Source organism: Podarcis melisellensis, assembly GCF_964234715.1.
Source record: "Podarcis melisellensis genome assembly, chromosome: 11".
Lineage (NCBI taxonomy): Eukaryota > Metazoa > Chordata > Lepidosauria > Squamata > Lacertidae > Podarcis > Podarcis melisellensis.
The window spans coordinates 62,870,386-63,003,254 of NC_138543.1; the positions used below are offsets into that span (position 1 = coordinate 62,870,386).

The 132,869-nt window shown below is 51.6% G+C and overlaps 7 protein-coding genes and 1 long non-coding RNA gene across 10 annotated transcripts in view; 3 read left to right on the forward strand and 5 right to left on the reverse strand.

Annotated features, from left to right (window-relative positions):
* Positions 1–3,606, reverse strand: part of LOC309380235 — a 3,687-nt gene extending 81 nt beyond the window's left edge. Inside the window, exons 1-3 of one of the 2 annotated variants that reach the window (XR_014172751.1) lie at positions 3,495–3,606; positions 3,001–3,185; positions 1–403 (exon numbers count right to left, since the gene is read on the reverse strand). The exon at positions 1–403 is cut by the window's left edge and continues 81 nt beyond it. This is a non-coding gene — a long non-coding RNA (uncharacterized lncRNA). Of the gene's footprint in view, positions 404–3,000; positions 3,259–3,494 lie in introns of those variants that run through there. The other variant, XR_014172752.1, reaches the window with a different exon arrangement.
* A 12,820-nt stretch (positions 3,607–16,426) lies between these two features.
* TESK1 (testis associated actin remodelling kinase 1) lies at positions 16,427–50,463 on the forward strand. The gene is made up of 10 exons (XM_081929745.1): positions 16,427–16,672; positions 33,209–33,330; positions 33,854–33,902; positions 34,082–34,228; positions 34,320–34,402; positions 34,522–34,612; positions 36,501–36,584; positions 46,173–46,262; positions 47,228–47,375; positions 48,520–50,463. The coding sequence occupies exons 1-10, from the start codon at positions 16,442–16,444 to the stop codon at positions 49,461–49,463; spliced, it is 1,989 nt and encodes a 662-aa protein (XP_081785871.1). The 5' UTR covers positions 16,427–16,441; the 3' UTR covers positions 49,464–50,463.
* A 2,703-nt stretch (positions 50,464–53,166) lies between these two features.
* Positions 53,167–65,808, reverse strand: LOC309380117 (B-cell differentiation antigen CD72-like). The gene is made up of 7 exons (XM_081929948.1): positions 65,399–65,808; positions 65,207–65,314; positions 60,643–60,732; positions 60,084–60,389; positions 57,820–58,001; positions 56,543–56,634; positions 53,167–55,141 (listed from the first exon to the last, which is right to left on the reverse strand). The coding sequence occupies exons 1-7, from the start codon at positions 65,598–65,600 to the stop codon at positions 55,018–55,020; spliced, it is 1,104 nt and encodes a 367-aa protein (XP_081786074.1). The 5' UTR covers positions 65,601–65,808; the 3' UTR covers positions 53,167–55,017.
* Positions 65,809–68,992: 3,184 nt separating this feature from the next.
* LOC309380112 (B-cell differentiation antigen CD72-like) lies at positions 68,993–81,358 on the reverse strand. 2 transcript variants are annotated; one of them, XM_081929941.1, is made up of 7 exons: positions 81,041–81,356; positions 80,861–80,950; positions 77,347–77,436; positions 76,108–76,515; positions 73,918–74,093; positions 72,989–73,068; positions 68,993–71,068 (listed from the first exon to the last, which is right to left on the reverse strand). In XM_081929941.1, exons 1-7 carry the CDS (start codon positions 81,108–81,110, stop codon positions 70,930–70,932), a joined length of 1,053 nt encoding a protein of 350 aa, XP_081786067.1. In that variant the 5' UTR covers positions 81,111–81,356; the 3' UTR covers positions 68,993–70,929. The 2 variants fall into 2 exon arrangements, with proteins under 2 accessions (XP_081786067.1, XP_081786066.1); XM_081929940.1 differs by having other exon boundaries at positions 80,861–81,358.
* Positions 81,359–86,325: 4,967 nt separating this feature from the next.
* On the reverse strand, positions 86,326–92,448 carry LOC309380100 (B-cell differentiation antigen CD72-like). Its single transcript, XM_081929914.1, has 6 exons — positions 91,987–92,448; positions 91,596–91,685; positions 90,602–90,904; positions 88,880–89,049; positions 87,378–87,463; positions 86,326–86,564 (listed from the first exon to the last, which is right to left on the reverse strand). Exons 1-6 carry the CDS (start codon positions 92,426–92,428, stop codon positions 86,441–86,443), a joined length of 1,215 nt encoding a protein of 404 aa, XP_081786040.1. The 5' UTR covers positions 92,429–92,448; the 3' UTR covers positions 86,326–86,440.
* Positions 92,449–102,431: 9,983 nt separating this feature from the next.
* LOC309379955 (uncharacterized protein) lies at positions 102,432–107,408 on the forward strand. Its single transcript, XM_081929479.1, has 5 exons — positions 102,432–102,501; positions 103,562–103,933; positions 105,147–105,458; positions 106,175–106,309; positions 106,880–107,408. The coding sequence occupies exons 2-5, from the start codon at positions 103,588–103,590 to the stop codon at positions 107,221–107,223; spliced, it is 1,137 nt and encodes a 378-aa protein (XP_081785605.1). The 5' UTR covers positions 102,432–102,501; positions 103,562–103,587; the 3' UTR covers positions 107,224–107,408.
* Positions 107,409–107,732: 324 nt separating this feature from the next.
* On the reverse strand, positions 107,733–110,559 carry LOC309380124 (beta-1,3-galactosyltransferase 5-like; the record flags this gene model as incomplete). Its single annotated transcript, XM_081929960.1, has 2 exons — positions 107,733–109,699; positions 110,197–110,559. 2 exons carry the CDS (start codon positions 110,557–110,559, stop codon positions 109,031–109,033), a joined length of 1,032 nt encoding a protein of 343 aa, XP_081786086.1. The 3' UTR covers positions 107,733–109,030.
* A 3,218-nt stretch (positions 110,560–113,777) lies between these two features.
* Positions 113,778–124,098, forward strand: LRPAP1 (LDL receptor related protein associated protein 1). Its single transcript, XM_081929959.1, has 8 exons — positions 113,778–113,954; positions 115,040–115,184; positions 116,893–117,017; positions 118,690–118,810; positions 119,805–119,969; positions 120,869–120,951; positions 122,132–122,308; positions 123,218–124,098. The coding sequence occupies exons 1-8, from the start codon at positions 113,802–113,804 to the stop codon at positions 123,281–123,283; spliced, it is 1,035 nt and encodes a 344-aa protein (XP_081786085.1). The 5' UTR covers positions 113,778–113,801; the 3' UTR covers positions 123,284–124,098.
* The last annotated feature ends 8,771 nt before the right edge of the window (positions 124,099–132,869 follow it).

Sequence of the window (132,869 nt, forward strand, 5' to 3'; positions counted from 1 at the left end):
ATAAGATATTTAATACACAGTGTTGGTTTTGACCTTATCAGAAGTAGTTTCTAGTAAACGACTCTGCAATTGTTATTATACAGCCTTGAGTCTCGCCTGCTGCTGCACCAACCCTGGCAGGACTACGGGTTCTACTTTGTTATTTTGGGCCACTGTTTGCATCTCTGGCCTCACCAGCACTGACAGGATATTGCCAGCAGGGGCCTCCTCTTCATCCTGCTCCACTGGATAAATTTTGTTCTTTTTTCCAAACTCTGGGAAGACTACCAGCGCTACCTTATTATTTCGGACCACTGTTCGCATCTCTGGCCTCACCAATGCTGGCAGCATACTGCCTGCAGGGGCCTCTTCCTCGTATGATGGGTAGATATATATATATATATATTTTAGAAAAAAAGCCATCCTGCAGGAAAGGACATCAGAAGAGCAACTCAGCAAAAAGAACTCACCAAGTAAGCTACATTTTAATATGTTATGTCCCTAGTGTTGGTTTTGACCTTATCAAAAGTAGTTTATAGTAAATGACTCTGTCTTGAGTCTTGCTTGCTGCTGTACCAACCCTGGCAGTACTACCGACTCTACTTTGTTATTTTGGGCCACTGTTTGCATCTCTGCCCTCACCAGCACTGGCAGGATTTGGCCAGCAGGGGCTGGGCAACACTAGACTGCTGGTCATCCCGCTGCCCCTTCTCCTCTGGATGAATTTTTCTTTTTCTTATCTTTTTAAGAAAGAAAGCCATCCTGCAAGAAAGGAAATGGCCCACATAAGCAACTCAGCAAAAAGAACTCACCAAATAAGCTTCATTTTAATATGTTACGTTCCTAGTGTTGGTTTTGACTTTATCAGAAGTAGTTTCTAGTAAATGACTCTGCAGTTGTTATTATACAGCCTATTAGGTTTGTGTGTTGTTTCAATTGGATCTAATGATCAGCTGTTACGGCAGTTTAAACCCAAATCTTCCTTCATTCCACCTAATTCCAACCCATCTATCACACTGTTCCACCAATTGGTGCTCCGTGATCTAGACAAACTTGAAAAGAGCCCCCCCCTTTGGTCTGTATCTCCATTAGAAGTAATTTCAATTAATATTTATAAAGATAATTATGAAAAAATCTGGAATGGAATAAAAAGGAATCCAGAAATATGGAGTAGGATGAATTTATCATTATTAGGAAGAATTGTGGCAATCAATATGAACATTATTTATGGCAGCATCAGGGGTGAAATGATGTCAGTAGAAAGGAGACCTCTTGCTCACCTGGCCTGGGACAATGGGCCAGGTGTGGCTTCCCAGTTTCCCTGTGGCCTCCATTGGGTTTTGCTGAATCCAAAAGCTGTGCGAAATTTTTCAGCCAAGCAGGTCAAGGCAATATTATATTTATTAAAGTAAAGTAAATTTATCAAATTTCTATGACACCCTTCATCTGAGGGTCACATGCTTATTTTGGAAATCTACAATTTAAAAGCAATTAAACACTGATAGAATTAAAACTGTGTGGTGTTGTTGTTGTTTAGTCATTTATTCATGTCTGACTCTTCATGACCCCATGGACCAGAGCATGCCAGGCACTCCTGTCTTCCACTGCATACAAATTAAAATATTTTACCATACAAATAATTGCAATAAAAACAGCACAGCACAGGCCCTTTCATTAAAAGCATTTTTATTTTATATTCATGTATACTTTGCTTACCATTGAATTGTCGAGTCAGAAGGGACTCTGAGGGTCATCCAGTCCAACCCCCTGCAATGCAAACCCATGACCCTGAGATTACGAGTCACATGTTCTATAAACTGAGCTGGAGTCTTGTTCAAAATTTTAGGCCTTTATAGTGCTATCCTATACACATTGACTCAGAAGTTCTTTAAAGTTCAATGAGTTTATTCCCAGGTAAATGGGTAGAGATCCCTGCAGCCTTACAGCAAAGGCTCCTCAGATTGTTGGAATTCTTTTTTAAAAAAAAAAATTGCAGAATATTTTGTACTTCTTTGTTGTTTCCACCTGAGGGATTGATTTAGGCAAAAAAGGCCTTGTGATCTTTGGATGGGCAACAGTTCTGTTGACCCTGTGTGAGTGGTGGAATCTAGACACATATAAAAATGCTGTGAAAATGATTTTTAAAGAATATATTGAATTTGCCATAAGCCCACCATTGCCATCTAGTGTTACATTTACATAAAGCACTTTCCTGCACAGACTGCCATAGCATACAGGGGACCGTGCAGTTAATTAAGGATAATATAAGAGTAATTATTCTTGTGACCCCCCCCCCCTAGGGGGGGAGAGAGGGCGAGCTTTGACTGGCAGATTGTCCGTTAACTGTCTCTCTGACCGAATGCAGGGGCCCTGAGTGCTTGGCACTGCATGAATCGGAAACTCCAATGTGGCCACCGTGAGCGGGAGTACTTACGTTTTTTAAGTTAAAAAATTTGGACTGGAATCCTCTGGGCCGATCTTTTTGGCCACGGGGAACTGCTGCTTTGTGTCAAGCCAGCTGGTGGTTGGCTGCTGGTGCTGGACCAGGGAAGGGAACCAGCTGCCCCTGAGTCTCTGTCCAGGCCGCTGCAGGCGATAGGGACGGCTTCACCAGTATTGGGAAGACCTTCAAGCTTATTCTCCCTGGCCTCCACAGTTGCTGGAAATACTTTTGATGAACTTTTCTTTCTTGTGTTTTTTTGAATTTTTTTTAAATTATTAATTTCAACATTACAATTTATTAAAAACACATCACCCTCCCTTCTCTCCCCCCCCATTTTTCCCTCCCCCCAAAAAGAAATACCCACCCTCCCCTCAGCTCCTCTCTCTGGTTTTTCAGTACATGTTATTCTCTGCATATTATAAAGTTGTAATGATCCTTAATTTATCTGTCTATTACCAATAAAAAGTTTGTGAATGTTTATTCAAAACCTGCCAAGGAGTCCGGTTCATTTTGTTGTTTATTTGGATCCCCTTTGGGCATAAGGCCACCCAAAGAGCAACTCAGCAAAAAGAACTCACCATGCGGTCTGGATAAGTAACCAGCCTGACTCTAGACCCAAGTCTTTTAATGTAACCAGGTCTGCCAGTGACTCGAGCATCACATCACAGTCGGACGTAGATGAACGATATTCCACTCCAGGTCCTTTACCCCAGAAACAGGGATTCGGAAACGATAAATGGGATTGTTGAGGGGACAGACATCCCTGGAAAGGAAGAGATACTAATAGTCAACAACTCATCCCGCACCTCAATACTGGAGGAAGAACAGGTCTTCCAGCTAGGGCCCAAGCCGCGTTATAAGGCCTTTCGCACCAGAGTATCAAGCTGCTGTTTAGTCGTGTCCGACTCTCTCTGACCCCCTGGAGCAGAGCACGCCAGGCCCTCCGGTCTTCCACTGCCTCCAGGGCCAGGCAAGATGCGTCTCTCCCCCCCCCCCCACCCAGGCCCTTCTTCCCCGGGACGGCAGACCCCAAAGTTCCCCGACTTCCACCAAAGGGAACCACAAGCAACACCTGAAATCAGCTGCGGCGGCTCCGGGTTGGCGGGGGAAGCGGGAAGCCCCGAGTTCGAGTCTCCGCTGCGCCCGGAATGGAGACTTGGAAGGGAAGCCGCCATGTCGAGGAGGGCGAGAGAGAGAGAGAGAGAGAGAGAGAGGCGGGCTGGCGGGGGGGTGCCTGGCTCCTGAGGCGGCTCTCTGCCCATGCGCAGGAACCCCGTCGCCTCCGCCCCGCCAGCCCCTCCTGAGGTAAAGAGACGCCCCTCCTCCCGCCGCCATCTTGAAGGAACCGCCAAGCCCAACGGCTCTCCGCCCAGCCACGCCCCGCGCCCGACTCTCGGCTCCCATTGGCTGACGGGGCTCGGCCTTGGCCCAGATACGGAGTCGGAGGAGCCGGCCAATGGGGAGGGCTCGGAACGGGCGGGGGAGGAGAAAGGGAGGAGGAGGAGGAGGAGGAGGAGGAGGAGGAGGAGCCGGCTCTCCCGTTGCCTTCTGGGAGTCGTAGTGCCTGATCTCCATTCCCCCTTCCTGTTGTTTAGTCGTGTCCGCCTCTTCATGACCCCCTGGACCAGAGCACACCAGGCCCTCCTGTCTTCCACTGCCTCCCTCATGCTGGTCCCTTCGAGAACACTGTCCCACCATCTCGTCCTCTGTCCTCCCCTTCTCCTTGCGCCCTCCATCTTTCCCAACATCCGAGTCTTTTCCAGGGAGTCTTCTCTTCTCATGAGGTGGCCAAAGTCTTGGAGCCTCAGCTTCAGGATCTGTCCTTCCAGTGAGCACTCAGGGCTGATTTACTTCCGAATGGAGAGGTTGGATCTTCTTGCAGTCCATGGGACTCTCCAGAGTCTCCTTCAGCACCAGAATTCAAAAGCATCAATTCTTCGGCAATCGGCCTTCTTTATGGTCCAGCTCTCACTTCCATACATCACTACTGGGAAAACCAGAGCTTTTACTATACAGACCTTTGTTGGCAAGGTGATGTCTCTGTTTTTTTAAGATGCTGTCTAGGTTTGTCATTGCTTTTCTCCCAAGGAGCCGGCGTTTTGTGACTGCATAGTGGAGGAGCCGGCCAATGGGGAGGACTCAGAAGAGGGGGGGAGAAAGGGAGGAGGAGGAGCCAGCTCTCCCACTGCCTTCTGGGAGTCGTAGTGCCTTCTCTCCATCCCCCCCCCCCTACAAACCAGCCACCGAAAGGAATTGTATGAAAGGGAGAACTGCGTTTCCCAAAAGCCACCACGGTGCGGATTCTGAGCTACAGGTTGCAAGAAGAGGCAAAAGATGTTCACCTGGTGCTGTTCCTCCCTTTGGCTGCTCTTACAGGTGTGCAGGCACAGGTGGTCAGGGGCTGATGCAGGAGGGAGGAGGAAGAGGATGGAGGAGGAGGAGGCCCTGCACAGCGTGGCAGCTCCAGCAGCACCAGGCCGCATCTGGAGAAGCTCACCCTGGGGAGGTGGAGGTGGCATCCCTGGTTGGCATGGAAACAACCAAGGGATGGAGCCACAAAGAGCCTTTCTTCCCTCTCCTGTTCATTGCATGGTGCTTCCCTCTCACAACAGCCCTGTGAGGGAGGCCAGGCTGAGAGGCAGAAACTGTCACCTACCTCCCTGATCTTTTCCTGTTTTCATCCTCACAACAGCCCTGTGAGGGAGGCCAGGTTGACTGACTGCCTCACCTAAGGACTCACCCAGTGAACTTCATGGCCAAGTGTGTTTTCTGATTGTTTGTTTGTTTTGTACCCTGCCCTATCCTGTGACGGGGAATCAGGAAATAAGAGGGGCTGAAGACAACAACTCTTATCTCACATTCTATAGATTTTTACTAATTTAGTTGGGGTCAGATACCATCTATACATCATTTCCATTACCATAATTTTTTTTTCACTGCCATGCATGCAGTAAACTTCATCCCCACATTCCATAACCTTGCCCATGCATCATATTGAATATTTTGTCCAATATGTATTGCCCATTTAGTCATAACTTCCTTAATTTCTGCATCTTTTGTATGCCATTCTAAACGTAAATCATACATTTTTTATAAGATTTTGGTGTTATTTTCTAACAAATTGCTTTCTAGCTTTGATTTAGAAATTTCAAAGCCATCATTTCTTAAAGGTAAAAGTAAAGGGTCCCCTGACCATTAGGTCCAGTCGTGGCCAACTCTGGGGTTGCGGCGCTCATCTCGCTTTACTGGCCGAGGGAGCCGGTGTACAGCTTCCGGGTCATGTGGCCAGCATGACTAAGTCGCTTCTGGCGAACCAGAACAGCGCACAGAAACGCTGTTTACCTTCCCGCCGGAGCGGTACCTATTTATCTACTTGCACTTTGGCGTGCTTTCAAACTGCTAGGTTGGCAGGAGCTGGGACAGAGCAACAGGAGCTCACCCCGTCGCGGGGATTTGTGAACAAGCCCAAGAGGCTCTGTGGTTTATGCCCAAATGGATAGAATTGCATTTCTTGAAGGGGAAGCTCTTGCTGCAAGGGAAGAAGACCCTGTTGCAACTCTCCAACCAACGAGAACGCCCTCCTGCAAGCTCTGGTGGCGCAGCAGCTGCAAGAACATAAGGAGAGTCTGCTGGGTCCGGCCAGTCGCCCATCTAGTCCAGCCTCCTGTTCCCACAGTGGCCAACCAGATGCCCCTTATGGGAAACCCACAAGTAGGAGTTGAGCCCAAGAGCAGCTTTCCAGCAACTGGGATTCAGAAGCTGGAGGCAGAGGAGAGCCATGCTGGCCAGGAGCCCTTGGGAGCTGTGGCAGAGCTCTCCTGCCTGGGCTGCCCTGAGGAAGGGAGAGGCAGAGACCAGGAGCGGAGTCAAAAGGAAGCTGGTGGGCAAACTCTGCAAAATAGCTTCCATTCCTTGAGGTCGAGGGAGGAGACCCTGCTTCAGGAACGTCAGCCTTGAAACATGTTGTTATAGGACAATATGCCCGACTCCTCCTCGGTGGTAGGAACAGGGAAGTGGCCAAAAATATCTGGGCTGAGAAGGAAGCAGATTGAAGAAGGAAGGAAATATTGCAACAGACGCAGCCCCAGATGCTCTGCAGGGAGATGGGGGCGCAAGTGGCTGGCTGGCTGCTTGGCAGCATCTTTGGCACACAGCCCTGCGGGAGTTGCACCAGGACCACCCAGGAGTTTCAGAAAAGGAAAGTTCTTTACCCCAGGCCTGCAACTGATGGCAGGGATGTCTGTGAAGGGATTAGTTGTGGGGCTGCGGGTGGTGCTGTGCTCTAAACCACTGAGCCTCTTGGGCTTGCCAATCAGAAGGTTGGTGGTTCAAATCCCCGCGATGGGGTGAACTCCGGTTGCTTGGTCCCTGCTCCTGCCAACCTAACAGTTCAAAAGCACACCAGTGCAAGTAGATAAATAGGTACTACTCCGGCGGGAAGGTAAACGGCATTTCAATGTGCTCTGGTTTCTGTCACAGTTCTCCATTGTGCCAGAAGAGGTTTAGTCCTGGTGGCCACATGACCTGGAAAGCTGTCTGTGGACAAACGCCGGTTTCTTCAGCCTGAAAAGCAAGATGAGCGTCACAACTCCATAGTTGCCTTTGACTGGACTTCACCGTCCAGGGGTCCTTTGTTTTGAACTGGAGGGCCTCAGAGGAGCCTGCTGGATGAAGCCAATGGCTCATTGAGTCCAGCATCCTGTTCTCACGGGGGCCAGGAGGCTGGACCAGATGGAGCATTGGCCGGATCCAGCAGGTGGTTCTTATCTTCTTACCCTCCAAGTTCAGAGGTTGTGGGTCCTGTCAGAGCTGTCAGTGCCATGACTGTGCACATTCTGCCCTTGGAAACATGCTGGGCACTGAGACTGGCATCCTTTGGACTGGGCCCAAGAGGCCTTTGTGGACATTGTCAGAGGAGGAGCCCAGAAGAGGAGCAGCTCCAGGCAAATTCAGGGCTCACATGTGTTCTGCGTGGTTTTAGGAAGAGAGAAAGCAAGACTACGGACAGTCTATTGCCTGCACTGACTGGCAGCAGCTCTCCAGGCAGAGCTCTCTCCCAGCTGTTACAAGAAAAAACTGCTCCCTTTCCCTTATGGGCATAGAAGAGCCCAGATAGAGACCTTAAGTTGGTTCCTTATCGGTAGGAGAAAAAAAACAGAGGCCAAGCAGAGAATATTGAGAAGCAAAGTGGCTAGTAAGCCTGATTTTTATTAAAGGAACTGTTGCAACAGGGTCCCCACTCACCACACGCTGGAGGGATGAGAACCCCGAAAAATGGTGCACAAGCCCTTATATAGATTTTTGAAATTGCCCACCCTGTAGCTCAAGACCACCCCAAAAACATCATACATACATCACAGAAAGAGGCGGCCTCCAGGAGAAATCCTGCCTGCCAGGATACCGGTCACTGATTGCTTCACCTTAGCAGGCTGGCCATTCTTTTGTGATGGTAAATACTTTAGTTCCTGAATCCAGGTCACAGGTTCACCCTATTCATACACAATTTCCACCCTCCCTTCCCTACAGGTGGGCGAGGTTTGCAGCACCGAGCGAAGGCTTACCTGGACAGGTGCTTCCCACCTGCTTGGGTTGTCCTTTGACCTGCCCTCAGGCAGGGAAGACAATGGACGGCCGGCCGGGGGTGGGGCTACGGCCACAGAAAAGCGACTGACCCTTTTGACCAAGCCTCACTTGGATCCAGGTCACAGGCTCACCCTATTCTTACACAAATACATCCTTAAGACAGGATTTGTAAGCAAAAACACAATGGGAATTTTTCCTCCCTTACTGCAGAGAAATATTTGAGGTCACTGAGAGAGTCAAAATGGCTTCAGGATTTCTCTTCTTTTCTATTTCAGACACGTGGTTTATATACTTATGTACGTGTTTGCCTTGTACATTTATGAACATTTAATTTATATATTTGAGACTTTAGAATTCTGATAACACAGCCGGACCTGGAGATGAACCTGGGACCTTCTGAGCTCGGGCCCTTTGACGTCATTTGTGTTCTGTACCCCATCCTGAGATCTATCCTGATGAAGAGCCGGTTATAAATGGTCCACGTTAATTAATAACAGGAGCCAGAGGCATTGCACAGTTCCCATTGCACGCTTCAGTCTTGCAGGGGCTCTGCAAAAGCAGCCTCAGTCGGGCTCTGGGTGCTGCTCTGCACCTGTCCTGGGACCAAGGCACCCAGGGATCATTCGTGGGGAGTCCAGCCCCCCCCCCCACTACTGACAGTTTCTGCTCTGCCTCCGTGGGTCCCCCTCCATCCCAATGCACCCGAGGGGGAGGGACCTCAAGCAGGCCTGGAGGGGTTTCACAAAAGCTTTAAGATACACACAGTCACCCTAATTAATCAATTTTATTAGAAGAATTTCATGGATAAAAAGATGGAGGAAGTGAAAGTGAAGTAGAGGAAGAAATCTAATACATTAATATACAGATGTGTCTAAGCTTATTATCCTAATACAGATATATTTATTGATATTCTGGTCTGGTCCAGGCAGGGCTCTTCTGGTGCTCATCCTTCCTGGTGCTGGGAAGGGGAGAGGACAGGCCCTGGCTGCTGCCCTGGGGCTGCTTGGAGTGGGAGTCGGTGGCAAGGACAATGGGAGCCAGGGAGCCACCAGCCTCCACAAACCGTGCCCTGGCAGGTCTTTCCCTACAATCCCTAACAAAAATGCTTCAGGTTTTTGACAAATGTTAGATGGAACATTTTCTTCAATTCGTTGTTGTTGCACATCATTTCCTAAATTTATTTAATTGCATTACAATCCCACCACATATGATAAAAAATTCCCCTCCTTTTCCTTACACTTCCAACATATATTTGAGCTAGTTTTGTACATTTTCCCTAGCTGCACTGGTGTCATATACCATCTGTACATCATCTTCATATAATTCTCCCTCATCAAAGAACAATCTGTAAATTTTAGGTCAATTTTCCATAACCTTTCCCAATCTTGCATAATAATGTTGTGACCTCAGGCAAATAATGCTCTTGACAGGCTTAACTAGGCTCATTTTAGATGGTTTTCACCCCAAAGGCAGGGGCTCCACTTTTCTAAGTTATTCCTTTATGGCCCCTGTCTCCCACCTTTTCTTCCAAGGAGCTCAAGGCGGGAGACACGGTCTCCCCCCCCCCCATCCATTTTATCCTCCACAACAAGGCTGTGAGGTGGGTGAGGCTGAGAGGCAGTGACTGCCACCTCAGGTCACCCCCAATGAGCTTCATGGCCGAGAGGGGGGATTTGAACCCTGGTCTCTCCCAGGCCCTAGTCCAAATACTCCAGCCACTACACTGCGCTGCCCAAGTGGGGCCAACGGGAAATGCCAGGCCCCTCCTGGCTAGCCAAAGTCATGACCCTCTGGAGAAGGAGGAGGGGGCAACCCCAGCCAGGTTGCTCTCCACTATATATAACCCTATATATCTATGGGTTATTTTTTGATGTGTGCACATAGAAGGCTTGGTCCTTATGTCAAGGGCTCCAAAGGGGCCCAAACAACAGCACAGCTGCATGGAGTGGGGGCCTCTGCTGCCCTATAGCCAGGGCCCTTTGACTGGCAAAGGGGGCTCGCTGCTCCTGTGTGTCTGAGAGAAACAGGCAAGGGGTGCCCAGAGGTATAATGGGCACCAGCCTGGGCTGTTGGGAGTGGGGCTTGAACCCAGGTCTGAGAAGAAGAAGAAGAAGAAGAAGAAGAAGAAGAAGAAGAAGAAGAAGAAGAAGAAGAAGAAGAATGCAAGAAGCAGCCGCTGCCTTGCATTCATTGCAAAGGGACAAACTGGCCCAATAACTGAAAATGCCCCTCATGATCCTGCAATTGTACAGTTGGAAAAGATGGGCCTCCTTCTATCTTCTGAGAAGAAGTGTGACCTGCAATTGTATGTCGTGAACCGCCCTGATACCTGCAAGTAGAGGGAGGTGTACAAATTTAATAAATCACCACCACCATCATCATTTCTCCTGCCTCTTCCTGGCGTCTGGGCTGAGCTCAAGATGATGCCGCCTGCTCGGTGCTGCAGAGCCCAGTGCCCCCCTTGCCCCCCTCCTTTGTCTGCTAAGGAGATGAAAATGTCAGGGGAGAGATTCTGTGCCCAGACCCTTCTTGGGTCTAAATGAACCTTTGCTGGAAGCAGCACTAACAGGGTGAAGATTAAACTGACCATCCATCCATTTACCTACCCCACCCCCAACCGCGCTGCAGCCAGGACCCCAGGCTTGCTGAGTCAGCGCATAGGCCCAGCTGCGCATGACGCCTCTGATATTTCCAGGCCCAGAAAGGTCATGGAGGCTGCCTTGGTGGAGAAGGAAGGCTGCGTGTGGAGAGCCTGGAGGAGTCTGTCTGCAATGGGCTGGTGCAGAGGGCGAGGAGAGGCAGCCCTTTGGGAAGTGGTGCTGAGGCGCAAGCGAAGCTGCCATGCGCATGCCCTCCAACATTTCTCATGGGGAAATAGGGATGTCCCATTCCATCCTGATAGTTCAACTATACCCCACCCATCTGACTGGGTTTCCCAGCCACTCTGGGCAGCTTCCAACATATATAAAAACATATTTATACATTTTTAAAGTCCCTGTACAGGATCACCTTCAGATGGCTTGGGGGTCAGAGAACTCCATCCCCTCCAACATTTCTCCAATAAAAATAAGGACATCCTAAGGGAAAGTCGGACATTATGGGATCAAATCAGAAACTGGGACAGCTTCTCTAAGTCAGGGACATCCCTGGAAAACAGGGACCCTTGGAGGGTCTGCATGGGTGGCGTAGAGATGGACCTCTCTGCCCTGGGAGTCCCAGATATGGCTCACATCATCCGCTGCTCACAATGGGAGTCTCATCACACCCTCCAGGGCCACTTGCTGGAACAGCCAGAACAGAGAATTGGTGCCAGGACTGATCCCAGAGTTGTTTCTTAAAAGCTTTTGTTGTGATTACGAAACACAAGATGATAAAATCAGCTCTTGAAATGGGCACTACAGAGCACAGGAGTCAATGTTCCCTTGTGAGATCAAGTGCCCAGGTACTCTTCTGGGCTAACAGGTGCAGAGCTCACCTTGCCAGAAGGATCACAGTGAGGAACTGGCACCTTGGGAAACAAAACTCAGCCTGGGGAGGGGGGGGACACACAGATGAGAAATGGGGAGCAAATGCTCCAAACCTCCATTGTGGGGAGTTTCTCTGCCCTATTTACCTTGGTGAGCAGTTGCTCCCCCCCACAAATGCAACTGCTGGACTCCAGAGTGCCCACTTTCCAGAGAGAATTTGACCACCCTTTTCCAAGTAGGCGGGATGTGGGTGGCGCTGTGGGTTAAACCACAGAGCCTAGGACTTGCTGATCAGAAGGTCAGCAGTTCGAATCCCCGCGACGGGGTGAGCTCCCATTGCTTGGTCCCTGCTCCTGCCAACCTAGCAGTTCAAAAGCACGTCGAAGTGCAAGTAGATAAATAGGTACTGCTCCAGCGAGAAGGTCAACGGCGTTTCCGTGCGCTGCTCTGGTTCGCCAGAAGCGGCTTAGTCCTTCTGGCCACATGACCTGGAAGCTGGACGCCGGCTCCCTCAGCCAGTAAAGCGAGATGAGCGCCGCAACCCCAGAGTTGTCTGCGACTGGACCTAATGGTCAGGGGTCCCCTGACCTTTACCCTTTCCAAGTAGGCAGCCTTGCCAATTGTGTGCAGTAGCTAAAAACTTTGCCATGTTGTCTTTGTACCACAGGATTGAGGTTAGAGTTAGAGCCAGGTGAAGGAGCCTCCTGAACCCTGTGTCTGACATTGTGTGTGGTTTGCACCCGAGAACGAGACGCAGGGCATGAGGCCTCTGACTGGGACGTGGGCAGAGCGCTCCTCACTGGGTGCAGAGCACCCACCCCCAAGCCCAGGCTGAAGCCATTTTACGGCGCCTGAGAAGACTTTTCTCTTGGGCCGTGAGGACAATTGCCTCTGTCAGGCGAAATGGCCGAGTGTCAGCAGCGGGTGAAGGGCAGCCGTAAATCTCCCACAGGCAGCCCTGTCCCAGCGCTTGCGGCTTAATGGGGTGGAACAGGCAGGCCTTGGCTTGGAAGGAGCCTCGGGGGGGGGGGGCTGGCATTGCCAAGGGAGAGGCTGCAGCAAAGGGGGCATGGGCCTCCACATGGCTCCTTTCTAGGAATGTATTGTCCAGGCCGGAAGAGAGACACCTATCTACATAAGGGAATGTGTATGTATCTTTATGTGCATAGGCACCACTTGTTCAAAATTGGGAAAGGAGTACGGCAAGGCTGTATATTGTCTCCCTGCTTATTTAACTTATATGCAGAATTCATCATGCGAAAGGCTGGTCTGGATGAATCCCAAGCCGGAATTAAGATTGCTGGAAGAAATATCAACAACCTCAGATATGCAGATGACACAACCTTGATGGCAGAAAGTGAGGAGGAATTAAAGAACCTTTTAATGAGGGTGAAAGAGAGAGCGCAAAATATGGTCTGAAGCTCAACATCAAAAAAACGAAGATCATGGCCACTGGGCCCATCACCTCCTGGCAAATAGAAGGGGAAGAAATGGAGGCAGTGAGAGATTTTACTTTCTTGGGCTCTGTGATCACTGCAGATGGTGACAGCAGTCAGGAAATTACTTTGGCCATCACATGAGAAGAGAAAACTCCCTGGAAAAGACCCTGATGTTGGGAAAGATGGAGGGCACAAGGAGAAGGGGACGACAGAGGACAAGATGGTTGGACAGTGTTCTCGAAGCTACCAGCATGAGGGAGGGAGTGGAAGACAGGAGTGCCTGGCATGCTCTGGTCCTGGGGGTCACGAAGAGGCGGACACCACTAAAGGACTTAACAACAACAAACAACAGGCACCAATTGAGAAATAATTGCTGTAATTTAAATAGAAATACAGTACAGCTCAACACAGTGGGGTCGACACCAGGCCACCTCTCTGCTCCCTGGGCTCCTCCGCTCTCCCCCTTTTATGGTTCCTTGTCTTTAAATTGGATTTAGATTAGAAAACCTGTGAGTTGCAGAAGTTTGGGGAAGGGCCATAGCTGAGAGGTAGAGCACCTGCTTTGGGTGCAGAATAATAATAATAATAATAATAATAATAATAATAATAATAATTTATTATTTGTACCCCGCCCATCTGGCTGGGTTTCCCCAGCCACTCTGGGCGGCTTCCAACAGAAATGAAAAATACACTAAAATGTCACATATTAAAAACTTCCCTGAACAGGGCTGCCTTCAGATGTCTTCTGAATGTCAGGTAGTTGTCCATCGCCTTGACATCCGGTGGGAGGGCATTCCACAGGGCGGGCGCCACCACCGAGAAGGCCCTCTGCCTGGTTCCCTGCAACTTGGCCTCTCGCAGGGAGGGAACCGCCAGAAGGCCCTCGGAGCTGGACCTCAGTGTCCGGGCAGAACGATGGGGGAGGAGACGCTCCTTCAGATATACTGGACCGAGGCCATTTAGGGCTTTAAAGGTCAGCACCAACACTTTGAATTGTGCTTGGAAATGTACTGGGAGCCAATGTAGGTCTTTCAAGACCGGTGTTATATGGTCTCGGCGGCCGCTCCCAGTCACCAGTCTAGCTGCCGCATTCTGGATTAGTTGTAGTTTCCGGGTCACCTTCAAAGGTAGCCCCACGTAGAGCGCATTGCAGTAGTCCAAGCGGGAGATAACCAGAGCATGTACCACTCTGGCAAGACAGTCCGCAGGCAGATAGGGTCTCAGCCTACGTACCAGATGGAGCTGGTAAACAGCTGCCCTGGATACAGATTTGACCTGTGCCTCCATGGACAGCTGTGAGTCCAAAATGACTCCCAGGCTGCGCACCTGGTCCTTCAGGGGCACAGTTACCCCATTCAGGACCAGGGAATCCTCCACACCTGCCCGCCTCCTGTCCCCCAAAAACAGTACTTCTGTCTTGTCAGGATTCAACCTCAATCTGTTAGCCGCCATCCATCCTCCAACCGCTTCCAGACACTCACACAGGACCTTTACCGCCTTCACTGGTTCTGATTTAAAAGAGAGGTAGAGCTGGGTATCATCTGCATACTGATGAACACCCAGCCCAAACCTCCTGATGATCCCTCCCAGCGGCTGCATGTAGATGTTGAAAAGCATGGGGGAGAGGACGGAACCCTGAGGTACCCCACAAGTGAGGGCCCAAGGGTCTGAACACTCATCCCCCACCACCACTTTCTGAACACGGCCCAGGAGGAAGGAGCGGAACCACTGTATGACAGTGCCCCCAGCTCCCAGCCCCTCTAGACGGTCCAGAAGGATGTTATGGTCGATGGTGTCAAAGGCCGCTGAGAGATCCAGCAGAACTAGGAAATAGCTCTCACCTTTGTCCCTAGCCCGCCGGAGATCATCAACCAGTGCGACCAAGGCAGTTTCAGTCCCATGATGAGGCCTGAATCCCGACTGGAAGGGATCCAAACTGAATCCCGACTGGAAGGGATCCACAGAATGTCCCACCTGCTTGGCAGCATCTCCATGTGGGGCTGTGAGAGGCTCCTGTCTCGAATCCCAGAGAGGCATTGCTGCCAGCCAGTGTAGACATCACTGCGCAAGTAGACCAATGGTCTGATTCTGCTAAGGCAGCTTCCCATCAGGGCCAGATTTAGGCTTCATGAGGCAGTAGCTCCTGAAGGGAATGGGGCCCTTTTACATGTCCAGCTGTCCTTTGTCAACAACACATTGTCACTGTTTTTTCTGCTGAATATATGCTATATGATCATTTATGGACCTAATAGGTATCTCAAGCCATTTGCACATCACAAAATAGGTATTTTATCAAAGTAATTGTTGAACTGAAATACAATTTTAGGGAGCAGGCTAGCAGGTGGGGCCCATGACTTACATATTGTGGAGGCTCAGGTAAGCCCCACCCTGCATAATCGATCACATGACATTGATGTGCGCACACACCATGTGAATGGGAATCCACATCCACTTCGTGGGGGCCCAGCCCCCTCAAGCATTTTATTGTGGGGGCCGAAGCCGCCACAGGCCCCGCTAGTTGGCCCCTATGCCTCACTGCATCTCAGGCAAAGGGATTCTTCAGAAGGTTCCTTCCTTCCCCTGCTCCAGCTCCAGCTCCACCCCACAGCACATTTATGGACTTAGAATCAGAGACATGTATAGTGGGGAGGGACCCTGAGGGTCATCTAGTCCAACCCCCTGCAATGCAGGAATTGTGCATTTATTCCTTAAAATATATGTGCATACCGCTGCATCATATCAAACTGGTATACAGCAATAAAACTATAAGGAGCTTGAAATGTTAAAAATGCCTGGGGGAGCAGGAGGAGCAGGAGAGGGGCTGGGGTGGTCCCTGACGCGGGGAGGCACAGGAGGCGCTGCTCTCGGTGGGAGCCAAGCGACCCTCGCGTGGCGCAGAGGAGCCTCCCTGTCGCTGCGCAGTCTACCCCAGAGAGAGAGGCGGGCGCGGCAGCCCAGCGGGGCATTTCCTTGGCGTCGGGGGGCGGCAGCTCCTTCTGGCCCCGTCTTTCTTTTTGCGGGATTGCGCTTCCTCTGCTGCCGGTGGGAAGCGGGGCGCAGGCGGGCTGGGGGGCCACTGCATCAGGCCCCCTCGGTCTTCGGGGGGTCAGACGGGGGGAAGGCGGCGGGGCAGCGCGCTGGCCTCGCCGGGCGACTCGCTCCTGCTGCCGGAGAGCGATGCGCCGCTGCGGGGCGCGTCCGTCCGGGGCGCTGCAGGGCGGCCGGTCCGTCGGGGCTGCGCGGCTCGTGCCCGCGCGGCGGCGGCGGCAGGCGAGGAGTTAAGGGTGGCCCCGCCCGCGCCGCCGCGGCTCCGCCTCCGCCGGTGCCTCCGCTCGCTCCGGGGCCGCCGCAGACCAGCCGCGATCGCCGCGCCGCGCCCGGAGCCCCGACGCCGCCGCCGCCCTCGCTGCCCGCCCGCCCGCCGCGCCCTCCGGCCCGCTGCTCCTCCCGTCCGGCCCGCCCCGCTCCCCCCGCCGCCGCCCCCGCCCGCCATGTGAAGGGGGCCGGGGGTGCTGCGGGCCGCCCCGGCGATGGAGCGCGAGAAGGCGGCGTCGGGGGCGCGCCGTCCGGCGCTCTCGCTGCGGCTGGACGAGGCGGGCGAGGGCGGCGAGGGGGCGGCGGCGGGCGGGGGCTGGGCGGGCGGGGGGCGGCTGCGGCCCTCCTCCTACCGGGCCCTGCGCAGCGCCGTCTCCACGCTGGCGCGCATCGACGACTTCTACTGCGAGAAGATCGGCGCCGGCTTCTTCTCCGAGGTCTTCAAGGTGAGCGGCGGAGGGCCGCGCGGGAGGCTGGCGGGGGCCGGGGAAATCTGACAGCCCCGCGCTGGGCGGGCGGGGGCGGGGTGTCCTCCTGGTTGGGCGGGCAGCTCCTTCAGAGCCAGCCCTGTCAAGCCCTTGGGGTCCCCAGGCTGGGGGGGGGGCGCTGTGCCACTTGTGTCTCCCCCCCCCCCTGCTCGGGCACTTGGCACGCATGCCCGTGGTCTGGGCCAGGCCCTGTCATGACAGCTGGGAGGCGTGTTGTTGTCATGGGCCTGGCATGGCGCCCTGGCACGGGGTGCTTTGTTCTTTGGGGTGGGGAGAGGGTGTCCCTTCTGGGTGCCCCCACCCCGTGCCTGTTCTCTTCTGTCAGTGTGCGAGTGGGAGGGTCCAGCTCTCTGTTGACAGCCTGGGTGAGGTGGGAGGGGACGGTGCCAGGGGGCAGGGCTGGCATTTTTCGGCCACTCTGGAGGGCGCAGCTGGGGCACACTTGGAGAAGCAGCACCCCATCTATGAGAGTGACCATGTGGGCACTGCCCTCTAGCCCCAGATGTGGAGGCTGGGGTGCCCTGGGGCAGAGAGGAGGCGGTGGCCATTCTCCTGGGGCAGCAAGCTTGTGGCCCGGGAGAGCTGGGCAAGGATTTTGAGGGGGCCAGAAGGTTGAGGCCCCCACGAGAGACAGGAAGGCAGGCTTGGAACGGGTGGCGTGTTGGTGCCCAATGGCTGGCAGCAGGAGGGCTGCCCCTCCGTAGGTCCTTTGGCTTGCAGAGAACTTCTCAGTCCTGAGGGTGGGCGAGGCTCCCGGGGTTCAACCTCACACTTGTGGGCCCCTGGCACGAAGTAGCTGGTGCAGTGCCACTGCTCGGGGGTCAAAATACCTTCCGTCCGCATCTCCCCTTCCTCGGGAACTCACTCTGCCACGCAGCTCAGAGCACATGCCTGGCGTGCAGAAGGGACAACTTCCGTCCCCAGGAGAAAAACATGGCGAGCTGATGCTGCCAGCCAGTGCTTGCAATACTCAGCCTTGTGGACTGTTGCTCTGACTCTGCGCCTGAGCCCTTCTCTCTCAGCTGCAGCGCTGGCCTACCTTGCAGGCTTCTTGGAACATCTCCTGAGGTCGTTTGCGTGTGAAATGCTGTTGTCCTCTGAGGGGGCAGCTGAAGGGGGCAGAGGGTGGGCCTGGGAGAGCCAGGGGGTCTGTCCTGCCCTGGCGGAGAAGGAGAGTGGGGCAGGGTGGGGAGGGGCCCGCTCCTTCGGCTGAGGTTTCCCCCTCCTTGTTTTCGCAATGTGCCAGGGTCAGGCTCCGTCCAGTGCTCCCTCTTCCAGAATAGCCAGAGTCTCTGCTGTGCCCGCTCTTCTCTGCACCCCTTTGGTGTGTGGGCCCCCAAGTGACTGGATAAACTCTGCCTGGTAGATCCATCCCTCTGGCCCTGGGGCTCCTCCAGAGTCACCCACGATGTTTCGGGCACAAAGAGGGTCCTGGCTGACAGCTGCTGCAGCCTGGGAGGCGTCAAAACCCTCTCCCCACACTTTCACCCCCTTGGCAGCTGCCTGCTTGGGGTTTGGTGCTCCTGCGCTAAAGGCAAGGCAAGCTGGGTGGGGGCTGAGGGACACATCCTGACTCGGGAGTGGTGGCCCCCTGTGTTCTGGACTGGCCACGTCCCTCGCAAGAGGCCTCAATGCAGGCTGAGACCTGACCCTGAGCGCCGTCCGGCCTCCTGCCAGTCAGCCCGCCCTCTGCCCATGTGCAGACTTCCAGGAGAGATTCAGGACAGGGAAAAGAAAGCCCTTCTTCACACAGGGCATCGCTGAACTTTGGAACTCCCTCCCACTGGAGGCCACCAACTTGGGTGGCTTTAAAAGAGGATTTCGATGAAGTCAGGGAGGGGGACCAAGCTCTCAGCGGTTGCCAGCCAGGATGGCTCTGCTGTGCCTCGACGGGGGCAGCCAGGCCTCTTCTGAATCCCAGTTTCTCGAAACCTGATGAGGGGCGAGGCCTGCTGGTTTTGGCCACGGTGAGCACAGGGGCTGGCCTGGGTGAGTCCCCTTTGGCCTGACCCAAGGTCTTAGGGAAGGCCTCCTTGCCCGCCTGCCAATGCCCCTCGCTTGCCCTGTGGCTGCTCGGGGAGGGGCATCTTTGCAGGGCCCCCGGAGAGGCCAAGGAGGGCGCTTGGCCAAGAGCCACCCTCCCTCCCTTCCCAGGCCTCTCCTGGCCGGGCTCTTTGCACTCAGCCCTGAAGGTGTTCCAGTTGTTGTTCTCCGGAGGGAGCAGTGCATGCTGGGATCCTGCCATGCCCGCTGCCGGCTGCCAGTTCTGGGCAGGACTTTGGGAAGGAGCAGAGGGAACGGCAGAGCGGCAAAGTCTCCCCTTCGGTGCCCGGGCAGGGGAGGAAGTGGGAGGGCTCACAATTAGTCCTGGCAGCTGGGCTGCGGGGAAGGGCCAAGGGGCAAGGTGCAGGCGCTCGGGAGATTGCATTCTGCATGTGTGTGTGGCATGCAGGATCCTAGGCAGGGCCAGTTGGGTCAGCCAGGGCTTTGCCCCGGCTCCTGAGTCATCTGGCCTGGCCTTTCCAGCTTCTCCACTGCCAGGCAGATGCCACCCGCTTTTGGGCCAAGGACAGAGTTGCCACACGTGCTGCGCATTCCTTGGAACAGCCTTGCTTTGCGGACGTAGGGCAGGCGGTTCCCCCTGTGTCGGTTCTTGCCAGGGGCAGCCAAAGGCCTTTTGACCCTTGAGCTCATCTCTGCCAAGAGGGCAAGCTAGGGTGCCACTCTGTGCAAATCCTGGCACCCTGAACTCCTGGGTGTGTTTGGGCTGCCCCAGAGATTCTTGCAGCTGGTCTCCCTCGGGGGATTTTGACCCAGAGTGAGCTGATCACCCCGTGGGGCTGGCAGCTTTGTGGGGTCCTGCCTTTGGCAGGGAACTGGCCCTCAGGCAGGGGAGGAGGGCAAGGGGGGCAGCCCAGGAGGGTCTCCAGTCACCAGGACAGATGCAGCAACAGCTGCTGCTGATCCTTTGGCCTTTTCCAGCCCCCAATCCCCCAGATTTGCCCCACTGTCTCCACAAAGGCAGCTGCGGCTGAGCAAAGGCCCTGTCTGCTTCTCCTCCTCAAAAAAGGACTTTATCCTCTGCAATTCCAGGAACAGCTAAAAGCATCACATGCAAATTAAAGCGGCAGATACAGGATTGTGTGTTGTGTATTTTGGGGGGCAGCTGAGATGAGGAAAAGTTCTTCAGGGCCGCAAAGGCCCCATAGAAAGCCCCCTAACCAGAGACGCTGAGCCCCCAGGCCTGTAAACTGAGAGCAGAGCAGGATTTGCAAGCCTGGTGCCCTCCAAGTGTCTGGGACTGCAGCCCCCCACCTGATGGGATTTGTAGTCCAAAACAGCGGCAGGGCGCCCGGTTGGCAGAGGCGCTGGGTGCAGGGCACACATTCCTCTCTTGGGCCTCTCTGAGCCAAGTCCATTTGCTCTTTGGCTGCATAATCCTGGCACTGAGGAGGGCATTCTGGGGCAGACCCCTAAGAGGAGGCTGGACTAGATGACCGCTGAGGTCCCCCTCATCCTGGGTCCCACAAGAGGCCGGCCTGCCCCTGCCTGCATTGCCCTTGCCAGCCCAAGGGGGCTCTTGGGTCCCCCCCCCCCGTGTCTCCTGGCACTGATCCTGAGCGCCTCCGCCTTGGCTCCTGCCGGCCAGCCAGCGCTTGTTTCCAGGAGTCGCCATTCCTTCCGTCCCTCGCTGGGTCTCTCCTTGGCCCCTTGCCCTTCCCCCATGGAGTGGGGGTGCTGGACCCCCCATGCCTGGGCTGCTCTGTGTCTCTGGGCCAGTCCCAGATTGCTCAAGTATTTTGTAAATATTGGAAGAGATGCTCAGGAGCCCTGACTTGTGTTTGGGGTCTGGTGGCTGCCTTGGCGAGTCAGGAAGGAGCTTTTCCGCCCCTGGAATTGGCCGAGCTCCAATCCTGGGCCTTTCCCCTCGCGGCTTGACTTGCTCGCTCGAGTCACCTGGAGGTCTCTGCCTCTGCTTGCTCTGGGTGGCTTGCTGAAGGTCCCCTGGATGCAGCGATGGGGGGGGGGGGCAGATCCTGCCTTTGGTCTCTCTCGCCCACCCCCAACTACATACAGTGGGGAGCCCACATTTCTGCCTGGAGGTTTTCTGCGCAAGCCGTGCGCAGGGTTTGCAATTGTGGATTTGCGTCTGTGTGTGTTGGCACATGTTGACAGCGGCATTTGCTGAAGGGACGCTGTGGGGCTTGGAGGCGCTGCCTTGCAGCCCTGCCTGCCTCACAAGGCTGGCGTTACCCCACAATGAACAGCAAGGGCTCAGCCCTCCTCCTCTGGATTGGGAAAACTGGCGCAGAAGCAGAAGCCTCCAAAATCCAAGAAAGACAGAAAAATCAAATTGTGATTCCTGTATTGTGGCGGGTTGGACTAGATGACCCTTGGGGTCCCTTCCAACAAGCCTATGATTCTGAGTAGTCAAAGGAGGCTCCCGACAGAGAAAGGCATTCACAAACACACATGGACTGCACAGCCTCTGACCCCCCCAGGCCCCCCTGCCCCCCTCGGTGCCTGGGCCAGAGTTCTGGGGCCCCGGGGCCCCCAATTTTGCTCGGTTGCTGCCTCCGACTGGGAGCAGTGCCCCAAGTTGCCCAGGCGTGGTCTGGAGTTTGGCCTGGAGGAGGGCAAGGCCTGGCACAGCCTGTGCCGCCTTGAAGGCTGCCCACCCATCTGCCGGCCGCAAGGAGTGGGCTGGGAAGCCACGGGGTGGGTGGGGAGGCCCAGCTGGGCCCCAGCTGCTGCCGGGAGGGAGGTGGGCGGCCGCAGCAGCAGCAGAGCGGCGGAGCTTGGCTCTGGGAATGTGCCCGGATTGCAGGCCCCGCGCCAGGAGTGGGTGGCATCGCTGCAGGAATCTCTGCCTGCTCCTCTCCGAGCTGGAGAACATCAACAGCCCGCCCCCCCGCCATGCACAGAGGAGGAGCAGGCCAGCCAGCCAGGGTGTCCCCAGACCGGGTGCCATTTCGGATCCCCCCCCCCTGTTTGGAGTGTCTTGGCAGGGGCCCTGCCCTCCTCTGTGCCAGGGGCCGCTTTGAGGAGTGAGCACTGGCCTCTGAGCCTCGTGTGCGAGGTGCCCCTGCCTCTGCCCTCTTGGGGGGGCACCCCTCCCCCACTCTCCCCTCCCCCAGGCAGACTCTCCCAGCCTGGCCTGCCGCCTCTCATCTCCTTCCGGCTTGTGCCGAGGGATTATTAGGGTCATTAGGTGCCACACCCAGCCCAGGGCTCATTAGAGGGGAATTAGAAGCCGGCTAATCTGGGTTTGCCCCTGCTTTGCCCTGGCGGGCAGCCGAAGCCACTCGGAGGGTGCCCACCCACTCAGAGGAACCCGGAGGGGGGACTTGGAGCAATAGCAGGAGGCATGGATTTTGGAGTGGGGTGTTTGTGTGTGTGTGTGTGTGTGTGTGTAGAAACAACCCCTTGTGATCTCTGGCCCGCTCTGCAGGGAGGTTGTGTGTGTGCTCTTTGCAGTTTGTGGGGCCTGCCTTGGGCTTTTCAGCTGAGATTCCTGCATTGCAGGGGGTTGGTCTGGATGACCCTGAGGGTCCCCTTCCAGCACTACCATTCTAGGATCTCTGCTGACAGCAGGACCAGACGGAAGAAAGCAAGGGGGGAGAGACATGGGTGGCTTTTGCAGGACCTGCCGGTTGCTCCCCTGATCTGGGGGTCCCTTTTTCTGGGGATCCCCCTGCCACCCCCAGCTCCTTCCATGCTGCCCCTCTGCCTCTGGGGCTGGCTAGCCCCACTAGGAAGGTGCCAAAGCCTGCAGGGGCACAGAAGGCCTGGCTGGGGGTGGGAATGGGGGGTGGGAAGCCCTTCCTGAGCCAGAGGACTTCGTTGTGGGGTTGGGGGGTGGCCGTGGGTCTTGGCCGAGGGCCAGCCAGAGTGGGGAGGGGCCTGAGGCTCCCAGGCAGGGCAGGGGCTTCCACACCGCTCTTCTGGAGCCCAGCCCTCCTCTGTTAGCTGCCGCAGCCTGGGTCCGGCCCCTGGGGGGTGCAGGAGCAGTGGTGGGTGGTGGGGAGGGCTGGAGCGTGTGGGGAAGCGAAGGGGTGGGGTGGCAGTCGTGTGAACATAGAACTGCAGAACTGGCAGGGACCACAAGGCAGGAATCTTGTAAGTGTGGCCGCCTGTGCCCTTTGGAACTCCCTGCCTCTTGACTTCAGGGAGGCGATTTCTCTGCACCCTCTTTTTCGGCGCCTGCTAGAAACAGGTTTTGTTTTGACAAGCCTACCCAGAGATTGAGAAGGTTGCTGCCAGTTTTAATCCATTTTTATTCCGTTGTTATTTTAGCTTTATGAAAGTCTTAAATTATAGCTGTCGGTTGTTATTGATATTTTTATTGCTTAATCTTTTTTTGTAAACGGAGGCTTTCTTGAACAAACAAGCAGTGTATAGATTTCATGAAATAAAGGCGGAATGACTTGACGCAGGAGGCTGCCTTGCCCTGCCCACCCCCTGCCCAGCAGCCCCCCCTCCGGCAGCCAGAGGCCAAAGAGCCGGGCATCTTTTCCTTCTGGTGGTGGTGAGGGTTGCACCCGGGCCCTTCTGCGGGCAAAGCAGAGACCCTCTTGCTGGCCCTTGAGCTGCCCTCCAAGGCAGTCTGGCTGCTGGCCCACTTAGCCCGGGCACCTCCTGCTCTGACTGGCAGCAGTGACTTTGCAGGACCCCCCGGGGAACGAGAGACACCCTTCTCCAGCTGGAGATGCTGCCAGGGCCCAAGCGATGTGCCAGCCGAGGGAGGCTCTGCCCTGTCCTTGCCACCCTCCGCGTCTATCAGCGGCTGGATCAAGCCAGCTGTTCATCAGGTTCTGCCACCAACTGGTTTCAGAAACAGGCTGGGCTGTGCGGTATTTGTCTGCTTGTTGCCAACGCCAGTGTGGCCGTCATCAGGTCAAGGCAGGCTGGAGCTTGGGCCAGCGGTGGCAGAGGTTTGCAAGGGTGGCGGAAAGTGGCAGAGGTTTTTAAGCAGATCTCGGAGGGCCGCCTGAGGGTGATTCTCCTGCTGTGATTTCTGCATTTCAGGGGTGGGCTGGATGACCCCTGGGGTCCCTTCCAGCTCTCTGGTTCTAGGCCTCTATGATGGGGGCTTTTTCCTCACTTTTGTTGTGGCCAGAGCTTCACATGGCAAGACCCGTTTCCCATAATCTTATGCAGGCTGCTAGCAAAACATTTCTCAGTCATGGCAAGTTGATGATCTCTTGGTTTTAATTTTCCTCTGCGGTTTTTATTGCATATAAATACCGTTGCTATAAGCTTCTTTGATTTTTTTTTTTAAAATGATGTAGAGTATATATATTTTTTTACACAAATAAATGAATACGCCGGTCTCTCCAGAGGCTACTGCCCCCAATGCCCATGTTTCAGCTCCCCGGTTGGAGGAAGTCAGTCTCTGCCAATTAGGCCATTCGCTGGGAATCACATGTCTGGGGAGAGCTGCTTCCGCTCAGATCCTGCTTGTGGGATCCCTTTGGAGGGATCTGGTTGGCTCCTGTGAGAACAGGGTGCTGGACAAGATGGGCCTCTTCTGGCCTGATCCAGACTCAGGCCTCTTCTGATGTCCTTATTTTGCCACCAGGGCTGGAGAAACACCAGGGACAGGTATCTGAAGCGTCTTTCAGACTGCTGCTTCTCATCAACAGTGGGGGTTTTTAGTGTCCTGCCATCTTTTCCTGGTTTGTCCTCAAACAGCAACCCAGTAAGGCAGGCCAGGCCTCTTTCTATTGTAGGAGCAGAAGAAAACAGTAACTTTATTTCCATAACTCTCGCTTTGTTTTGTATTTGTACTTAAACCTAGATTGGTTTCTTTCCCTTTTTTTGTGTAACGTTGAATTTATTCTTTGTTTTCTAAATCGTTGGTTTTTGAGTTTACTAACATGCTCTGTATTTTGTATATTTTTGTTTTGATGTTTTGAATGTCTGCTGTCAGCTGCTTTGAGCAGAGCTTGTTTTGGAAAAGCGGCGTAGAAGTAAAATCAACCCACCGGCCACCTGAGGCTCTTCCGGCTAAGAGTTGGCCGGCCTGAACAGTTTTCACTTCCTGCTTCCTGGATGCGAACCCGTCTCAATGCCGCTGTGCACTATGTTCTGGATATTCAACGTATTTGCACCCATGTTCAAAATCAGCCAGGTCCATTATTTTGCCCCTGACTATCAGCCGCTTGGGACCAAGAGAAGATGCCCATTTGCCCGGATGGCGCCTGACGTCTCCCCCATCTGGAGGCGCATGCCAGGGGATCCTTGGATCTGCCCTCTTACACTAGCAACGCATCCTATCAAATTCTATCAGTTATACATTATCTGCAGAATCAGAACGAATTCCAGGAACCAAAAGGATGTCTTGAAAATTACAACTTTCATGTCATCTGGCCCCGAAATGGCAACCGGGCATTCCGTTTTGGCAGCTGTCACCCTGGTTCAAGGAGCCACTTGGCACCCAGGTTCTATATCTGAGTTTCTATTTTTTTATAATAATTTTTATTAGTTTTACATATAATCACATTGCGGAACATCGTATCTTCTTATTAAATCTTTTTGGCTCAACTGAGCCTAACGGCTTCCCTCCCTCCTGCCTAATAGTTTACAAACTTAAATCTTGCATCTTTGCATTTCACTTCCTTCCTTATTCTTATTCTTATTCTTATTCTTATTCTTATTCTTATTCTTATTCTTATTCCCTAAGTTATTTCATTGCTCATCCTGAATAGGTAGCCATTTCATCTTACATATCTTCAGATAACCCTGCTAGTCATGTTAATTGCTTACAGTTGTCTTTCAAATATAATAGAAATTTATTCCAGTCTTTTTGGAATGCTTGATCTCGCTGGTTCCAGATTCTGCCCATCAGTTCTATATCTGAGTTCCTAACTCTGCTTTGCACTGAAATTCTCCCAGAAATGTAAGCGCTAACATGTAATTAGCACATCAGTAGGTTAAAAATTCTCCTATTTTGAAATCTCCCCCCAGCTGCGAGGGAAAGGGCATTGTGGCCCAGTCCTTTTGCAATCCTCCCAGGCCCCAGCCCAGAAGTGCTGACGCTCAGCTCCAGCTGGGCAGGACTTCCCTAAGTGAGCGTTCGGCAGCCACCACAACCTCATTAGGAGGCTTGGCTGGCTCCCAGGCTGGAACTTATCTGGGCCAGATCTGCCTCCCTGGTGCCTCCCTGGCATTACAGGAGGTACCTTCAAAGAGACCTTGCTGGGACAGAGGGGGCCACAAACTGGAGCAGGTTCCTTCTCGGCTGCCCGTGACGCCGCCTTGTTTAGACGTAAACAGAGGCCCCAATTGTTCCCTCTTGCATCACGTCCCTCCGTTCTGTCCTTTCCCTCGGATACTTTTGTGTTCCTTGGTGCTCACCTGGTCCCTGGGTGGCGCTGGCTTCAGACGACCTTGAAATGGGACCGAGGAGGGGAAAGGGTCAGGGAGGCAGGGAGGTCAGGAGCCGGCAGGTCTCTGTCTCTGTATCTGAACGATAATCCTGGTCATTTGATAGCCCTTTTTACCCATTGTTGTCTTTTTAATTGTATAAATTGCTTGTTTTAGGTTGCTATGGTCGTTGGCTAATGCAAAAAAAGTTTATCTGTCTCTCTGTCTGTCAAACGGGCCTTTCCTCCTGTGTCCGAATGCTGGAAGATTCAGGACAGAGAAACGACAGTCCTTTTGCACATAGCGCAGAGCTGAACTGCGGAACTCCCTCCCACAGGAGACAGGAATGGCTGCTGACTTGGGTGGCTTTAAAAAGGATTAGACCAACTGATAGGGGAGAGGGCTTTTGATAGCTCTGTCTCCATGGCTGGAGGCAGCAATCTTCTGAATATCTCTTGCTGGAAACCACAGGAAGGGGAGACTTGCTCTTGGGCTCGAATCCTGCTTGGCGGTTTCCCTTTGGGGCAACTGCTTTGCCACTGCAGGATTAGAGAGCAGGGCTAGGAGGGCTCCCTCTGGCCTGATCCTGCCTCTGGGCTCTTCTTCTGATGTTCTGCTACGGCTAGAGTTTGGGTCAGCTTGCATCCTTGACTTCCTTAGGCGAAGTTCTCCCGGAGCTGTTCTGAGCCCGCTCTGCCGCATTTATTGATTCTTTTTCTGCATTTATATTCCACCTTGAGCTCCTTGGAGAAAAGGTGGGGCCACAGAATTGTAGGAAGGGAGACGCACAAGGTCATCCGGAACAACCGCCTGCGTTTCAGAAAACGAACCCAAGCCAACCTGCTGGATCATCCCTGCCTGGGCTTTTATGGTTGGTGGGGCTTGACCTCTGGTCCTGCTGGCTAGCTTCTGGCCTGGCTTTGGCACAGCAAGGGGGGGCTGTGCGGGTTGGGAAGGATGACCCCTGGGGGTCCCTTCCAGCTCTACAATTCTATGATTGGAAGGACGAGCCAGATCAAAGTGTCTGCGATCAACGAACATTAACTCTGTTATCTGGAGCCCAATCAGTCAGGCTGGATTCTGGAACATGCTTGGTTTATCAGCCCTGCACTTTGGAGCAAATCCTGGAATGTGATTTACGGTTTTTCTATTCATTTCTGTAAGCCCGGAGGACGGGCCCTTCCTGCGAAGGGAGCTGGCAGAGGGGAGGTTCTGGAGAAGTCTCTGCTGCATAAATGTCAGGCTCCAAAATTGGACATCCTGCCTGAATAAACAGGCTGGGAAGGAGGCCTTGACTCTTGCAAGGCGCTTGCATTGGAGTTTAGGGGGAAAGCGCCAGACATGAGTTTGGGGTGGAGTTTCCTTCCATGCTGCTGAGGGAGGGGGAGGCGTGCGGGGAGGGGAGGGGAATTGAGTTCACGTGTCCCCCCCCCCACCCGCAGTCCCAGGAAGATCTGTGTCCTTTAGCAGAAAAAAGGGGGGGGGGAATCTGGCAGCATGTTAGAAGGTGGTTCTGCTCCATTACTGAGGACTAGAAGGCTGCTGCGTGGCTTTTCCTTGGGCCAGACCCAATGGCCATCTTGCAGGGAGTCCCTGCCCTGAGGTGCTTCCTCTCTGCTTGCGGGGGGCAGTGGCGGACTCTGATGGAAGGCGACACCTGTGACAGGTGACCTCTGGGCCACCATTTGGTGAGAGAGAGCTCAATAATTGAAGGACTTGGCGGAAGGGATGCATTAGTGAGGCTGGGCTAATGCCTTTCACACATCAGGCCTTGGCAGCAGTTGGTGAGACGCACACTCTGCCCCCTGCTCCTTGACTGGCACCCGAGAGCGTCTGCCCTGCTGAGCTCTGGTCCCTTGCAGGACAATGGTGGGAAGAGCTGGCATGGCCAAGGAGAGTCTTGGGGGTCAGTCTTTCCTGGGCACGGAAAATCATTGTGGAAGCACAGAATGGCTGACTTGGAAGGGACCCCAGGGGTCATCTAGACCTACCCCTCGCAGTGCAGGAATAAATGCAGGCAGCAAACTCTCCTTCCTTGGAGGTTCTTAAGCAGAGCTGGGAGGGATTCCTGGGGGTTGGACTAGAGCACCCTTGAAGGTCCCTCTGTGAAAGGCTGATGGCAGCCCCACGCCCAGCCCCACTCCACAGCATCCCCTGACCTGAGCTGGGGGGGTTTATGCCCTAGCCGATCATGCTGGGGTCGAGCCTTGGCCCACCTTGAGCTTCTCTCACCAGGCAGCCCTGCGCTGGTCAGACTCAGCCCCAGAACACTTCCAGGCTGATGTGAAGGCATCACAAAGCAGAGGGTCCCTGAGCATGTGAAGAGTGCACCTGGGATTTGGAGGCGCAGCGGCTGGAGGATGTGCTGTTCCACTTGGTACAGGACAGCTCAGTCAGTAAAGCATGAGACTTTCGTCTGTGGGTCGGGGGTTCAAGCCCCACATGGGGCAAAAGATTCCTGCATTTTGGGGGTTGGACTAGATGACCCTGCTGGTCCCTTGCAACTCTGCAGTTCTGTGATTCAGCTGGATGGTGCTCTTCTTTAGAGACGGAGCTGCTGCGAGGGGCCTCCCTCCCTCCTTCCCTCTGGGGTCCTGCAGCCACCAGCCCTGGGTCTCTCCTGCCCCCCACATCTGTTCTGCCCTTGCCCCCTTCCTCCTCGTCTTCCCTGGGGCTGCAGGGGGGGAGCAGCAGGAGGCGGCGCAGGAGGAGCAGGCAGCCTCGCCCGCCGGGCCTTGGAGCATTGACTAAAAAGGGCAAGAGCAGCAGCTGACGGCAGCAGCCAGGAATCTGGGAGGCAGCCCCTCGGAGGAGGACTCCCTGCAGGGGGGAGAAGCAGCTGCTGGGCCCGGCTGGGGGGGGCAGCTGTCTCAGAGGCCTGCAGGTGTGGGCTGGCGCAGACGCCTCTCTCCCTTCCCCATGCCAGGAAGCCCGGGGGGGGGGGGGGTTCTTCCTTGGGAGCAGCTTCTGGCTGGGCTGTCATGGAAAACCTCCCTCTTGCACAGCTCTTCTCCCCCACCAGCTGCTTCCGTGGCATATGGAGAGCTGCAGAGCAGGGATGGGGGCAGTGGGGAAGCTACCTGCTCTGGCACTGGGAGCGGTGTACATCCAGGGACATGGCTGGCACACGTCGCAGGAGGCATGGCGCACCACTTGCAGTGGGTGCAACAGGGGGTGCGCGGCAAGCGGCACATGTCCTGGGGCATGCACAGCGAGTGCCAAGCATCCCGGAAATGTGTGGCGAGCACCGAGCATCCCAGGGGGTGGGGGCAGGAGCAGCCACAATGGCACCCCCCCCCCCGATGGCACCCAGGGCGGACCGCCCCCCGCCCCACCTTTGTCCACCAGTGGGGGGAGGCACTAGGCCAGCATCATGTCCTCAAAGTGGTGTGATAGGAATTTTGAGGTCTTAAGGTAAAGGTCAAGGGACCCCTGACCATTAGGTCCAGCCGTGGTCAACTCTGGGGTTGCGGCGCTCATCTCGCTTTATTGGCCGAGGGAGCCGGCGTACAGCTTCCGGGTCATGTGGCCAGCAGGACTAAGCCACTTCTGGCGAAACAGAGCAGCAGCACATGGAAACGCCGTTTACCTCCCCACCAGAGCGGTACCTATTTATCTACTTGCACTTTGACATGCTTTCGAACTGCTAGGTTGGCAGGAGCAGGGACCAAGCAATGGGAGCTCACCCCGTCACGGGGATTTGAACCGCTGACCTTCTGATCGGCAAGTCCTAGCTCTGTGGTTTAACCCATAGCGCCACCCGCCTCCCATTTTGAGGTCTTAGATATATGTTAAATGTTCATAAGTATACCAGCCAAGCATGTACATAGATTGTATGTATGATGTATGGAAGGGTGGTCTTGAGCTCCAGGGCAGGGAATTTAAAATGTCTATATAAGGCCATTTTTCTGGGTTCCTCCTCCTTCTCCTGCGTGTGAGGGGAGCCCCCTGTTGCAACAGATCAATAAAGATCAGGCTTACTAGCTGCTTTGCTTCTCAATATTCTGTTATTTTCTCTGTTATTTTCTCCAAGTGATGGAGAACCTACATAAGGCTCTTGGGTACCCCATAAGGGAAAAGAGGCAGGTTTTTGTTTGCAACAGTGGCCAATGACCCCCCTCTTCTGAGAAGCCCACAAGCCTAGCATGAGCTGATCCTGGAGGAAGTTTTCCTCCCTCTAAGCTGGACCTTAGAAGGTATGTGGCAGAGAAAAGGAAGGACTTGTGCCCGGGGCTTAATGTCAGCCAGAGCTCACCGGAGCTCAGCTGTGGCACCTGTCAGGGGGGCGCCATGGCCATCCTAAGACAACAAGGGACAAGTTCACGGTGAGCTCTGCCACTCCTTTTCCTAGAAAAATCGCCCTGCCTGGGCTCTGCACCACTTCACAAACTTCTTACCTTTTCTCCAGACTAAAAAGTCCTTCCCTCCTTGGGGAGCTTCTCCCCCCCCCCCCCCCGTTTTGTGGCCCTTCCCTGAACCTTTCCCAACAATATCCCTTTTGGAGGGGGGGCACCAGAACAGTCCTCCAATGCAGTTGCACCACAGATAACGGCATTAGGATGTCGGCAGTCGCATTATCCGATTGTTATTGCTTTGTTTTATTTTTAAGTTTTCCAGTTACAACTTTTCCCCGTACTCATACAGCAATTCTATTTGACTTCCCACCCAACCTTCCACAACAGTTCTTTTTACATCTTGGTTCGCTGCAGAGACATTAATTCCTTCACCTTACTTTCCACACTCTCATATTTTCTCTTTCTTCCTTGATGATCCCAAGCACGAAATTTGCCTCTTTTGCAGCGGCTGCTGCTGCCTGGCTCTGCGTTGTCACTTGGACCAAAAGTCTCACTTGTGGGACGGGCCACGATGCCCCCACAAAGGGGTGCTGCCCTTGGGGAACACCTTCCCCAAATAAGTAAATCTGGACGTTTTGCTGTTTTTAGCTCCTGCTTACGAGGTTTTTATTTTCCTGGGTTTTCTAAATTTATTCTATTGTATATCAGCTGAGTTGAGGAATTGTGGGTTTATTATTTTATAGTTTGTTGCACTTTGGTTTTTATTTCTCTTAATCAGGCATGGAAGGGGGTTATTGGGTTCTTTATGTTTTTATTATGCATTTTGCCTTTTTATATTGTGATTTTATGTTGTGACCACCCTGAGACCTGGTATAGGGTATAGGGCAGTAAGGTAAAGGGACCCCTGACCATTAGGTCCAGTCACGGACCACTCTGGGATTGCGGCGCTTATCTCGCTTTATTGGCCAAAGGAGCCGGCGTACAGCTTCCAGGTCATGTGGCCAGCATGACTAAGCCGCTTCTGGCAAACCAGAGCAGTGCAAGGAAACGCCGTTTACCTTTACGCCGGAGCAGTATCTATTTATCTACTTGCACTTTATGTGCTTTTGAACTGCTAGGTGGGCAGGAGCAGGGACCGAACAATGAGAGCTCACCCCGTCGCAGGGATCCGAACCGCCGACTTTCTGATTGGCAAGTTAAACCACAGAGCCGCCCGCGTCCCTTATAGGGCAGTATGCGAATCCTATTATTATTATTATTATTAGTTGTATTTTCACGCCCATGACCTTGGATCCATATGTGGATAAGGTGTGGTTTAGAAATTTCAAGTGCAGCCTTTGCTGACCTCATGAGCTGCCTCTCTGCTATGTCTTCATGGCTGGTTTCTCGGCCGAAGAGCCTCTTCAAAGTGCTTTGTGGTGAACTGTTTTGCCGATCCAGGCGTCTCTCCCAGCCTAGACTCTGCACGGGGTGCGATGGGGAGGTGACTGGATTCCTGCAGAGACCCACCAGGAAGCCCCTGTGCCATGCAGAGGTGCCTTGGCGCATCATGGGAGCAGAAGGGGCCCTATCGTGCTCCGGGGCCTGCCCACCTGCTCCTGTGCTCCAGCTCTTGGGGCTCATAGAATCCTAGGGACCCCCCAGGGTCCTCTAGTCCACCCCCTGCAAGGCGGGAATCTTGTTCTCCGACATGGGGATTCGAACCCATGACCCCGGCACTGAAGAGCCTCATGCTGCGCCAACTGAGCTATCCCACAGGCATCATTGTCATGCTGTGAGGGGGCGGGGAGACACTGCTGCCTATGCGACATCATGGGCAGAAGGTTGGAGTGGGACCTGGTGGGAGCAGGGTTCGAATCCTCACTCAGCCATGAAGCTCCCCAAGTGTGACCTCTGGGCCAGCCTCTCAGGGTTGAGCTTTTGGGGATTAAACAAGGAGGTGGGAAGAACCTTGTAGGCCACATCAAACTCCTTGCAGGAAAAAGGAGGGATAGAAATGCAATCAGGGCCGGATTGAGGTTGGATGAGGCCCTCAGCTCCTGAAAGTAATGGGGCCCTTTCTATGTCCAGCTGTCCTTTGTCAACAACAAATGGTCGCTGTTTTGTGTGTTGAGTATATGCTGTATGGTAATTTATGGACCTAATAGGTATCTAAAGCCATTGGTGAATAACAAAATATGTATTTTATCAAAGTAATTGTTGAATTGAAATGTTGCTGTATGTAGATTTTTTTTTAATCTTATATTTTGGAATTGTCCATCCAGTTGTTTTTTCCTTTAAATTTTTTTGGGGCCCCCAAGAGAATGGGGCCCTAAGCTACAGCTTGTTTAGCCGGGGCGGCAAACCACTATGTACGGCGCATGTGTGGCTTCGCTACGTACGGTGCATGCGCTGCACATAGCGGTTTGCCAGTGGCACTGCTCGAGCGCCATACAGACGGTGCCAGGATCCTCCGTTTGCAGCTGTAGCGGCACCGGAGGGATCCCACTGCCGTCTGTACGGCACTCGAGCACCGCTGGCAGCAAACTGCTGTGTACAGCGCATGTGCGGCATCATTACGTACAGCGCATGCATGTGACACTGCACATGCACTGTACATAGTGGTTTGCTGCTGGCACCGGGATCCTCTGCTCATGGCTGCAGCTGCAAACAGAGGATTCTCCTCCACATGCGGCTCCGGTGGCCTTCTTGTCACCCCCCAGACATGGCACCCAGGGCACCCCGCTCCCCCCCCCCCGCTGCGACGCCACTGCTTATACGTAAATCTGGCACCGAATGCAATAAATGGCAAAAGCTCCCCCCTCAAGGAACGGCTCCGCTCTCCCTGCAGGTGAGGCATCGCCAGTCGGGGCAGATCATGGTGCTGAAGATGAACAAGCTGATGAGTAACCGTGGCAACATGCTGCGCGAGGTGCAGCTCATGAACCGCCTCTCCCACCCCAACATCCTCCGGTGAGGCTCCGTCGTGGGGGTGGGGAGGTTGGATTTGGGTGGGGGGCTCTGGCCAAAGGGGGTGCCCAGCCTTGCCTGAGGGGGTTCCGGGTGCAGCCCCAACCTCCGCCTGCCCTAGTCTTTCGCAGGGACTTCGAGGAACATCTCCTGGGGGACTCTGGCTTCAGTTCAAAAAAGCCAGCTCTTTGTTACGGCACAGGAGATGGAAAGGTCTGGGGAGCTGGGGCTTCTCTTGTGAAGTACATTGAGGGTGGGTCTCAATTTTAGAAAGTGGGGGTTTGAATGGACTGGGCTCCTCCTATCCCCCCCAAAAAAGTCTGGAGCTCTGTGTCCTCCTTCCTAGTTGCCAGAGGTGCTGTTCCCATTTTACAGACCGGGGACCTGAGGCTGACGGTCGCTTGCTCTTCTGCCCTGGGCAAGGGGTCGGAGGGGCGTGGGTGCCTCCTAATCCCAGAGCACAGTGTGTGAGGGGAGGGTCTCCCTGCATCCTGACAGGTCCTTCTGTCTCCCCCTCTCGTTCCAGGTTCATGGGCGTCTGCGTCCACCAAGGCCAGCTTCACGCGCTGACGGAGGTGAGGCTCACCTGCCTGCCCGCCTGGGCCCAGGAAAGGTGGATGGGCAGCCACTGCCATCCCTCGAGGGGAGGCTGGGGGCCGGAGAGAGAGGCCGGGTGGGTCTGCCTAGAACTGTAGAGTTGTCAGGGACCCCCAGAGCCCATCTAACCCACCCCTGTTGTTCCTCCTCCCCGCAGTACATCAACGGTGGCAACCTGGAGCAGCTGCTGGACAGCCCCACCCCGCTGCCCTGGCCCGTCCGCGTCAAGCTGGCCCTGGACATCGCCCGCGGCCTCCGCTACCTGCACAGCAAGGGAATCTTCCACCGCGACCTCACCTCCAAGGTAGGCATGGGGTGCCCCCCCGGCCCCCTCCCCGGCCTCCCCTCTCCTGCCTCGGACGCCTGTGACGCCTCTTCTTCCTCCCTCTGCCCAGAACTGCCTCGTGAGAAGTGAGGACAACGGCTACACGGCCGTCGTGGGAGACTTTGGCCTGGCGGAGAAGATCCCCACCTACAGGTGAGGCGGGTGGCCCTTCCTGGCCAGGGGGAACCATTTGGGGGCCAGGGGGGTGTCCTGCTGGGCTTTGGCTGACCTCTTTCTCTTGGTCCTCCCCCCCCTTTCTGCTTCCTCCCCAGTGACGGGGGTGAGAAGGAGCCTCTGGCCGTCGTCGGCTCTCCGTACTGGATGGCCCCGGAGGTCCTGCGTGGGGAGCTGTACAACGAGAAGGTAGGACCGTAAGTGGGGGCCCATCTAGCCCCACAGCCTCTCCTCACAGGGAGACCACAAGCAGCGCACGACGGCCACAGGGCTGCCCTCCCAGGCATAGTCAGAATTGCAGAATTGGAGAGTTGCAAGGGACCATCGGCGTCATCCAGTCCAACCCCCGGCAATGCAGGAATCTTTTGCCCAACACGGGATTCAAACCCACAACTCTTGAGATTAAGACCCTGAGACTCTACCATCTTCAGAGGATATGCAGCCTTTGTGGCTAGTTGGACTGGGCAATATATCATCCAAAACCGGTTTGAAGCTCATATCATGCTATCAGTTTCATAATTTTGGACCATATATTGTGAATCAGTGTGTGATTTTGCTATGCAAAAACCACAATGCCGGAGAAACCCTGAAGCCAGGTGACGCCTCTGCTTGGCTCCATCCTTATTCCAGACCTTGTGCTTTATCAGTGCATCATGATTAGGTAAATGGTGTTTTTGTGCGCTCTTGTTTCCGTCACGGTCTCCCGTGGCGTCAGAAGCAGTTCAGTCCTGCTGGACACATGAGCCAGAAAGCTGTCTCTGGACAAATGCCCGCTCCCTCGGCCTGAAAGCGAGATGAGCGCAGCAACCCCAGAGTCGCCTTTGAGTGGCCTCAGCCGTCCAGGGATCCTTTACCTTTTACCTTTTATATTGTGATGTCTAGCTGATGATATATAATACTATATTGACAACCAGATATTGCCCAGGCCTAGTGGCTGATGGTCAAGAATAGGCTCACCCTCCCTGAATAATAATAATAATTATTCTCTCCTGGTCTGCCCCGCGGAGGACCTTAAGGTCCACAAATGGCAACTTTTTGGAGGTCCCAATTCACAAGGTGGCTAGATTGGTCTCAACTAGGGCCCGAGCCTTTTCAGTACTGGCCCCGATTTGGTGGAACGCTCTGTCACAAGAGACTAGGGCCCTGCAGGATTAGACATCTTTCTGCAGGGCCTGTAAGACAGAGCTGTTCCACCTGGCATTTGGTTTGGACTCAGTCTGACTCTTATGTCTTCCCTCCCCTTTTGGTTTTAAAATGAGGCTGTATTTTAAATTGTTTTTTCTTTTTCTTTTTCTTTTTCTGTTTTTACTGAAATTTTATCAGCGTTAGCCGCCCTGAGCCCAACTCTGGCCGGGAAGGGCAGGGTATAAATTTATTATTATTATTATTATTATTATTATTATTATTATTATTATTATTATTATTATTTATTAATGCCCTGCCCATCTGGCTGGGTTTCCCCAGCCACCCTTGTAAAGCCTTCCAAGTTGGAGGCAGTCAGGACGTCTTTTGAGAGGGCAATCGCTTGTTCATGTGCTGCGTGGAGGAATGTCAGAACTTTAGAAGAGCCTGCAGGATCGGGCCCCAGACGGCCCCTTGAGTCCAGCCTCCTGCTCTCTCTCATAGCGCCCCACTAGATGCCTCAATGGGAAACCAGCCAGCCAGGCCTGAGGGCAACAGCAGCACTGTCTTCTCCTGGGGCTTCCAGCCTCTGGTCTTCAGAAGCATCTCTGCCTCTGACCGTGGAGACAGAGGAGAGCCGTCCTGGCTGGTAGCCCTCAAGAGCCCTCCTCCTCCTCCTCCTCCTCATGAGTTTCTCCGATCCCCTTTCCCAGCCAGAGAATTAAGGGGGGAAGTGGGGTGCACAGGGTCAGCCTGGTGCTGGGTGGGGAAGCTGACCAGGGGGGTGAGCGGGTGTACCAGGGCGTATGGGGGGGGGCTCTTCTTCTGTCCCTGGTTTCCCTCTGGGTCTGGGGGGGGGGGACTGGAGCCTCTTTTTGCAGCGGGGTGTCTCCCCCTCCCCTGAGGGCACAGGGGCCCTTCCTGCCTGACTGCCTCCCTTCTCCCATCCCGCCAGGCTGACGTCTTTGCCTATGGCATCATCCTCTGCGAGACCATTGCCCGCCTGCCGGCCGACCCGGACTACCTGCCCCGCACTGAGGTAAGACCCTCCCTCCCTGTGGGGGCTGCTTCCGCCCCTTGCAGTGCTAGGCTCCTTTGGGCAAACAGCTACGTTTCTTCTAGGTGTCTGAGGGGGTCTTCTGCAGGCCCTCCGAGACCCTCCTGGCCTCATGGGCACAAGACAGGCTGGTTTTGTTGTTGTTGTTTAGTCGTTTGGTGGTGTCCGCCTCTTCGTGACCCCCTGGACCAGAGCACGCCAGGCCCTCCTGTCTTCCACTGCCTCCCTCATGATGGTAGCCCTGATAACACCATCCCACCATCCCGTCCGCTGTCCTCCCCTTCTCCTTGTGCCCTCCATCTTTCCCAGCATCAGGGTCTTTTCCAGGGAGTCTTCTCTTCTCATGAGGTGGCCAAAGTCTTGGAGCCTCAGCTTCAGGATCTGTCCTTCCAGTGAGCACTCAGGGCTGATTTCCTTATGAATGGATCGGTTTGCTCTTCTTGCAGTCCATGGGACTCTCAAGGGTCTCCTCCAGCACCAGAATTCAAAAGCATCAATTCTTCGGCAATCAGCCTTCTTTGTGGTCCAGCTCTCACTTCCATACATCAGTACTGGGAAAACCAGAGCTTGAACTATACGGACCTTTGTTGGCAAGGTGATGTCTCTCCTTTTTAAGATGTTGTCTGGTACTTAGACTGAAAAGTCACCCTGCGCTGGGGACTGGAGAGGAGAGTCTTTCATACCAGCATAATGAAGTTCATGCTTAAATATTTGGGTAGTTGTTCTGAATTAGCATGACTCCAAAGCAACCCTGGAGGTCTTGGGGTGCGAAGGCCAAGATGCAGACTTGGGGGAGCCTCCAGGGGAAAGGGGCAAAGGGGGCTGATCTGCAATTGTAAAGTTGGGAAGGGGCAACAGCTGGAAATGCCTGTACCAGGACTGGCCGGAATGACATAGAATATTGAGGAGGGGCTTTCAGGTCTTCATGGAGGTGGGAGTTCCTCAGATGGGAGAGAGGAAGAGGGGCTGGGAAGGGAATGGATTGATTGGGTCCCAAGCTGGGGGTGGCAGACTTTGTGGGATTCCTCTCCTTCCCAGAACAAGGTGCTGGAGATATTGGGTTTTGTTGCTGCTGTTGTTTAGTCGTGTCTGGCTCTTGGTGACCCCCTGGACCAGAGCACGCCAGGCACTCCTGCCTTCCACTGCCTCCTGCAGTTTGGTCAAACTCATGCTGGTAGCTTCAAGAACACTGTCCCACCATCTCGTCCTCTGTCGTCCCCTTCGCCTTGTGCCCTCCATCTTTCCCAACATCAGGGTCTTTTCCAGGGAGTCTTCTCTTCTCATGAGGTGGCCAAAGTCTTGGAGCCTCAGCTTCAGGATCAGCACTCAGGGCTGATTTCCTTCAGAATGGATTTTGGTTACACTAAGGATTCTGGGCCAAGGAGGCAAGGCTGACCTCCCACCCCAGTTACCCAGATCCGTCCAGGGCTCTTTGCTCAGCGGAAAAAAGAGTGAAAAACGGTCATCTTTAGATTAGGGCATGAGACGGGCACTTTGGCTTTTATCTTTAGCTGCTCAGAATGTCTCTTAATCCACAAATGAAACCTCAGAGCTCTGTGTGGATTTTCTCCCCCACTCTGACATCTGTTCATGACTGTGCCCAACGCCGTGTGTGTTGCCTGCCATGTTCCTCTCTAGCTGAGCTGTTCAGTCATGAGGAGGAATCATTGTTTGGGGCAGACAGGGGGCGTATTTCACCCCCCCCACCCCACAGCTTCACTGGGGGTCTCTCAGCTCTTTTCTGCTGTCCCTAATATGTTCTGTCGAGACGCAGTTTGGTGTTCCTGGCCAGATCTGCCTGCTCTTTCAGAAACGCTCCGTTGCGTTTTTGCTGCCTTGGTTGCTCTGTTTAGGAAGGCTGGATTTGCACAGACATCACTGGCAAATAAATAAACATAATCATAGATGGGTTATCTAATTTAATGTTTGATCTTTTATTGTGTTTTTAATGTTTTGTTGGGAGCCGTCCAGAGTGGCTGGGGAAACCCAGCCAGATGGGCAGGGTATAAAAAAATATATTATTATTATTATTATTATTATTATTATTATTATTATTATTATGCAACCCCCTGCAATGCTGGAATCACAGCTAAGTAATCCCAGAGAGATGGCCACCTGACCTCTGTTTTAAAACCTCTGATAAGGAAAATTCTGGGTTGAGAGACTACTCAGCAACCCAGCTCATTGGGGTACAAGTCCCCCGTGGGTCCATGCGGTCAGTAAAAGAAGGAAATTCCAGCCAAGCAATTTGCAGCAAAACAGCAGTCAGTAGACTGAGATCCTTTATTGTAGTGCAACAGGTTCAAACAGCAGCGAGTGAACCCTGAACATGGGGTGACATTGACTTTTAAAACTTTCCCACCATATCCCAGAATACAGTTCGTACAGCATCATTGCTACATCACTAAAACCTCAGAAAGGGGAGGGTTACACAATATTAGCATAGACAGATATGTCAGGGCAAGACCCAAGTATGAGATTAGCATAAGGCAAATACTTCTTAATTACCCACCACCCAAAGTACAATAGAAAGTCCTTTGCAAGTCAGTGATGAGATTTGGTTTCCCTTGGCCAACAATCAGCTCAGCAGTTTCCACCCCTGGGCCCTTCCTGGGTGGGGTGTGAGGTGGAGGGGAAAGAGTCCTTTTCCAAGGGCAAAACAGCTTTGGAATGGAGGAAACGGGCAAAGAGGTCGATTTGATATGATTTTTAAAGCTGTCAAGTCGAAAGGATACATTCAGGCATAATATTTGTAACATCTAACAACTTTAATTATGTGCCCCCCCCCATAATTTCCATAACCAGACTTTTAGAATACATCTGTTTAGGGAATCTTTTGATGTTTGATGTATTACAGTATTTTAATATTTTTTGGGAAGCCGCCCAGAGTGGCTGGGGAGCCCAGCCAGATGGGTGGGGTATAAATAAATTATTATTATTATTATTATTATTATTATTATTATTATTATTATTAATGAGGGAGAGCTCACCGTCTTGCAAGGGAGCCCATTCCACTGTCAAACACCTCTGTCAGAAAAGTTCTTCCTAATGAATTAAATTCTGCCCCCCTAACCCCCCAGAGATGGGACGCAGGTGGTGCTGTGGGTTAAACCACAAAGCCTAGGACTTGCCAATCAGAAGGTCAGCAGTTCGAATCCCTGCGATGGGGTGAGCTTCTGTTGCTCGGTCCCTGCTCCTGCCAACCTAGCAGTTTGAAAGCACGTCAAAGTGCAAGTAGTTAAATAGGTACTGTTCTGGCGGGAAGGTAAACGGCGTTTCTGTGCGCTGCTCTGGTTCGCCAGAAGCGGCTTAGACATGCTGGCCATATGACCGGGAAGCTGTACGCTGGCTCCCTCGGCTAGTAAAGCGAGATGAGCGCTGCAACCCCAGAGTCGGCCACGACTGGACCTAATGGTCAGGGGTTCCTTTACCTTTAACCCCCCAGAAGAAGTTGCTCTGCAGGTATTCCCATCCCAGCCTCTGTAGCACAAATGCATCCCTTCCTGGCTCCCTCCCAGGAGACTTGGGGAGGCCCTTAATTACGCCTATTACCTGTGCAGGTGAGGAAGGAGGCGATAATTGGCCCTCCTCCTCCGCCCCCTGAGGAATGCTGGTCTCCCAGCTCACCTGGGCTGCTTTGGATAACCTGTTCATGCAAACCAAGAGAGCTTTTTCTCCAAGGAAAGGCGGAGCTCAGGTGCCCAGGCGGGACTTTCCCAGCACCTGGTGCCTTCCAGCCGCTTCTGACTACAACTCCCATCAGCCTCAGTGCTGTCATGTGACCATGCTGGCTGGGGCCGGTGGGAGGTGGAGTCCAAGGCCTCTTGTGGTTGGGGGGCATGGGGGGGGGTCATCTCTCCTGACTGCCTGTGGGATTCATAGTGCAGGAATTTTGCAGGAAAAGACTTCAAAGCATCTTTGGGGAGGTTTGGTCATCAGATGGTGAGGGGAGAGCAAAGGCTCCTTTGAGAAGCAGGACTTCATTTCGGAGACAGATGACGCCCAATATCAGTTTCCAGGGCCTGTATAATTTGGATATTTTTGGAACAACTGAGGGCCAAACTAGACATTATGTTCAACGTCATAGTTTGGCATCATGGGACATATTTATTTTTAAAAATGACTTTGAACAGTATATTGCTGGGGATGTGTCGGAAATGAAGACCATTCATAGCTGTCAACTTTTCCCTTTTCTTGCGAGGAATCCTATTTGGAACGAGGGAATTTCCATTTTAAAAAGGGAAACGTTGACAGCTATGGGAGCATTGCATGAGGACAGCTTCCCCCTGCAGTTGTCGAACTCTCTGCCTGATCTTGTGAACCCCCCCCCCCACTGCTCTTTGAACCCGGAGTGGAGTTTCCACTGTTCCCTCCCTTCCAGATGTAGCAGCTGCAGTGGGGGGGGGGCTTTTTTGCGCATCTCCAGCGATTCCCCAGGAGGAGAACTGTGCCACTCGCTGCATTGTCTCTTTCCAACAGAGAGGGGGGGGGTTTGCGGGGGGGGCACTCAGTTGCTGACTGCAGTTGAGCAGTTGACTTTAAGGAAGAAGGAGGAACGGTCGGGGGGGGGGATTCTGCCCCCCCAAGTCCCTCCCTCGTGCATTTCACGGAAAGAAAACCTGCTCCTAGGAGAGCAGCCTGTGCTTTGTCCCAGCGCCCCCACCCTTTGCCCTTGGTGCTTCTCCGCTCTGGTCTCGGTTGCCGTGGAGCCGCCTGCCTCAGAACTGGGCTGTGTCCTAATAATAGGTTGCCCCGGAAGGCAGCCTCTGGGTTGGGCGTTTCCGGAATGACTTTTCTGGAACCAAGAACCTCTCCTGGTGCCAAGATGGAGAGGAGCTTCTGCCTGGCTGTGCCGGGCAAGAGGAAGGGGCTTGGGGGGAGGAAGCCATTGCTGTGGTAGCCCCCGCCCCACCTCTAATTCCACAGCAGCCTTGACTTCAAGGTGAAGAAGGCAGGAGGGCACAGAGAGACCCTCTGGGTTTTCTGCAAGACTTTCCCTCCTTTTTGCTTCCTGAAATTCATTCTGATTGTGTAGATAAAATATCTGGGAGAGAATTCGGCAGGATGTGTTGCCATTGGGCGAGAATGGTCCAGATCCAAGGATCCCCGGGGGTGTGCCTTGTTGTAAACAAAATCTGCCCCTTTTCCCCCTTATGGGGTATCCAAGAGCCCATATAGAGTCCTTACGTAGGTTCCCTATTGGTAGGGGAAAATAACAGAGGCCAACCAGAGAATATTGAGAAGCAAAGCAGCTAGTAAGCCTGATCTTTATTAAAGTGTTGCAACAGGGTCCCCCACTCCCCCCACAACAGGGAGGAAGGAGAGGAACCCAGAACAATGGTGTGCAAGCCCTTATATAGACTTTTGAAATTGCCCCCCTGTAGATCAAGACCACCCCCAGAAACATCATACCTACATCACAGAAGGGGTGTAGCTCAAGACCCCCCCAGATACATCATACCTACATCACAGAAAGGGCGGTCTACAGCAGAAATCTGAGTGCTTTGTTTACCTCCTGTCTGCCAGGTTACCTGTTTAATGGTCACTTGATTAATTGCCTGGGGAGCCTGGCCAGTCTTTTGTAGTGATAAATAGTTCCTGGGCCAGGTCACAGGCTTACCCTCTTCAAACACAGACATACCCTTAAGACAGGATTTGTGAGGAAAGAGACAATGGGGAGGTTTCCCACTTTGACCTTGCAGAGAAATCATTTGCTCAGTTTGGGAATCAAAATAGTTCCAGGTCGGTCTTCCTGTGCTGATCTATGTACAGTACGGGCTTGGTTGGTACACTTAGGAACATTTAACATATACCTAAGACCTCAAAATTCCTAAGACGTCAAAATACCTAAGATGTCAGGCATCATCTGGGCATCTTCACTAGGTTGCAAGTGGCTGAGAGCCGGGTGCAAAAGGCGCCTGGTGGATTTTGAACGCTGGCCAGTGCCCACCTAGTCCAAGACTCTGTTTTCCCAGTAGGTGCCTCTTGGGGGAACCCCCGAGCAGGATCCAAGCACAGCAATCCTCTCCCCTCCTGGGATTCAGGAGCCTGACTGTCTCTTGACCCTGGAGGCTCAGCGCAGCCATGGCAGGAGGGACCCCACTTCCAGAGAACTTCAGCAGGAGAAGAGAAGGTTGCCAGATCTGGGGCTGACTTTCTACTCGCCCAGAAAGTCCTTTGCATCTGTTTATAGCAAATACATATTCCATCCTTCCCCTCCTCTGGAAGCAAGAGGGAGTTCAGCCGCTCAAGTCTCAGATGAGCAGGTCAGATTCTTGCCTGGAGAAGGAGGAAGCCTTGGCTCAGAGGCAGCAGGGATGGAAGGGGCCACAAAGAGAAACCTGAGCCCCCCATCTCACCCCAGTTCGGGACATGTTGAAGGGACTGGTTGGAGGAGATGGTCCCGTGAACAACCTGTTCTAGGCTGCTATTCATACCTTCCCCACCTGGTTGGTTTTCCTAGCCACCCTGGGCAACTCCCAAGAGAATATTAAAAACACTATAAAACATCAAGGAGTAAAAGCTTCCCGAAACAGGGCTGCCTTCAGATGTCTTCTAAAAGTCAGATACTTGTTGACATCTGATGGGAGGGTGTTCCACAGTGCGGGTGCCACTACCAAGAGGGTCCTCTGCTTGGTTCCCCGTAACCTCACTTCTCGCAGTGAGGGAACCGCCAGAAGGCCCTCGGGAGATGGACCCCGGTGTCCGGGCTGAATGATGGGGGTGGAGACGCTCCTTCAGGTATACTGGGCCTTTGAGGCCATTTAGGGCTTTCAGGGTCAGCACCAACACTTTGACTTGTGCTCGGAAACGTACTGGGAGCCAGTGTAGGTCTTTCAGGACCGCTGTTATGTGGTCTTGGCGGTCGCTCCCAGTCCCCAGTCTAGCTGCCACATTCTGGATTAATTGCAGCTTCCAGGTCACCTTCAAAGGTAGCCCCACATAGAGCGCATTGCAGTAGTCCAGGCGAGAGATAATTAGAGCATGCACCACTCCGGCAAGACAGTCTGTGGGCAGGGAGGGTCTCATCCTGCATACACAGAATTGACCTGCGCCTCCATGGACAGCTGTGAGTCCAGAATGACCCCCAGGCTGCGCACCTGGTCCTTCAGGGGCACAGTTGCCCCATTCAGGACCAGGGAGTCCCCCACCCCCGCCCACCCCCTGTCCCCCCAAAACAGTACTTCTGTCTTGTCATCTAATTTTAGAGTGTCAGCCCCCACGCTTGATGATTGTTTGAATGTTGCCTGTGGATGCCATTGTGCAGATAATACCCCGTCCCCAGAACTGCCCCATCATCCCAGAAAGATGCCTGCTCTGTGAGATAAAGGCTGCTGTCCTTCTGCCTCCGGAGAATGCCAGATGTGAGGGGGGGAGCCTCTGCCAGGCTGAGGGCTTCCCCTTTTGGAGGGGAGCATGGAGAGAGGGGCTGGTCCACCCTCTGGCCCTGCGGAGAAGGCCCTGCTTGCCACCTTGTGGCCGGGGGCTGCGTTGCACAGATCTCTCTCTCTCTCGGCGAGGGAGGGGTCTGCAGTAGCTGCTCTCGGCAGAATGAGCACATAGTCGGCTGGACGCTGAGCCCTGCACACATTTGGAATTCAAGTCGTTTCCTCCCCTCACCAAATCTTGTGGTCCTTCCATCATTTTTGGCTGGGTCTGCACTGACCCCTTAGCTTAGCGTCTCCAAATGCATTTCATGTTTGGGTCTAGCAGACAGGTGAAGGACGACAGAGGCTCATGAATTGATTTTAGAATGTATTTCAATTAATTGATTGTGATTTTATGTAAATTTTGTTATTTTACTGTTGTTAGCCGCTCTGAGCCCGGCTTTGGCTGGGGAGGGCGGGATATAAATAAAATATTATTATTATTATTATTATTATTGGTCTCCAGCAGGCTCTCGGGCAGTGGTGGCAAAATTTTTAGAGATCGAGTGCCCAAACTGCAACCCAAAACCCACTTATTTTTCGCAAAGAGCCAACACAGCAATTTACCGTATTATTTTGGGGTAAGGAAGGTCATAAGAACTTAAGGAGAAATGGCTGGATCAGGCCAAGGGACCCACCTAGTCCAAATGCCTGTGGGAAACCAGCAAGTAGGATTCGAACACAAGAGCCCTCTTTTCCCCTCCTGCGGTTTCCAGCAACTGGTGCACAAAAGCATTGCTGGCTCCAACCGCAGAGGCCGAGTCCAGCCCTCCTGGCTAGTAGCCATTGCTAGCTCTCTCCTTCTCCATAAATTTGTCTAGGCTGGTGGCCATCACTGCTTCCAGTGGCAGTGAGTTCCAGAGTTTAAGTATGTACTGGCTAAAGAAAGACTTTCTTTTCTCTGTCTTGAATCTCCCGACGTTCAGCTTCCTTGACTGTCCACAAGTTCTAGGGTGGAAGGAGAAACTCTTCATTTTCTCCATGTCATGGCTATTTTTTTTTAAAAAAAACTTCTATCATGTCACCTGTTGATCTTTTGTCTAAACTAAAAAAATCCCAAACGCTGCAACCTTCCCTTTAGGGGAGTCTCTGCACCCCTCTGGAAAATTCTGGTGGCCCTTTTCTGATCCCTCTGCAACCCAGAAATACCCTTTTTCGGACGAGGCATTCAGAACCAGACACGGCCTTCCAGATGTGGCTGCAGATTTGTATAACGGCATTATGACATCGACAGTCTTCTTCTTGGTTCTTTTCCTAGTGATGTTAACGGAGAAATCCGAGGGCTCCCTTGGACAAAAGCAAAGACACCAACCAGGATAACTTGGAGCAAAACAGCAGCCTGTGGGCTTGGCCCTTATTGAACTGTTGCAACAGGGTATTCCCCTCACTTGCAGGAGAGAGGAAGGACCCAGAAAAATGGCGCGCAAGGCCTTATAAAGGCTTTTGAAATTCCCATCCTGTAGATCAAGCCCACCCCCAGAAACATCATGCATACATCACAGAAAGGAGGGGTTGAGGGAGGAGTTGGTGGTAACCTGAGTGTCCTGTCACCTGGCTGGTTCCCCCTTTCCCCCTCCCCATGAGTACTTTCCAGGTGACAGAGGGGAGTTTGCAGTTTCCTGCCCCCAGAAGGAAGATCTGATCATTGTCCTTTGTTCCAGTCCATGCTGAATCCACTCCCATATGCAAGTTCTTTGTGATCTTGATGGTCTTCTGTCTGGGACCATCAGGGTTGGCATAGCAACTGGGCAGGGCTGCTGTGGATGTGCTGAGAGGTGAAGGGATTATGGCTGCCCTGCATCAAACCTTCCCCATTTTGTAGTCCTTCTTTCATGGAGTAAAATAAAAGTGGAACAGTGCAGATCTGATGTATGGTTGATTTTCTATGAATTTATAACAGAAGCGTAGCGTATGGTGTGTGAGTGTGAGTGTGTGTGAAGTTTGTACAAACTGAATGATGGGGGGGGGTGTCCTGCGACAGTGATCCCTAGCATGGGCCATTTTCTGCAATTTAATCTTTCTTGGTTTTAAATATTGAATCCATTCACCACAAAAAGAACTACAGTTTAATCTTTATTGATTTTAAATATTGGGAACTGGCCTTTCTCACGCCACTCACCTCCCTCTCCCTTCTTCCCTGCAGGACTTTGGGCTGGATGTGGCCGCATTCTGCAACCTGGTGGGAGCCGACTGCCCTGCAACATTCCTCCAGCTGGCCTTCCACTGCTGCAGCGTAAGACCCCCCCCCCCACACACCCCCAGACCTGAATGAGCCTTCAGGCTGCCAGACCCATCTGGCCCTATACGCCTGCGAGAGAATCAGCCCTGGCTGGGTGTGGTGGTTTTGCAGGGGCTGGGGGGGGGCAAATCCCGAGGAACACAGAGCCCCAGCCCCAGCCGTGATCACCGGCCTTGAGAGCAGCTTTTGGGTTCAATTTAAAGGAAGCTTTCCTGGCTGCTTCCCTCCCTTGAGAGTCCTCTGCTTCACAAATTTGTCTGATCTTCTTTTAAAGCCATCCAGCTTGGTGGCTATTCTAGCCTCCTGTGGCAGGGAGTTCCACCGTTTAGCTACATGTCGCCCAAAGAACTACTGTATTTGTTCTTGTATAAGATGATGCTTTTTGCTTAAAGGGGGGGGGGCAAATTTGGGTGTCCTCTTGTGAATGCGGGGGCGGGCGTGTGATTAATGGCAGCAGCAAGCAGGAGATTGGCAGTGGCGATGGGGCGGCTGTTTGGTGGCTGTGGCCAGGCGGGCAGGCAATTGGCATCTCCAGTGAGGTGTGCGATTGGCAGTGGCAGGCAGGCGGGTGAGCGATTGGCGGAAGTGACCTCCCCCACGTCCCCCAAAAGCTGCACAACTTAATTTCGGGTTAAAATAAATAAGGGTCGTCTTATACATGGAAAAATACAGTACTTCCCTTTAGGGGGGACTGAAGTCAGTGAGAACTGCGTACCATGCCCAGAAATCTGTCCTGCTCCCAGTCTCCGAGGGGAAGGCAGCCTGGACCCCCCACTTTCCGTCCCATAGACCCCCCTGGTTCCTGGCCAAGGCGACCTTTTTGTCTGCCGGGGAGGCAGCAGCCCACCAAGCCCCACCCCACCCACAAAGCCTTGGGGCTTTGTTTTGCAAGTGCCTCTCCCCACAGATGGGGTGTGTGTGTGTCTTCTGCTGAGCCAAGTACCTTCTCCCCTCCCTAGATGGAGCCCACCTCGAGGCCCTCCTTCCTGGAGATCACGCAGCGCCTGGAGGGCATCTTGAAGCAGCAGCTGGCAGCCAGAGATGCCCGAGACGCCCTGCAGAGCGACAGGACCAGCACCCCGGGGAGCCCGGCACTCTCCCTCCGTGGTAACTCTTCCCAATTTGGCTTTCGATTCCTGTGTCACAGCGGGCTGGACTAGATGACCTCTGGGTCCCTTCCAGCCCTGCAATTCTTTTTTTTATGATAATCTTTATTAATTTTTTAGTTACATACTGTACATTACATTTTACAGTGGTGCCCCGCAAGACAAACGCCTCGCAAGACAGAAAACCCGCAAGACGAAAGGGTTTTCCGTTTTGGAGGCGCTTCGCAAAACGAATTTCCCTATGGGGTTGCTTTGCAAGACGAAAATGTCTTGCGAGTTCCTGCGGGTTTTTTCCCCTTTCCCCCCTCTTTTTCTAAGTAGCTAAGCCACTTATCAGCTGATCCGCTAAGCTGATAAGCCGCTAAAAGCCGCTAAACCGCTAATAGCTCTAATCCGCTAAGCTGTCAATGGGCTTGCTTCGCAAGACGAAAAAACCGCTAGACGAAGAGCCTCACAGAACGGATTAATTTCGTCTTGCGAGGCACCACTGTACATTTGTACTTGCTCCTAAGAGCTGACTTTCCTCCCTCCTTCTTCTGGCTTTTTTATGTCGTCTCTAACTTTTCGCATTGTCTTCAGCTCTGCAGTGCTATGGTTCTAAGTGCACAGCCTCTCTGGGACAAAGGCATTGGACTCTAAACAACAGCTTAAAAAGTATTCCTTTTAACCAGCCTTCTGCCAACTGCCTTGCCTTGAAAGTGGCATATAATATATTTTTTTGCAAATTAGTATTCTATTTATTCATTACATTCATACATCACCTTTTCCTCCACTGAGCTCAAAGTGGCTTGCATGCTCCTCCTTTGCAACAAGCCTGAGATGTAAGTTGCGCTAAGCGCCAGGGCCTGCCTGCCAAGGTCAGCTTGCTAGCTGCGTGGGGATCTGAACCCTGAGCTCTCCCAGCTCCTAGTCCAGCACTCTAACCACTGGGCAACACTGTAATGTCGTGGCAACGCCACGCCTGCTCCAAAGGACTCCTGCCCTCCCGAGTGATGTGAGTCCAAGCGACAGCCTTCACTTGTTCATAGAATCATAGAACGGCAGAGCTGGAGGGGAACCCAAAGGTCATCTAGTCATCGTGCTTTGAGGTCTGCCTCTCGGTGACCCCCTGACTGCCCTCACCCCCCTTTCTCCCTCTGTTCCAGACAAAGCCGCCCAGGACCCCCTGCTGCCCGCCATGCCGTCCAGCCTGCTGGACCAGCCTCCCGTGCCCCCGGACCAGCGCCTCTCGCGCAGCCAGTCGGACATGGTGCCACCCAGGGCGCCCCAGGACACCCCACAGCGAGTCAACCCCTTCTCCCAGCGCCACGACCTCCAGGGTGGCCGCATCAAGCTCTTTGACACGCCCAGCAAGTCGCTGATCTCGCTGACCTTTGACCTGCCTCCCCCCTCGCCCTTCCCGCCGGGCACACCCGTCACCCCGGAGCCGGCCGTGGAGGCCCACTGCGACTTCTCCGAGCCGGCCGCCCTGGCCCGCAGGTGCCGCTCGCTGCCCGCCTCCCCGGAGATGCCCCGCCGGGGGGGTCCTCGGCCCCCCCAGCCCCTCCTGTCCCTGGACTGCAGCAGCCTGGAGCGCCCCCTCCGCTCCCCTCCCTCCGGCGAGCTCATGGACACCAGTCCCGACAGCCCCCCCAGAGCCCTCCCTGCAGAGCCGCCCGCCCCCCTGGCGCCCTCCGTGGCCAACGGCAGCTTCATCCGCACGGCCGTCTCTGGGATGCAGCCCTGGCCCGCCAACGGGCTGCTCTTGAACAACAACAGCAAGCCCCCCAGCTGGGGAGGGGGCTTCTCGGAGCTGAGCGTGCCCCCGCCCGGCTCGGGGCCCCCGCTGGAGCATGCGGGGTCGGCCCTGGCGCTGAGCGGAGGGGGCAGCGTGGGGGTGCTGGAGCAGGAGGAGGTGCTCAGCTGCCCCGCCTGCTGCCTGGGGCCCTTTGGCTTCAGCTTTGCCTCCGTCTGCCACCGGCCCCCCGCCAGCGCCCCCGCCTACCAGAACCTCAACTGCGAAGCGAAGAGCCTGCTGTGCCCGGAGAGGCACCACAAGGGCCCGGTTCTGACAGAGCCCAGCCTCAAGCTGCCCGAAGCACAGTCCTAAGGCGGGACACACAGAGGGGCCCCCCTGAGCCCGGCGGGGCGAAAGGGGAGCTGCGGACCCACAACGGACCCTTTGTGCGGCCTCAGGGCGCCGCAGCACATTGAAGGTGGCACAGCCAGTGCCAGTGCTTGGCCGGCGCTCAGGGCCTGGCGAAGCGGAGGAGCCTGTGGGGCCATGTTTTTATGGGGGGGGGGCGGGAGGTTAAGATTCCACCCTGTGGCCTTTTGTAGCAAAGGAGCTTCCCGGTGCCTGGAACCCCCCCTCCCCAGCCCTGGCAGGAGCTGTGGGAAGGAAGGGGGGGCCCTTCCCATGAGCCAGGCGGAAGTGCAATAAGGTGGCTGGGGAGGGGAGCCACACACCAGCATCCGAGAGACCCCCCCCTAAGGTTTCTTTCTGGGTGGGGGGCTTTGCCTACCCCAGTGCAGTGCCCCCTCTGCAAACCCAGGCCTGGTGAGACCTCCTGGTGTGGGCTGGAAATAGTGGCCTGGGGACCAGGGGGTCTTGCCCCCCCCAATAATACTTGCCCTGCTTGTTTGGGGGGGATGACAGAGGAGAAAGAGACTCTAAGGACCGGGGGGTGGGGTCAGGAGACAGAAATGGGGGGGTAGGAAAGTGTTAGGGTGCGTGCCACATTTGGGGCTAGGAAACTGGGAGACACAAGTTTGGACCTGCAATGTTGGTGGGGGGGGCTCAGCCTCCCCCCTGGGTGCTCCTGAGCTGTACGAGTGCTGGAGGGGGGTGGGCAGGTGGGGGGGAGTTGGGGGTGGAGACTGTCTTCTGTTCCCAGCACTTCTCTCCTGCCCATGTGCAATAATGATGAGTACGGATTTCTGGCTGCATCTCGGCCCCCCTCCTGCGCGAGGCTCAGCGTCCCCCCCCCGTCCCCCCTATACTCAGTGCCCCAGTGGGATGCAGCTGCATTTTTAATAACGACAAATGCTGCTTTATGTATTCAGCTTATTTAAAGTGTTGGAGAAATAAAACATGATGACGGTCGAAACGGCCTGGTTTTTGCCCACGGCGTCCTGGGATCTCAGATCTGGCTGGTCAGGGGGCTTCAGCAGGGGGCTGGGTCTTTGGCTTGATCTGCATCTTCCTTTTTTCCTTTAGAGAAAAGGCGAGGAAGAAGCAGCGCAATAGAAGTTTATAAACTCCGCATGGCGTGTGAGAGTGGAGAGAAAATGTTTGCCTCCCTCTCTCATAACACGGGACACGCAGAGAAGCTGGATGTTGGAAGGTCCTGTGTGAGTGTCTGGAGCATAGCTGTCAACCGTCCCTTATTTGGCGGGAAAGTCCCTTATCCCAGCGCCGTGTCCCGCTGCTGTCTCTTATCGATGATGTCCCTTAAATTTCCCGGGTTTCAAAGGAAGCAGCTCCTCTCCCTCCCTCCCAGGGAGGAGGGAGGCTCCAACTGTGTTGCTTGGCTGCGTTTTGATTGATTGATCTTTATTACGGCCATTGGCCCGTCACACGACAGTTTCCCATACCACCATAATGTGCTTGAACCTCCAAATTTAAAATCGCCAAAACTTACAAAAAACAGACAAGAACCAAAGCAAAACAAAAACAAAAGACCAGCATCATACATTACAACAAATTTGTAGCATAAACATTGCCCTTGCTCATAAATTAATAGAAGACATCAATGGTGATATCACCTAATTACATCCTAAAACATAGATCATGGTTTAAAGGGATTATCCGAGCCACACAAGAGTCCGTTTCTCTTCTTTAGGGATAGGACGCTGATCAAGAATCTGGCAACCATGAGTGATCTTAGGGGGTCATCATCATTTAATAGATATCTCAGTTTGGCTTCAGTCGTATCATCGGCAATTCCCTTAAGATATTGAGCAAGAAACTTGCTCCTGGCCGATAAGTGAAAAGCACAATCAAGAATTATGTGATGCAACGATTCCGGTGCCCCACAATTACAATCACATAAGAGCGATATCTGTCCTTGGCTGCGTTGCTCACCCAATAAGGAGTCGTAAGAACGACTGGGGGGTGGAGCTTGCATACCTTGTGCCGATCAAATCGGCCGCGTTGCCTGCCTTTGCTCAGTGCTTCCCAGCGGAGAGGTGATGGTGGTTTTCCTTGCTGCATCCCCTTTGCCGGGTTGCTGCGCTGTGGGAACCACCGCTTGAGGCTTCGTTTGGCTGCTGGCTGGGCTTTCTGCCTTTGGCTCGGAGGGGCTCAGAAGCTGAACATACCTGTGCTCTGAAAATCCCTTATTTTGGCTGCTGATCCCTTATTTCCGAGGCTGCTGGTCCCTTATTTTCAAATCTGTAAGTTGACAGCTATGGTCTGGAGGCGGTTGGAGGATGGATGGCAGCTAACAGATTGAGGTTGAATCCTGACAAGACAGAAGTACTGTTTTGGGGGGACAGGGGGTGGGCGGGGGTGGGGGACTCCCTGGTCCTGAATGGGGCAAGTGTGCCCCTGAAGGACCAGGTGCGCAGACTGGGAGTCATTTTGGACTCACAGCTGTCCATGGAGGCTCAGGTCAGTTCTGTGTCCAGGGCAGCTGTCTACTAGCTCCATCTGGCACGCAGGATGAGACCCTACCTGCCCAAGGACTGTCTCGCCAGGGTGGTGCATGCTCTGGTTATCTCTCACTTGGACTATTGCAATGCGCTCTACGTGGGGCTACCTTTGAAGGTTACCTGGAAACTACAACTAATCCAGAATGTGGCAGCCAGACTGGTGACTGGGAGCGGCCGCCGAGACCACATAACACCGGTCTTGAAAGACCTACATTGGCTCCCAGTACGTTTCCGAGCACAATTCAAAGTGTTGGTTCTGAGCTTGAAAGCCCTAAATGGCCTTGGCCCAGTAGACTTGAAGGAGCGTCTCCACCCCCATCGTTCTGCCTAGACACTGAGGTCCAGTGCCGAAGGCCTTCTGGCGGTTCCCTCACTGCGAGAAGTCAAGTTACAGGGCAGAGGGCCTTCTTGGTGGTGGCAAATGCAATCCCTTCAGATGTCATGTCAAAGAAATAAACAACTATCTGACTTTTAGAAGACAACTGAAGGCAGCCCTGTTTTGGGAAGCTTTTAATGACTGATGGTTTAATGTATTTTTAATTTTTTGTTGGAAGCCGCCAAGAGTGGCTGGGGTATGAATAATAAATTATTATTATTATTATTATTATTATTATTATTATTATTATTATTATTATTATTACGTCCAGGACAGGCAAAAGAAAGCCCTTCTTCATGCAGTGCAGGGTTAAAACTGTGGAACTCCCTCCCACAGGAGGCAGGGGTGGCCACCAGGTGTGACCAGGCTGGTCCAGTGTCCCAATGTCAAGGCCTGTGTTAAGATTAGGGCTGTTCAAGGAATTTTGCTGCCCGAGGATGAGATACACCTCATTCCATGCCCAAGATCTGATGGGACCAACAGCTGGATTGGACTTTGCTGCTTCCTGTGGGGCCATATCCTTTCCTGCACCTGACGGCAGCATGTGAAGAGGCTCAGGCCTGGCAGCTCACACAGGCCGGCCCAATCCAGGCACACCCACCCATCTGCAGCCCAAGGTGGCTGCCTCTCTCGGCCTTGCAAATGTGATGGTGGTGCTGCCAAGGAGCGTGAACAAGGGATGCCCCTCCCCATGTGGACAGGTGAGCTTGTTGGGAATCTCAGGTGAGATCCCCACACAGTGGAAGTTGCTCCCAGTACCAGTCACCATGCAGCAGCCGAGAAAGTTTCAGATCGTTTACTGTTGCAGAAGATAAGGCTCCGTCAGACAGTTCCAAATGTTGATACAGCCGGTAGGCTCTTGCAGATACAGATACACCTACAATTACAAATGATCTCCGTTGCTCCAAGTTGAGCCTTTTGAGACGTAGCACTGGGCAAGCGACACAAATAACAGACAGACAGACAGACAAACTGCAGACTCACAGACTGACACTCCTGAGCTGACATGCATTAATTACAAATAGAGTTGGGGCACTGGGCTGTTATCATAGCAACTGGCTTGGCTGACCTTGCACCTGGGATTAGCTCATCCATGGGGAAATTTACATTCATGAAGGAAAGTGACCCTTTTTCATGTCCAGTTATTCCAGCAGAACTCTGTGGCCGAAGCAGCTCCAGAAGTGCCGTCCCCTTCTTCGGAGTCCACCAGTTCAAGGACCTGAGACGTCCCAATTTGTGCGCCTAGGACCTGCAGTGGCCTCTGCAAATTCCAAGCATTAATTGGATGCCCATGAGGAACATTTCCTGGTTGGCTAGCAAAGCAAACAGCAACGGACCCCAACACATTATTAGAAATACATTCATGAGAAGAACAAAATGGGTTTTCTGTGGGTTGACGTTTGTTCCTGTTCAGCAGTAAAGAGCGGATTTTCCCAGAAAAAGCAGCAGGAGGAAAAGAAGCAAAAATCCCCACCTTCTGGACCCGTGACTTGAACATCGTGGGACAAACATCATTACCACCATCATCATTTTATTATTTATATCCTGCCCATCTGGCTGGGTTTCCCCAGCCACTCTGGCCTGCTCCCAACAGAACACTAAAAACAGAATAAAACTTCCCTAAACAGGGCTGCCTTCAGATGTCTTCTAAAAGTCAAAACAAAATAAAACAATTCCTTCCAGTAGTACCTTAGAGACCAACTAAGTTTGTTCTTGGTATGAGCTTTCGTGTGCATGCACACTTCTTCAGATACACAGAAACAGAAGTCACCAGACCCTTATATAGAGTGAGAGGGTGGGGAGGGGTATTACTCAGAAGGGTGGTGGGAATGGGGGATTGGCTGATAGGTGTGGTAAACCTGTTAACGACTGTAATAGGTCTTACAGGAAAAAGCAAGGGGTGAGATGGCTAAGAATAGCTTTATCATGTATAATGAGATAAAGGTTTCTCAGTTGTTTATTTTCTTGACGTGATGGGAGGTGGGGGGGGCTGAGTTGCAGGAAGCAAAGAGTAGGAATAAATGCAAATGGTAAGAATTGGAAAGAAGCCCCCCAAGGATCGGGGATTGGGACCTGTGGTTTCCAGCTTGTTCATAACTGATCCAAAGTTAGCAGTGAGGTGACCAAGTCTGCTAATGACAGGAAGCTGTTCAGGGTTGTTGAAAGAGCTGTGAAGAGCGGCCAGGAGACCTGTCCAAACTGCGCGAATGGGAGGGGAAATGGCGAACGCTGTTCAGTGCAAGCCAGGGTCAAGTGATGCACTTTGAGGCAGAAAATTTTGATTTCATGTACAAGCTTGTGGTTGTCTGAACTGGACCAGGAGCGAGACCCTGGGGTCACAGCAGAGAGCTTGTTGAAGATGCAGACCACGTGTGCCATGGCCGCGAAAAAGGCAAAATCTCTGCCGGGAGTCATTAGGAAAGGAATTGAAAACGAAACTGCTAATGTCATGAAACTGCCATGATACAAATCTGGTGCCGTGACTGCATGTGGAACACACTTGTAGTTGCCACACCTGAAAATGGATATTGCTGAGGTGGAAAAGGTTCAGAAAACAGCAGCCAAAATGACCGAGGGGCTGGAGCAACTCTGCCTCCCCTAATTCATCTCTTACCTCTCAAGCAGGAAATGGTCAGTCAGGGCTGGCTGCCTTTTCACAAATGTACGGATGTGGCGTTTCTTCAATATCTACTGAGATGATTCCACTCTTCAGTGTTCCAAACTGATAATCCCATCTCTGACTAAGTCTTTCACTTCTGAAAGGTTCAAAAAGCAATTTATGAAAGAACTCAAGGGACAAAATCCAACCTAGTTCTCTCTCTCTGCACAATGGGCTGCTCCCTCTACTGTTGGCGGCATCCAAATCTCCAGGGCTGGTTGTAAGCCCACAGGGGCAACAGGTCTGGAATTTCTACGGCAGATATCGTGCCACAATCTAAAAAGTCTGTGCTGAGAATTTACAGTTGCCTGGCTGGGAGTTTCTGTGCATTTCCTGAGCTGGGAAAGACAAGGTGCATGCTTGGCTTTTGGCATCACAGAATCCCCAAATTAGAAGGCAGGGAGGAACACAGAAGGGGACGCCTCCTGGTCTAAACAGGAAAATGGCTCCTTGTATACAGATTGAAATGCTTGTGGGTGGGGACTTCTCTGGTCCAGTTCAAACGGGGAGGAAAGTGGATGATAAGAGCTAGATGATGCTGAGATCTGCACAGCAGGTGGAGCCAGAGGCAGGCAAGAGAAACGAAGGCTCCTCTGGTCCCCATCCTCTTCCCTGCAGAGTCACGCAAGGGCCACATTGAGACTCAGGAAGAGGAGGAGGGCCAGCCGGTGGGTCTGGCTGAGAGGTCTGGGGCAGCCTCTCCTCTGCCTCCTTGGATCTTGTCTGGATTCCCCTTGGGCTGTTTTGGACCTGGAGGGAGACTGATACCCCACTGAAATTGATGGCAGGATTAACTCAGGTCTATTTCTTCTGATGGGATGCGAGTGGTGTTGTGGGTTAAACCACAGAGCCTAGGGCTTGCTGATCAGAAGGTCGGCGGTTCAAATCCCCATGACGGGGTGAGCTCCCGTTGCTTGGTCCCTGCTCCTGCCAACCTAGCAGTTCGAAAGCACGTCAAAGTGCAAGTAGATAAATAGGTACCGCTCCAGCGGGAAGGTAAACGGCGATTCCGTGCGCTGCTCTGGTTGGCCAGAAGCGGCTTAGTCCTGCTGGCCACATGACCCGGAAGCTGAACGCCGGCTCCCTCGGCCAATAAAGCGAGATGAGCGCCGCAACCCCAGAGTCAGCCATGACTGGGCCTAATGGTCAGGGGTCCCTTGACCTTATTCCTTCTGATGGCTCTGCTTTGATCAAAGCCGAGTTGGATACAGCCCTCTGTTTTCAAAAATGTGCTCAGTGTGATTCATCTCTCTTGCTTTGTATTGCTGCTTCTTTTGCCAAACTTTATGATCTTTTTTCTTTTCTGACGGGGTCTTTTTGCCCTTCATAGCTTCCTCAATTCTGCTTGTTGACCACCCTGCCACCCTCTTGGCCCTGATGGTTCCTTTCCTGAGAGGCTGTGGAACTTCTACCTGAGCTATTGTGCTTTTGCCTTCTGGGGGGATTGGATCCTTCCTATCCTGTAGTCATCCGAAAGGACCTTCTCTGGTGCACTTACCCTTCATAAGGGGTGTCATCAACCCAAGTGAAAACCCAACCCCGCTTCTTTGTAGACCATGTTCTTTGCAGACCAATCCAGTATTTATTTGGCTGTTGAGCAAAAAGAGTGTTTTTAGCCAGTGAGTGGAGTCAGAATTGTGATGGATGAGTGAGTTATTTGGACAGTGAGCTGTAAGTATCCCTGAAGGAGCGTCTCCACCCCCATCGTTCTGCCCGGACACTGAGGTCCAGATCCGGTTCCCTCCCTGCGAGAAGCCAAGTTACAGGGAACCAGGCAGAGGGCCTTCTCGGTAGTGGCACCCACCCTGTGGAACACCCTCCCACCAGATGTCAAAGAGAAAAACAACTACCAGAGTGGCTGGGGTATAAAATAAATAATAATAATAATAATAATAATAATAATAATAATAATAATAATAATAATAATAAAAAATCATCCCTGGGGTCCTAAGGAGCTGCTGTTTCCCCTCCCCTAGACTGCATTTGTCCTGCTTCTGTTTCATTTTCTAGTCTCTGAGAGTTCCCCTTCCCCTTCCTTTCTTCCTATTAGGTTTACATTCAAGGTCCTTCCTGATTCAGGGTTGGGTTTTCACTAAAAGGCTGGCTAAAACGGAGGAGGAAACCTTTGCTTAGCCGGGCCTTGCAGTGACCTTGTGAGGTCAGGTGGAGCCAAACGGGTTCCCCACCCCTAGTGCTGAATATCCTTTCTTGTGGGCCCCTGGATATGCTCTGCAGGTGACGGGGGGGGGGGTGGCCTATCCCTAGGAGCTCCCCCTGGTCCATTTTGCCCATCATCAGAGCAAGTTGTGGGTAATGGCTGACCATGAATGAGCAGCAGGCCGGATCATTCCTGCTTCACAACAGGAGAGGAAGCCAAGCTGAGCGCAATGTCTGGACCGGGGTCTCCATCTGCCAGCTGATATGGGTTTCTTCAGGGCAGGTGAAACATACCTGTCTTGGTTCAGAAGAAACTGTTTGTTCACAGCAAGCTAGGAACCATTGCTCACAGCCGTGTGTGAACTGGGCCACGCTGCACATAGCTCGCTCCCTGTGATCTCATTGCTTCCACTTCTGTGATTTTGACTTCCTGTTCTATAGTTTGGGTCCCCAGCAGTGTGAAATCAATGGGTTTCATTTTGGGTGGAACTGGAGAATAACCTGCTTCTGGGTTTCTCTTACTGGCCAGTAAGGCTTGACTCCATTACTCGAACGTCCCCTCCTCACCCTCCACCCCCTTGCGTTATGTTGGAGCTACTTGTACTCTACAGTTATTACCTCCTCGTCCCTTGCTATTACACCATCCCATAATTCCCTTGCGCTCCAGGGCTTTAAAATAAGCAGCTGAGACGACCTGGCTTGGCAGGCTTCCTTGCTGTTTCCCCAGCTCTTCCTTTCTGACGAAGGTGAAACCCACAGGCATTTCCACCTGAAGATCTTCCATCCATGGGGACAGCAGCCTGGGGGAGAGAAGGTCAAGAGAGCGGCTTTCAGCTTCGGAGCGGCTGAGACTGGCAGGTGGCCTCAGGCTGGCAGCCAAGCCCTGGCGGGACACAGACTTGTCCTGCCAATCTGCTGAGAGCCTGTGTGCCCCTCCAGGGTATCACCATTTGGGGGGTGAGATTCATAATAAACAACTATCTGACTTTTAGAAGACATCTGAAGGCAGCCTTGTTTAGGGACTTTTTAAATGTTTGATGTTTTATTGCTGCTTATTATTATTATTATTATTATTATTATTATTATTATTATTATTCTGTTGGGAGCCACCCAGACTGGGTGGGGTATAAATATGTTGTTGTTGTTGTTGTTAGCATCCTGGCAGATTCTGATTTGGTGCTCTTCAGCAACAAATCTTTTTTGTGGCTTTGCAGAAGAGAATCTGTGCGAGGTCCAGTTCATGAGATATTATACAGCAGTAATGTCGAGCTGGTCAACTTCGATAGACAGGTAGATCGCTGGGATGCTCCAGGTCAATCAGAGGAGCCAGGAAGAAGAAGAAGAAGAGTTCGGATTTGATATCTCCCTTTATCACTACCCTAAGGAAGCTGTACGCCGGCTCCCTCAGACAATAAAGCGAGATAAGCGCCGCAACCCCAGAGTCGGTCACAACTGGACCTAATGGTCAGGGGTCCCTTTACCTTTACCTTTAAGGAGTCTCAAAGCAGCTAACATTCTCCTTTCCCTTCCTCTCCCACAACAAGCACTCTGAGAGACTTCAGAGAAGTGTGACTAGCCCAAGGTCACGCAGCAGCTGCATGTGGAGGAGCGGAGACGCGAACCCGGTTCACCAGATTACGAGTCCACCGTTCTTAACCACTACACCATGCTGGCTCTCAAGTGACCCCCCTGTTGCTCCTTAGCGCTCGCAACGTGCCCCGCCCCTGGCACATCGTTGCTGCTGATGCCGCTTAGAAATGTTGTATTTCCTGCATCGGCGGCAGATTGGGGGAATGAGGGAGGGCAGCGGCCTGTAGGACTGTTTTAATTCAATCCTTCCCCCAAAAATCTCAACAACTGATGCCAACTCTGGTCTGTCCCCCTGAAAAAGCTCAACAACTATGGGCAATGCCAATGGGTAGATCACTGCCAGTTTTATTATACTGTTTTATTATACATTCTCTATAGAGCTGGACGTGCCTGATATAGAGAACGAGTGATGACCGGTGGTGCATGATGGCTGCTGGGCACAAACAATAACATGTGATCTGGGAGATGCAAGAGTTTCAGTTTCATTTTGTATGTTCCTGGGATGCGGTGAGTGGATCACACTGAGCGCAGAGATGGGGCCCGAGGGTGTGGCACAGTTGCCATAGAGTAGCAGCACCAACAGAGCCCCCTCCCAGCCTATCAACAGGCCACACCCCTGAAATAAATGCTCATCTGTCTAAGCAATGAACAGGGTCAGGGCTCCCCCAGCCCCCCATGTGGGATGTGATACAGTCATAGTACAACAGTCAAGTACAACATAGCAGTCAAGTACAACATTCCTTGTTTTCCTAGAGTGGACATGCAGGGGCATGTTTGGTCCTCCTAATTGGGACATACTTCCTTTTGCATGTGACTAGAGGTGGGCATGACCTTACCTGTGCAGGTAACAAAAGGACAAGTCACGCAGCACTCTTTCTCTCTTTGACTTCTCCATCGTTGGAGCAGCTTTTTAGCTAGAAATGCCCTGTTGGTTTCAGCTGACAGAGGACACTGGGATTATCCCCATATGGGATAGACCCACATGTATATATCTGTAACTAAGTCTGCCTTCAGGGATCCATCTGTGAACTGATAATGTGAGTAAACTTCTTATATATACTATACACAAGATTGTGGTGTGTTTATTCTTTTAAGAGGGATCTAAGGGGACTTACCAGGAATCTAAAATTAAGAGGCTTACACAAGCCTGCAACCAGCTACCTGCTGTGCGTTTAAAAGGGGAATGTAAAACTCTGCTAAATTATAGAACTTGCTAGCGCAAGTGAGGAAGGATATTAACAAACAATATATCCTCTCCTGCCTCCCTGAACATTCCCACACCACAGACCTACCCATCTGCTGGCAGGAGGTGGCTTGGCCCAGCGCTCTCTCGACTTGCTCCTTCTCCTGCTTCAGATGCGTCAGGTTGCGGTCTGCTTGCCTCACTTGGTCTCCCAGCTGCCGCTGTGTCCTGTTCCCATCCCTCCAGCTCTCCTCCAGGGCCTTCCGGGTGAGACGGAGATCTCTTTCAGCCTCGTGGAGCAGCTCCTGAGAACCAGACAGGCTCTCCTCCAAGGTGCTGAGTCTCTGGGCCAGGAGGTTGCTCTGCGCCGCATGGTTTTGGGATTCCCGCTGGAGCTGCTGGGAGAGCTGCCCATCTGCAGAGGAGAAGGGGGGAGGGACACCAGGCTGGGCTCTTCCCCACCAAGAGCAGCCAAAGCAGCTGGTCTCCCTTGATGGCTTTTTCCCAGGGGACCACACCCCTGCAAGGTGGGCCCCATGAATGACATTATTCAAATGCACCTTTTCATGCCCAGAGCCCAGGGCAGAGGGGGCAAGCTGTGATCCCCCCCCCAACTGATTGGCTATTCCCAGGGTGATGGATTTGGGCAGGGGGCACCCGCTACTCACATTGGACCCCCAGTCCTATGGCGGTGCCAAGAAGGAAGAGGCAGGTGGCCAACAAGGCCAGGATGGCGTACCAGGTCCGACGGTCTGACTCTGCAAAAGAAACTCACTGGGATCAGCTGGGGGCTCTGACTGACTGCTTTTAGCCCCAAAGCTGCCTGGTTGCAGTTGGGAAATGGCCACTTGCCCCTGGTCCCTGTAACAGCTGGCGCTCCGAGGCATGTTCAGGACTGTGTGTCTGTGCTGTGCATGGGAAGGAGGTAAGAAGGTGCACTCATGCAGGGATGGATCCTGCCTTCAGTGCCCCTCGCTGGGAAGGCCTTCCTGAAAATGTTGAATGAATAGTTGTCGAGGAGTGAGCATGTTTTGAACTGGGTGCAGACAAGCCTCATTCTCTGGGCAGTTTGGCCCATCCAGTCATTGTTCTGTACTGGGAACTGGGAAGAGAATTAGCTGATTGGCAGAACAGCTGCTCTGCATGCAGAAGGTGCCAGGGTCAGTCCCTGGTGGCATCTCCGGGGGGGGGGATGGAAGAGGCCCCAGTCTGAAACCGTGGAGGGCTGCTGCCAGCCTGTGGAGACAATGCTGGGCTGGGTTCCCAAACACTCTGTGCTCCAAAACACTGTGATTCTTGCTTGTATGGAAGATGTCTGGAATCTAGATCCCAAGCAGGAAAATGATTAGTCTCAGAATACAGCTCTCCCTCTAAAAGGCAGAGATCCCCACCTTTCAAGCATTCATGATGATAACTGTTATGTACTGAGTTGAATAGGATCCAAAATGCAGCAGTCTGATTGGTCCTAGAATAATAGGACCCAGAATGCAGCAGTCTGATTGGTCCACAGGAGCCACCCAATCCAGCTTCTGGTGGAAGTGAATCCGCAACCTGATTGGCCTACAGGAGAATCCCGGAATTAGCCAATCACGTGGGGCCCATTGTGTAAATAATGTATAAAAAAGCAGACATTCTGGGAGAACTTCTATTCCTCCTCACCACTATGAGCTGAATAAAGAGCATGAAGTCCACTCTCGACTCAGAGGATATTTCAATAACTCAAATATTTTCACTCCATCTTCTCGGCTGTCTTCATGTTGCCAGGGAAGAGAAGCGAGAAGACTTGGTGGTGCAGACTGAATGTTGGAAGCAAAGGGAGAGGGAAGGATAAAGGCCCAGATTCCATGAACGCAACACTGAGGCGCAAGGGTTCCAGCGACTGTATTGGGATCCCCCTTTCTCACCTCTCCCTGGGCTCCCCAATTCAGCTCTGGGTGGTCAGGAGAACCCCAGGACAATATGCAAAGGGAGGATAGCGGGGAGAGTCGTTCAGTCTGGCAAGCAGAAATGCTTGTGCTAGTGGAACGACCAGAAGAGCAGGACTCTGGACTCTGAAGGATCCTTGATGGTAATGCTGTCAATGAATGTGGAGGACAAGGGGCTGCAAGGAGGACTTCAACCTGGGGCCTGTGGATTTGATGGTGATTAGATACCTGGCACAATACTCAGACTGCCTTACTTTACAAGGTCCTTCTAAGCTAAACTCTGAATGCTGAAAGTCACATGCATGTGGAATATTATTGCTGGGCTTATTATTCATTATTGGAGCCGACAAAACCAGCTGGACAGATGGGTGTCCAGAAGACAAGGCAGTTCAGAAATCTATTGAGATAAATACCCCTTTCATCATCTTGAACTTGTATTTTAAGTTTCTCAGATAAATGAAGAACCTTTCTTATCTATGCCGTTTTCTTACTTCTGCAAAACACCAGAATGAGTCATATTTGCTTGATAAAAAAAGTTCCACTTACAGTAAATAAGGAAAATAAAATGCAGACTTTGCATCTTAAATGTCAGTGGTCTCAAGAGGTGCTGATTTGCTAAGCAAAGTGGCCCTTGGTGGAAAGGGAAACTGGCTTGGGCGACTCCAGGCAATCTGTTTGTTGAGTATTTACTTGCGCCAAACTTAGGTGGACTTATTTATTCAGCATTTAGGTAGAGGTAAAGCATTTGTTCTGCATTGTTTGTGATTGCTTGCCCTTAGTCATTTGTTTGCCACCCCATACTTTTGAATCCATTTCACCATCACTTTCCAAACCAAGAAAACTCAGATTCTTGCAGGTTGTACAGGATTTATTTCCCTTTTAAAGACTGATCCTTTAAAAAAATGGATTTGCTGCAGTTGGGTGTCAGAGTCCCCTAATCTGTGCAAACCTAAATGTCACCTGCAAATCAGTGGCAAGCTGGAGGGACCCTTTGCTCACTTGTTTGCATAGAAGAGTTCTGTAAAGAGCAGGCACTTCAGAATAGCACAATATTGCATAAAACAGTCATCATCCTGAAACAACCTGCTCCTCTCCTGCAACATGTGGAATAAAATGTGGCCCCTACTTTTAAAGCTGAGGTTTCGCACTCGCAGATTTGGAATTGTATTTTGAAGCTGCCTGCCTGTGTCGGATAAAAGACTGGATACTGCTGGAAAACACACAGCTGCTAGATTTGCTTGTATCTGGTATGGCAAAGCAGGAATACGTAAAAGCTTTGCCAACCATGTTATTAGAAAAAACTTAATTAGGGTGTGGGGAAAATACAAAAAAAATAAATAAAACAAAATTGAAAACAAAACGCCAAGGTGCTTATCCCCAATAGAAGCTGAGACAAGGAAATATATGAGTGGTAACTGGGGTACCTATAATGATTTATTATACTTTTCAGGAAAATAAAGAGATTAAAGAATTTGTTTCAGACTAGCTAAACTATCATCAAATCAATTCAAAATGTAAGGTGAATAAGAAATGGGGATTTGCAGAAAAACCATCATAATTCGAAAAAGAAATATTAAGATCTAAATTTCCCCCCTCAAATGTATAGGGTATTATTAGATTGGGAAACTAAATAAAAAATTGTGAAATCATCTGTGATCAAATGGGCACAAGATGTGGGTCTGAACCTGTGGGAACATTTGTGGAAAATAAATTTAAATTTAAACTACTAGTTTAAACTGTTTAAAAATGATCCACAGATGGTACTTGATGCCAAGTAAACAAGCTAAAATGTTTAGAACTAAAAGTGGCCTGTGCTAGAGATGTAAAGAAACAATTGGCACATTTTATCACTCATGGTGGTTTTGTAGAATAATAAAATAATTGTGGGAGGTGGTTTGTAACAAATTTAAGAAAATGTTTAAAAGAACTTTTCCTAAAAATCCAGAAGCTTTCCTTCTGGGAATAATAACAATATGGTTGTTGAGTCATTTAGTCGTGTCTGCCTCTTGGTGACCCCCTGGACCAGAGCACGCCAGGCTCTGAGTCTTCCACTGCCTCCCGCAGTTTGGTCAGACTCATGTTTGTGGCTTCGAGAACACTGTCCCACCATCTCGTCCTCTGTTGTCCCCTTCTCCTTGTGCCCTCCATCTTTCCCAACATCAGGGTCTTTTCCAGGGAGTCTTCTCTTCTCATGAGGTGGCCAAAGTCTTGGAGCCTCAGCTTCAGGATCTGTCCTTCCAGTGAGCACTCAGTGGAATAACAATATAAATCCCCCCCAAATCAAGCTACTCTATGGATGTGACTACAGCTGCCCAAATTCTGGTAGCACGAAAGTGGAGAACAGATGCCGTACCATCAAGAGAAGAATATATAGAACTTGCCAGCACAACAGATTAGGAAGTAAAGACCCTATGAATTTATACGGAAACTGGACATTATATATAGAATACATGTAAAAACATTTTAACAAGAAAATAAGTGTAACAGACTGAAAAAAGAATGCTCAGCAATGGATGTGACAAAGTGGGACAGTGTAAGGCAATGAAAATAATTTAGTAGAAGAAGACAACGCAGTCAAAAAGACAACAGACAGGAAACCAGAGAAAGAGTGGACAGGGAGTTAAAATTAAGGTTTATAAGAGTTAATTAAACTGGAGGGATAAGTTATGTTGCTATTATTATTTACAAATTATAATTTATTATTTACAAATAAAAAATTATCCAGTAGCACCTTACAGACCAACTTAGCTTGTTCTGGTGTAAGCTTTTCGTGTGTATGCACACTTCTTCAGGTGTTTTTTTTTTAATTTATTTTGACTGCGTCAGACCAACATGGCTACCTACCTGAATCTATTATTATATACATTATTATTATTTCTCTCCCCCCTCTTTCTTACTATTATGGGTCTGACTGTAACATATTATGCATTGATGATATGATAAAACAGAAAAGCAAATAATAATAATAATAATAATAATAATAATAATAATAATAATAAATCACTAAGTAGGCAGCGTAGATAGACACCAGCCTATGGCCCCTATGCTTTTTAGGGAGCCCATGGCAAAATAATAAAATTGGTTTGTTAAAATGGTTGGTTGGTAAAATAAGAAAAGTATTAGGACATAATTTGTGAGGCCCTCTCCCCCGAGATTTTGACTACTTGGGGGCCTCCACAGGGTATAATCCAGCCCTGGTGAGGAGCCTCCATTTGGTGGAGGAGAACAAGCATCTCCAGAGTCCCCCCTTCCCTTCCCTTCCCTCTCTGGCAGCATCTTCCTAGTGGGGAGGGTACCAGAGACTCACCTCTTGCATCTTCTGGTTCCCTGGGGGTCTCCTCCTCCTCTTCCTCCTCCTGCCCCCTGGTCCTGGGCCCCAGGATGTTCTCATAGGTGAGCTCCTCATCATTTGGCTCTGGAAGACAAGGTGGTGTGAGGAACAGGTGCTGACATGGGGTGGGGGGAGCTGGGGGGAGATCTGGGCTGGCTGCGCCTCTACCTTCCTCCTGGCTCTCCCTTCGAGGGACCTTTGCAAATCTCAGGTCAGCGTGAGTCACACCCTGAGACATCCTGGGAGCTCCAGCCCTGCCCTGAGATGCCCCTGGGGTGGGGGAAGCAGTTGCCTGAGCCTCACATGCTCTGAGTGGGGAGAGTGGGGCTGGGCCACTGGTCCTCGGGAGCAGGTGGGACCCACGGAGCATCAGATCTGGACTCCTGCTGCCCCCGCTCTGTCAGGTAGGGTCTGGAAGGAAACGCCCTCCCCTGGTCCCCAGAGGGCAGGCGCCTGATGTGCTCACTGTCTGTCCCTGCAGAGCAAAGCATGTGCCGTGTGCTCAGTGTGGGGCCACAGTTCACTGGTTAAGTGTAGACCTCGTGCGCATGAATGAGGACGTGGGTTCATTTCCTTCCTCTTCTAAAGTACAGCCATTCAAGCAGACTGCTCTAGAACAACTCTGGTGAATGTCCCTGACACATCAGAGGCAGGAGTATGAGCTATCATATTTTTCCGTGTATAAGACTATTCCCCCCCCCTAAATTTTTGAAATTTAAAATAAGGGGTTGTCTTATACACAGTGCATAGCACATTTTCTTAATTTTGAACCTCCCAAAATAATTATACACTGGGGTGTGTTATACATGGGAAAATATGGTATATACAAAATATTAACTGAGGGAGAATTTGGCCACAAAATGAACTTTCAAGTAATAATCTCTATTGAAAATTTTAAAATGGAGGGCACTTTGGGGGCTTTTAAAACAGTTTTGGTCCAATGAAGGGAATCCTTTTGAAACTCTTACTTAGGCCAGATATTTCCCCCTTGCGAATATCCCACACAATCCCAGGGGCAACATCAACCTGTGGGAGGGGATGTGGGGAGACTGGATCTTACTAACATATGTGGTAGTTTTGCAATTCCGCTTACCCATTCTGGGTTTTAAGAACTGACTTTTGTCTTGCTGCCTGCCATTCTAGCCTCCAAGCAGTGGGAGATTCCAGGGGTTCCTGGTGGTTACCCAGGGTCTGGTTTCCTCACAAAGTGGGGCAGCAGATTCCTCCCTGTGGCAGCAGATATGGAAAGAGCCATGCACTGGTGCACTGCCTTGGGCTTGAACATTGAGCATGGGAAATAGCCCCGGCTGAAAAGCTGATCTGCTAGAATCATGCAGCCAAAGAAATTCTAGCCCCCGTCTTTTCTATGATGTGTGGTAACCATTTTTGGATTACAATCATACCTCATGTTACGTTTACTTCATGTTACGTTTTTTCAGGAATCTGATAGGTCTAAGCAACATGGTTGATGGCCTGTGAGTGATGTTGTCTTTGTATATGGGAAAAATGAATATTACTAAATATTTTCCCCAGAGAGGGAGTGCCAGAGTTTGGGCACCACCTCTGCATCAGCCAGGACAGCTGAGTTTGGTTTTTTTGGAGGGGTGGGGGTGGGAAGGACCCAACAACACATACCTGGGATTTGCTTTTCTTGGAATGAAAGTCCTTGGAGTTGGTAGGCGTTTTCTCTAATAGAATCTTTATTATTATTATTTCCATGCACACATACATGCTAGCCTCAGATGGAAGGGGTCTCCCAGCACTAGCCCACAGGGCAGTGGCCTCGGCCGCCCAAGGCAAGCAAGCCATCGGGGGTGGGCTTCTACAGCAGTGGTGTCCAAACTTTTTTCAAAGAGGGCCAGATTTGACGAAGTGAAGGGCTGTGAGGGCCGACCAAAGGGCCAACCAAAGTTGTTGACCTCTTTTAAGAATTGAAGTTATTGGGGTTTTTTTTAGGATTTTACCCCAGGAAATTAACTGCCACGGGAGCCGGGTTAAACCGACCAGTGGGCCGGATTAGGCTCCTGAAACAGACTTTGGCCATGCCTGTTCTATAGGATCCAACCATTTCCTTTCTGAGTCAGGCATTATTCCGGCCCCTGTTTGATCCCAAGCTGTTACATTAGGTAAACTTATCTGGATTGTGTCATACAATGTTGCATTGGTCTTTCCATGTGGTTACTTCTTGCCTTCAGGATTATTTCAAATTGTTCCTAATTTCTCTTAATAGTTATTCTTGTTGATAGTCATTTGATACATATTGATCCCTTTTGGGCCCAGTTTTGTGGGAAAGCGGCAGGGAAACGAATGGAAGTCTCTCCCCCCCCCCCCCCCCGTATCTGCTTGGCATAGTTTTGCCGTTCCCTGGACAGTCGGCGCTTATGGCTCAGAAGGCCACTGAGAATCCCAGGTGCCTCCGACAGGCTCAGTGCCACTGGGCCAAAGCCAGTCTGCAGCTCATAGGCTTCAACTGCAGGCTAACATTGGGTCTGGAACACAGAATTTTAATTTTATTTTTATTTTTGAAAATTTTATTCATTTTTCATTTTCATTCATTACATACATCTCAAATTCTTAACGTTTACTATATATTCCTCCCTCCCTCCTCTCCAAGACTTCCCCCAACTTGCATTTCTGGTTTGTTTCTATTGCTATCTCTCAACAGAAAAGGTTATTAATAACATAACATCAAACCTATAAAGATAAAAATAAAATTAACTGGAAATGGAACACAGAAATGGAGATTGAACACAGAAATTTAGTCCCCATCCTTCCCCCTCAATGAGTTCTGCAAGGGAGCAGCACTGAGGATGAGCAGAGGAGGAGGAAGCTAACAGCCAGGACCACCCCCTTGGGCAGGCCAGTGGGGAGCTGGGTGGGGGGAGACGGAGGTTGGTGGGGCATGGGAATGCAGAGTGGGAATCTAGCCCAGCCACTGCAATGCAGGAACCACAGCTCAAGAATCCCTGGCAGACGGCCGCCCAACCTCTCCTTGACCACTTCCAATGAAGGAGAGTCCACCAGCTTCCAAGGGCAGGGGTGCCAACTTGAATAAAATATTGTAGGGGCCCAGGTAAGCCCCACCCCACATGACTGATCACATGATGCAGTGCGAACACACCATTTGAATGGAGATGCCCATCAGCCTTGTGGGAGCGCAGCCCCCTCAAATAACCCCCTAGGAGTTGTCCCCTATGTCCAAAGGAGACTGTTCAACTGCTGAATGGCTCTTAATAATAATAATAATAATAATAATAATAATAATAATAATAATATCCCGCCCTCCCCAGCCAAAGCCGGGCTCAGAGTGGCTAACAACATATTGTTCTTCCCAATATTGTTGGAATCCCTAACTCCCCATTTAGGGACTAAGAATCCCCCACATTTGATATTGGTCAGAGAAGAATGAGCTAAGGCAGGATCTAGTGAAAGCAAGGCAGATCTTTGCTATTCTGTTGCAACAACCGTACTCACCTTCCTTGGTAGGCGGTGAGGACCCAGAACAAAGGTGTGCAGATACTTTTAAAAGCTTTAGAAATTGCCCAGCCCCTTTTAGTTAGGACCACCCAAAAAGGATCAAAATTGTGTCACATAAAGAGGGGGTCTGCAACAGAAATTTGAGTCTGTGGTTTTTCTCCTGTCTGTCAAGATATCCAATAATTGTGTGCTGATTGTCCTATCTGGCCAGTCTGGGCCATTCTTTTGAAATGTATACAGTATACAGAATACAGTAACACCTTGGTTATGCTACCCTTGGGTAATGCAAACTTTGGGTTGCGAAAGTGGCAAATCCAGAAGTGTTTCACCCCGTGCTCATGCACAGAAGTGGTCTACCACTTCTCCTCTGGTTGCGAAAACCTCAGGATCCGGCCGGACCTCCGGAACGGATCCCATTCGCAACTGAAGGTACTACTGAACCTTAATTCCTGAATCCCATTCATCAAATTTCGTCTTCTTTCTTCTTCTTTGGTGATCCCTCATAGCTGAGTAAGATTGTCTTCTATGAACAGGGTCTTAACAGTAAGTCTGTAAATGACTGTGGGGGCCAGTTCTGGATGCACATGTCCTTCCACAGTGGGGACATTGGTTTCCAGGTGGGAGTGGATCACGGTGAAGGTTTGCCAAGCGTGCCTTCCTCTTAGCATGTTTCTCCCTTGCGTCCTGAGTTCGAGTGTCTTCAAAACACATGGCACCTTTGGTCAAGGCTGTTCTCCAACTGGAGCGCTCGCAGACCAGTGTTTCCCGGTTGTTGGTGTTTATACTACATTTTTAAATATTTACCATGAGAGCACCTTTAAACATCTTTTTTTGACCACCACCATTACGCTTTCCATTTTTAAGTTCAGAATAGAGTAGTTGCTTTGGAAGATGACAATCAGGCATCCAAACAACATGACTAGTCCAATGAAGTTGATGTTGAAGAATCATTGCTTTGACACTGGTGATCTTTGCTTCTTCCAGTACACTGGCATTAGTTCACCTGTCTTCCCAAGTCATGTGTAAAAATTTTCAGAGACACTGTTGATGGAATCTTCTGAGGAGTTGGAGATGGTGTTTATAAGTGGTCCACATTTCACAAGCATCCGGTAAGGTTGGTAGTATAATAGCTTTGTAAACAAGCATTTTGGTTTCTCTGCCAATGTCCCGGTCCTCAAACACTCTGCACTTCAATCAGGAGAAATCCACACTTGCAGAGCTCAGGCGATGCTGGATTTCGGAGTCAATGTTGGCCCTTGTGGCAAGACAACTGCTCAGGTAAGAGAAGTGATCGACATTTTCCAACATTACAGCATTGAGTTGGATTTGTGGTGCTGCAGAGGGGTTGTTTTGGCCAGTCTGGGCCATTCTTTTGAAATGGTAAATACTTTAATTCCTGAATCTCATTTCCCAATTTTACAGCTATTGATGTACAGAAGATGCTCTGTTGACAGGTCTGCTCTGGTTCACAGATACTTGCCAGACTGTTTTTTGCAGAGTGGGACGTGGGTGGCGCTGTGGTCTAAATCAAGACCAATCAGAAGGTCAGGGTGAGTTTCCATTGCTCGGTCCCTGCTCCTGCCCACCTAGCAGTTCGAAAGCACATCAAAGTGCAGGTAGATAAATAGGTACCACTCTGGCGGGAAGGTAAATGGTGTTTCCATGCGCTGCTCTGGTTTTGCCAGAAGCTGCTTAGTCATGCGGGTCACATGACCAGGAAAAACTGTCTGTGGACAAATGCTGGCTTCCTTGGCCAATAAAGCAAGATGAGTGCTGCAACCCCAGAGTAATCCGCCCCTGGACCTAAGGGTCAGGGGTCCCTTTACCTTTAAGCCCCTTCATTCCACGCAGTTTACAGCAGTTTGTTTATTTACAGGATTTACACATGAAAAATAGCAATTTGGAAAGGCATCCCCCCCAGCCAATACTCTGCTTTTGCAGAGAAAGATCTGAGGTCACTTAAGAGTGTTGCCCTCCTGTACCATTTCAGAATATGGTTTGTATGTGTGCCCACACTGTGTATTATTGAACATTTATTTTATTGTTTTGACAATTAGAGGGGAGTGTGCTTTGGTTGTTCTCGTGTAACACGCTCACCTGGAGACAAATAAGCTACTGGTGATGGCAAGAAGGGGGTTCATTGCTGGAAGAAGCCATGCTGGCTCCTCCAGAGAAGGTCTTGCCTGTTGGGGGTCTTTGTGCGTACTTTGGCCCTACTGAGCTCACACTGGCTGTGGATATTGAGCGTTCTTCTCGCAGATGTATCTGGTTTTTGTTGAACAGTAACACATTTGTAGGGCTCTGTTGCTCATTTGAGCGCAGGTGCTTTGGTAACCACAAGAAGTCACAATATTTTCAGTTCTAGAAAAACAAAGATGACAGTCAAGGCAAAAAGCCCAAATCCCTCCTCGCCATTCATCATTATCTAAGGCCCTTCTTCATCTGCCTCCTCCATGAGAGATCTGGAGGGTGGCAACATGAGAACGGGCCTTCTCTGCAGTGGCTCCCTGTCTGCGGAATGCTCTTCCCAGGGAGGTTCGCCTGGCGCCTTCATTGTACACCTTTAGGCGCCAGGCGAAAATGTTCCTTTTTAAGCAGGCCTTTGCCTGATCTACATCCTATACCCTTTTTAAAAATGCTGGCTCTTTTTTTGGGGGGGGCTATTGAGTTATTGTTTTGATTTTATATATGTGATATTTTAAGTGAACCGCCCTGAGACCTTCGGGGGGCAGTTAAACTACTCCCCCCAAATCCCAAGTCCCCACCACAGCCTCTAACTAAGGCCAGGACAATGACCATTGTCATAGGCACCAGACATACACAACAGCAAAGAAGCTCAGAAAAGTAGTCTATAAAATTGTAGCAATAAGTGGATACCATGTATTGTATTGTTTCTTCTGACTATCCAATATAGAATCAAATAATAGGCCAAAATTTAACGGTTTAACCCATTTCCTTGGTTCCAACGGCTAATGGGTCCTCTGGAAGAGGGGAATCCAGGGCTCCCCTGCCGCCATAATCCCTTAAGCATAAGGTCAGGTACTCCTTGCCTCTCCCCAGGAAGTGGGAAAACGATAACAATGGACCAGACAGATATCCGTTGATGGGGTCTGCTGAAGCTAGGTGTTCACATACCCCATGGGTAAGTAAACTAAGGCCTGGGGGCCAGATCCGGCCCAGTCGCCTTCTAAATCTTGCCTGTAGATGATCTGGGAATCAGCATGTTTTTACATGAGTAGAATGTGTCCTTTTATTTAAAATGCATCTCTGGTTTATTTGTGGGGCATAGGAATTCATTCATTTTTTTGCCCCAAAATATAGTCCATCCCCCCCCCACAAGGTCTGAGGGACAGTGGACTGGCCCCCTGCTGAAAAAGTTTGCTGACCCCTGACATAGCCCATCTTCAGGAAAGCCCAGAGGGCAAGGATAGGTGTAAATATGGTAGTTCTATTGTTCTCTTGGTGGTGGGTACTTAGAAGTTGTTGGGGACTCCTGTTACCAGGCAAGATCCCCTCCTTCTTGGTGACACACACTGGTGATGTAATGATGATGTATCTGGAAATGTACTATTGGAGCGTGGGGAAGGTCTTAAAAGTCCATGCAAGCCCATGCTCGGGGTTCCTGCTCTGTGTGTTTGAACCTTGTTGCAACAATAAAGATCAGCTCCACTGACCACTGTTGCTTCTTTAACTTGTCTGGAGATTCCTTCTTTTGCTGACCAGGAGAAACCCACGGGGAGGGGCACCCCAATGAGCTGGGCAGTGGAGTAAACTTGCACCCAGATTTTTTCCATAACAGGGTATAGGGCGGTTAAGTAAGTAAGTAAGTAAGTAAGTAAGTAAGTAAGTAAGTAATGATAAGTTCTCCCAGCCACCCCAAAATTAGTCTCTGTGGGGCTGCCCTCATTTGCACCAGCCACGTTTCGCAGAATCTGAATTGTCAGTGGTGGCCAGTTTAGGAGGAGCCTGTTTGGGGGCTGCAAAATATCTTCTGGGAGGAGAATCCAGATCCGTCCAAAACAGGGACAGGCAAAGTCTTTTTTTGCCCTGCTGCTTTCCCCAGGAAAACTGGATCTTTACCAGTGAATCAGAGCAAATGTCAATTCAGGTTTTCCACAGAATTGTTTTCATTGATAAAGGGAAGGGTTTTGTGAGGCTAAGCCCTATAAGAAGGGGAAAGGCTGCAGATTCCAGGGGTGGCTGTAGGAGGAACTCTGCTCTGTTCAGCCCAAGCAAATCTGATTTAATGGGTAGCAAAGGGACCATCTCTCTTCCACTCACCCTTCATAGCCTGTACCATCAACCCATTTCCAAGACTCTGATTGCCAGTCTTTTTCAAGTCCAATCCAGTATTGAGTTTTCTAAGAAAAAGAATAAAATGTTAATGGAGAAAGACCTCCTTCCCAATGAGACTTTCCCTTCTCACTTTTTAAGAGGTTCTTATATAAAAGCAATACAGTTAATTAGAGTTTACAGGAAACTAGAGAGTAGCAGGAAAATTTGCTTTTTCTCTCGCTGGCTATGGGGCAACTAGATACTCCAAAATCAGGTGCCCTGGTTGGCTTCCGGCCTATGGTCACCCCAGCACACACCTTGCTCTGGTGCAGAGTGGTCTGGAAGAAGACCAGGTCCAGAATGCAGAAGATATGAATTGAGGATTAATTCTGTAAAGTGAAATTTAAAACCTTCTATCCCACATGTGTGGGCGAAATAAAAAACGAAAACGGGAGGTGAAGCCTTTTTAGCAGAATAAAACACTTAAATGTTTTTGCAGCTTACTGAAGTTTAGGAATAAGGCAGTTATACATTTCTATCCCCTTTTATTTGTGGCCTGCAGTCCTTCCCCTTGTTCACATCTGTTTCTGAGACTGAATTACATGTTGTAGTAAAAAAAATTTTTAACAAAACCGTTTACTCACATTTCAGTGCAGGCAGCATTTACAGCAAATATAGTATGTTGATAAATACTTCTAAGCTACGGTAAAATAAAAGTTGGTAGTCTTGGCTAACATGGCTGCAAACCCCACACAGAATGTGCCATGGTACCCCTTCCAGTTCATGGGGGGGGGGTTGCATCTGCACTGAGAAATCAAGGGGTTATCTGTCCTGGTGGATATTTCTTCATGATCTGCTAGACTCTGGACTTGACTCCCCAGCACCAGCAGCCCCCTTCCTTAAAGTCTGAGGCATTTGCACCCCAAAGGTATTACCTTATCAATGAATGTGGCATCCCATAATTCTTTTGCACTCCAGGGCTTCAAAACAAGCAGCTGAGATGATTCACTCTTGCAGGCTTCCTGGCTGTCCCACCAACTCTTCATTTCCCTTGAAGGTGAAATCCACAGGCATTTCCACCCGAATAACTTCCATCCTCGGGGGCAGCAGGCTGAAGAAGGGAAGGGAAGGTCAAGGGAAGGTGTTCAGCTGAAAGCCACCTGGTCTCAGGCCGGCTTAGGGTGGGACCCACGCTGGTGGGGCCCTGGTCTGTCCCCAGTCCATGGGCTGAGAGTCTATGAGAGGGAGAGGGGGTGTTGTGGGTGACGTGGATCATGGTGCCCACACCAAAGAGAAGCTGGATGGGGGAGGGGACTTTGGCAGGTGGGCAAGGAGTGTCAGGGCCCCTGCCAGGGAGTCTGCAGGTGCTCCTCTGTCGGCGGGCAGCAGGCTATGTCTGCAGGTGCCATCATGGACATAGTGCCGCCTGCACAGGAATCCAGTGGAGAGACTGGAGCAGGGGGTCCTGGCCTCCACAGGACCTGCCTCTCTCCATGTGAAGGTGGGGGTGGGGTCTGCAGGAAGTGCCTTGGCTGGCGTGGCACTTGGGGGCAGAGGCCAGGGCTCCTTGCTGACCGGGCTCCTAAGCCGGCTGGCCCAGACCCTTCCCAGCTGCTGTTCCCCTTTCATCAGCTGCCTGAATCCTGCCCTGCCCAGCAACCAGGAAATACTTGCGTATTTTATTTGTATTTCCATTTATTTATTTCATAAATAAATAAATAAATAAATAAATAAATAAATAAATAAATACATTAACTCTATTGAGTGTGTATTAATTGTGTATTTAATTATATATATGTCAGGGGTTCAGGAGCGGAGGCACAGGGGAAGGAGGAAGCGGAGAGCGAAGGAGAACAATCCGAGGGCAGCGTAGATGAGGATGACAGTGGGGGAAGAGAGTCCAGGAGTCTGTCCAGTGATTCGGAAGATTCCCAGAAGGGAGCACCGATAGCCAGAGCAAGGGGGTTCCCGGGAGGGAGGCACCAGAAGCAAGGAACCAGCGGTGACTCCCAAAGCAGCAGCTGGAGATCGGGACCAAGTTCCCCACCAGAGCGTAGTGGGGGGGAAGAGTCCCAGGTGTCAGGACCGGTTTCCACTCCAGGGGAAAGAGAAGATGAGTCAGGGCTGACCACGCCCCTGTCGCTGAGTGAGGGAATAGAGGGGAAGTCAGATCCAGTTAGCCCCCCCCCCGAAGGAGGGAGCAGTGAAAGGAGCAGTGTAACAGTCAGGAGGAAGGTTACCGGCTGGGCGCGCGCGCCAAGTTCAAATGCACAGGCGCGCGGGACAGCCGGGAGCGCAGACTGGGAGCCAGGTCCTAAAGCACGCCGGAGGCAGGGGGAAGAATCCGGGGACTCTTCAGCATCAGAAGAGTGCAGAAAGGGCAACACCCCGGCGGGCAGAAGGACCCAGAGGAGAAAGGAGCAAAGGAGGAGGTGGAGCAAGGCTAGGGTCTTGAACTGGTGTCTGGGGGGAGGAGATTCAGACGGAGCTTCAGCGGTCTAGGGTTGAGACGTAGAGCTGCGCGCCGCGGCTTTGAAATCGAAACTGAACCTTAATAAAGACTTTTGTATATAACAAGAACTGGCGTTGGTCCTCTGTGAGCTGGGACCTTGGGCAGCTCTGACAATATATTTAATTAAACATATTACAGTCGTACCTTGGAAGTCAAACAGAATCTGTTCCGGAAGTCCGCTCGTCTTCCAAACCGTTTGGAAACCAAAGCGTGGCTTCTGATTGGCTGCAGGAAGCTTCTGCAGCCAATTGGAAACTGCATAAGCCGTGTTGGACGTTTGGTTTCTGAAAAATGTTCAAAAACCAGAACACTCACTTCTGGGTTTTGATTGTTCGGGAGCTGATTTGTTCGGGAGCCAAGGTGTTAGAGATCCAAAGTACAACTGTAATTGTGTGCCTTAAATAATATTGATTATATTGTGAATACTTTAATATACAGTATGGAAATCTAATTCAGTGTGTACTCTTGCAGCCCACGTGCTCTGAGAGGTTGGGCCACCTTCCCTGTGTGATCCCAATCCTCTTCCACCACCTGAGAGGCAGGTGATAGAATACGGTGCACAGGGAGCCTGGCCAGGCCAGCCAGCCTCCTGATCTGAATGCAACAGACATACCCTTCTGTTGGCAAGTTATAAGTAGCTCCAGTTTCCCCCCCATCTCCTCCAACTGCTGCTGAACGGTCTCCTTCTCCTCCTGCAGCCTTGCTTTGTCCTCTTGCTGCTGCTCTTTCTCCTCTTCCAGCTCTTCCTTAGCCTGTTGTAGCTTCTCCTTCTCTCGCTGCAGCTCCTCCTTCTCCTGCTGCGTGAGGATCAGGCTCTGGTTGGCTTCCCTCAGCTGCTCCTGCGTCCTGTTCCCAGCAGCCAGGCAGCTCTGGAGGGTCCTGTTGGTGGAGTGGAGCTCCTCCTTGGCCTCTTCCAGCTGGGCTTGGGTCTGGGCCAGGCTGTCCTCCTGGGAGCCCATTCTCCGTTCTAGGGCACTGCCATCTTCATTCGCCTGCTGCAGCTGCCGTGAGACCTGCCAGTCTGCAGAGCACAAGCAGGGGCGACATGAGAGGAGGAGGAGGGGGAGGAGGAAGGACCTGCAGGTGCCAGGAAGGAGCATGGCAGAGGGGAGCCAGTCTCCACTGCGGGTGACCAAAGGCAGGCTGCTCAGAGATATACAAATGGGGGGTATACATCAGGGCAGTTTTGAATTATGGTGCTTGAGAGTCCCATGGACTGCAAGAAGATCCAAGCTTTCCATTCTTCAGGAAATCAGCCCTGAGTGCTCACTGGAAGGACAGATCCTGAAGCTGAGGCTCCAAGACTTTGGCCACCTCAGGAGAAGAGAAGACTCCCTGGAAAAGACCCTGATGTTGGGAAAGATGGAGGGCACAAGGAGAAGGGGACGACAGAGGATGAGATGGTTGGATAGTGTTCTCGAAGCTACAAACATGAGTCTGACCAAACTGCGGGAGGCAGTGGAAGACAGGAGGGCCTGACGCGCTCTGGTCTGTGGGGTCACAAAGAGTCGGACACGACTAAACGACTCAACAACAACAACACATTCGAGGAGACAGTGAGGTACTCTCCTGACGTGAGGCTCCAGCTCGCCTTGAACCTGACCACTGACCATGCAGGTTGGGACTGGTGGGAACTGGAGTCTGACACTACCTGGAGGGCACCAGGCAGACCCTCTCTGAGCCCAGGCTCCAGGGTAAGCTCTGCATCAAATGCCTGCGACACTTATTATATTTTATTTATTAAATTTATGTGCTGCCCTTTATCAAAAGGTCTCAGGGTGGTTCACAGACATTTCCCCCCTCCCCCCTTTATCAGCTCAGTGGGCTTGGGCAGGGGGCACCCGCTACTCACATCGGACCCCCAGTCCTGTGGCGGCGGTGAGAAGGAAGAGGCAGGTGGCCAACAATGCCAGGATGGCGTACCAGGTCCGACGGTCTGACTCTGGAAGAGAAACTCAGTGGGGTCAGTTTGGGGTTCCTGTGGGATGGGGTCAACCCTCAAAGGAAGCCTGATCCTGGAGGGAGGGCTGTGTGGAGACAGGGAGCTGAAGGCAGCCCCCAGTTCCCTGCCAGGGCCCAGCAAGCTTTGCTGCAATCGTGGCCAATCCCATGAGTAGGCATTTGTGGGGGAAGGAGCAGGCTCCTTTGGGGTCCTCTCTCCTCTTGTTCAGCAGGGGGCCCCTCTCATGCAGAGCCCAAACACCCCAAGATGAGGAGAGCCACTGCCCCAAGTCAGACTGGTGGAATGGCTGCAGAAACCCCAAGATCCCCCCCCCCGATTTATATTCTGCATAGTTGAAAAGGGTCCAGTGTTAATTTGAGTAAAAAGTTCATGAAATTAAAGCCTCTTTGGGAGCCCTTCTTAAATCTGAAAATCTGGAGGCACAAAATCTCAGGATGAAAAACATTCTAAACACAGAAGTCTCCTTTCTGGAAGCCTAAAGACTGAACCCTAAAGACCCCCCTCAAACGGGCTAGGAATTTCCCCAGCCCTAGAACTGCCTGGCTTGTTGGTGATCGTGATGCTATAAAGGGCTGTAAGTTTTACTTACTGAGTGCCAACCAGCTTTCAAAAAGGAAAAACCAGGACACACCAAAAGTTGTTGAACTTTTTTTTAGGAAGACCCCAAACCTGTTGAGTTCTGCTTTTAACTACGAATCATTACAGCAACTCTCATTTGAAATGCCCCCACTATAGTATACGGTATGTAGGCTGTAGAGGCTGTGAGCTATTGCTAATAGCAATGCTCTTAACTTTCAACAAGAAGTTTGCTGCTTTCCTGCCCCCTTTAACTCTAAACTGAGGCTTTGTCCTTCTATCTCTGAACTGAGGGAGTGGGGGGGTCAGCCAATTACACTGATTAGTGAAAGCTGAACCGTTTGTATCGTGTGTGACCTTTTGGACGTTTGACTTGTTCCACTTCATGAATTAAATGGTTTGCAATGGTCTCCAATCCTTTGTGCTTCTGGCCCAGTAGATCCTGAGGGTCCTATGCCCATCCGGTGTTATGAAGAGGAGACTCGGTGTCTGGAGTTTGTTCTTGTTCATGATGACAGCGAAGTTCCCAATGAGGTTGTTGGAGCCTGTGCAACTCCATCTTTTTGTGAAATGGCCAGGACATCAATGCATAGTGATGTCTTTTCAGGCGCTATAACCCAAGCAAGATGCGGTCAAACTCTGCCTTCCTCAAAGGAGCTCAACATTGAAGGGTAGTTAGGAGTGAACAATGTCTTCTTTCTTTTCATCCCACTGTTTCTTGCAGCCGTGGAGGTGGAAGTTGCTTTCCTGGTGGGGGGAATATTGAGCAACTGCCATGAACAGGACTCCTGAATCCTCTCTGTGGCTTTTAGTGGAGGGTGAATGGGTGTAGGGGATAGAGGAGCTAAGATAGAAATGTGGGGTAAATAAAATTAAAACAAACAAAAAAACTGAGGGCATGGGGCCGCCCAGTTGTCTTCTTGCACAGAGCCCCATTTCCTTTGTTCTCTTAATAGCTGCTCACCCAGGCGATCCCCTTGGCACCGGAAGCTAGCCTGGCTTATAGCTTAACAACTGCCTACACCCTTCCTTCCACAAACTCATAACAATATTAAGCAGTAGAAACTGCTCAAGGAGGGCCCCGATCCAGCAAGGAGGAAAAGAAGCAAAGATATAATTAGGTGCACAGTTTATGAGCTTCCTGGGCAGCGAGTGTCACTGTTTCTTTGCACAGTGCCTGCCGAATAGTAGTGGGAGCTCAGTTGGCAGAGCCTGAGGCTCTTAACCTCACCGTCATGGGTTCGAGCCCCACACTGGGTGAAAGATTCCTCCGTTGCAGGGAGGTGGCCATCTGAAGGGGATTCTTTAGTCGTGATGCCTGCATTGCCTGTTTGAGGTTTGCTATGACTCCCTTTATTAAGGACAGTTACAGATAGGTAGCCGTGTTGGTCTGCCATAGTCAAAACAAACAAAAAAAATTCCTTCCAGTAGCACCTTAAAGACCAACTAAGTTAGTTCTTGGTATGAGCTTTCGTGTGCATGCACACTTCTTCAGATACACTGAAACAGAAGTTTCCAGACCCTTCTATATAGTGAGAAGGTGGGGAGGGGTATTACTCAGAAGGGGGGTGGGAATGGGTGATTGGCAGATAGCTGTGATGAGCCTGTTGACGACTCTTAACGACTGCAATAGGTCTTACAGGAAAAAGCAAGGGGTGAGAAGGTGAAAAATGGCTTTGTCATGTATAATGAGATAAGAATCCAAGGTCTTTGTTCAGACCAGGTCTCTCCATGGTTTTAAGTTTGGTAATAAGTTGCAATTCAGCAGCTTCTCTTTCCAGTCTATTTCTGAAATCCCTTTGTAGTAAAACAGCTACTTTGAGATCTTGTATAGAATGTCCTGGGAGATTGAAGTGTTCTCCTACTGGTTTCTCTGTCTTGTGATTCCTGATGTCCGATTTATGTCCGTTTATTCTTTGGCGTAAGGTCTGGCCTGTTTGTCCAATATAGAGAGCTGAAGGACACTGTTGGCATTTGATGGCATACACAATGTTAGACGATGAGCAATTAAATAGTCCCGAGATGGTATGTGTGATGTTGTTGGAGCCAGTAATGGTGTTGTCCGGGTGTATGTGGCAGCAAAGTTGGCATCTGGGTTTATTGCAGACTCTGGTGCCAGTGTCCGTGTTAGGTCTGGTTGTAGTATTATTGTGGGTTAGGAGTTGTTTAAGAACTTAAATTGTCCTACCTAAGATGTGCTGTTTCAATACAGGGTAGTATTATTGACCTATATTAATGGGCTTCTTGCCGTGAGCGCAGAGGATGAGGAAGATAAGAAACCGATTGGGTTTTTTTTTTAAAAAGAAGCCTACATTTTCTGAGAAATGTGTGTATTTTTTTTTAAAAAAAAAACCTTCTGCAAAACACCTGAAAGAGCCCTTTGGGGTTGATGGAGCTTTTTGCTTCAGTGGGAGAAACCCAGCCTCTGTCAGTCCTGTGGCTGCAAGGTCCCCGGTTGTTATCAAAGGGGTCCTCTTTTGAAAGAGAAACAGGGTCCTTACCTTTCAGAAGTGAGGGACCTTTCAGAGAAACCCCCCACTGTATTCCTAAAAGACTGGAATAATTTTTAACATACTGAAAAGACCACTGTAAACAGTTAAAACCATTGGCAAGGATGCAATGACACTTATAATGTGAAATGAACTTTGGAAACTATGAATATGCAACAGATAGATAACAGAAAAAAGATGCAGAAAAAGAAAACATTTTCTTTGGAAATGGAAGCCATGGAGGGAGGGGAGGAAGTCCAAAGGTTCAAAAGAACCTTATAATGTATAAATTTATGTAAAACCAATATATATATATAAAGGACCTGGCTGACACTCACCTTTCGTGCCCTCGGTGCGGGTGGGAGTCATCCTCTCCTGGCAGGGGGGGCCCTGGATGTTCTCATAGGTCAGCTCTCCCTCGCTGGGGTCTGGAAGAGGAGCCGAGGGGTGAGTCACGGAGGGGGGGGACCCGGAGGGGGACCCTGCTGGGGGGATCGGGGCCAGTTGGCTCTGTGTACCTTTCTCCTGGCTCTTCTCCGGAGGGGTCCTCACGAAGCGCAGGTCAGCGTAGGTCACACCCTGTGACATCCTGGGGGGGGGTCCTGTCTCACCTGGACTAGTGGCAACGAGAGAGGCTGGGCTGGGGGGGAGCTCCTGGGCTCTCTGCAGAAAAAAGAGGAAAGTGGTGGCAAATTAGAGAAAGTGAAATGTGAGAGACTTCCTGCAGTGTATGAAAATAAAAGTCCTACCTTCCTCCTCCCTTGCAATCTCCTCAAGGGACCCAGGCCAGCTGCATGGCCCCCTCGGCGCACCGCGGCGCATCAGAGCATGGCTTCCTCTTTCCCCTTTGCTCCTTCTCGTAATCGGGCAAGTCAGCGTCACAGGCCGACAGAAGGGGCTTCCCCTGCAGGGCGTGTTGCCCCGTCAGCAGAACCTGGACATCCCCACTGCTGCCCCCCTGCGGATCCAGGCCCCCTCCCCTCCCGGACCAGTGAATTAGTCTGAGGCCCAAAGATGAATCATAGAATCATAGACTTGTTGGCTTGGGAGGGAGCCCAAGGATCATCTAGTCTGACCCCCAGCAATGCAGGCACCACAGCCACCCACCTTCTGTTTAAAAACCTCCTTTTCTGTCCTAGGAACCCATTGCTTCGGGTCCCCCCCCCCTCCGGGGCAGCAGGAAACAAGCTTGTTCCCTCTTCCATGTGACAGCCCTTGAGATATTTAGAGACGTCTTTCATATCTCCTCTCAGTCTCCTCTTTTCCAGGCTAAGCAGACTGAGCTCCCTCAACCGTTCCTCATCAGGCTTGGTTTCCAGACCCGTGATCCTCTTGGTTGCCTCCTCTGCACACCTTCCAGCTTGTCCTTATTCTCCTTAAACTGGGATGCCCAGGACTGCAGGCGGGGTCTCACCAAGGCAGGAGACAGCGGTACTGTTACTTGGATCAGGACACAAGACTTCTGTGGATGCAGCCGAGTGTAGCATTAGCCTCCCCCCCCCCCCACTACTTCATCCTACTGTTGAGGTGCTAGGGAAGGGGTAGGACCTCTGGTGGGGGACATATCCTGCTCCTTCTGGGGTCCTTCTGAGCATGTTTTGTCCCCACCCTGCACTCTGCTCTAGAAGAGTGGCTCTTACCTGTGGCTCCTAGAAGCTGGCAGCAGGTGGCAGTGGCCACACCCCAGGAACGGTTTCAAGCAGCCAGCTAAACAAGGTGAGGGAAGCTTGTTAGAATTCCTGTTCCATGATTGCAGTCATGGGATTGTTGTCTACCACATGACGGTGTATGTTTTGACACCACAGAGTGGGAAGTGACGGAGACAGGATGTTTGTGTTCCTGTGTTCCATGAAGTGGGGCTATTGTCCTTTGTTCTTTCTCTTTGCTGTCTGATGCTAGAGAGAGAGGGAGCCATGTTGCAGTGCTCCGTGTGTGTTTACATGTAAATAAAGTAGATTAGCCAAGATGCTGAGTTGCTGAGGTCTGTCACGCATGATGCACAAACTCTGTGGATCCCTGAGTGTGCCGGTGCCGGTTGGCATCAGTTGCTGTGATGTTTGGGCAGAAGAAAGCTTTTGAAGCTCCCAAAAGAAAGACCAGGAGGGAGAGAACATGCCAGTCGGGCGTGTGTCTCTGCCAGGGTCCTACTCGAGAGTAGGCCGAACTCCTAACAGAGCTGATGGGTCTCCAACCCATGAGGAGTTAGGGACTAACCCTGCATATGACTTACCCTGGTCTGAATAGAGATATTGGATTCTTGTCTCATTACACATGCTAAAGCTATTTTGGGTCATTTGCACACTATCCCTTGCTTTTTCCTGTAGGACTAATTGCAGTTGTCCACAGGTTGACCATACCCACTAAGTCAATCACCCATCTCCAACTACCCTTCTGAGAAAAACCCCACCCCTCCCTCCCTCTCTATATAAGGGTCTGGTGACTTCTGTTTTTGTGTATCTGAAGAAGTGTGCATGCACACGAAAGCTTATACCCAAAACAAACTTAGTTGGTCTCTAAGGCGCTACTGGACAATTTTGACTGCGTGAGACCAACATGGCTACCGCCTGAATCTCCCGGCATGTGAAGACAGGCTCTGGAAATTGAGTGGCCAAGACCCAGGGGGGTCCCAGGGTCAAGAAGGCGATTTCCGCCTGTGCTGAAGAGGAAAGTGAGGGGCAGGTGGGGCTGGTCCATCTGGGAAGAGAGCCCATCTAGGAGAAGGAAGACTCTGATCCTAAACCTCTGCCGCCTTGCAGGACACCTTCGGCGGAAGAAAAGCCTCACAAATCTGGAGTGGAGTCCCTAAGATGGTTGTACGCCTCTTTCTGGCATTGTCTGCAGCCAGGCTGGTGCCCAGCGTCTTGCTCTGCCTTCCTCTGGACCATGTCAGTGAGGTGAGAGAGAAGTCTGGTTGTCTGGGCAGCCCAGGACCCCCAGACCCACCAGACAGGCTTGCGCCCCAGAGGGGTCACTTGGCTGCTGCTGCTGCTAATGCAACAGTTTGACTTCTCCCCCAGCGGCACACTCCACTGTCTCTCAAGGCAGAATCACACTGGTGACTCATGCCAAGCTTGTGGCCTGATAAACCCCTCCATCCTCATGTGGTTTCTAGGCAATGTAGAGATCAGGTGGGATTGCTATGAGGAATTATAAAAAATATGGAGCAAGCCATTTGTGTCAGCACTGAAAGCATTGCGTTGACTGGGTTTGCGCCATTTTGATCTGATTTCTGACCAATCCACACCTCTGCATCTATGTCCTATTTCTCTGCCTGACAGGCACGTATCAGCATTCTAAAACACAGGCCAGTTGTTCATCAGGCATCCTGGGTCATCAAGATAGAAGGTAGCCTGGATGTAGTTTCATCTTTAGATAGATCTTAAGGGCCAGGAAGAGAGTTCACAAGGAGATGGTAAATAGTGTTTACTGCTGTTTATGAGCTCCGGGGTTTTCCTAAAAGCATTCTTCCTTGCTTCCGCTTTTATTCACTCTGAACTACAGATGCATGCTCAAGTAGGAAATAGGTTCTTTGTAGTTAAAAGAATTTCTTCTGATCTGACTTTGTCCCACGTGGGGTTTTTGAAATGCTCAAAGGAAATATGATTGGTTCTTACAAACACTGTGTAAAAAGTTCTTTTGTGAATAAAACGACCTGGGCCGAGGGATGGGCAGGATGATTATTGCACCTCCTCCCAGAGTCTTGCTGGTCAAGCCTCGTGTGTATTCTATTAGGCAGAGTCCAATCCTTCCTTTGCTTTGGGAACGCTACAGGCCTGGCACCAGTGGAAGTGGAGATGAGCCCTTGAAATAGTAGCCGTAAATCAGTCATGTTCATTAATTTCAAGGGGTCTACTCTAAGCTGAATCCCACCCTATTATGGTTCAGTGTTGCATGAAGCATCAAGCATGTCCTGCCCTGGACTCCAGCAAATGGATGTCACTGGGGAGGCCCAAGTTCCCATTCTGTGTGTGTGTGCGTTTGTGTGTGTGTGTGTGTGTGTGTGTGTGTGTGTGTGTGTGAGAGAGAGAGAGAGAGAGAGAGAGAGAGAGAGAGAGAGGTGTGGGGGTGTCCATTGATTTGTTATAGCATTTCTCCAAGGAGAGGGACCAGCCATGAGCTCACACTCAGTTCCAATCTTATGTTTATTATTACTAGTATTAGTATTTGTATTCTTAACAAGAGTATAACCTTCATAATTATAAATAAAATTTGTTACACGGTTGCCTGAAAGTTATAGTTTCCTGAGTGGTCTTACAAAGCAAAAAGCAGCAACAACAAACCATAATACAATATCAGAAACACAAAATGCAACAATTTGAAGAATGAAATGAAACAAAAAGAACAAGACTTTTCTGTGAGTAGAGAGAGAATAAAGCCATTTGCAGCTCACCATAAACCACCCTTTCCTTTCATGTGTTCCAAGTCCAATACAGTGGTACCTCGGGTTAAGAACTTAATTTGTTCTGGAGATCCCTTCTCATCCTGAAACTGTTCTTAACCTGAGGTACCACTTTAGCTAATGGGGCCTCCGGCTACTGCTGTGCAATTTCTGTTCTCATCCTGAAGCAAAGTTCTTAACCCGAGGTCCTATTTCTGGGTTAGCGGAGTCTGTAACCTGAAGCGTCTGCAACCAGAGGTCCCACTGTAAATGGCTTTGGCAGTGGCCCTCTAGAGGCTGTGTCACCTTGGAAATGTTCCCCTGACCCTCCGGCCTCGGGGAGGGAGAGGATAGGAGGCCCCTCTCTGAAGGGAACCATTCGGAGCCTGACACTGGAAGGCACAGCTTTCCAAACTGTTCTTGTTGGTGACACACTTTTTAGACATGCATCGATTTAAACCACAGAGCCCAGGATTTGCCGATCAGAAGGTCAGCGTTTCGAATCCCCGCAACAGGGTGAGCCTCCGTTGCTCGGTCCCTGCTCCTGCCCACCTAGCAGTTAGAAAGCACGTCAAAGTGCAAGTAGATAAATAGGTACTGCTCCAGCGGGAAGGTAAATGGCGTTTCCGTGCGCTGCTCTGGTTCACCAGAAGCGGCTTAGTCCTGCTGGCCACATGACCCGGAAGCTGTATGCCGGCTCCCTCAGCCAATAAAGCGAGATGAGGGCCGCAACCCCAAAGTTGGCCACGACTGGACCTAATGGTCAGGGGTCCCTTTACTAATTCATCTTTACTAACAAACCTGAGGGTGTGTCTCCACAGCAGTGACCAAAGGAGGAATGACCGCTGGGAGGAGCAAAGAGAGAAGGAACGCCCTGGTGCATCTGCAGTAACACAACCAGGCACCTTCCTCTGCCCCAGCTGCAACAAAACATGTCTCTCCCTTATCGGTCTCTACAACTACAGCTTCTTCTTCTTCTTCTTCTTCTTCTTCTTCTTCTTCTTCTTCTTCTTCTTCTTCTTCTTCTTCTTCTTCTTCTTCTTCAGCGATGCCAACACAGTTGGGAACTGTAGCTCTATGAAGGGGGTCTCTCCACACCCCTAATAAACTATGGTTTGCAGGATTCGTGGATGGGGGGACCATGGCTGTTACAAGTAGCACAAGACACACATTCAGTGTATGTAATAGAAAAAACAAAATAATTTTTTTCCCCTTCCAGTAGCACCTTAAAGACCAAGTAAGTTAGTTCTTGGTATGAGCTTTCGTGTGCATGCACACTTCTTCAGATACCAAGTGTGCATGCACATGAAAGCTCATACCAAGAACTAACTTACTTGGTCTTTAAGGTGCTACCAAAAGGGGAAAAAAAAATTATTTTGTTTTGACTATGGCAGACCAACACGGCTACCTATCTGTAACTGTAATAGAAAAGTTAGGCCTGAGGGCAGGAAGGGGGTTCATTGCTGGGAAAAGGAGAAGGCCTTGGCTGTCGGGGGTCTTTGGACATATTTTGACCTTACTGAGCTCACACTGGCTGTGGTTATTGAGCGTTCTTCTCACAGATGTATCTTTTTTTTGTTGAACAGTGACACCATTGCAGGGCTCTGTTGCTCATTTGAAGGCAGTTGCCGCTAGAACCGCTACAAGTCCCAATACTTTCAGCTCTAGAAAGACAAAGATGACAGTCAAGGAAAAAAGCCTCAATCTCTCCTCACCATTTATCGTTATCTGAGTTTCTGGGCTTCAGATCTTCTACCAACCCTGTCCATCATCCATGCTGACTGAGGATGATGGAAGTACAGCTCCAAAAAGCTCACCTGAGGTCACTGTGACATCAGCAGGTGGGTGGGGGGTTTTATCGGTCAAATTTGGCCTGATTCTGGTCCCTCAGCCAGATCCACTCTCTCACACACTGCCCAATTTACATACCAGATCAGGGCAAGGGAGGGGGGCAAATTAGCCCAGCATCCTGGTCTCACAGTGGCCCATCGGACGCCCCCAACGGGACGCTCCAAAGCAAGGCTCCCCTCATGTGGTTCCAGCCCCTGGCATTCAGAGACCTTGGAGGCAGAGCAGAGCCTTCAGGGTCACTTGGACTGACTTCGTATCTGAATTATTGCTTCGCTCCCAAATTATTGTCCTGGAAAAGTTGTGTTCTGAATAGGTAGGCTGGACACACTTTTGGGGGGAAAATAAGACTTTCCAGAAAACCTCAGAAATGTTTCAGTTTCTCCTGGGATACCAATGGAAACAATTCCACAGAAAGCCCAGTTTTGCCCAGTGAGCAAATGTCAGCCTGGGTTTTCTGCAGAATTGTTTCCATTGGCAAAGAGCGTGTTTCTGTGGGGAGGAGCCCTAAAAGAAGGCGAAAGGCTGCAGATGTGGGGGGGGGGGGCTGATGGGAGGAACTCTGCTCTGTTCAGCCCAAGCAAATCTGACTTGATGGGTAGCAAAGGGACAGTCTCTCTTCCACTTACCGTCCAAAGTCCGAACCATCAACCCATTTCCAAAAGCTTTTCAAGGAGCCCCAGCTTGTTTTAAGTCCAATCCAGTATTGATCACTCTAGGAGAAAGAATATTAACAGGGAAAGACCTCCTTCCCAATGGATCTCTCCTTCCTCCCTTTTTAAGAGGCTCATATATGCAGAACCAATACAGTTACTAATAGTCCCCAGGACACCCGTCCCAGTATCCTCCACAACACCCCTTCCCAGCTCTGGGACTGGAGAGTTGGCTGATCTTATCTCCAGCCAAGGTCTACTGTTGCATCTCTGAGCCCCAATCTCTGAGCGGTGTGAGATCCCAAGGGTTCCAGGCGCTCACCCGGGCTTTGTGTCTCCTTTTGGAAATGAGGCACAGAGGAGACTGTGGTGTCTTTATGACATACGGTCTATTTGCAGTGCACATTTATGCAACCGGAGCCTGTGATGGAGGGGTTCACAGCATCAACACCCCCAAAGTGTCTTGTTTCTCACCACAGCTGCCTTGGATTCCTTTGTGCTCGGCCTCTCTGACTTTCTCTGAATTTAGAGGAGTCTAGCACCCCTGACATTCCTTGGTCAGTATACAAACATTCCCTGGTCAGTATACAAAGTCTCCCAAATATATACCTCCCCTTCCCCCAGAAGTTCAAAAGTACACAATTCAGCGAGGAATGGCCCACTGGAGGTTATGTATATGGACATAGGCGCCGACTCCATGGGGCCTGAGGGGGCCCGAGCCCCCTCAAAAATTCGTTTGGGGGGGCTCTGCCCCCCCAATAATTTAAGAAAATTATTAGTTATATTATGCTTTGTAAAATCACAAAATTATGTTGGTATTTTTTATTTTCCTTGTTTGACGATAGTTACCTTTTAAAATACATTCAGTAATGAGTTAAAACAAAGCCACTCCCGATCTAGAGAGGGGGTGGGGTTGCGGGCTCTCGACCCATCAACAATCTCGCGGGGGGGGGCTGGCGTCAGCCCCACGAGAAGTGGGGATTCCCCCTAGCTCATTAATATTCACCGCCCACGGCGGCAGCCAATCGGTCGCCACAAAGGGCCCTCACAGGTTCACTTAAGGTCGGGGCAGCCCGGGGCTCGCCCCTTTCGTTCCCCCAGCAGCAGCAGTTTGGAGGTCTTGGGCCCCCCCAATATTTTTTATAAGTCGGTATGGGCCCCCGCCCCCCCCCCAATATTTTTTATAAGTCGGCACCCCTGTATATGGAGCAAAAATGCTCACAGCTTCTTCAGGAGCAGATCCTGTGCACATTCTTCTTCACAATCTACATAGGGGGCTAGAGTGACCCACTGAATCCCCACCAGTTCTATGGTGTTTCTTTGGCAAGCGCACTGAGAAATCAAGGGGTTATCTCTTTCCCCTTGCTCCCTGTCCTGGTGGATATTTCTTCATGATCTGCTAGACTCTGGACTTGACTCCCCAGCACCAGCAGCCCCCTTCCTTAAAGTCTGAGGCATTTGCACCCCAAAGTTATTACCTTATCAATGAATGTGGCACCCCATAGTTCTTTTGCACTCCAGGGCTTTAAAACAAGCAGTCGAGATGATTTCTCTTTGCAGGCTTCCTGGCTATGGTCCCAACTCTTCATGTCATCTGAAACCCACAGGCATTTCCACCTGAAGAGATTCCATCCACGGGGACAGCAGCCTAAGGAAGACAAGAGAAGGTCAAAGGAAGGCGTTGAGCTGAAAGCCACGTGGTCTCAGGCCGGCTTAGGGTGGGACCCAGATGGCACCCAGCTGGGACCCAGTGGAGACAAGGCCTCAGGCTGATGCAGGGAGAGAACCCTTTTCACACACATTCCCAGACAGAAACAAGCCTATATTTCTAATTCAGGCAAAGTGGGAAAGGGGATGAGCTGACCATGTTCAAGGAGGGCATCAGTTCTGCCCCCAAGCACCACTTGTGTTCGGCGCCACTGCGGCGTTTGCCCTCCTAGGTGTGTGACTTCATACTGGGTTCATAAGGAAAGGGTTAACTAATTGGAAAATAAATAACCAATGGGAACCCAAGGAGAGGAGTTAGGAGTTAGAGTTAGGGTGGCTAAGAAGTCAGTCTGAGAAGAGAGAGAGAGGGGAGAATTTGTTAAGTCAAACAGTTGAGATAATCAGTCAGGAAGGTGTTAGGAAGGTATAGGCTCGTAAAAAAACTAAAGTTAAGATACTGACAGGAATATTTTCTGAGAAACCATAAACCTGTTAATGTTTATAAAATAAACTTGTTTATTTGGTTCAATTTAAAAAACTGTCTGGACTCAGTGTGTACCCGAGAGTAACGGGTTGGTGGCAGCGGGGAAGCGAGCACAGTGGTGGCCCAGGGATCAATAGACTGTTCAACGTCCGAGGACCCTGTCTGATCACCACAGCCACTTCATCAGAAGACTGAGAGCTGTGAAAGGACCTTTCCCTGATACCCTCTGGCAAGAGGGCAGAGTGACCGGTTCTTCCTAGCCACCAACTAATTGCACTCGAGTAGCACAAAAGGAAAGCGCAATGAACAAAAAGCTGAGTCTTCTTTGGCCCGGAGGGAGGTAGCTGAGATACCCTTCCTTCCTTCCTTCCTTCCTTCCTTCCTTCCTTCCTTCCTTCCTTCCTTCCTTCCAGTTATATTTCCCCCAGATGCTTCGCTCTAACCGGGAGGAAGCATTGCGACTTGCATTCTTCTGCACATAATGGAGTTGCAGCCAAAGCGTACAGAGTGTAGCTTGGTCCTCCTCGTGGGTTTTTGAGATTTTTTTAAACCCTGCCCATCTTCTAAGGAACTCAAGGCTGCGCCATATGGTCCTTCCTATCCTGCCATGGGCATAGTTGCCCCCCTAGATAAAGTGCAGTGGTACCTTGGAAGTCGAACGGAATGCGTTCCGGAAGTCCGTTCAACTTCCAAAACATTTGAAAACCAAATCGCGGCTTCTGATCTACTATTTAATGATCTACTATCATTAAAGGAAAATTGGATGGAGAAGGATGATGGAAGTAAAATGTAGACCAGGCTTGGAGCTCCTGCCAGAGCAGATATGAGCTTCTCAGCCAAGTCCACCACCGCAGGGGAAGGGGATGCAGGGACACATGGGGTGTCCTGCCAGACTTGCAATAATAATAATAATAATAATAATAATAATAATAATAATAATTTATACCCTGCCTATCTGGCTGGGTTTCCCCAGCCTCTCTGGGCAGCTCTGGGTTAGGGTTAGGCATACCAATGTTTTGGCAATATTTGGTGTCCTCTATACTCTTCATGGTCTGGTCCAGAAGTTGCTGAACTGCATCCTTCTCCTTCTGCGTGAGGATCAGGCTCTGGTTGGCTTCCCTCAGCTGCTCCTGCGTCCTGTTCCCAGCAGCCAGGCAGCTCCACAGGGTCCCATTGGTGGAGTGGAGCTCCTCCTGGGCCTCTTCCAGCTGGGCCTGGGTCTGGGCCAGGCTGCCCTCCTGGGAGCCCATTCTCTGTGCCAGGGCACTGCCATCTTCAGTCGCCTGCTGCAGCTGATGTGAGACCTGCCAGTCTGCAGAGCACAAGCAGGGGCAACATGAGAGGAGGAGGAGGAGGAGGCACCTGCAGGTGCCAGTCAGGCAGTGTGGCAGAGGGGAGCCAGCCTCTGTTGGATGGGGGGGCACACAGGCTGGCTTGGCCCAATGGAACAGCTGCTCAGAGATATGCAAACAAGGGCTATGCATGTCTTATGTATTATACAGACATTTCCTACATCAGGGGAGACGATCAGGTGTGCTCCCGATGTTGTGGGGCTCCAGCTCCCCTTGACCCTGGCCATGCTGGCCAGGGCTGATGGGAACTGGAGTCTATTATTATTATTATTATTATTATTATTATTATTATTATTATTTACACCCTGCCCATCTGGCTGGGTTTTCCCAGCCACTCTGGGTAGCTCCCGACAAAATACAGAAGCACAATGAAACATCAAACATTAAAAGCTTCTCTAAAGAGGGCTGCCTTCAGATGTCTTGCTAAAGTCAGATAGTTGTTTATTTCCTTGACATCGGATGGGTGGGCGTTCCACAGGGCAGGTGCCACCACTGAGAAGGTCCTCTGCCTGGAGGGTGCCAGGCTGTCTGTCTCTGAGCCCAGGCTCCAGGGAAAGCTCTGAATCAAATGGCTGAAACATCTAAGGGTGCTTTCCCCCCTCCCCCATTTATCAGCTCAGTGGGCTTGGGCAGGGGGCACCCGCTACTCACATCGGACCCCCAGTCCTATGGCGGCGGTGAGAAGGAAGAGGCAGGCAGCCAACAATGCCAGGATGGCGTACCAGGTCCGACGGTCCGACTCTGGAAGAGAAACTCAGTGGGGTCAGTTTGGGGTTCCTGTGGGATGGGGTCAACCCTCAAAGGAAGCCTGATCCTGGAGGGAGGGCTGTGCGGAGACAGGGAGCTGAAGGCAGCCCCCAGTTCCCTGTCAGGCCTAAGCTTCTCTGCTGCAATCGTGGCCAGTCTCATTTGTGGGGAAGGAACAGACTGGCCCCTCCCCTGCAGAGACAAGTAATGGGCCCAAATGCCCCTAAATCCTCCTCCTCCTCCTCCTCATGGCAGGTGGAGGATCCAGGTGGGTTAAGAGCTGGCCGGCACTCACCTTTTGTTCCCTCTGTGGCAGTGGGATTCCTCTCCCCCTGGCAGGGGGGTCCTTGGACGTTCTCATAGGTCAGCTCTCCCTCTCCGGGGTCTGGAAGAGGAGCTGAGGGGTCAGTCACGGAGGGGGGCATCTGGATCTGGTCCACTTGGCTCCATGTGCCTTTCTCCTGGCTCCTCTCCGGAGGGGTTTGCACGAACCGCAGGTCAGCATAGGTCACATCCTGTGCCATCCTGGGGTGGGGGGAGGCCCTGCTGTGCCTGAACTGATGGCAAAGGGAGAGGTCTGGCTGGCTGGTTGCTCCTGAACTGTCTTCAGAAGAGATGAAATTGATGGCAAGCGAAAGAAATTGAAATCTGACAGGGTCCGTCAACCAACCACGAGCACCAGACTTCCTACAGCACTTGGTGTCTCGTCTATTTGGCATGCAAAGTCCAAGTCTCATGCAAGCCTGTCAAGGGACCCAAGGCAGATGCATGGCCCCCTCGGTGCACCGCGGAGCAGCAGAGTGTTGCAGAGAACGTGAGGCTTCCTCTTTCTCAGCTGCTTCCTTCCCCAACTTGGTTGCATTTCTTGGTGGTGCTTTTGTACAGAGCGAGATTTCCAGCAACCGGCTAAGGAGGAATCGCCAAGGCTGACTCCAGTAGCAAGTGAGAAGGCAGAAGTAACAATTCAGTCCCTGGATAACCAACTCTTTAACAAACCTGATGCTGCGGAAGCAGAGGCCTCTACCTATGAAGGCAATAAGACATCTAGCAAATTGAACAGCGGGGAAGAGGAAGCGTTTAGTAGAGATGACACCCCCCTTCAGACCTGGCAAGCCTACAGTCAGGAAAGAGAGTGGAATCTGATTCTAAATCCCCAAAAATTGGTATTCACGAACTTCCCGAAACCTAAGGGCTTCCTTACAGGGAAACAGCGAATAATGAACTTTGTATCTAGTCTAAATGATATACTACCAGGAATGGTTAATTCTAATGATATCACCTCGGTGGAATATCTACATTATGATGGTCACTCAGTGAGAGCACTGACCACTTTTGGGGATCAGAGCCTGGCCAAGTTTATTTTTAGGTCAAGACCTGCCTTTTTAAAAGCACGGATGACAATACTTAGGCTCTTTGAAAATAAGGCTCCTTTGAGCCCCCTTTTGAAGACTAAGCAGGCAAACCTTAGAAAGGGGAAACAACTCCCAAAATCCTGGCCTGACAAACAGAACCCGCAATGCCTTGTGAGCAAAGATGAGGATTTCTTTACTATGGAAGAAAATATCCTAATTGACCAGTTCTGGACGTTCCCACCATTAATACAAACTGACATCTTGGGAAGACTAGACAAGCTAAGAGATAAGCTGGCTGAGAGAGCCTCAGGCAACGAGGTTATTAAGGGGGACCAAAAAAAGACCACAGTACGTAACCTTCAGATTAAAGCGGAGATTAATTTTCCACCAAGAGAGAATGTGCCACCCTCCAAAGAGAGCACTCCATCACCCCCCCGAAGGAGAAATATCCCTAAGGTGACCCCACCAGACGCATGGGACAAAATGAGATACCTAGATGAAACAGAATTGGGCCAAAACCAGGCCGCAACAGAATATCCACAGAAGGAATATATGCATAATAAAGATCTGGTGTTCACAAACGTGAGCACTTTGCATCCACCTAGTGAAATCATAGAGCGGCTGGATAGCCCGCCATACAAAGACGATAGGCGACCGATACATAAAGCGACAAACCCTAAAAGTACGTTAGCTAATAATTGACAAAGACCTGACTGCGATAAAGCCAATCTACAATTTTTATCATGGAACATTGCTGGTTGGCTCAACAAGGCGACTGACCAATCATTTGTCAATTTCATTCAAGATCATGATATAGTCTTCCTGCAAGAGACATGGCTAACAGGGGATTTAGATGTAAATGGTTTTGCCTCATTCTCGCTCGCAGGTTCACCAAGCAACAAAGGGGGACGAGTTAAGGGTGGGCTAGGCATTCTAATATCCACAAGGCTGAGAGCATCTTTCGTCAAGCTGGAGCCTCTGAGCAGTATGGCCATGGCATTATTAATGAAATGCAGATATTGCACACTTCTATTGATTAATATATACGCCCCTCCCCAAAGAGGCAAGCAGCTTATCAAAAATATCTGGCATAGGCTAGAATCATATGTCGATGAGCTAATGAACCAAACTCCTGCAGCTGCAGTGCTGCTGGCTGGGGATTTAAATGCCAGAATTGGCCAATCAGACGAAGCGTTATATGCTCATTTCCATGACGTACCTCCCATTTCTGAAGAAGCCCATCTTATTCCCCCAAGGCTCTCAAAAGACAAGGGCTGCAACTACGCAGGCCTATGCCTTCTACGTTTTTCCAACAACTTGGATCTGACCGTATTAAATGGTCGTGTCGACAGAGAACCCAGTGGGGAATTCACATTTATATCCAACATGGGAGCCTCCACTATCGATTACGTCCTAGTGTCATCTAACCTTTTGAGCAGAGCACGGGAATACAAAGTGGTGGAGAGGGTTGACAGCGACCACCTACCGCTCTGTTTAATACTGGACGTAAGAAAAGATTTATTTTGCTCTGATAAACTTGAAGCCCCGTGTTTCGAAAACATGGAGCTAAGATACTCGTGTATTAAATGGTCCAGCAAATTGAGTGATGAAATATCGGAAAGACTTCACTCAGATACTTTTCTTGCTAGAAAGGAGAACCTCGTTAATTCCCCAACTCCTGAGGCTAGATTAGACATGTTCCGGGAACTGATTTCGTCCCTACAACCTTATCTGACTAACAAAAAATGCCACGGCAATCTCTACACTCTAATAAATCCAAACCCTGGTTTGACCAAGAATGCATGGCTATGAAACGCCTCCTGCTGGATAAGTACAGGAAATATAGAGCAGCGAACCTACCTTCGCTTCCATTAGACTGGTTTGAGTTAAAACGCAGTTATAAAGCTTTGATTAACAAGAAAAAGCTCCAGGCACAAAGGGAGGAATGGCAGTGCCTAGTGGAGGCCTCCCGAAGGAAAGATTCTGCCACGTTTTGGAAAACAATCGCAAAAAGCTGGAGAGACTCCCCGATTGAAATCGAATACTCTATGCCTGCCGGAGCATGGGAGGCCTTTTTCCTCTCATTATATTCATCAAATCAACTGGCCCCAGTTCTGCTTCCCGCTTCGAGTGAATTTGGCAAGGAATGGCCCCCTGTAACCACAGAAGAAATTACAGGCCTTATTCAATCTCTTAAATCAGAGAAAGCCCCGGGTGCTGACAATATCCCACCAGAAATTCTCAAGGGAAATGTTGAATGGTGGGCCCCTGTGCTAGCCGCCTTATTCACCAGTATAAATCAAACAGCTATTATCCCTGAGGACTGGGGCTTAGCCATCATCATTCCAATATTCAAGAAAGTAAACAGATCTGAGCCAGCTAACTACAGACCAATCAGTCTATTAAGTATTATCAGCAAACTATACGCTGCTCATTTATGTGACAAATTAGTGGAGTGGATGGAAAGAGAGCATATTCTATCAGAAGCTCAAGCTGGTTTTAGAGCAAAGCGTTCAACTATAGACCAGGCCCTTATCCTTCAACACCTGGCAGACAAATACTCTAGAAAAGGGGGGTCTTTATATGCAGCTTTTGTGGATTTCAAATCGGCCTTTGATCTAATACCAAGGGATAGACTCTGGGAAAAGCTTGGCGCTACAAACATAGATAAACGCTTATTACGCCTTATCCGTGGTCTATACGAAAACACCAGGGTGAGGGTAAGATGCGATCGGTCAGGCCATCTAACTAAAGAAATTAAAACACACTATGGGGTTAAACAAGGATGTGTCCTCGCGCCAATGCTATTTAATTTTTATATTAACTCTCTAGCAGTAAATATGGCGAAAGAAAATGCCCACCCTCCCAAACTGGCAGGTATGCCCCTCCCGGTGCTTCTGTATGCGGACGATGCAGTCCTACTCTCCTTTTCCTGCGTTGGCTTGAGGAAGCTTTTGAGATCACTTGCTGATCATTGTCAAGCGGAACAACTATCAATAAATTACAGCAAATCTAAAATTATGGTGTTTTCAAAAAAAAGAAGGAAACACAAATGGAGAATTAATGGTCAACCTATTGACCAGGTAGCAACTTTCAAATACCTGGGAATAACTTTTCAGGAAAGGGTCTCGTGGCACCAACAGATGAAAAACGCCATTGCCAACGCAGGAAGGGCCAACAAAGCCCTTACAAGATTCTTTCACGGGAAAGGGGGAAAATACGTTCCGGCAGCCTCCCAGGTTTTTGCTGCAAAAATACTCCCACAACTCACTTATGGATCCCAGGTTTGCAGTTTTAAAAATTTTGCGCCTATGGAGGCATTTCAAGCAAAATTCTACCGATGTTTATTGGGGATCCCTCCCTGTGTATCTAATATAGCTGTCCGCTTAGAAGTTGGACAACTACCTGTTAACGCGCGTTTGTGGATTCTAAAGATACACTACTGGTTAAAACTTATTTTTTTCCCGGCCGGTTTGGCTCCCTTAACACTCTTAGACACCTTTCATTCTACCTGGAAAGCTTCCCTGTTTGAAAAGATAAGAAGCTTGGGATTCTCCCCGCAGATCTTGATAGCGGCAGGATATGAGAGAGCCAGAAGTCAAGTGCTCCAGCGCATCAGGGACATAGAGCTGCAATGTCATATGGGCAAAATGGATAAACACGCCACAATTAGAGACTTTGGGAGAGGGTTCTCACCCGCAAACTATCTGGCTGATTTACAAATACCTAAGTACAGACATTCCTTTACCCTGGCCAGATTCAACGTTCTGCCCTCTGCCCTGCTGCTAGGCAGATATGAGGGCAAACCATATGAGTCACGTGTTTGCCCATGTGACTCATCGGAAGTGGAAACAAGTTTGCATGTATTGCTGCACTGTAGTTATTACGAGGATTTACGCCTGACCTTTATTGCCCCAGTTCTACGAAAGCTTAAAAATGAATCAGAACTTCAATGTATGAGAGCCTTGGTAGAAGATAAGGTTCCTGCAATCACGATCAATGTTGCTAAATTCTGTGCAGCCGCTATCAGGCGCAGAAAACAAGAGCTTTCCAATGTCAACATGCCGGCGAAGGCAAATACTTAATTTTATTCATGTTGTCCAATTTTAAATTGTTGTTATGGCCTAATTTGTATTGAAATTGTCCTTTGTTTTTTCCGGTGTAATGTTTCGCTGACTAGCTGTACGAGTCAATCTGGTCTGTGACCGTTTAATAAAATTTGATTTGAGAGCGAGATTTCAAGCCCTGGGCATCTGTCAGGGGTGCTTTAGGTGCAATTCCTGCAATGTAGGGGCTGGACTACATGATTCTTGGGGTCCCTTCCAATTCTGAAATTCTATGTTTCCTATGATAGTAGCTATATGGTATTATTATTAATTCAACTTATTAGGGTGTGATTAACTTGGCTGGGAAAGAGGGAAATGTAAATATCTCTTTTGTTCCACTTGATGGGTGTTTGGTGGAGGGCAAGGGGAACCATGGGGCAGGGGCCAGGATGCTCAGATTCCTGCCACCAGACCTCCCCTTTCATGATTTGACCGTGATGTATTAGTGATGTAGTTTGGGGGGATGTAACATGGGGATTAGCAACTAATAAACGTTTGGTGGCTCTTTTCTTTGGGGCCTCCATCTTGTTTCACCTGGTGGCAGGTGGGAGTCCTGTTGTGACAGTCTTCAATCAAGACCAAGCCTACTGGCTGCTGTTTTGCTCTGGTATTCCTGGCTGGTGTCCTTGTTTTTTGTCCAAGGGAGCCCTCAGATTTCTCTGTTAACAAAAGGAACTTTAAAAATTGAAGGCAACATGTGGCATGATTTTTTTAAATAATCAAAATGGTTCTGCCTGCAGTCCATCCCCCATCAAAGGCTTGACCCCTTATGGAATGGATGCTGCCCCCCGCCCCCCGACATATAGTCCCCTGCAAGCACTAGGGAAGGGAAATGTTGTTAACCTCCCTCTCGGGTGTTTGTTTTCCTTCCCCTTGTCACTTTCTCTCTTTCCTGCCCCCCCTCTTCCATTCTGGAGCCCAAGGCGATGAAGATGTGGCTCCCAGGCAGGTGCTGCCAGAAACAAATCTGAAAATAAGAAGAGCCTGCAGCTGGATCAGGCCAACGCCCCATCCTGGCCAGCATCCTGCCCCCCCCAGTGGCCATCCAGATGTCTCCTATGGGAAACCCGCAAGCAGGATTTGAGCACCATAGAATATCCCCTTCCTATGGCTTCCAGCAACTGGGATTTGGAAGCGCTGCTGCCCCCGGCTGTGACCCCTGTGGCCAGGATCCATGGACAGAGCCCTCTCCCCCTCCAGGGATTCCTCTCATCCTCTTTTAGCCGCCCAATTTGGTAGCCATCTCTGCCTCCTGGGGGTTCCACACTTTAACTGTGCTGCGTGAAGACGGTCTTTCCTTTGTGTGTCCTGAGCCTTCCCACATTCACCTTCACTGGAGGTCCATCAAGTCTAGCGCCAGCACTTCGTTTCAGAAAGGTGGTTGCCTCTTTTGCCTTCAGACACCACCCCCAGGATCAAAACATCCCCCAACCCCACCTGCAGGGGAAGACAGTGGGATGCCAATGGGTGGAGAGGTCCTGAGTGCAAAAACTGCATGGCGGATAAGCTAAGGTTACCAGATTTTTTTCAATGAATCTGGGGAACTTTAACTAACTAACTAATTAAATAAATAAATACTACACGTTCAGGACGTTGATGCTGCAGTGATGGCGGTGGCAGAGGGGCGGCCACTGCCTTGACCTCAACCGCTACGTTTCCCCTTCCTCCGAGGCTTCTATCTCCTTTCTCCCTGAGCCTGGGCAGCCCCTGAGTTGTTGGTTCTGTGGTGGTGGGGAAGTGGTGCGCGGTGGGTCAGGCATGGAAGGCGGAGAAGGAGGGCCGAGAGCGGCGGTGGTGGAGAGGCTCAGGCAGCACGATGCCTCCCTTCCCATCGGAGCAGCCCCAATCCCATTTCTACTTGCGTGCATCAGGAGGGGGTGGGGATCCCTCAGCTGGGAAGGGAGGCTTCCCGTTGCCTAACTGAGAGATCCCTGCCCCCTCCTGCTTGCACGCAGGCTCTGATAGTTGCTGGGGTCAGGGAAGGTGGAGGCAGCCCGGAAGCTGCATCTGAGAGCCCCTGCACCACCATCCTATGGGGACTTCTGAGCAGCTCCTGAAGCCAGCCAGAGCCAACTGCTCCGGGCTGCTGAGACTGCTGCTGCTGCTTTTCCCGGGGACATTAAATGAAATCCAGGGACATTCTGGGGATGGAATTTGGGGGCAGTCCCTGAGAAACGGGGACATCTGGCAACCCTAGGATAAGCGCTGATCCTCCCCTGCCTGCCCCCAACTTTGCATCTTTGGAAACAGGAAGTTTGCTGGAGGACTCCTTTTTCACATGCCCTGAAGGTGCTTCCTCCGGAAAGGAGGGCTGCTTTCTGCTCTGCAACCTTTGCTAGCTGCACTTTCACTGAGTGTGCCAGCTGTGATATTGTAAGTCGGGACCCCCTCCCATTTGGGGAGGGGCAGAGCTCTAATTGTTATATTGCTGCATTGTGCTATGGATGACCACCTGATCTGTGGGTGCCTCTGGGATCCAGTTCATCTGTGGAGCGTTGCAGTGCAAGGAGGATGTCACTATTTAGCTGGAATCGCTCTGGTTCGACAAGAGTAATGGCTGGAATGAAGGCGTGTGCTGGCACCAGATATGGTTCTGGGCTCTGATGAGGCCTGTGTCTCTGATGCGCTCCACAGGTGTGCGCCTCTTAACGCACAGCTTCTGCTTCGGGATGGGGTTCAGCTGAAACCAACCCCCCACACGTGGCGACTGTGACAGGGTCCTTGCTAAAGAACCCCCACACTGACCCCAGGCCCAAGAACAAGAGCAACAACATCCCAAAGGGGTGTCACCAGTTCCAGTGTTCTGAACTGCAGACCCAAAGGAGGACTCATGGGAGTGGCTGGGTGCAGGGATACCAAAAAAGGATGTGGAAACATTGGCGTGATCAGTTCTAGTGCTTTATTCAAGACAGGTGCAGATCTGCAGCAAATCAGCCGGGTCACCCAGACTTTACAGATGCAGGACGGAGACTGTAGCAGGAAACCCCCCCCCCCATCATTCAGTTTGTACAAACTTCACTCACACTCACACACTACATACGCTACGCTTCTGTTATAAATTCATAGAAAATCAACCATACATCGGATTTGCACTGTTCCACTTTTATTTTACTCCATGAAGGAAGGACTACAAAATGGGGAAGGTTTGATACAGGCCACCATAATCCCTTCACCATCCCAGCACATCCACAGGAGCCCTGCCCAGTTGCTATGCCAACCCTGATGGTCCTAGACAGAAGACAATCAAGATCACAAAGAACTTCCATATGGGAGTGGATTCAGCATGGACTGGAACAAAGGACAATGATCAGATCTTCCCTCAGGGGGCAGGAAACTGCGACTACCTTTTGTCTTCTGAAAATGACTCATGAGGAGGGGGGGAGAAGGGAACCAGCCAGGTGACAGGACACTCAGGTTACCACCGCAACTCCTCCCTCAACCCCTCCTTTCTGTAATGTATGCATGATGTTTCTGGGGGGGGGGGGGCTTGACCTACAGGATGGGAATTTCAAAAGTTTTTATAAGGTCTTGCACACCATTTTTCTGTGTCTTCCCTCTCACCTGCAAGTGAGGGGAACACCCTGTTGCAACAGTTCAGTAAAGGCCAAGCCTACAGGCTGCTGATTTGCTTCAATTTACCCTGGTTGGTGTCTTTACTTTTTGTCCAAGGGAGCCCTCGGATTTTTTCCGGTAACAAGACAGAAGCCAGGAGGCGGCTTGTCCACACCCAAATCAATGTGCAGGTATCCATTAGACACAAAGCAGCAGACATCGCTTTGGCCAGGACTTCCCCTCGCTCCACCTGACCAGATGAGGGCATAGGTGCCAAATACCCCATGGGCTCAGAGCCCAGCACCCCAAGCTCAGAGATAAGGCAAAGCCAGCTAATAATAATAATAATATTTATTATTTATACCCCTGCACATCTGGCTGGGTTTCCCCAGCCACTCTGGGTGGCTCCCCACAGAATATTAGAAACAAAGAATATCAAGGCAAATAAATATCAGTACAGATGAGCTGATTGCTGCAACCACTACCAGTTTATTGTGGGCTATCTTGACTACCAAGATGGTGTCTGCAGAGCTTCTGGAACAGTCTGCCTTTGGTTCAACCCACCCTGAAGCCTTGGCAGAGCAGGTGCCAGGTGAGCAGCAGGGAGCAAGCAGCTGCAAAGGCCCTCTCCCTTCTTGCCACCCTGAGAAGGAGTCTGCAGCTGGATCAGGCCAGGGCCCTCTAGTCCAGCCTCCTGTCCTGTCCTAGAATCCTAGAGTTGGAAGAGACCACAAGGGCCATCGAGTCCAACCCCCTGCCAAGCAGGAAACACCACCAGAGCACTCCTGACATATGGTTGTCAAGCCTCTGCTTAAAGACCTCCAAAGAAGGAGACTCCACCACACTCCTTGGCAGCAAATTCCACTGTCGAACAGCTCTTACTGTCAGGAAGTTCTTCCTAATGCTTAGGTGGAATCTTCTTTCTTGTAGTTTGGATCCATTGCTCCGTGTCCGCTTCTCTGGAGCAGCAGAAAACAACCTTTCTCCCTCCTCTACGTGACATCCTTTTATATATTTGAGCATGGCTATTATATCACCCCTTAACCTCCTCTTCTGTTTGTTTTTGCCCAGTTCTCTAATGCCCCCGAGGGAAGCCCCCAAGCAGCGCCCCAGAGCAGGAGCCCCCCCTCTGCTTCCCAGCCACTGCCCTTCAGACGCGCGGCTGTCTCTGGCCCGGGAGGCCGAGCCCGGCCATTGTGGCTGCAGCCCAAGCCGGCCGCCTCCTCCAGGGAAGCCCCGGTCCAGGTGGGCGACCATCGCTGCCTCCCGAGGGGGCGAGTTCCGCAGTTTGACGCTGCGCGGAGAAGGACCCTCTCCCTGGGAGGGGGCGCGGGCAGGCTGCCTCCGGGGGCGGCCTCGGGGTCCAGGTAGGCTGGCATGGGAGGAAAGGGGCTTCTTCCCTCCGGCTTGGGGTCCAGCCAGAAGCCGAGGAGTCGGTGGAGAGGGTTGGGGTCCAGCCAGGGCGGCCGCGTTGCGCAGCTGGGAGAGGAGGGAGGCTTCCGGGGCGCAGCCAGGGGGTCCCCATGCTGCACCCCAAGGGGTTCCCCGGCAAAGGGTCCCGTCGCGCTTGCTTGCAGGCAGAGGCGCGGCGGGTGCAGCCCCCCGACAGGCCGGGCGGGGTCGTCGTTGCTGCCGCTGCCATCGCCGCCCCCGCGCGCGCCCTGCTCCTGCGCAGCCTCGCCCGGCCCGGCCATGCGGAGCCCCGAGCCTCGTCGCCGCGGGCGGGAGGGCGAGGGACCGGGCGCGGCCGGGCATCCGCGGAGCCGCCGCTGGCCAGCCGGACCCCGAGCGCAGCGGCAGGTAAGGCGAGCCGGAGCCGGGAGAGGCGGGCGCGCGCCTTGCGCCTGGCCGGGCAGCTCAGCTGCAGCCCCGGCAGGGAAGGAGGACGGGCGGGCGGAGACAGGGAGCCTTGGTCCTGCCCCGGCGCCACGCTCGCGGCACAAGACAGGGCCTCTGAGCGTGTGCAGAGGGCCGCCCGCCAGCTGCTGCGCCCTCTGGAAAAACAAAGGGCTGCCGGAAGCGGCCTGGGGCCTTCAGTCCCTTCGGGGGCCAAGAAGTGGCGCAAGGAGGCCTGGCCGGGGGTCGGGTGGGCAGAGAAGGTGGCCCCCACGCTGCCGCTCGCCAAGCCTAGCCCAGATAGAGTGGCAGGGGAAAATCCCCTCCGCAATTGCCGGCGCCGCTCTCCATGAACTGCGATTCCCCCATGCAGCTAGGCAGGGCTTATTCCTCTGCCTGGTCCCTCCAGCTCAGAACGCGTCCTTCTGCATGCCAGACAGGTGTCCTTCCCTCCAGACGGAGGGGCATACCAGGCTGGCCTTGTGCTGGGCCATGCAGCTGAGCATTATTGACACGGGCTGGCAGAGGCTCTCTCCCAGGTTTCAGGCAGGGCACCTTCCCAGCCCACCTGGAGATGCCAGGTGCAGAGACCCTCTGAGCTGGGGCCCTACGTGGGAAATGGCCATAGGGCCAGGCAGAATCTGGCTCCGGCTGGCTCAGCATTGTCACCCCAGTGGGAGGCAAGGGAGCAGGACCTGCCGCTGGGAAACTGGGAACTGTGAGGTGGGGGGAGTCCAGGGTCCACATTCAGGGATGCTGAAGAGGGAGGCAGGCAGGCAGGCTGCCAGGGGAGGGAGCTCTTTGGGGTCAGGGGGCAGCCGAGGCCCAAAGCAGGAGGTCTTGCAGGGGCCTCATCATTGCCTGCATGAGGGAGCCTGATGGCGGCAGCAAAGGGGAGTCTGGTGCAACCCCCCCCCCAGCAGAGCTCCCTGGCTTCCAGCTGACCCTGGGACTGCCGCCCACCTGGCTCCTTCCTGGTGCCTGCCCTGGTCCTGCGAGCCCCTTCCTTCCGTCTTCCCTGCAGGTGCCCACCCCACGGAGCTGTCCTGAATGATGCCCAGGGGCCGTGCCTGGACCCAGCAGGAGATCGCCTGCCTCCTGGCGTTCATCGGAGGCTGCCGGCAGGTGACGCTGCTGATGGCCTCCACCTCGCGCCCCAACGAGGCCCTCTGGCGAGAAATCTCCCGCCGGCTGGCCCTGGCCGGCTACAGCCGCAACGTGGCCCAGTGCCGCTCCAAGTGGAAAGCCCTTAAGCAGGCCTTCTACTCCGAGTGGGAGACCCGGAGGCAGCAGGGTGGGGAGCGACCCGCCCCCCAGGCACCCCCCCACTACAAGACCATGAAGAGGATCTGGGAAGCCGCGGGGAGACCTGTCTTTGGGGAGAGGCGCCTGCCAGGTAAGGGAGCCCCTCTCCCCCCTGCCCCCCTGCCCCAGCCAGCTTTGGGGTGGGCTTCAGGGGAGCCCTGGTCCTCTCTGCACCACCCAGGATTTGGGGGACATGAACAGGTACTGTGGCAAAAAGAGGCAGGTGGTGAGGGAGGAGAGGTAAGAGAGCAGCATCAGAGGCCTCTCTACTCTTCCCCCCCCCCCCGGTATTTTTCTGTCAGGAACAGGAAGGAACAAACCCTCTCAGTTTCAGCAGGTGCCGTTACCTGTACAGGTTCAAACATTTTATCCACAAGAATGAGGGAGGGACTCATTTATTTTTTTTAAAGAGAAAGACCAGAAATGCCCTGGATTTGCAAAGGATGGAGCTGTGTGGCCTCAAGCCATGAAAATTTCTCTACTTACTGGCCCCATCTTAAGCTAACTGGGAATGCCAGTGCCTGGGTCCTGGGGAATGGCTTGGCTACACAGGGGTGAATGTGGGGTGTGTGGGGCGTACCCAGGCCTAATGCTTTTTTTAAAAAATGGGGATCGAGAGAAGCTGGCAGAGAGAGAGAGACGCGAGCAGAAGAAAAAGGCTGGAATGGATCTGGAGCTGTGACCTGCGTCGGCGCCCAGCAGCAAGACAGATCCATTCCAGCCTTTTTCTTCTGCTTGCATCTATCTCTGTCATGTGGTTCTTCCTCCATCCAAGCACCACTTGCCACCTTGGGTGGAGACAGATCAGTGGGGATGAGGGGCTGCTTTTGTGGCATGCATGGCTATCCCGCCCTCAGCCCCCCAGATCTGCCCTGCTTCTGCTCAGCTTGGCATGGGGCTTTTTCTCTGCAAGAACAATCTCCTGTTTGGCCTTGTAGACCACTCTGCTTGAAGTTCTTTTGCCTCTACCTCTTCCTTGCCCTTTTTTGTTTGCTTGTCATTCCCCCTTCCTTCATTGAAATATGCATTTTTTAAAATTCCCAGAGTGCCCATCCTAATCAAATGTGCTGCTTGCACCTGTGCTTGTCAACTGCTGTCCTGCTTGGTTACCTGTAGTCCACTGTCTTGGACTACAGTTCCCATCAGCTCTGGGCAGCACAGCTCTGCTGCTGCCAGCATCCTATGGCCATGCAGGCTGTGCCTGATGGGAATTGTGGTCCAAACCAATGGGAGGACATAGGAGGACACCAGGTTGCCAATGGCTGTTCTATGTGATTTGCTTTACGAGTCCATTTCCCTTCCAGATCTAGGGAAGCTGCCTCCCCACAAGGACAGGGGCGACCCAGAGGCCAAGCCGTCTCCGTTCTTGCCACAAGAGATGGCAGGCAGCCAAACCCAGGATCTGTGCGGTGGGAGGCGCTTGACTTGCTCAGCTTCTGCGTGTCAGGCTGCTGGTAGGTGTGTAGCTGAAAGGAGGGAGGGGAGAACACACCAAGGCTTCTCCCAAGGCAGCAGAATCTGCTCCTCTGTTGGAGAGGCAGTGACGGCCACCAATCTGGGTGGTTTTAAAAGAGGAAGAGACAAACTCATGGAGGAGGCGAGGGAGATCCGTGGCTACTAAGTTGTGTTGGCTCTGCTCTGCCTCCATGGTCAGAGGCTGCAATGCTTCTGAATACAGTGGCACCTTGGTTCTCAAACTGAATCCGTTCCAGAAGTCCGTTCCAAAACCAAAGTGTTCCAAAACCAAGGTGCGCTTTCCCATAGAAAGTCATGCAAAATGGAATAAACCGTTTCAGACTTTTAAAAACAATTCCCCAAACAGCAATTTAACATGAATTTTACTTTCTAAAGAGACCACTGATCCACAAAATGCAAGCAATAAACAATGTACACTGAAAAATGAAAGCAATAAACAATGCAGTTCACACAATCAACCAATCAGAAGCTAAACTGGGTTCCACACAGTCACACTCACACACAAAAAGAGCCACAAAAACACAAAATAGCAAAAACAGACCTCAGCATAAGACTCAAAACGGAGCACGTTCGACTTCCGAAAAAATTTCGCAAACTGGAACACTTACTTCCAGGTTTGCAGTGTTTGGGTTCCAAGTTGTTTGAGAACCAAGGTACCACTGTATCATTTGCTGGAAACCACAGGAAGGGAGAGTCACTCCTATTCTTGGGTCCTGATTCTGGGTTTCCAAGTGGGGCAGCTGGTTGCTGGACTAGATGGGCCCCTGGCCTGATCCAGCAAGCTCTTCTTCTGCTCTTAAGGAGAGAGGGGTTGCCTGCAGGAGTTGAATCATGAGCCCTTTGCCAAATCTTGCAGATTCCCCCTCCTTGAGGCCCTTGCCAGGGAGCCCGGACCGGCCAGCCTGCGCTGCAGAGAAGGACTCGTCTGAGAGTGCGGGAGAGGAACAGGCGGCAGCGGACGATGGGCAGCCCTCTGGGCCAGACAGTCCAGGTGAGCGTCACTTCTTTGGATTGAGTGCTCCAAAAACAGGTGGGCTTGAAAGCACCCCAACACCACTGAACAACACTTGTGTCTTCGTCTTCTGCAACTCCACATTCTCCCAATATCCCTCGACTGTGGCAAGGTATGATTTGACATGTGGCATTTCAGCCCCATCTAGGGAAAAGTTTGTCGTTTTTACAGATTTTGGGGTCCTATTGGAGGGAATGAGAAAAATGAAAAAGTCATGTACACAAACTTCCTGGGGCCCAAGTGACCCCGCAAACAACTGCTGCAGTTCCTTATTTACTTTCCATGTCTGCAGATGCTCAGCTCAGAACCTCTTCTTTCTGTTTCTTCCGAGAAGAGAATGCATTCATATAAAGCAATTTGCTCGCCTTCCCTGATGTGCATTTACAAATGGCATAGGACCCCCCCCCCAGGCTTACAAATCTGCTTCTGAAATCTATAGAAAAGGTGTCCGTTCTCTCTGGTGTTTTTGGAGAGGTCCCCCTTGGGTGCTGTCTCTGCCCTGACCCCCTGACCTCCCCCCTTGCTCCCGCCTCCTCTCTCCCCCCGCAGGGCCCGGCATCGTCAGCCTCCTGCAGAGCATGCAGCAGATCCTGGTGCAGATCCTGCGCACGTCGCGGCAGCAGCAGCTCCTCCTGGAAAGCCTGGCCAGCGACACCGTCTCCCACCTGCACGTCATCTCGGACAACCTGGTGCAGGTGGGCGAGACTCTGAACGAGTTGCTGCTCCAGAGCCACGCGCACTCGGCCGATCCGTACGGCATCCGCACCCTTCTCCACGGGGGCCCGTCCCAGCCCTGTTCCCCGGGGGCCCCACCTGCCTCTCCCCTCCTCAAGGAAGAAGCTTGGCTGCTACCTGCTGCCAGCTTCCGGCCTCACAGCTCAGCCCTACCCTGAGCCACCTCTCTCACCCAAGTTTTTGAGACTCCATCAGAGTTGGGCAGGGGCAGCACGAGGGACTCCATTTGCCCCTCTGTGCCGAGGCGGGGGGCATTTGCCAAGGTCAGTGTTTGTACCTTACAGAAAAGCCTCCAGACTTTCGTAAAATTTTATTTTTTCAATAAAATTTAAAAATGAGGAAATGTATTATGCCTCTTTCCTGTGCAGAGTGGTGTTCAGAAATGGAGGGCTGAGAATATCCTGGCATGTTTGGGAGGGATGTGCTTGTCTACTCTTCTCCTTGACATCCTAGCTTTCAAGGTGCAGGGATTTATTTATTTACAGTGGAACCTTGGGTTGCGGACATAATCCATGATGGAGGCACATCCGCAACCCGCAGCGTTCGTAATCTACATGCATGACGCAATTTGGTGCTTCTGCATGAGCGGCGAAACCTGGAAGTAGCCCTTTCTGGTACTTCTGGGTTTCCCATGGTCCGCAACCTGAAAACACATAACATACAAGTGTTTGTAACCCGAGGTACCACTGTATTGGTTTTACTTCAATTTTACAAGCCTTTGCCTACAGTCTGAAGTGGTGTGACACAGGCTTATTCCACATGAGAAGCCGAACCGTTTCTGAACAGAAGCTATTGCTGCAAAGTTACCCGCCTTGAAGGCAATAAAAGGCAGATAGCATCCCCAAAGGAGGAAGCAACCCTCCGTCCACCAGGACTCATGACTCTGGGTCTTTCTGGTGGCACTGAAGGGCCAAGGGCTGTGTGCGCTTGCCCCCCAGCCCCCCAGTGTGGGGAGGGAATATCTTGCCCCATTCATTTCCAGCTTGCAGCAGCAACAAGCTGAGCTGACTGTTCCAAGATGGGGGGGGGGGGTCTCCTCCTGGAAAGCACCACTTTACTGATTAGAAACCACAACTGGGCTATAAAATACCAGGAGGAGCCGAGATGAGTTTCTAGTTGAAATTAGTAATCCTAATGAGTAATATTAGGATTAGTTGTTGATTAGGATTAGGGTTAGGATTAGCATATGTTGTTAATAATGCCTGTTTGTAGAATCTCAAAATTGTAGTTTGGGAAAGGACTCAAAGGCTCATTTAGTACGACCTCTGCAATGCAAGAATTGCTGCTAAAATGCAGGAAATGCAGCTAAAATGTGGGAATCGCAGCTATTCAGTGCCTCTCAGTCCCTCTCTCACATGCCTGGAGGTAGGCTGTCCTGAAATAGGTCGGGTGTGCGTGTGCCTGAGTGGCTCCTGGCAAAACAGCCGCCCCCTCTGCTCCCTGAAGTGCCACTATGCGTGTGAGGCGAGGGCATTTTGCCCTATTGATGCAGAGTTTCCTGCAGGCTTCACAGTCCTCATCCTGGCTGCTGCAACAGGCACAAAGAAAGCACCCAGTGCTGGATCACATCCTCCAGGTATGGGAAGCTCCAGGTCCAAGTCCAGTGACAAGGCCCTCCCTCTGCCTGGGATGTTGGAGAGCTGCTGCCGGTCAGAGTGGGCCGTGTTGGGCCAGATGGGCCAAGGGTGCCTGGCAGCCTTGAAGGTGGAGCCTTGTTTCTTCCTGGGGCTCCCTTTCTTGCCAAGAGGCTCTTGGCACATCCAGGCTCTGCTGGGCCTACAGAATATTGTTTGTTTCCTTCATATCCCCCCTTTCCGCCAAAAATGTCAGCAGGACTTGCTTTCTCTAGCAGGAGGTTGGTGTTGGGGAAGGAGCCTGAGGAGGACAGCGCTAGGCTCTTGCTGCAATCCGCACTCGGCACAGGTGGAGGGCAAGGCCCCCGCCCCCAATGCTGCGTTCTCCAGCTCACCACCTGGTGACCTCCGGCCTGTCTCTGCAGGCGTGCCGGGCTTCCCGCATTCTCCGCGTGGCCAGCTCCTGCTCTGGCGCACTGAGGCTGTGGACCACCATCAGGTAGCGGAAGTTGCACACTCGCCACCTGGCGTTCTGCTTGGCAAAGCGGGCACTGGACTTGGGCCGCAGCCCGGCCCGCTGAGCCAAGATGCCCACGTAGGCGTCTTCCACCGGGATGGGGGGGACGCTCTCTGCCGCCCGCAGGATCCTCGCGGCTGCGTCCAGGGACAGGATGTAGCCAATGCCGCTGGCGTACGGTGGGTATTCTTCCGGGGAATAGGCTTCCCTCGGCACGTACCACTTGCTGGAGGGATGCCGGATGACTTTCCGCTTCTCCCGGGCAAAGACGGAGCCTGCGTAGAGGCCGCTCCGGAGGGTGTTTTGCCTGGCCAGGAACTCCGGCAGCCGCTCGGTGTTGACAAAGCAGTCGTCGTCTGTCTTGAGGAGGTAGCTGGGCCGGCAGCGGCCGAGGGCCCACCGGACGCCATGCAGGACCTTCAAGGTGAGGTTGCGATAGGTGTCCAGGTAATTCCCCACCAGGACATCCCCAAAGTCCTCCTGCTCTTGCTGGATCTGCCGGGAGGCCCCCTCACCTGCGCCCCGGCCTACCAGGAACACGACCTGCCAAAGAAGTTGAAAAATATCTTCAGGTATGCAACAACGGCAGCGAGAGTCTTAATAGCACAAGGATGGAAGACTGAGGAAATCCCGACTAAAGAATCCTGGCAAGAGAAACTGATGACTATGCAGAATTGGCAAAATTGGCACATAAACTACAGGACAAGGATAACTGTGACTTTAAAGATGAATGGGAACCCTTTAGAAAGTATCTAAAGATGCAACAAAGTGAACTGGACTCCTTGGCAGGTTTTGAATAAACACTCACAAACCTTTTATTGATAATAACCAGTTAGACAAATTAAGGATTTATGCAATTTTGTAACATGCAGAGAATAGCATTTATAGAGAAACCAGAGATCAGAACTGAGGGAAGTCGGGGGGGGGGCGTTGTTTTATGGGAGGGAGGGAAAATGGGGAAAATTAAGGATGATATGTTTTAAGATAATATGTTTTGTTTAAATTCCTAATAAAAAATGTTTTTTAAAAAGCGACACGACCTGCCACGGGTAAGGCTGGGGCTTCTCTCGCGCAGCCCAGGTCCTCCGTATCACCTGCCGGGATTCCACGTTTCCTGGGGCCGACGTCACAAGGATTAAGAGCACCTGTCCAGGCTCACAGTGCGGCTCCCAGCCAGCTTCTGAGAACAGAGGCCCAAAGTCCACCCCCTGGCCGGCTGCGTTTCTGGCTCCAGAGTGGGTCCTCTGGGGGGGCTCCTGCCAGGCAGCCAAGAAAGGGCTGGAGGCCCCCAGCAGCTTTTGGGCACCATCGGCCAGGAGCAGGAGGCACCAGATCGGGATGGAGGAGAGCAGGAGACAGAGGCAGACCAGACCCTTTGAGCCCCAGGGGCGCCTGGGGGCCATGGGGAGTGGCGCATGGCAGTCCCAGCAGCCTCTGGTCACATCCTGCCACTCGAGGCAAGGAGAGGCAGCTGGGCAGGAGTGCTGGCCTTTGCTCTCGCCTGTTGGGCGCAGGCTGGCCGGCCAAAGGGCAGCTGCGAGAGGGAGGATATCTGCAGGGGCCGAGGCCAAGCGCCACCCGGCCTCTGACTACGGCAGCCAAGGCCAAAGGGGGACTGGAGCGCCACAGGCAGGGCGAGAGGGGGCTCTCCAGAATGTCACCTGCAGGCCCTTCATTTCGGCTGGCCGGAGGGAGGGCAAATAGGAAGGATGTTTTGTGGGGGAACCAGAGAGTGGGATGCAGGGACCCTGCTGCCTTTGGCAGATTCACAGCAGCGGGGCGGCAGATCCGTGATGGTAAACGATGCTCCCGGCCTTGGTCTCTCCTGCTCCTCTTGCATTTCCTAAGCGAAAGAAAAAAGGCAAATCTCACAAGGAGGAATACGTCTTTGCACAGCGCCTAGTCAAACTATGGAACTCCCTTCTGCAAATTGGATGGCTTGAAAAGAGGATGGGACAAATTCCTGGAGGAGAAGAGGGAATTCCAGAATTCTTCTGGAAACCCCAGGAGGGAAGGGGCTGATCTTGCGCTGGAATTCTGACTCCGGATTTTCCCATGACTGCATCTGCTTGGCCCCTGTGAGAACAGGGGTCCCTTGATCTTTACCTAATAGGTATCTAAAGCCATTTGCACCTAACAAAATATATATTTTGTCAAAGTAATTGTTGAACTGAAATACAATTAAGAAGATGTATATTAATATATCTTATATTTTGGAAATGTACATCCAGGTTTTTTTCCCTTTAAATTTTTTGGGGGCCCCCAAGAGGGTGGGGCCCTAAGCTAGAACTTGTTTAAAAGGTAAAGGTACCTCCTGACCATTAGGTCCAGTCGTGACTGACTCTGGGGTTGCGGTGCTCATCTCGCTTTACTGGCCGAGGGAGCCGGCGTACAGCTTCCGGGTCATGTGGCCAGCAGGACTAAGCCGCTTCTGGCGAACCAGAGTAGCACACAGAAACGCCGTTTACCTTCCCACCGGAGTGGTACCTATTTATCTACTTGCACTTTGATGTGCTTTCAAACTGCTAGGTGGGGAGGAAGAGCTTGTTTAGCTCAGACGTCAATCCGGCCCTGCTTCTTCGATTGCACCAAGGACATCCACAAGGAGGGCCAGGTTGCCCCAAGGAGGACCCCTTCCCTGGGGGACACTTCCTTCCCACTGGACAGACGCGGCTGCTGGCGGCCCCTGAGCCTGGGCGGGGATGGGTCTCTGGGGCTGGGCTCCTGCCTGGGGGCTTCCCCCTGGGACCCCCTGCTTGGCCCCCGATCCAGCAGCCACGCTCTTCTGAGGCTCCCATTGAGCCTCCAGCTGCAGAGGCAGTTTATCCCTGACCTGGCCACAGTGACCCATGCAACGGTCACCTCCGGGTTTGACTACTGTAATTCGCTCTATGCGGGGCTGCCCTTGAAGCTGTCCCAGAAACTCCAGCGGGTACAGAATGCTGCAGCGAGGCTCCTCATGGGGTCTCTGCCATGGGAGCATATTCACCCAGTGCTTTTCCAGCTGCACTGGCTCCCGGTGGAGTACAGGGTCAGATTTAAGGTGCTGCTTCTGACCTTTAAAGCCCTTCACGGCCTAGGACCCTCGTACCTACGGGACCGCCTCTCCCGGTCTGCCCCACGGAGAGCCTCAAGGTCCATAAATAGCAACACCCTAGTGGTCCCAGGCCCTAAGGAAGTTAGATTGGCTTCAACCAGAGCCAGGGCCTTTTCAACTCTGGCTCCGGCCTGGTGGAACGCTCTGCCTCATGAGACCAGGGCCCTGCAGGATCTGATCTCTTTCCGCAGGGCCTGTAAGACAGAGTTGTTCCGCCTGGCCTTTGGCTTGGAGCCAATATGATTCCCTAACCCTCTTTCTTTTTTCTTTTTCCTTACTCCTCCTGTGATGAGGCTGCATTCAATATTTTAATGTTTCTATATTTTAATGTCGTATTTTAATCTTGTTTTTAAGTTGTAATCATTCAACTTGTTTTTATTATTGCTTGTAAGCCGCTCTGAGCCCGGCCTTGGCTGGGGAGGGCGGGGTATAAATGAAAAAAATATTATTATTATTATTATTATTATTATTATTATTATTATTATTATTATTATTATTATTATTATTATTATTATTATTATTATTATTATTATCCAGCAGCCCGGCTCTTCTGAGGCTCCCATTGAAGCTCCAGCTGCAGAGGCTGTCTATCTCCAGGGGGCGGGGCTTGGAGGCCTTACGAGGGAGGGCAGGGGGCGGGGCCACGTTTGCTCCTCCCTCGGCGCACCTGGTTGCCCCGGCAACGAAAAGGCGACGCCGCCCACTCCTTTCCGAAGGTAGAGAGAGGCCCCTGGCCGGGCTGGCGCTCCGAGGCCCTGATGGACGGGTCTTTGGCCAATAGCTGCCGCGAGGCTCTTGCAAGAGACCAATTGGGAAGCGGAGAGCCTGTCGGGGATCCCGCCCAATCGGAAAGCGACAGGGACGCCGCAGAGATAAGAATATAGAGGAGCCGCAGCGCCGGCTGCTTGTGAGGCAGACTCCCCTCTCAAATGAAAGCGGCTCCGCAAGAAATGCCAAGAATAGAAGAATGGCAGGTCAAGATGCTGGATTTTTGGAGCTGGCCGACCAGACGGGAAGAATCCGCGACCAGAAATATGAATTTGGGGTTAAATAGGTGATCCAGTGAGATTCAGTTGGAGGGGATTCGAGGGAGTCACTTACCAATGGAATGAGAATTAGGTAACTGAAGAAACATTTTTTCTTTAGATTCATTGTTGTGTAATGTGTTTTCCTTTGTTGAGTGTTTTGTTAGGGCATTTTCGCGATAAATGTCGAAAATCAATTAAAAAAAGGGGGGAGAGGAAGACGCCCCACGCGGAGGCTGCGCGCAGGAGGCGGCGTCGGCGTCGGCAGCAGCAGCAGCTCTCTCTACCCTTTTCCTATCTCTATGGGTGACGGCAGGAGGAGGACGTCCTTTCCGCCCCTCCTTCCCCCTTCTTAACCAATCAGCAAGCGGGCCGTGTCCGACTGTTGGGCGGCCAATGGGGACGGGCGAGAGAGGGCGCGCGCGTCTTTTTGCGTCACGCGAGGGCGCCGTGCGTCCGCGCGGTGCATCCCGGGAGGCGTAGTTCTCCTGCGCTCTCGGCTCGGCGCCTTTGGGGCTCCGCGATGCTCCGGGCGCGGCTCTTCCTGGCGGCGCTGGCCGTGCAGGCGGCGGCGGCGGCGGCGGGGGGCAAGTACTCGCGGGAGGCCAACGAGGAGGCCAAGGCGGCGGAGTTCCGCCTGGTCAAGCTGAGCCAGGTGTGGGCGAAGGCGCAGCGGGTGAGTCGGAAAGGGGCCCCGGGGTCATCCAGCCCAACCCCGCCAGGCGGGCAGCCCAGCTGGGCCAGCTCCGCCGGGAACCCCCCCCCCGACGTCACGGGATCCCCCCTCGGAAGGGAGCCCCCCGATAATGCGGGGCTCCGACCTCGCCTGGGAAACCTCCAAGGAAGGGGAGGCCAGCCCCTTCCCGCCGTCGAAGGGGCGCGCTGCTGGTGCCTTTCGGGTTATTCGCCGTTTGCAAGCCGCTCTGGGGTTCGTTGGAACGGAAAGCGGCGCAGGAATGCAAAAGAAATCCAATTTCGTACTCAAAGTTACTCCTCACGTCGAGTCGGAGCCTCCATTCCCGTAACGAACCGTCCCACTCCCTCGGAGGGGCGGCCCCTGCTGACCTCCATTGGGCCACTTGGCGGCGCCTTGGCGCGGCTCTGGAAGACCCCCAGCGGGGAAAGAGTCGCCCCCCCCGCCTGCTGGGAAGGGTGCTGGGGGAGGGTCCGGCAACGTCTCCTGGATCCAGGCAGCCGAGGCCGGACGGGGCTGGCGCCCCACTCGATGGCGGGTCGCTGGGCAGGGTTAATCTTTAGCCGGACCCCGCCGGGATGGCGCCCGGAGGGGTTAATCTTCAGCCGCCCCACCAGCTGGTGGTCTCTCCAAGGTGTCTGGCCTGGGGGTGAGGAGGCGCATTCAAGGGGGGCGGGAATCCAGTCTGAACAGGCGAGCAATGAGTCGGGTCCCTCCGTTGTTTTTTAAAAGCCTGCATCTTTCTCGTCCATTTAGGGCAGGTCCCTTTGGGGGGTGATTTTGGCAAGAGGGCTTGTCATTGGGAGAGGGGACAAGCAGGGAGGCAGCGTCAAGGCAGTCTGGCCCCTTCCTCCATCTCCCTGGTCCCCCTCCCCATTGCCACAGCCCAATAGCTCCCCAGAAAGGGCTCTTGTTCATGCTGTTTCCCACCCAAAGAATGGAGGAGACTCATTATGGAGCAGATCTTTCCTCTAGGGAAACTGAACATCACTTGAGTTTGATTCTCAGTGCAACTGATTCAGACCCTCCTCTCCCCCCACCTCCCCAAATACCTTCTGTTTTTGCAGCTCCACCTCTCTGCTGTTAAATTGGCAGAGCTACACAGCGATCTAAAAATTCAGGAGAAGGATGAGCTGAGCTGGAAGAAACTGAAGGCCGAAGGGCTGGATGAGGATGGAGAGAAGGAGGCCAAGCTCAGGCGCAATTTAAATGGTAAAGAACTGCTCCGTTCTGTAGACCCGGCTTTGGGTCACTGAGGCTCTTTAAAAGAAACCCCAAATGAATAGGAAAACCACCCCTTCCCATTAGAAGTCTGCATGCCTTAGCTGTCTAATGCGTTCAGACAGGCTGTGGTGCAGTGAAAATTGAGAACACTGTTGGCTACAAACTCACTGATGCATCTGGTGTCAAGATATCTAAGAGGCTGTGGGAGCAGCTTTCGTTCATCTGCGTTCATTGCATGGAAGCTCCCCTCTGAGTCACTGCAGAACTTCCCTCAAAGTGTTTTGCAATTTTACTGGCTCCATGTTCTGCAAAAAAACCCTGAGCATGAAAAGCTCTGCTGCAAACACTGGCTGTTGTGGAGCTGGCTCCAAGCTGCTTCAAGTTCAGCTCTTGCCTGGGCTTCCTTTCTGCTAGGTTTTCCCAGGAGGAGGCAAGTGTCCCGTTGTCTTTCTTGCTGGCTGCTTCTGGGCACAACAAACTGGCTTCCCAGGCTTTTAGGGGGGCCATTTGCCTGGGGAGACCTGTTTTGGTGTCTCCACCTGCCGTTAGATGGAAGATACACTTTCAAGAAATTGCACTTTTCACTAGAACTGCCACCAGCCTCCCCCTTGGTCCCTCAAGATGTTTTGACCTTTCCTAAGCAGGAAGACCCCTTCAGGATGCCCTAACCATTGATGCTTGATGGAAATATGGCCCTAAGCCTGCCCTCGTGGTCCTGGGCAGGCATGCATTGCTTTGCTGAGTCAGACCAAAGTCCCTTTAATCCAGGATTCTGTCTCCCATAATGGCACATTAGATGCCTGTGGGGGCAACAGACTGCCCCCTGGAAAATGACCAGTAGACCACTAACTTTGCACACCTCTGGCAAAGTGAACAAACAGGCCTGGCAGATCAGTGTCACTCAGCATTTTTTGGTCTTGCTTCTGACATACAAAAAAATTGGTGTTGGCCTTTAAAGTCCAACTGCCACCAAGGGACCTGGTACCCCCCCCCCCCAAGTTCATTATCAGTCAGAGAAGCATGAATGGAGGCAGGAGCAAGGAAGAAAGCAAGGAAGATATTTATTTTTCTGTTGCAACAGAATTCCTCTCCCCAGAACTTGCAAGGAGGTGAGGACCCAGAACAAAGGTGTGTAGCAACTTTCAAAGGCTTTATAAATTGCCCAGTCCCTTAGCCAAAGACCAGCCAAAAGCACCATGCACCACAAAAATGGGTTGCACATGTAACTCAGGCCAAGCTCAGAGCTCAGGTTTCTGCAACACATTTGCATGTTTGTCACTCAGAGATTTGAACAATACCAGATCCTTGTTTTTCATGGCTTGCCAGAGCATCTATTGAAAGGCTGCATAGGTACAGAATGTATTGACATAAGCTTGGGTCCCATTCCTAACAAGATGTTTACCTATTAACAGGGCTTCAGACTTGCAAATGTAAAGACTGCTGGCTGTGGAGGAATGGGTTTAGCAAGAACTTCACTTCTGTCTGTTTGGAAGCAGATCCCACAGTCCAGCTGGAGGCTAAAGATGGCCTTGCTTTTGCTCTTGAGCTGTCTAATACTCTCAAATAAAGTGTCTATTTTCCCAGAAAACATTTCTTAAATTGTTGAAGGGTGAAGGATCGGGGGGGGTTAGGGGGAGGATTTCTTGCTATGTGTGTGTTCCTTGAAATTTGTGCAACCCTTCTGTTGCCCCTCCAGTCATTCTGGCCAAGTATGGAATGGATGGGAAGAAAGACGCGCAGCTGGGAGACACAAACTACGTCAAAGACAGCCTGGAGAATGATGTGCTCGATGATCCCCGGCTGGAGAAGCTCTGGAACAAGGTCTGTCTTTGAATGGGGGGGGTGGTCTTATTGTGTCCACAATGTCAGCAGGTGTGTGGATCCAGCCCCTGATTTGCTAGTCTAATAGGAATGCCAGCACAGGGAGAAGTGATCAGCAGTTGGGGGGGGGCATTGAACCCTAATGGTGCACCTGCAGATTTCCCCCCTGCAAATGCAGAGGCCCCTCCCCCCCAGAAAGACTCACATCTGATGCCAGAGCTTGGCTGTAGTGGTAGATAGATAGATAGATAGATAGATAGATAGATAGATAGATAGATAGATAGATGATAGATAAATATCAAGGGGAACCATCAGTTTTTGGAGTGTTCTGCCCTCCCCTAATTCTGCCCTGTAGATGCCTCATAGCCTAAGTCTTGCAAGGGAAATACATCTCTGACGGATAGTGACATTGGGAGATGCTGAATCCTTTAAGAAGCGGAGTGGGTCCATTAAAGGGGCACCCCATATTTTCTGGTGACAGTTCGACTTCACACATCTTCACTGATCAGTTGTGTTCTTCTTGCTGTTGGCTGTTCTGGGGAACTGAAGGCATCTGGCCTGCAATTGTCTCACCCCAGAATCAGGTGCCTCAAAACAGGATTTCCAGGGAGAGAAAATTTGCAGGACAAAGCAGCAGGACTCAAAGAAATTTTGTCTTCCCCACGTTGCAGTCCAACACCTTCCAAAACAGGATATTCCACAAAACGCTGCATCCCTGCCCAGTTGGCAAAGTGTGGGATTACCCTTGTTATGGTAAAATCTAGGTGTGAGGCTGCTCAGTTACCCAGCTCATCGGGCAGAGCCCTTGGGTCCCTGCAGAATAAAGGAAGGATTCCAGCCACCAACTGGAGCAAATAGCTGTAGAACAAAGTTTATTGCGCATCAGGTTCAAAGAGGAAATTTGAACCCCGAGGATGGGGTGACAAAGACTTTTAAAACTTTTAAAACTTTCCCACCATATCCCAGAATACAGTTCGTACAGCATCATTGCTACATCACTGACATATCACAACAAGGGGAGGGGTTAACCTTGGCAAACATGTCCAGACAAGTCCTTGGTACAGGATTAGCATAGGCAGGCATGGCAGGGCAAGACTCAGGTATAAGATTATCATAGACAAATATGTCTTAAGTACCCACCACCCAAAAGTACAATAGAAGTTCCTTTGCCTGTCTGGAGCCTGAGGCGAGTCAGGTGATGAGATTTGGCTTTCCTTGGCCAACAATCAGCTCAGCAATTGTCACCTCTGGGCACTTCCTGGAGTCCCTTTTCAAGGGCAAAATAGCTTTGGAAAGGAGTTGATTTTATATTATTTTTAAAGCTAGGTAACTTCCCTGAGCTGTCAATTTGAAAGGATACATTCAGGCATAATATTTGTAGCATGTAAAGATGTCCCCCCCCCCCCCCGTAATTTCCGTAACACCCTCCTGCTGCTGTTCTTCCCTGGATCTCTCTTCATTTTTTTTTTTTCCAAATACATTTTTATTAAGGTTATGCACGTAACAAACATACATCCAAATACAAAAGAAAAATTTGTGACAAAAACAACAACAACAAAAAAGAGTCAAGATATACAAGCCAACTTTTTCCTCTCTCTAACTATACAAAGATAGATTAATCTGGCTATTTCGCAAAACAGTAAAAGATAAAACAAAAAACTCTCTCTTCAAGGCCAAAACTTCAGGGAAGTTCACGGAGGAAGAGCTGGACAAGCTGTGGAGGGAGTTCAGGCACCACAAAGAGAAAGTCCAGGACTACAACATCCTGCTGGAGACCGTCAGTCGGACGGAAGGTATTTGCACCCCTCCTGCCACCCCCTTTTTTGTAAATAATTTTTATTCATTTTTCATTAATAACACTCCAATTGATAGAACATCATATCTTGCCACATTGTAATACAAATAATAAAGCCAATTATACATTCCAAATTATATATTTTAATTAGACTTCCTGTGTTCTGGCTGGTCAAGAGAAAATTTTTTATTTCTTGTTCCTGCTTTTTCTCTCTTGTTTATTCCCAATATCATAGTTCCAGTCTTAATCCTTTATCTTATCTTAACAGCTGCTGGTGTGAGACTTTCACCTCCTGCCACCCCCTTGACCCCCTTCGGTAATCCCACCCCTCACCCTGGGACAGGGTAGATTTGATTTAAATCACTAGTTAGTAAGACTTGATTTAAATCATTTTTTAACAGAAAGACTCATTCTTGCATATTTACAAACAGATGAAGGTTTCATTTTTGGAATAATAAATTTTCAGAGTAGTTTTTACAGTTACATCAAAAATTACAGATTGAAATACATAGGCAGAGAATTATGAAATTATTGTGAGGTTTAATAAGTTAACTATTTGTATTTGGACAACTTTTCTGCTGTGCTTTATTGAAATATTGTTATTTCTTTCATAACAATTCAAACAATTTATTTAACTAAAACGATAACATTATAGCATATGTATGCATGTTTGTTAACTGATGTGGTTAAACAATTTTTTAAAATCACACACACACCTTAGACTGAGTTTTAGCACACATGAAAAACTTAAAACAAATCTTTATTTCCTAATAAATAGCCTTTGGACTATAATGTAACTTAAACAGAAAATCTTTAGAAAGATTTTTCCTTGAAAAACATTTTATTTTAAAAATCTGAATTAAATTTAAAATAACAGATTTTTAAATTTTTTTTAAAAAAAGCCATTCATTTTTATCCACCCTGCTTTGGGAGCCTTCTTCCCACCTGCGGCTTCCTCCGGCTGATGGCGTTTTCCGTTTCGCCCCTCCCAGACATCCACAAGAACATGATCTCCGGCCTGGAAGAGGAGGAGGTTCCCCGCAAGCACGACCTGCTGCACCAGAAGCACTCGGAGCTCAAGGAGAAGCTGCACAGCATCAACCAGGGCTTTGAGCGGCTGCGCAGGGTCACCCACCAGGGCTATGATGACTCCAGCGGTAGGTCTCCCCCCCCCCCGCTTGCACCTGCGGGTTATCTGGCCGGGGCACAGGTGGGTCTTGGCCAGGGGTCAGCAAACTTTTTCAGGGGGCCGGTCCACTGTCGCCCAGACCTTGTGGAGGGCCGGACTATAATTTGAAAACAAAAAACAAATTCCTATGCCCCACAAATAACCCAGAGATGCATTTTAAATAAAAGGACACATTCTACTCATGTAAAAACACGCCGATTCCCGGACCGTCCGCGGGCCGGATTGAGAAGGCGATAGGGCCAGATCCGGCCCCCAGGCCATAGTTTGCCTACCCCTGGTCTTGGCCAATCCCTCAGTGTTGCCTTCACCAATTCCACAATGGTCCTCTTGCCTTGGATGTGCTTTGGACCCCCCCCCCTTCCTTGGCAGCCCTGTGTGATTCCAGGTGAGCATTGGGGGGAACTTCTGCTGGTGCCTTGCTTGGGTGCCTGTGGGGAGCGGCATTTGGGCTGGCGGGGAGGCAGCAGGGAGGGTGGTTTTCAAGGCAACGGGGTATGGAAGCCAATGTGGCTGGATGCTGTGGCTGGAAGTCACAGGAGGGGGGCTTGCAGGGGGCTGTGGGGCTGGTGTCTTGCTTGGAGGCTGCTTCGCTTTGGGGGCACCTGTAGGAGCCAGCATATGGGCCCCCTTTGGCCTGATCCTGATGCAGCCAGCCACTCTCCTGAGGTTTTCCCTCTCTCACTCTTTGAACAATTGAAATAAGATGGAGCTCTAGGAGCTTCTCAGCTGGAGTTTAATAGAGGGGAGATGCTTTCTCTTTTCGTGCACAAGTATTTCCTGAGTGCAGAACAAATAGCAGTGAAGCCTTTTTGCAATCCAGCTGCCGCTGTTCGAGTTTCCACACAGAAATCTCCTTTGTCCCTCCAGAATTTGAGGAGCCCCGAGTGATTGACTTGTGGGATCTGGCAAAATCCACCAATTTCACAGAGAAAGAGCTGGAATCGCTTCGGGTATGTTGGCTTCAGCCTCTCTGGTTTGGGGGCTTTTCTGGCTTAATTCTGATCATCCTCTTGGCCGAGACACAAATGCCTTCTTGCTTTAACATTTGGGGGGAGCGGGGGCTCCGGTTGGGTGCCTTGCGCTGTGTTAATCGGGAACGAGGCTGGCATCTGGAGGAGCTGAGTTTGGAAGGGGCCCCGGACTGATTTGTAACAAATGCCTCCGTCTGAAAAATGCTTCGCGTTCCTTGCGGAAGAGAATGGTTCTGGCACTCTCTGTCCTTCCTTTGTTCTCTCTGGGTGGCTGAGGGTGCTAAGGATCATGTGTGTGTTTGGGGGGAGTGCTGTGACATGTGGGATGTGATCCAGGAGAGGCAGTCAAGTACAACATTCCTTGAAATGCTAGAGAAGACATGTAGGGGAATGTTTGGTCCAGCCAGTCGAAACTTCCTGTTCCTCCTGGCTGGAGCATCCTTCCTTTTGCATGTGATAGAAGGGGTGTGTGACCTCACCTGTCCAGGTAACAAAAGGACGAGTCACGCAGCACACCTCTCTCTTTATGACTTCCTTCTTCATTTGACCAGCTTCTAGCTAGGACTGCTCTGCTAGCTCTCAGCTAGCAGAAGCACTGGGATTATTCCCCCATATGGGATAGATCCACATGGACATATTTGTAACTAAGTCTGCCTTCAGGAATCCAACTGTGAACTGGTGTAACTAAACTTCTTTTATTGACTTTGAATAAGATTGCCGTGTCTTTATTCTTTTAAGAAGGATTCAAGGGAACTTACCAGGAATGTACAATTATATCTGAGACAGACTGAATTGTATAATAGTGAGAGGCTCACATGAGCCTGCAACCAGCTATCTGCTGTGCGTGAAAAGGGGAATGTAACTCTGCTAAGTAAAGGAACTTGCTAGCTCAAGTTAGGAAGGATATTAATAAACAATATATCTTCTCCTGCCACCCTGAACATTCTCGCATGACATGGGTGCGCTCTCCATTCTTCCTTGGTTCTCTGGGTGGTTGAGGGTGCAAAGGATTGTGTGGGGAGGGGGTTGCTGTGACACGGGTGCTGAAGACCTTCTCGAGGGCACAGAACGCCGCTGTGCCCCCCTGCGTATTTATCGTAAACCCCTTTGAGCTCTTTCAGCTACTCATAAAAGGAAGCAATATCTCCTGCTTTTCTAGGAAGAGCTGAAACACTTTGAAGCGAAGGTGGAGAAGCACCACCATTACCAGAAGCAGCTGGAGATTTCGCACCAGAAGATGAGGCACATCGAAGGGATGGGAGACGAGGAGCATCTCAGCCGCAACAAGGAGAAGACCGCCATGCTGGAGGAGAAGACCAAGGAGCTGGGCTACAAGGTGCACAGGGGGGCCTCTGGGAGGGGAGAGGGGGTCCAGGAGCCCCTGTTCTTCAACCCCCCCCTGCACATTCATCTTGGGGTGCTCTCTGGTCTCAGGGAGAGGCAGGAAATCTGAGCCATCCTTCTTTTAGGGGAGACAGCGCTGGAGATGGAAAGGGGTGTACGAGTGCCTTTCTAAGCAATCTTCTTGTCCACAAATGCACAGGCGCTGCTGGTCCCAGGGCGATGTCCTTCCAGCGCCCCAAGATCCTAAGAACTGCTCCCCCCAATCCCCCCTCGACACCTCGCTGCTCTTCCTTAGACCCCCTTCCAGAATGGCTTTGGCACTGCTTGCATGTGTCTGGGCAGGATTTCTTGGGGCAGCCGTATTCAAAGTAGCAGGAGCAAGCAGCTGTTTGCCTCTTGGCTGAGCTGCACCTATATTGGCAAAACCTACTGGTGTTTCGCAACTTTCTGACTAGTTGGAGGACCTTAGCCAGACCTAGCAGAGTAAACGCAGAGGTCACAAAAGCAATTGGCAACTTGGCTGCAGACAGGATGGACGAAGCAGGAACCAGAAACTTCTAGTTAGGTGTTTATTATATACAGTGGGCTATTTAGAGGAACAGAAAACAGATCTTTGACTAGCTCTCCCTTACACAACTCACAACTCCTACACTGACACTGAACCACAGAACTCCCAAACTCTCACATTCCAGTCAGTAGGCCATAAATCATCACTCCCTTGAGAGAGCTTGACCAATCAGGGAGCGGTCTCCATGCCTCTGTATCACCAGGCAGACTTACTCCTTCACATTGCCTTGGCTGTCTGCCAAACCCTAATTGACTCTGTGTGAAGCTGCACGTATTCAGATTCCCAACAACCCGTTCCCTTACGCTGACATGCACCTGTCTCTTGTCTTCTCAGGTCAAGAAACATCTTCAGGACTTGTCCACCAGAATTTCCAGAGGCCTTCAGCACAATGAACTTTGAAACTTCCTTGTTCTCATAGGATCGCTGTACATTGATCAAAATCAGTATATCCCGAGGTTTATATAATTACTTAAAATTCTGGTGCAAATTGTCTTTGGTACAGCCGCCGCCTTCCTAGTTTCTCTCCTAATCATTCCTATCGGTGAATCTTTTAAGCCTCTGGGCACGAAGGCCTCAAAGCACTGCAGAACAGAAGACTTTGAAGTGAGAGAGGGGTGTGGAAGGAAAGGGAAGGTTTGGAGAAGTCTCATAACTGCTGGGAGGCACATTGGCAGGCGGGGAGGTTGCTAAAGATTTTCGTGCACTGTGTTGATTTCTGCTCCTGAATAAAGGAGCAAAATGTGGACATAGCCGTGAGCCTGATCCCCTGAGCCTAGAAGAACCGTGATCATGTGTGCCTTTGCTGTGGCACCTGCAAGGACCAAGTTGTTGTGTGTGCAAAGTGTGCAGTGCAAAAGGACCCCAGAGCGACCGGCCAAATAAGCAGACTCCCCCTCCATCCTTCCTCAGCTGCTTCTTTCCTATAGCCAGCAGAGGAGGAGGAGAGGGTGCCTGTGGCTGCTGAGTCCTCGTCCTGCTCTTCTCTCCAGGGTCCTCTGCCCCTCCTCACCAGCCGAGAGTGTAGGACAGACCTTTTCCTGCGAGAGTGGGCTGGCCAGCTCCTGGGGAAACTGAGGCTGCCTGTGGGGTGGTTTCCCTTGAGAGCATGTGGGGAACTGAGGGGAGTTGCACTGCTAGGAATGACACTAAGTAGCTTGGGCACTTTCGTTTAATTCCGTGTTTCTGTTACATTTTGCGAAATAAATGGTCCAACTAAGGTCTTGGTCTTGTAATGATTGCAGGAGCTTCACTGCGCTGGAGTGCTTGCCGTTTTCCCTGGGCTTCCCATCTCCCAGCAGCTGGCAGGAGGACACAGTTGGGGGAAACAGGAAGGTGACTTGGGGGGGGGCGTCCTGGCCAGGGTCCCTGGATGGCCCCTCCCAGCAGGAAGCTGTGCTTTGAGGAGACCCCTGTGATGAAAATATTGGATCAAGACTAGCTCAGTCAGGCACCTTTTAGCCAGACGCATACTGCACAGGAACTCAATATGGGATCCTAGTCCTGGTGTTCTAGCGATTTTTGCATTGATTAATTTGTTTTAGCATCTCTGTGGTTTTGATTACCGTATTTTTCCATGTATAAGATGACCCCGATTTTGGGGGACTGAATTTAAAGAAAATGAGGCTCAAAATTGTTGAGCTTTTTTAAGGGGGAATTGCGCACAAGCTCCCTAGAGCACACACACCTCCCACAACGGCATGGGGGGAGTTGTGCGCCCGCTAGCCATCTAACAACACATTGAAAAATCTGGTAGTTGCTCACTGCTGTGAATACACAGAAGGGTCTGAAATGGCCCCACAGTCTTGCTGGTGCAACAGAAGCCCGTTTCTCCCCCAGTGCAGGGACATTTCTCTCTGCCTCCATCACTTGAATAGCAAAGTGGGCAGGAGGGGGGCGCAGACAAAGGCAGGGACGACAGCAGACCGGCTCCCCAGGGCCTTTTTTTTCTAGGCCAGCCGCCTTGCAGTGAATGGGAGCTGCTCAACAGCACCCTCTTTTTGCTTCGTGCAAGGGTGTGTGTGCGCGTGTGAAAAAGAAGAGTCCGCCCTGCTTCACGCCTCTCCCGGTGGAGATGTTGTGGAAGACAGAAAAAGAAACCGGGCGAGAGGGCATCCTGGGGCACAGCCTTCTTGCCGGCTGCTCCCCTGGGCTTCAGTTCTCTTTAGTGTTCTTCAATAATTGAAAACTGAGAGGGGGGGAACCACCTCAGCCTCCCCCTCTTTACCTCTCAAGGCCTGGCTGCTGGCAGCCTTCCTGCTGTTCCTGCACTGCGTTACAAAGCCAGGATTTGTGTGTGCTGCCTTGAGCGATTGCGGCCAGGCTGGCTCGGAGCCACACGTGCTTTCTTCTCTGCTGTCCTCTTGGCTTGGCCATTATTCCCCTCCACCCCAGTTTAATATATTAATTGTATCTATTTAGGCTATATTTGTAGCCTGATGTTCAGTCATATTGATTTCCAAAGCAGAACTCAATTGAATTACAATAATACAAACGTAATAATAAAACAATGCAACAGCAGAAGAACCAAGATACCAGTGGTACCTCTGGTTAAGTTCTGGAGGTCTGTTCTTAACCTGAAGCACCACTTTAGCTAATGGGGCCTCCTGCTGCCGCCGTACAATTTCTGTTTTCATCCTGAAGCAAAATTCTTAACCCGAGGTCCTATTTCTGGGTTAGCGGAGTCTGTAACCCGAAGCGTATGTAACCCGAGGTACCACTGTAAGATCAAAAGCCAACATTAAGGAATGGATCTACGGTTCATATTTCCGCCAGCAGGGAAGAGCTTTAGCCACAAAGTTAGTTGAATTGTTTGGCTGTCTCTGAGTGGGAAGCAGGTTGCCCTGAAGGTGCTGAGCTCTGCAGTCTCCCCCGGTCCTGGCGCAAGGGAGCCCCCCCCCCCCGGCCGTGGAGCATCTCTGCTGTATGACTGGCGCACCCCTTGGCACAGAGAGGGTTGGATGCTTCTCTCAGATGCTGCTCCCTGGGCTGAGGCTGCGATGGGCAGGTGTCCAGTTTCATTACGGGGAAGCTCTTTTGTTGCAAAAAGGACCTCAGAAACAACAGATCTTGAGAGAGGAAAGGAGGTTTGAGGGTGAGGAGGACCAGCTCTATGAGACTGAACTCCAGCTGCGTGGTGGAAAAGGCCAGATGGGGGGTGCCACCATCATAATAATCTTGCATTTTCATCACACATGCAAATTGGCACCACCCTGTAAATGGTCATTTGCATTTTCCTCACCTGAAGTGCGTCCCATTTTCAGTTTGGGTTCTCAAAGGCCCCCCGGACTAGAGTCTTGTCCCAGGAGGGGTTGCCTTGCCTTCTCCATCTGCTCTCCTCCCTTCCCACAAAGGGGTGGCGGGGGGGGGGGCGGCACATGTGCTCTCGTGCCAGGAGAAGAAGAGGAGGCTTCTTTGCTCTGTCTTTGGAAAGCAGCTGGAGGTGGCTGGGGCCCAGTGGCGGAGTTAGCTGCATGGGCGCTCAGAGCAGGGGCCACGCAGTGCACCGGGGGGGGGAGCTGATCCGCTGCATGGGGGCGTGGCAATCTGTGCGCAGCAGCGGCAAGATCCTCTGCTCGCAGCTGCAGAGGTGGCGGCACGATTCTCTGCACACGGCGTGATGGCACCAGCCTGCACCGCCACGCCCGGGGGCGACGGGGCAAGCCTCCCGTAGAATGCCTTTTTGTCACCCCCCTCAGAGATGGCACCTGGGGCGGACTACCCCACCCCCACCTCCTTTGTCTGCCAGACCTGGGGCCGCCCTTGATTCAAGGTGATAAGATGCACTCGAGTCCAGAATCTAAGCCTGCCTGAAGATCCTTTCTGAAATCTGGGCCTGGGGGTGGGAAACATCACCTGCAAAGACCCACTGCCTGCTCAGGGAGCCTTGACTGAAAGGGCTGCTTGCGTGATCACCACCCACTCTCCTCTCTGCGTTTGGCACAGGCCTGGTTTTCCTGGGTGTGAGCTTCACCCCCACGGAGGAGGAGGAGGAGGCGGCAGTGGTCAAGGCTGGGTTGTGGAGCTGCTGGTGCTGGCATCCGAGTCCCAGCTGCCCGGGCCCTTGGCAGGATGCGCAGAACATCTTTAATCACACTCTCTGCATTTGCAGCCCTGCAATGGCTGCCCAGGGAGCCTCTGGATTCTGGGCTGCCGTTTAATTCTCTCCTCCTGATTTACTGTGCATGGGCTTCCTGTCAGACTTGGTTTGCTGGCCTGCCAGAAGGAGCTCGCTTGCTTGCAGTGATGGATTGTCCCCCACCCACCGGGGGGGCTGTATGCGTCTGCGTGTGTGTGTGTGTGTGAGAGAGAGAGAGAGATGATCTACTGTGCCGCAGGGGAGGCTGAATTTGCTGCCCGTTCAGGGCCCAAGGGGTGCAGAGGCAGCTGCAGTTGGCCCTGGTGCAGTCCGGAGGGTTGCTTTGGCTGTGACACATCTCCCTCTTTCCAAGCATAGACACCGTCCGGCCTGTGAGATTATTCCGCCATAATTTATTTACTAAAATACTTGTAGACTGCTGTGTCATTTTTTAAAAAACCAAAGCAGTTTACAGCAATAAAAACATTAAACAATAAACCCATTAAAATGTTCAGCACAGGCTGCAATTAACCAGTTAACCATCAGCCACTTGGCACCACTTTCCCTACGAGATCGCCTATCGCCCTATGTTCCCACTCAGCTGCATTTGTAAGAATTTGGTCTTTTAGTATGGCAGCACCTACACTGGGGAACTCCCTGCCTGTTGACGTCAGCTGGGCGCCCTCCCTGTACTTTTTTCCGGCACCTGTTTAAACCCTACCGCTACTGCTGGCCGCTTCTGTTGTCTGGGGTGGAAGAGCAGTCACTGCAGCCGCTTCCAGGAACCTGGTGAGGCCAGAGAGAGAGAGAGGGATGCCAGGTCTCTGCCACAGCACAGCTGTTTTCTTTCTTTGGTAGACCAGAGACAAACATCCTCCCAGGGGCTGGCTGGGCCCAGAGTTGGACGAGTCCCTGACCGTAGCCTTGGTTTCTGGAGCATTTACCGCTGTGCTTCTCCAATACTGACATAATCTGTGCAAAATATACCTTATGCACAGAACTAACCAAACCGCATTCAAATATAAAACAAGCACGTTGTTCTATATTTCTTCTGTTCTTCCTTTTCACCGTCTGCCTGAAAGCGAATGTCCTCTTTTTAGCTTGCCAAGAGAATGTCAGGTTTGGTGGGGTAATTTCCCCCGCCATCCTTCTACCCAAACTTGTGTCCGTTGAATTCTTTGGTCCCTTTCATACACAGCCGGCTGGTGTTGGAGAGGGAAGTGGCCTCTGTTATCTGCTCAGGGGAGGGGAGATGCTTCAGGGTGACACAGGCCCCTTTTTTGTCCTCTTCACATGATTTCATCATCTTCGCACGCTAAAGTTAGCAGGAAGGTGTGAGGAGGAAGCTGTGGAACAACTGGGCACTCCTGGGTTGCCAAACTAGTCAGGGCTGCCCAGGTTGGGTGGCTTGGGGGAAGCTGCTCTGCTGAGACCCTCCGATGAATGCCCCATACCATGTCCTGCCTGGTAGGTAAAGGTAAAGGACAGTTGAGTCCAGTCAAAGGCGACTCGGGTTGCGGCGCTCATCTCGCTTTCAGGCTGAGGGAGCCCGCGTTTGTCCACAGATCATGTGGCCAGCAGGACTAAACCTCTACTGGTGCACAGAGGACTGTGACGAGTGTCACAGTGCACAGAAACCCCTTTTACCTTCCCGCCACAGTGGTACCTATTTATCTACTTGCACTGGCGTGCTTTTGATCTGCTAGGTTGGCAGGAGCTGGGACAGAGCAACGGGAACTCACTCTGCCGCGGGGATTTGAACCACTGACCTTCCGATCGGCAAGCCCAAGAGGCTCAGTGGTTAAGACCCCAGCGCCACCCGCATCCCTGCCTGGATCTGGTTCCCGTCAGAAGGAGGGCACACCCTGCCCACTGGAACAGGCACAAGCCTCCTGCTTCCCAGAGCGCAGCTGTATGTGGTTGCTCTCCCACCAGCCGTGGAATCTCTCCATCGCTTAAATCCTACTCCCCCCCCCATGACCTCTGACTTTTTGCCGTTTTGTGGGGGGCAGGAGTGAGGGGTGCTTCTTCCCCAATTGCGGTGGGGTCTTCCTTCTTGCTGCACCTGCTGAATTAATGCCTGCTTCCTTCCCCCTCCTCTCCTGAGCGTGTCTCCTGCATTACCGCCCCCCTCCAGTATAATCAATTGATAGTTTACTCGATGGCTCCATTTTAATACAGTGGGTGCCCCCGATTACTTTGGCAGCAGATTTATTTTAAATAAAAAAAAACAAAATACAAGTAGCTTATAAAAACTGCAGTTGACAGGCGGCTCCGTGGGAAAGGAGCTGTTTGAGGTGTGTGTGAGAGAGAGAAAGGGGAAGCCCTCTTTGAGGAGAAATGACCTAGCAGAAGGCAGGAGGCTGAGTTACCCTTTAGAGCTGCCTTTCTCCTTGCATGGAAAGGGGTGCATTTGAATGCATAAATCAGCTGGAACCCATTTGATTTAATTGACATGTTAAGATTTCTTTAGCTGGCGAGTGCTGGATCACAACCTCCTTCCTGAAACAGTGCAGCTGCTCCTCCCAGAAGGAATAAATGTGGGCCTTTCTGTTGCCAGGTTGGAATCCTGCAAATATTTGGATTCTGAAATGTCCATTGCTCAGACTGGAACTGAAGTTAATCGGTGGCAAATTCTCCGGCAGATGTTAAGAAGCTCTGCCTTCCTTTCTAGCATGATTTAAAGGGGACATTTTGGACCACAGGGTCCAGCTGTGCTTGCAGGGGCTGATGGGAATTGCAGTTCAGAATAGCTGGAAGGCACCGGGCTGGAAGAGGCTGGCCCAGTATGTCAGGATCAAGCCCTGACCTGCATTCCTGCCTTTGCCCCTTCCCTCAACCAATTCCCCCTCTCGCCCAGACAGGCGCCAGTTAACCCCTCCACCACCACCACCATGTGAAGTGATATGGCTGAAAGGACAGAGGGGTTGCATTTCCTTTTATGGGAAGGCCCTCTGTGACCACAGTCTGTGGCTCCCTTGCCCTCTGTGCAGGATGCCAGCCTTCATCGCACTCCCCGCCCCAAGACAGAGGGACACCTTCATGCGTCTCTCCAGCATGATCTTCCTGTGTCCAAAGAAGCCCTTCTTGTGCCAACGGAGCCATTCTGAAGGAAGGGGCTCCTTCTTCCAGTTTGCAGGTGGGGAAGAGGCAGCAGCTCCAGTGGACGTTCCCCCTCCCCGCTGGGAGGGCAACCCACACAGCGACCCCCTCCTACACCCAAGGGCAGGGAGCTGCTGCTGCCCTGCGTGAGATGCCATCTTGCTGCGGGGCTGGAGCAGCCCTGATCAGCATAAGAGGGGGCTCCCTTTGCCTGCCCCTGTGCTGCCCCTCTCACCCACCCATGCCCAGGAGGACCAGAGTGTCTCCTGTGCCAACCAGTGGGCAAAGGGGAGGTCTGGTGCCATCTGCTGTGCCCCCAAGGAAAGAGGCCTAGAGGACGGGCAGGTTTGCTTTAGCCAACGTGGATTTTAACTCCTGCATTCCTGCTGCTGTGGAGACATTTCACCCCAAGAGACCACGTTTTTGCATTTCATTGGCTGTTTTGTTCTAGTGGTTTATTTGGGGATTGGGTGAGATACAAATCTAGCTCTAAAATAAAAAATAAACACCCCCTCCGTGCTTGGGAAGTGGTGTGGGCTCTGCACTGAGCTCTGACATGAGCCCCCCTCCCTCAGTGGGGCTGGCAGGGGAAGAGGTGAGGGGGTGGCAGCCTCCCACAGCCGCCTCTTTGGCCTGCCCAGTCCAGCATCCTGACTGGGAGAACAGCTGCCTGCTTCACTGCCCCTCAGAGAGGTCAGAGAGCAGCCTTTACCCAGGGAAGGGGGCAGCCTGGTTGGGGCAACCTTGGCTGGGTATTTGAAACAGATGGGCGGGTGTCTGTGAGTGGGGAGCCCCCTTGAACTCCCAGTGGAGGCTAAAAGGGGTTCTTAGCAGAAAAGCTCCTGGTGGTTGTCCTCTCCTTCCACCCCCATCGCCCCAGTGGGCTCCTGCCTGGGCACATGCCCTTCTGTTGGGCTCCAGCGAGCAGCCCTGAGATGCCACAACAGCAGCTGCTCAACTGATGGGCCCCCCAATTCTTCCAACAGGCAACTCTCCTTCCTGCCCCCTCAGCCTTTTGGGTAGGATGTTGTGGTCCCACAGAGGATGGGGGGCACTTTACAGACACTGCCCCTGCTTCCACTCCCTGTTTCCTCTGCCCTGTGACTGGCAGCTGCCAGAGCCATGCCCAGCTGTGCAGGAGGGCTTTGCCAGTGTCCCATCCCTGCCCTCAAGCCTCTTCCAGAGGAGAAGTGGAGGGGTCAGGTGAGTGCCAGCAAGAGTCTTGGGGAAGAAGATGGAGACCCGGGAGGGAGGAGAGGGAGACGGCAGGTGTGGTGAATGTGCAGCACCCTTGGTGCTGGCTGCCCAGAGTGGCCTCTGGGCTATGAGCCCTTTTGCACCCAGCACTTGGGGCAGCTGCCTCTCTGCCCTCCATGCCTGGCACAACCAGGCTTGCTTTGGGGAAGGGCCATGACTCAGTGGGTAGAGGGTGTGCCTTGCACTCGGAGTGTCCCAGGTATTCAATTCCCAGCATCTGCAGGTGAGGCTATGATGGTCCCCTTGTGTGAAATCTTGGAGAGCCTTGATGCACCATAAGGCAGCTTCGGTCTTGCTGCCTTCAACCTGTTTTCTCTCTCTTGCCTCTTGCCTCTTGCCTCCTCCTTGGCAGCTGCCACTTGCCTCTTTGCTAGAACGAGAGATAACCTGGTCTCAGTGTGGCCCTCAGGGGCCTCTGTCCCCACTTGCAGCTGCTACTCTCCACACCCGTGTGGGAGAATCTGCAGCCCAAATCACAAAAGGTCACAAACAGGGGACCCTTTGATGTCCTAGCCTCTAAACCCGGCTTCCTCAAACTCGGCCCTCCAGATGTTTTGAGACTACAATTCCCATGATCCCTAGCTAGCAGGACCAGTGGTCAGAGATGATGGGAATTGTAGTCTTAAAACATCTGGAGGGCCGAGGTTGAGGAAACCTGCTCTACTTCTTCCTGTCACTATTCGCTCTTTTTCCTAATTGCAATGGGGGGAGACGTTTCTTTGCTCTCCTCCACAGAGAAAATCTCCATTTTGAACTGGATATTTGTAACATTTCAGGATTATTGCCTGTCTTATTTGTACCACTGTATCTGCTGAACCCTGGCAAGACTTTTGATGTGAGCAAACCTTGCATTTTTCTTGTTTACTAGACAATCTGAGAGTGATGTCTTTGTTAAGCGGGAAACATAATGGGAGAAAATAATCCAAGTTACCTAAGAATTCCTAGATATCATAGTTGTCCTGGAAAGTTATGCAACCACCTGTCCTTATAGCTTTTAGAAATAAGGTTGGTGATTTTTCACCCTGCTGAAATAGATATTTGGAAGTATAATTGCCAAATAAAATATCCTCTCCCACTTCTCGAAATCCATCCAACTCCTCTCCAAGCAGCTGCTCTCCTTTTCACCTGAAGGTTGGATCCCATAGCTTTCCTGGCATTGCTTCTAAAGTGGGAAGCCGGCTGTGGGGCGCTGGCCTGAATGGTCCATCTAGCATCCGTCTGCAGCAATGGCCTGGGGCAGACTCCCTGGGGCTGTGGGGCTTCTAGCTTTTGCTGTGGTGCCAGCTGTGACTGCTGGCCTGGGACCTTCCAGCGCAAGGGCAGGAAACATCTCCAGCCCTTCAGCTCCCTGACTTCACTCACAACTGCTGGCCTTGCTGGCTGCTGGGAATCAGAGTCCCTCAATGCCTAGCTCAGTGGTTCTCAACCTGTGGGTCCCCAGATGTTGTTGGACTACAATGCCCACCATCCCTGAGCCCTGGCCTTGCTAGCTAGGGATGATGGGAGTTGTAGTCCAAGGACCCATCTGAGGACCCACAGGTTGAGAACCGC

Excerpts from the sequence above, each read along its gene's own strand:
- TESK1 (XM_081929745.1), top strand. The coding sequence starts at position 16,442 with ATGGAGCGCGAGAAGGCGGCGTCGGGGGCGCGCCGTCCGGCGCTCTCG. Across the intron at positions 16,673-33,208 it reads TCTTCTCCGAGGTCTTCAAG|GTGAGGCATCGCCAGTCGGG; the intron begins GTGAGCGGCGGA and ends CTCTCCCTGCAG. Across the intron at positions 34,229-34,319 it reads ACCGCGACCTCACCTCCAAG|AACTGCCTCGTGAGAAGTGA; the intron begins GTAGGCATGGGG and ends CCCTCTGCCCAG.
- LOC309380117 (XM_081929948.1), bottom strand. The coding sequence starts at position 65,600 with ATGCTCCGTGGGTCCCACCTGCTCCCGAGGACCAGTGGCCCAGCCCCA. Across the intron at positions 65,315-65,398 it reads AAGGGAGAGCCAGGAGGAAG|AGCCAAATGATGAGGAGCTC; the intron begins GTAGAGGCGCAG and ends CTTGTCTTCCAG. Across the intron at positions 55,142-56,542 it reads GATGACACCCCTTATGAAGG|AAGTGAAAGACTTAGTCAGA; the intron begins GTAAGTGCACCA and ends TGAACCTTTCAG.
- LOC309380112 (XM_081929940.1), bottom strand. The coding sequence starts at position 81,110 with ATGTCACAGGGTGTGACCTACGCTGACCTGCGCTTCGTGAGGACCCCT. Across the intron at positions 74,094-76,107 it reads TATAACTTGCCAACAGAAGG|CCTGCTGCCCCCGAGGATGG; the intron begins GTATGTCTGTTG and ends TCCCTTCTTCAG. Across the intron at positions 73,069-73,917 it reads ATGCCACATTCATTGATAAG|AAAACTCAATACTGGATTGG; the intron begins GTAATACCTTTG and ends TCTTTTTCTTAG.
- LOC309380100 (XM_081929914.1), bottom strand. The coding sequence starts at position 92,428 with ATGAGACTTGGACTTTGCATGCCAAATAGACGAGACACCAAGTGCTGT. Across the intron at positions 87,464-88,879 it reads GTGCCACATTCATTGATAAG|AGTGATCAATACTGGATTGG; the intron begins GTAATAACTTTG and ends TCTTTCTCCTAG. Across the intron at positions 86,565-87,377 it reads GATGGTTCGGACTTTGGACG|AGCTGAAAGTATTGGGACTT; the intron begins GTAAGTGGAAGA and ends TTGTCTTTCTAG.
- LOC309379955 (XM_081929479.1), top strand. The coding sequence starts at position 103,588 with ATGATGCCCAGGGGCCGTGCCTGGACCCAGCAGGAGATCGCCTGCCTC. Across the intron at positions 103,934-105,146 it reads TGGGGAGAGGCGCCTGCCAG|ATCTAGGGAAGCTGCCTCCC; the intron begins GTAAGGGAGCCC and ends TTTCCCTTCCAG. Across the intron at positions 106,310-106,879 it reads CTCTGGGCCAGACAGTCCAG|GGCCCGGCATCGTCAGCCTC; the intron begins GTGAGCGTCACT and ends CTCCCCCCGCAG.
- LRPAP1 (XM_081929959.1), top strand. The coding sequence starts at position 113,802 with ATGCTCCGGGCGCGGCTCTTCCTGGCGGCGCTGGCCGTGCAGGCGGCG. Across the intron at positions 117,018-118,689 it reads TGGAGAAGCTCTGGAACAAG|GCCAAAACTTCAGGGAAGTT; the intron begins GTCTGTCTTTGA and ends TCTCTCTTCAAG. Across the intron at positions 122,309-123,217 it reads CCAAGGAGCTGGGCTACAAG|GTCAAGAAACATCTTCAGGA; the intron begins GTGCACAGGGGG and ends TTGTCTTCTCAG.